At 36.7% G+C, this 144,179-nt stretch overlaps 1 protein-coding gene and 1 long non-coding RNA gene across 2 annotated transcripts; one reads left to right on the top strand and one right to left on the bottom strand.

The window, feature by feature from the left end:
• Positions 1–15,535: 15,535 nt before the first annotated feature.
• LOC138819482 (uncharacterized) lies at positions 15,536–50,472 on the top strand. The gene is made up of 6 exons (XR_011369458.1): positions 15,536–15,671; positions 41,259–41,638; positions 44,638–44,887; positions 46,584–46,721; positions 46,889–46,984; positions 50,287–50,472. It is a non-coding gene; the product is annotated as an uncharacterized lncRNA (long non-coding RNA).
• Positions 23,732–105,104, bottom strand: Rspo3 (R-spondin 3). The gene is made up of 5 exons (XM_070011006.1): positions 104,481–105,104; positions 76,509–76,700; positions 74,618–74,764; positions 69,918–70,115; positions 23,732–24,988 (listed from the first exon to the last, which is right to left on the bottom strand). Exons 1-5 carry the CDS (start codon positions 104,575–104,577, stop codon positions 24,795–24,797), a joined length of 828 nt encoding a protein of 275 aa, XP_069867107.1. The 5' UTR covers positions 104,578–105,104; the 3' UTR covers positions 23,732–24,794.
• Positions 105,105–144,179: the final 39,075 nt, after the last annotated feature.

A 144,179-nucleotide genomic window follows, 5' to 3' on the forward strand; every position in this document is an offset into this window, starting at 1 on the left:
GTTTCAGTGTTTAAATTCGTTCCTCTTTTCCATTTTCTTTCTCTACCTTTTCCTACAGTCCTCTCATTCTTTCCCAGGACAAGTAGTACAGGACAGTGGATTAGAGCACAGACATAGAATCCCGGCTGCCAGAAACAGATTTCAGTTTTGCCCTTTATTATGTGTCAACCTTGGCCAGATTGCCTAACATCTCAGTGCCATTGCAGTTTTTACACATGGAATAGGAAGACAGGAATACATTAATCCACCCTTATCCAGGATTTCCGTTCCTGAAGTTTTAGTTACCCACAGTTGACTGTGGTTTTCAAATATCAAATGAAAAATTCCAAAAATAAGTAATTCATCAGTTTAAAATTTCATGCTAGCATGAGTCAGATGATGGATTCTCCTGCTTTCCTGATCGGTCCTGCCTGAGACGTGAGCAGTCCCTGTGTCCACTGTGTCCTCGCAGTATGTGCTACCTGCCTGCTTGTCGTATAAACAATGGAAGGTAATGCTCAAGTCACGTTCATTCTACTTTATAATGACTTCAAAGTTTAAAAGTAGGAGTGCTGACAATTTGGAGATGCCAAAGAATAGAGAAAAGTTTTTCCCTTGAGTGGAAATATGAAAGTATAATATGTACACACTATGGATACTACATATAGTACTATGTATTTATGTACATGTAATATTAAATGTCATATGTATATCTATACTATGTATATAGTACTTCAATATTTTCATTTAAAGGAAGAAATATATACATATATATACCATGTATATTATACTTTTGTGTTTACATTTAAAGAAAGAAATATATACATATATTCACACATATATATATACACACTTGATTTATATATATATATATGCATATATACATATAAATGGAGAGAGAACATTTCCGTAACTTTTATTACAATACATTGTTATAATTGTCCTGTCTTATTATCAGAGGCTTTAATCCTTTACTGTGCCTAATTTATAAATTAAGTTTTACCATAGTTATCTATGTATACCTAAAAACATTTTTATATAGGATTCTATACTATTGAGAGTTTTCACCATCCACTGCGGCATCTTGGAACATATTCTCTGTAGATAATGGGAACCATTGTAATGCTTAGTCCATTGAGTTCTGTGTGGGTAAATCTGTGAATGCATAAGTAATGAATACATATGTGTAGCTATATTAACATGTGTGCATAGGTATGCCTCTGTATTAGAATAAAGGTGGTCCATGTGAAAAACTCTGTAAGCATCAGATCTAACTACAAGTTCTGTGGCCTTGTCTTTATCATAATACTCTGCTCTTCTTTCATTTCTCACATTTCCCTGGGAAGTAACTATTGTGGAATTTTTTGAATAAACCAATAGGTTCATTTATTACAATTATTATTTTTCAAGACACTTAGATTTTGACCCAGTTAACTCTCTTAAAAATTTAAAAGAGAGCCAGGTGCCAGTAGCTCACACCTGTAATCCTAGTTACTCAAGAGGCTGAGGTCTGAGAATTTCAGAAGCCAGCCCAGACAGAAAAGTCTCATGAGACTCTTATCTTCAATCAGCCCCTCAAAAAAGCAGAAGTAGAGACGTGAGTCAAAAATGGTAGAGCATTAGCCTTGAGCAAATGAGCTCAGAGACAGCCCAGGCCTGAGTTCAGGCCCCACAATGGACGCAATGGACACCTGCAATCCTAGCTACTCAGGAAGCTAAGATTTGAGGATCACAGTCCAAAGCCAGCCTGGGCAGGAATGTACATTAGACGTCTAAGTTAACCACAAAAGGCTGGAAGTGGAGCTGTGGTTCAAGTAGTAGAGCTCTAGCCTTAAGTACAAATACTCAGGGACAATTCCCAGGCCCCAATTTCAAGCCCCAGGACTTGTCAAAACAAAACCAAACCAACTAAAACACAACAACAAAAAAACCCCAAAACCAAAAAAACAAAAACCCCAAAACACACACACACACACACACACACACACACACACACACACACACAACTCCCCAAAGTTTGTGAGGGCTGGAAGCCATGGTTCATTCCTATAATTCCAGCAGCTTTGGAAGTGGAGATTGAGAGGATCACAGTCCAAGGCTGGTTGCAGGATAAAAATGTGAGAACCTACCAGAGAAACAGCCTAAAATAAATAAAGGGCCCTGAGGTCAAGCCTTAGTCCCACCAAAACCAATGTAAGAATCCTCAAACTTGTATAAACATTTGGCTTTAATTCTTTTCTTTTCTTTCCTCCAAGGTACAATATATAAACAGACACCTCATTCAGGTTTTGTTAAGGGAGGGATTTCCATTTGTTTTTGGGACAGATGTGAGCTATGACATTCCTAGATTTCTAGGATGGAAAGTTCTAGGGGACTCTGAGGTTTGCACAACATCTGACACAACATTTCCAAGTCTATTCTTTTCTATTCAAGACAGACTGTTTTCTTAGGTATGGTTTCTCCAAAGTGTATTAACTCTGAGACAAGGATTTATGTGCCACTGAAGTATCTGCATAATAATAAAGGAAATATTTGCTGGAAGAGAATAGGTTTAGGAGGACAGGAACACAAAGGGAGCCAAGTAAAACATCATCTGATTTTCAAGAATGTCAAATTCTCTGAAATAAAAAAAAAAATTTACCTCAGCATTTGTCCTAACTAGGAGGGGAAAGAGCTAGTCTTTCATACTTTTGCAGTGGTAAGTAATCGCACAAGGGCCAAGGCAGAGATGGTACATAAGCTCCCTGGAACTTTTAGCTCCTTTCTTCTAAAGACCTCAGACAAAACAGCTTCAGGCATTTTTCATGTGTCTTAGGTACTGGCTTGAAAGAGCCACAGATCTGCTTAGAAAGGATAAAGGAAATCTGAAGAGATCTAGGCAGAATACTTAGTGCCCTGGCTCTATAAACACCAGAATGCAAGGAAGGAGAAAAATCATATTATAGAAATAAGTTTGAAAATGATATACGAAAAAGAAAAGAAGTTGTTCCAAGGCTAAAATCCATCATTTTTTTTCTGATCAACAAGATTTCTAAATGAGTTGGCCATAGCTAACCTTCTGATCCTTTCAGGCTATTTGAGGTGACATAATCCACAATAAAAAAAAAAAAGAAAATCAAGCTGAATAGCTTGATTCTGTGATTTCAGAGACTCTAAAAGGACCTTGGCATTTGCCTCTAAACCTTTCTCTGGCTGGTTCTCAAAGCACAAGAGACCAACAATGGAAAAAGGGAGAATCAGTAAGGTCATGGAGTTTGAATGTGCAGCTATGCTGTCTCTTCTTCATGCCTTTGCCCCCATCTGAATTTCTTTGGTTCTATTTCCTCTTCAGTTCTCCTTTACCAAAAGAGAGGGGAGCTAAGTTTTAGCTGTATAGAATATTACCTCTGAGGTGCAGTGTGTGAAGCTGATAAATAGATACATCCTCAAACTCTGTAGTCAGTATTGACATGGGATGGATCATATCTGCTAATAACATTTTAATTATTGTAAAAGTATCCTATCTGAACATTATTCCTTTTGACAAATCTATGGGACATAATACCAATGTTATTCCTCTCTCCTTCCTGTCTCATTCCCCACTTTCTCATCCATCTATCCATCTATCTGAAAAAGAAGAGGTGTGTATGTGTGTGTGTGTGTGTGTGTGTGTGTGTGTGTGTGACAGAGAGAGAGAGAGAGAGAGAGAGAGAGAGAGAGAGAGAGAGAGAGAGAGAGAGAGAGAGAAAGAGAGAGAGAGAGAGAGAGATTCAAGGTTAAGAAAGCAGGCTGGAAGCATATTTTGTAGAACAAATTAGAAGAATCAACTCTCTACAGACATGAACCAGGAAGGGAGTATTTAAAGATACAAAAAAAAAAAGACTACTCTGAAAATAGTAATGAAGGCAATTAAGAGAGATGCAAATCCCAGTGAAGGTGGCCTGATAATAACTATCAGGGCAATATAAAAGATATGAAAAGATCCTAGATTGTAGTATTAGCTTCACTGAAGCTAGCTGAGGGAACGTCACAAACTCACTTACTAAAAAAAAACAACTCTGAAAGTTACTGCATGTTGGGATGTCAAAACCCCAAATAGTGACATGTGTTCAGTTAGGATACAATGCATATGGGTTCGTATATGATAAGTGCAAGGGGCTTGTTATGGAAAAAATTATAGCTAGCTAGGACAGAGCAATCTAAGCATCATAATTCGATTTTTAATAAGTGTCATACTCACTAAGGGAACTGTATGCACACAAATTAAGTCCAAACAAAGAAATGTTTTATTACTGTCTGAGGCTGGCTCCAGATTTCCACGGAGAGCTCCAGTGGGCTGGGCTCTCCTTGACTGTTCACTGAGACCTTCAGCCTTAGAAGCCTAGAACCAAGGTCAGATAGAAGGCCTACTTGCTTTGTTTGCTTCTAGTCCAATATAAAAGTTGAATGTCAACACTTCTTGAGTCAAGGAAAGTACACTATCTAACATGCACTGGAAGAAAGCACAGAAAATCATGATACTATTTGACCCAAGGCATGGGGCAGATCTGGTTGAATTCCCATTCTGTGTGTGTTTTGGGTTGGCTGGGAAAGGAACTCAAGGGAGCTCCCTTGGCTCTCCTAGTACAGCTGGGTGGAAGGAATAGCCAGGATTATGCAACATATACCAGATAAAAGCTGAGCTCAGTCATATGAGGCCAGAAATACAAAGTGCCTGAAAATTGTTGTCTTTCTATAAAACTAAAGGAAATGAGCTCTTTCTCTGAATCAAAACAGCCTTTGTTCCAAAAGAGAAATGAAAAGTCTCTTAAATTGATCTTACCCTCAAATTATTCCTGAAGAAATACTAACCTTCTAAAATAGCACAAGAACATTTATTTTCTTGTTGCTTCTCTTTTGTTGGAATTGGCATTTATGATTTTCAAAGCATTTGCATGTCACCTCTAGCTTTAACAAAACTCTGTTATTTTCACAGTGATTCTCTTCTTCTTCATGTATAGGTTCCACCTATTCATATTTTGATCTACCTGGTTCAGTTGGAGGCTTACAATGGATTGTCGGTGGATATAAATACTTTCCAAGCTGAGCAAACCAGAGTTCCTTTCTATGAGTTGAATCTCTGATACCATGCAATGTCACTTATAATTATTTCATCAGAAAGCATGTCATGTGGTCACCCTACTGAAAATCCAAGAAAAAAGAGTTGGAACCAAGTTACCTTCCAAGGTGATGAGAAGAATGGAGAATGTTCTGAGAATATCACTCATATTCAATATCACTCATCCCTCCATATCTGGTTTATCTCTAAGGCTCATTAAGTACATCTCCTGAAGTCTAGGTTGCTTAGGAATTTTTAAGGTTCTGAACTTGACATAAGCATCCCATCATTTATTGCTTTTATTCATGTAACATGGGTTGTTGTCACATATATGTGATATAAACAATATACCAAGACTTTTAAATATTCACTTATTCAATAATTCATATACCAGTTTTAGTTGGAGTTTCAGCTTCAAATTCCATATTAGGAACTCTAGTTGATGAAGTTGGTCTATCCAAGTACCTTTTTGTTGAGATTGAGTTAAACTAAATATCCTAGAACAAAATTCACCAGAAATTGTGGACTTTGTCTTTTCCCTCCAAATTTGTCTCTTGACTTTTACTCTACAGGAGAGATGGCTTAGTGATTAGGTTCTGGTCAATAAGTGTAAGGACACTTTTTTCTTTACCATCTTTCAAAATCCTTAGTGCTCAACTGCAAGTGCTCTTTTTCTCCTTTGCCCATATTCCTTCTTGAGATTGTTTAGCAATTTTTCTGAGTGCTTTGTGTGCTGTGTATTTATACTCCTGGCTTTCCTCACCTATTTTTTTTTTTACAATTTTCTGTTGTTTTATTAAATATGTTCTTCCTGAAATCTCTTTCAAAGGTAATGCAGCATGCAGGGACAAAAGAAACGAAGGAAGAAGGAAAGAAACAAAGGAGCAGAGGAAGGAAGAAACAAAGGGAGAGAGAGAAAAGAAAGAAAGGAGAAAGACATAGGACAAGAGGGAATAAAAGAAAGTAAAAATTAAAGGAAGGAAAAGAATGGCAATATCTACCCAATGACACCTCACAAGCGAGGATGCTCTGATTGAGATATTATAAGTCACTCCCTAAACTCACTGAGTTTAGAAATCATCTAGTGAGTTCCCATGTCTTTTGCACATTTTTCAGATTGACACAAATACTTGATTCTTCTCATCTTAGGGTTTGGGCTTTCTATTTTAACATGAGAACCTATAGTTTCAGGCAATTAATGATACAAGTATGTAGTCTATCCTTTCATAATGTGAAACTTACCAAAAAGCTTTATAGTAGGTTTGGAAACTTTTGCAATGCTAATAGAAAGATGTCAACTGAAATAAAGCTTGATAGATTTGGAGGTGCTTTAATAAACACCTCTTTCACACTTTAAATGAGGATAGAAAAAAATGCCTTGAACATTTAATAAACCACAGAGCAACCAAGACATATTCTAATATTATGAAAGAGAAGAAAAAATACAAAGCAGTAATAGCAGAAAAAGAGAAGACAGAAGAAAAAAAAAAGATGGTTAAAAAGAGGGTTGTAGCCAGGTGCTGGCTCACGCCTGTAATCCTAGCTACTCAGGAGGCTGAGATCTGAGGATCATGGTCTGAAGCCAGCCTGGGCTAGAAAGTCCATGAGATTCTTATCTCCAGTAAACTACTCAGAAAAAGCTGGAAGTGGTGTTGTGACTTGAATGATAGAACAGTCACCTTGAGTAAAAAGAGGCTCAGGGACAGCACTCAGGCCCTGAGTTCAAGGCCCAGGACTGGTAAAAAAAAAAAAAAGAAAAGAAAAGAAAAATAAGAAAATACACTTTTCAAAAATAAGTGTTCCAAAAATAAAAATCACTCTGGCCTTTGTATTGAATTTTGAAAGTCTTAAATAGATTGCTATGACTCACATATTATGGATGCAGTAGAGATTGTACAATTCTTTGAACCATATGGAATCTGAGTCTCTAGAACACACTGATCCATCTGGCTTGTCATTCTTTTTTTTTTTTTTTTTTGGCTTGTCATTATTTCATTGTGCAACTTGAACTATGATTGCTTGGTTTACATGATTTTTTATTTCCTTTAGAGATCAATGTATTTTAAAAAGCTTTTATCTACAATAACAGGTTCTATTCATTGAGGAGAAAGGTTAAACACAAAGAAAAAGAATATATTTTAAGACCCCATTGAAAGCCAAAGCCATAATCCTAATCACATTTAAAGACTGTTCTTCTCATCAAGTTGTTCAGATCAGAAAACATTAGTCATCCAAACCCCCTCCTTTTCTTCCACATCCTGCTTATAACCTATGAGCAATTGTTGTGGCTCAATTTCCAAAATTAATCCAGAATGTTTTTTTTTTTTTTAAATCACTGGATCTACTGCTGCTGCCACATTCTAAGATATTAACCTTCTCTGGCTTATAAATAAAAGATTTGTTCTCTAAACTTATTTTCAACATGGAGTGACATGGTGGAATTGCTAGACATATTGTGGAACACCTCTGCTTAGATTCTCAAGTGGTTCACATGTGTCCCATAGTAAAAGCCCAGGGTCACTTGTAACACATTTCTGAAGTCCTCCACTTTCTTAAAAAGAAAAAAAAGTCATCGTATTTCTGGGTCTTATTAACCACAAGGCTTTATGGTTAGCAGATGTGGGGTGAAATTTCACTTGCCTATAAAAAGGCATAAAAAGAAGACAGGATTTAAATGGCTAAAAGCTACTTGTTTGGGCTACTTTCTTTTTTCCTGTCGTAGGGGCTGAACCATGGGTCTGGTTGCTGTCCCTCAGCTCTTCTGCTCAAGGCTAGTGCTTTACCACTTGAGGTACAGTGCCACTTCTGGCTTTTTTTCTGCCTATGTGGTGCTGAAGAACGGAACCCAGGAACTCATGCATGGGAGGCAAGCACTCTACCTTCTGTTTGGACTACTTTTAAACAATTGAATGAACAAACATTTCAGCTTAGTGTTTTTGAGCTAACTAGTTTAAGCCAATAGTAAAGGAATAAGTGAACTAGAAACTATGACAATGAGGTGATCTTGGACTCATTTATCTATTGTTTAGTCCTAGGTATCCTAATTTTGTCTTATTATTATTTATTTTAGCGATTATTTTTAGATGAATTTTAAGTATAATAGAAAAAGTTACTGTTATATAATAAGTAAAAAAGTAGTAGTTAGTTTATTAAGTTGGAAATAATCGACAGTATTGGTAAAAATAAAAGTGAAGAATCTCTTGCAAAAACTAAAAGGAAAGCCAAACACATGATATTGGAATAATAGCAACAAAAATGGACTCAATATTTTAGAAAAATTGAGGAAGACTCAATCAAAGGATTAAATACAATTCCTGTCTTGAGAGGATTGGTGGGATGTATATTATTTACTATGGATGAAAAAAAAGAGATAAATAAATTTAATGAGTTAAACAAATTTAAGAGTTCAATTTTGGGCAGCACACTGTTGAAATATTTCAGGACATTCAAGAAGTTTGGTTTTATTGTTTTGTTTATTAGCTGTAAGAATATGAAGAAGTCTCTGGTTAGAAAATTAGTTGTTAGACCATCAATATCAAGTATAGCTAATATTCTACATGTAAATGTGATTATTGTGGCTGATACAAGAGGAAAATAGAGTAAATGAATAATAAGAAAAGCCCATGGAGAAAAAAATTTCGAAGAGCAGCATGAAAAACATGTGTAAACAGAAGTCCTTGTAACTGAAACAGGTCTGTTGTTTTTAGCAACTAGATAGACATTGGATAGACTAGATTTACTATAAGAGAAATGGAGAATCATAAACTCAGTGATTGAGAGAGTCATTTTCCAAAACAGAGAAATAATGTGGGCTGGGGTGAGAGCTTAGTAGTGGTATAGTGTTTGTTTAGCATGTCCGAGGATTGGGTTCAATCCCTATCACTGCAACACAAACACAAACTGAGTTGGCGAGAGTAAATACATGTTTTTCTTTGGAGAAACATGACTTTTTGTCCTTTAAATGTGGAAAGGAAAAGTAAGGTGGTCACTAAAAGGAGACAAAAGGAAAAGATAGGAGACAGCAAAAGAAAAGTGTTGAATTAGAGGAACAAGGGAGATATACCCAATTTAACTAAGGTTCATTCCCCACCCTCTACCCCCCAAAAAATTAGGAAGATGTGATTTTAAAAAACAGTTAAAATGACTGACATCTAAAATGCAAAAAAAAAAAACATTCAGTTAAAATACAGAAGTTTACATTTGTCGGTGTTATAGGAGAGACCAGAAGTAGAAAACATTTTTACAAAATTGTTGGTATTTTCAAGAGTTCAATTGCTAAGAGTGGTGTAAAGAATCAGAGTAATGTAGGTTTGAAAATATTATTGTAGGAAACAAAAGAGAAAGTGGACTATGGGTTAGTTAGAGGTTTCAGTGTATAGAGCTAATAGCTTAACTGATGTGGGATTTGGTGCAGTTTGTAATGGCCTCAATCCATGCCGCTGTGTCCTTCGTTTTCAGTGGTGCTTGGCAGTCAGAGATGACTGAAAAGGGAATGATTAAGTTAATTGATCCAAGATTAGAGTTTGCAGAAGAAGGACAAATGACAAGACAATTTATTATATCTTCAAGAACATTTTAAAAGTAATATATTATGAGATTTACAAAACTAAGGTTTATAAAGGTCATTCAATATCTACTCTTAGCAGGGAGCAATGTTGTGCTTTCCATGATTTCTTTACAGATGAGGATAATGTAACTCTTCGGAATAATGAAACCACTAGGAGAAAGAGAGATTAACATAAATTGAAGGACCCAGGACTAAGTCCTTCATGAGATTGAAGACTAGTATTAGTAGACCAACGTGTTGAGACAGCAGAACATTTAGTAGATTATGGACCAAGTGTGGTAATCCAGAAAGTATAAGTGAAGAGCACTATGAATATTATTGTACACACACATACACACACACATGTACACACACACATGATAAAGTTAGACTGTTGGATACATTGTCCATTTAGAAGGAGCAGTTACCAGGATGGACAGAAAGAGATGTGTGAAGCTGACTTTCACTGAACACAAATATTTTTTTTTTTTGTCAGTCGTGGAGCTTGAACTCTGGGCTTGGGCACTGTCCCTGAACTCTTCAGCTCAAGGGAATCACTCTACCGCTTGAGCCACAGCGCCACCTCTGGTTTTCTAATGGTTTATTGGAAATAAGAGTCTCACAGACGTTCCTGTCCCAGCTGGCTTTGAACCGTGAGCCTCAGATCTCAGCCTCCTGAGTAGCTAAGATGACAGGCGTGAGCCACTGGCGCCCAGCGGCTCAAATCTTTTATAAGTGCTTGGGGAGCCAGAAAGGGGGAAATAACAATGGCACGGGAGACTACAGCATGATTTTTGCTAGATGTTCCAAACTTCAAGAAGAAATTGGGGTTTTATAAAGGAATATGAAACTTAATTCTAGTTTTTCTTCCTTTCTGCATGTTCCATTCATCCTGGTCACCCCCGCACCTCATTCTAACCTTTTTCTATTTACTCTGTGATGTATCTGTTCCTTACTTCTCTCTCTCTCCTAATATCACACCTAGAATTGCTTCAAAACTGAGCTGTCCATTTCCTTGATTTAGCTGAAACTTTAGTAGGTCTCTCAATCACAGAGGTGGCCTGTGACAATCCAGTTCAAAATGTTGGGATTCAATAGCCCTCTATTTCCTGATAGAGTTTTGGATCAGATTTGAGCAGACTTTTCAGGGTTCCATGCTAACTGGGGGAAAAAAATGCTATAGTGCTGCTGAAAAAAATTCTAGCCCAGGATTGCAGACATTTAGATTCACCCATTTCCAGGACCTGACATCATTAGAAATAACAATAGCCCCCAGAGATGCCAGGCTTTTACTAAATCACTGTCAGCTACCCTGTCAGTTCCTTTTGTCTTTAAGCTTCTAGTCAACTGAAACCTCTATGGCTTGATTTTTTCCCATATCAATTACTATTTATTCCCCTATTACTTGTTCCTAATACAGCTCGCTCTATTTTAATACAGGCCTATTATTTTCCTTTTGATTTTGCTATGTGGGTCCACATCTAGCATTCCAGCCTGCTTATCTAGGCATTGTAGTCTTGATTTTCTCATTCAAAGTACTAATGCTGACTTACTTGTAGTAAGTAACACCTTATCTTTTTCAAATTTTAAGGAAATATACTATCTTTTTAATTTTTATATTGTGTGACAGTACAGGGATTTGAACTCAGGGCTTCATGCTTAGTAGACATGTGATCTACCACTTGGCTCCAGTTGCTTTTTCCTTTAGCTATTTTAAAATAGAGTCTACTTCTTTGTTGTTCAGTGATCACCTCCTACTATGACCCTACAATTTAGGCTCCCCATAGCTGGGATGGTAGTAATAGACAATCACTTAGTTGTTGAAATGGAGTCTAGTTAAATTTGTCTGGGCTATCCTTAAAGCTCTATCATCTTAAGTAGCTGGGAGGTAGAGGTATGAATCATTGTGCTCACTCCTGGGAAACACGCTTTCTTTAGCTTCATGTGTTATTGTAATAACACTCACAGTTTAGGGTGAAGAACATAGATTCTGATGTATTTATTGAACTTGCAGGTTGACACTGATAATCTAATACATACTCCTTATTTATTGTTCAGTAAGGTATGGTGCCATCTGCTTCTGTAAATTTTATTTATAAATATATTCAGAGAAACTATGTTAAATCCTGTCTGCCCATCTATCTATTTATCTATTTATCTATCTATCTATCTATCTATCTATCTATCTATCTATCTATCTATCTATCTATCTATCTATCTATCTATCTACCTACCTACCTACCTACCTACCTACGTACCTATCCATTTATTTAGGGTTTTTGAGAAAAAGTCTTGCTTTTTAGCTCAGAGTTCCTTCACCTCTTGCCTCAGTCTCCCCAAGGCTGAGATTGTAGGCATATACCATCATATGTGAATAGTTTGTTACACCTGTCATTCTATAAAGGTGTATCTAAACAACAACAATAACAGAACACAGCAAGGGAGTACTCTCATCTTCCAGCTTCTATCGAAATAGTTTTATGTTATTTTTAGAATTTTTGTAAGGTATCAGCATACAACTTTAGTGCAGTCTCCAGAATAAACATCAGTCACATGGGACAGCTCTATTATTTAGTCAAGAGAAAATATATTTTGAAAAGAAAGTTATTTGAAGTTCTTTTGGAGGTACATTGAATCCTCATTGATATTTTTTTGTTCAAAAGGATACACAACAAGCCGCTGCCTGTGGCTCACGCCTGTAATCCTAGCTACTCAGGAGGCTGAGATCTGAGGATCGGGGTTCAAAGCTGGCCCGGGCAGGAAAGTTCGTGAGACTCTTATCTCCAATAAACTGCTAGAAAACCGGAAGTGGTGCTGTGGCTCAAGCGGTAGCTGAAGAGCACAAGGACAGCGCCCAAGCCCAGAGTTCAAGCCCCATGACCAAAAAAAAAAAAAAAAGATACACAACAGATATAAGAACATTGTTTATTGTTTTGGTTTTATATCTGAAATGATTTAGAATCTAACTTGCAAGTATTTCTCTTTTATTAACTTGTAATGGAGTTTGAAGATGTACATTTTTTTCTTGTTTATTTTTCTCTCTGAGTTTCCACTGGGTAGAGAACTAGAATTCTATATTTATCATTGGATCCATACTATGAGTATTACATTAGGCTTCTATTTTTAGATATTAAATAACAAGTTAATGGATACAACTTAGCCACATTTTTGCTGAGTATACTAAGTACAAGATGCTTTATTTCAACAACTGGGTACATTAATAAAACATCTCATTTTAATTGAATAGCTGAACCCAGGCCAATATGTGAAAGACAAAGTTATAAACTGTTACAAAATATAACAGGTTGTAATAAATAAGATTACATATAGTGGACTGCTGGGTCATGGATTTGCAAACAGAAAAGCAAATATATGAAACCAAAGATATATTAAGCTGGGTGCTGGTGACTCATGCCTGTAAACCTAGATACTGGGGAGGTTGAGATCTGAGAATCGAGGCTCAAAGCTAGCCAGGGCAGAAAAGTCCCCATGAGACGCTTATCTCCAATAAACCACTCAAAAACTGGAAGTGGGGTTGTTACTCAAAGTGGTAGAATGCTAGTCTTGAGCAAATGAACTCAGGGACAGTGCCCAGGCCCTGGGTTCCCATGACTGACAAAAAAACAAAAAACAAAAAACAAAACAAAACGAAAGAGAGAAAAAGATAATGTGATTAAGTTTTAGTAAAATTTTTGATAGGTTGATGCTACCTTAAACAGTTAAAAAGTTAAACAGTTTTTCTTATTAGTGCTTTGAACTCAGGATTCAAATGCTTGTTTGTAATATTGATCTAGAATTACATTTGTTTTAGAGTTGACCAATACAGTTTTATTTTCCTATACTTAAAACTTGATTGTCAGTATGTTTTTCTTCAATCTATCCTCCCATTACCACAAGAAGCAACTTTGTAAGGCAAACTAGGTAGTTTTATTGCTCTTTATAAATTCTTCACAGACTTCTCTCTGAATTTTTCCATCAGATATTAAGCCATTTGCCATTGATTTCCTGCTCACACAACTCCAAAACTTTTTTGCTAAAAAACACAAAATGCTCCAAAATACACTGGCTTTTTATGCCATACTTTTCTCATGGTATGTGAGACCCAGTTCTATGTTTTTTAAACTTGTTTCAGTGGCAAGAAAATACTCATTCTTGAGGACTTAGTTCAGTCTATGAACACTCATCCATATATTTCTGTACAAACACATTTATCATACCTGGGCATGTTTCTTCAACTAAGAAGACTCAAAGGTAAGCAATATCAAGCATGTTTCCTTGGCGCATAGTTGACAAATCGTAAATATTCATTGATTAGATTGAATGAGAAAAAATGACTAGTCATGGAAATTGAGGATGATTCTTTTAAATTTAGAACAATGCATGGCCTAGGTAAATTTGATCATTACCTCCAGCCTTTGGAATAGCTATTGAAAGAATGTTTGGAATTTTAGATATACTTTATAGAACCTGCCTACCAGTGGCATTTGAAAAAAAGAGAAAGGAAAAAGAGGGTTGAGAAATCTCAACTTTAAAAAGAGTAAAATTGATTTTGCTGTTATAATCTAGGGCATGTGAGAAATACCATAAATATATGTCATCAGGACATGGCTAGGAGTAGACAAAACTCTATCTCAGACAATACAACAATTCTTCCCCTTTTGAATGCTACCTTTTGTGGAAAAAGACACATACACTTAAAAATACTTATATGAAATGGAATATCTCTAAATATTTCTTTGATGAATGAGAAACATCCACTATCCCACTGGTAGTTAAAAAATTTGTTCAACTTAATAAAATTATGATTTATGCACTGAGAACAAGGAATGAGTATATAGAAATTTATAATTGACCCTATTCTTTATTGTTATAAGGAAAGTGGAATTCTTTTTAGGAGGTATCAAAATGTACTCCAGTGTTGCATCAATTTATAATGGTTTGGTTTCTTTGGTAATTGGTATACAATGCTTACTATATCACCTTCAAAAATTGTGGGGACAGCGCCCAGGCCCAGAGTTCAAGCTCCACGCCAACCCAAAAAAAAAATTGTGGGGAGCATTATATAAAAAAATGAAGTGATTTCTCAGGTAATGATCCTCATATTTCTTACATTTACTAGAAGTGGCTTAATCATTCCATATAACTTTTCTGTTGATTGGGTGAAATAAGTGCATACAAGCTGGATAAGTACAGGATGCAAATAATATCTATGATTTTGCTTGTTGTGATGAGAAATAATGGTGAAAATCACCCACAAAAGTGTTCTTTTTACAATGAAAGTGTTATGTTTTCCTAGGATACTATCTTTGAAGTCTTCATTTCTCTAGTCCAAAAGAAGAGATAGTTTTCTTTTTTAATCAGTGAAATAATAATTAGATCTAAGCACAAACATTTCCATATATTAACAGGCATGTTTATAGTACTTTAAATATTAGTAAATGAGAGCATTAAAATACCTACTAAAGATGAGGCCAATTCGCGAAAAGACATTATGGGCAGAGCAGTATTACATCCTTTGGAGCTTTAAAGTACAATACGTATGACTCCGGTTCATGTTTGGTTAACAGTGGAAATCATTCCCCCAGATTAAAAAACATTAAATCCATACTTTATTAGCAGTCCTAAGAAAAGTGAGCAGTCCCTCTCACCCTATGCTGCAAAGCTGTCTCCAGATGTTAGTTCCTACTTACTTTGCAATGTTTATTATGACAGTCCAAAACATTTATGTCTTAGCGATACATTGGCCAGTTTATTTATAGAGAGACAGCTCCTTGAAGTGAAGAAACAGTTTACTTTGGGTGTGGGTGAAGCTACCCAGCAGTAGAAAGAATGGGTGTGTCTGGTTTCCTTCGGTGTGTTTCCTATTATTCTTCGTTTCCTTTCATTATGAGAACTTGGTTTTATTCTGTTCTTTTCTTTTTTAATACAGGAAGCTTTTATACAGCTCCCCCTGTGAGAAATAGCTGAGTTCCTGGAGCTGTTATATCCTGCACAGGAAATGAAAGAAGCTGAAGTAGGGTGGCTGATAGACCTTAACACATTTGCTTCCAAGTCTGGCTGCTGTCAAAGGTGAGCTAAGAGTTGCTGGAGCTTTCCTCAAGCACCAGGTTAGAGAGAGCAGTTCGTTGCATGTTGACAGAAGCACCGGCACTTCTCCAAGGAGCCTTAGCAGTGGCCTGTTGAAGGCCACACGGGCAGCACGCATGATTGCACTGATGTAGAAATTTTGTTGGAGGAGGCTTCATGTGCTGAAAGATTGTGTGAACCTTTTATGCATGGTGACAGAGACAACTTTAAGCTGTAAAACCAGAAGAAAGTTCAACCAAATTTTCACTGTCCCCTACTTCTTGACTCCTTCATGGGCATTTTGGAAATACTGGGTAGCATTCTTTTCAATGATTATTTTGTAATGAAAAAAAAAAAAACCAGCATGCTTTTTTCAAAAAGTTATTTTTCCTTACCTCTGCTTTGCTGAGTTCTTGCATGTACTTAGATTTTCACTTAGGAGGCACAGTTCATGGGCAAACAGGCCGGGGGCATCACAAAATAGATGCTGGCTACAGGAGAAGGCTGTTAAAAGTACAAAGGACGTGGGCTGGGAAGATGGCTCAGTGGTAGAGCGCTTGCCTTGCATGCATGAGGCCCTGGGTTCGATTCCCCAGCACCACATAAGCAAAAAGAAAAAAAAAAAACGGAAGTGGCACTGTGGCTCAAGTGGTAGAGCACTAGCCTTGAGGTGAAGAGCTGAGGGACAGCGCCCAGGCCCAGAGTTCAGGCCCCACGACCGGACCCCTCCCCCCCAAAAAAAGTACAAAGGACCATTTTCCCTCCCGACCTGAGTGACATTAGAACCACAATATAGTACTTTATAGTGAGAATAAAGCTGAGCTTTGCAAATGGAACCTGTAGAGAATAATAATTACAATTACTTTTACTGTTTTTTTTTAAGCCCATCTAAGGGCTTGAACTCACATGGTGCTCAGATGCTGTCCCACAGCCTTTTTGCTCAAGGCTAGTGCTGTACCATTTGAGCCACACCTCTATTTCCAGCTTTTTGGTGGTTAATTGGATATAAGAGTTTCATGGACTTTCCTGTCTGGTTTCAAACTGCTATCTTTAGATCTCAGTTTTCCTAGGATTGTAAGCATATGCTACTGTTGTGACATCTGTCTTCCAGGGTTGGCTTTGAACTCAGATCCTCAATGAACCACCAGCACCCTACTATACTTTTAATTATTTTAGTCATTTTAAAGCATGATTGTTCTTCTCATTTTTCAAAAGTGATTTGGAGCGAGAGAACATGAGGGAGAGGGTAACAATGTCTGACATGAATTGTACTCATTTCCTTACTTATGTAACTCTAAACCTTCTGTACATCACCTTCACACACACACACACAAAGAATAGGAAGGGGGGGCGGGGAGAGGATGGGAAGGGATGGGAAGGGTAAACAAAGGAGGAGGCTACAATGCTTGATAAGAAATGTACTCATTATCTTGCCCATGTAATTGTAACCCCTCTGTACAGTATTTTCACAATAAAAAAAAAGAATAGGAAAAGAAAGTGACTTGAGGTGATGGCTGAAGTCTATAATCCCAGCACTTGTAAGTCTGAGGTCAAAGGAGCATGAATTTGAATCTAGTCTGGATTATGTAGGGAGACTCTGTCTGAAGAAAAGCAATTTGGGGAGGAATTTGTTTTCTAAACTGTTCTTAATTAATTTTAACTTAATATTTATGTTTCATGTCATTTAGGTGATATGCTTAGGAAAAACAGCTATGCGCTGCTTTTTCTTTACACTTTTGGTTAACCCTTGGCCTGTGGTTTGCCCTTCTGTCTGTCTGTTGAAATAGTTCTTGAGGTAGAGCTTATTTTATTTTACCATTATTTGAAAGATTGTTGTACTGGCAGACCATGAGCTTGATTTTGTTGGTCAGTCCAGTAATTAAGTCCTGATTATTGTGACAGAGAAGTTGTCTTTCAAATCGATAAACTCCTCTGGCTTCAGATGAATTTATACTTAAATAGTCATGTACATTTTCACACTTCATTCATGATGTATTGGTTTTAGATAGTGCTTTGTCAATTTAGTTTCCATTTATCTTTTATGAAATTGACTGATATTTTGGGGGACAGCCCATGGAAATGGTGGAGGCAGAGAAACTAATGAAGATCCTGAATTTCAAGTTCCTAGGCTTGTAAGAATATCTTTTTATGTGACGAGGGACACGATAATTTTCATTAAAAATTGTATAATCTAGAGGTCTTGGAGCAGTGTGTTCTAAAGATGACTTTCTTTTAATAATACTGTTCTGGATTTGATTGGACTATTTGTACACTCAAATTAAGGTCTATTCTTTTACCTCTTTCACAGGTACATTTCAATGTTCTCAACATCCATTGTGAAGAAGTGGAATTGTTGTTTTACTACCTTATGAATGTTTGTAATTACTTCCTCTCTCTTCCTTCTTTAAAACTCCAACATTTAAAATGAAACTGACCCAAGAACCCTAAAACTTATTTGCATGAATCAGATTCACTCGCCTAAAGTAACTCTACTGTCAAAATCTGTGTCCTGTTTTTGGAATCATAACTTATTCTCACTGCTGGTTTGAATAAAACTAAAATATATTTTGCTGCCATATCTGGTATGTTCCTAAAGTGAGTCACAACATTTTCCCCCCCAATGGGCAAAGGACCAAAAGGAAAAAACCTAGTGATAAATGGGACCTTATATATAGTAACTGCATGGGAACAACCCATTGGATGTTAAAAGCAAAATACTTTTGTTTTTCCAGTTTTTTTTAAGTTTTATGGAATATTGCTTTAAGAACTATTAATGCTATTCTTTGCTTGGTTATACATTAAGGGTAAAGAAATTTACTAAATTATTCATTCCCAATTTAGTCCTACAATTTTTAAATAACAAAATAGATTTATTGTTGTTGTTTATCCCAACTACCTAGCCCAACACCATATGCCAGCAAATGGATAGAATCAAGCTAGGTTAAAAGTTAAAGGCCAGCGTGAATCTTCTGCTGCCATGGATATCTCAGTACTGCATAGTGTGCTGTGCAGCAAGTAGGTAACACATGTTGTCTCTGAGTAGCTCTAACAATGAAAGTGAGGGTCACATTCTTTTTAATAAGTTTTTTTTTTAAAGACAAACTTTGAGATCATCCTGGTTCATGGAGTTGTTACAGAATTTCTTCCTTGGATCTTGGGATCAATGAGGAGTCATGTGTTACCTGTGGCAACCATATTTGGTAGTATTAATATACTCTGTAATGGCTCCAGTTTCAGATTCAAGATTTAGTAGAGTTTATTTCATTCTATTTGTATATCCATAATATTTGCAAGGTGAAAATGTACTTCTAGCACCATCTTTGATGTAGACCCAATGCTAGTAAAGAAAAAAAAAAGCAGAGGGAAAATCTACATTGCTGTATTTTCAAGTCAGTGTTTTCTTCAGGTACTAGTACTGCCATTTTGGGAAGTTGTAGAGAATTTCCTCTGTGACTAAAATCTCCCATCCAGGCCACAGTGTGAGGACTGGAAAAGGAGAAGGAATCTGTTGCAGTATCTAGTAAAAGTTAGCGACAATGATAGCTCCATATTTATTTTGCTGTACAATTTCAAAGCATTTACTATGCATTGGAGATATATATATATATATATGTATATATATATACATATATATATATATATTCAGTTATGGGGCTTGATCTCTGGGCCTGGGAGCTGTCCCTCAGCTCTTCAGCTCAAGGCTAGTGCTCTACCACTTGAGCCATAGCACCACTTCTGGTTTTCTGGTAGTTTATTGGAGATGAGTCTCATGGAGTTTCCTGTCTGGGCTGGCTTTGAACCTCAATCCTCAGATCTCAGCCTCCTGAGTAGCTAGGATTACAGGCGTGAGCCACTGGCTCCTGGCCATTCACCTTCTATTTTATTATACATGTTTAGTTAAAAATTTAATTTAAAAATTCAAGAATGTTGTTTAATTGGTTTTAAGAAATCTAGTGCTTGCTCAAAATGTATTTGTGGTAGAAGTTAGGAATAACTGAAATAATAGCTGAATCTAATAGTAAAAAAGAAAAACAAAAAAACCCTAATCCATCAGTTAAACTCCAATTAACCAGATAATTAGGTAAACTTAGCATCCAATTTAGTTTAAACTATTTTCTAGTCTGTATTAGTTTGCTTTATTTTGAAATGACAATTGATCTTTCAAAAATGATTTCATATCTTGAATCGTCTGCATATCATTTTGGATAATTTTCATTTTATCTAACCAGAATATAGAAGTGTAAGACATCTTGAAAATTGAATTCAGATTATTTTACAGTCATGTCATTTTGTTTTCTGAACTTTCCATGTGAAAGACAGAGAGGCATCATTTGGAGGAAGTTGCCTTGGCAGTTCCAACAGTGATTGCTTGATGTTTCTTTCTGCATCACTGCAATTCTGAATAAGGACTCAGGGAAAGATGATCATGCTGGTATCCCTCTACCCCACCCCTCCACACACTGGAATTGAATGCTCCTCCAGCTCTAAGAGATCACCGAAGTCTTAATCAGACCTGCTGTTCTTTCTTTGGTATGAATATTGTTGTTGTTGTTTCTGCTGGTACAAATTTTTCATTTCTCCTGGATTGAGGTCTCTAAAATTTAATTTCTAAGGTTTCTTCATGAAATACTATTTGTTTCAGAATGTGAGGAAACACTTTGATATTTTGTGTAACAGATCGGTGATCTTGGAAGTGAAAAGGGATATAATGAAGAGGAAGAAACATAGGCTTTGGAGTTGGCCCAGAGCTGATGTAACCTCCAGTCTAAATGGATGCTTATATTGCATGTAATATTTTTGTTTCTTTGTTTTTTTGGGTCCGGTCATGGGGCCTGAACTCTGGACCTGGGTGCTGTCCCTCAGCTTTTCAGCTCAAGGCTAGCACTCTACCACTTTAGCCACAGCGCCACTTCCAGCTTTTTTCTTTTTGCTTATGTGGTGCTGAGGAATCGAACCCAGGGCCTCAGGCATGCAAGGCAAGTGTTCTACCACTGAGCCACCTTCCCAGCCCCTGCATGTAATATTTGGAGCTTCGCTGTGCCTCAGTTTCTTCACTTGTGAAACTAGAATGTAAATAAAGAATATAAGTATGTAGAATAACTTACTCAGAGAGTAATTGGCTAGCCTAAAGGTTAGGTGTTTGTTTAGTTTACTCACTTTCTAAAAATCCTTGGAATAATATAATAATCTACCCACTTAAATGATATGAGTGAAATGCTTAAAATAGGAAAAATCTCTCATTTTGTTATCTGACTACCAGCCCTTTAAAATTATGTTCTTTTAGTGGCAAATAGATTCTTCATAAATCCTGTCATGTTAGATGAATTTATACCCTGTAGCAATTCAGCCTCAGAAAAATGTCTTTCTTCTTTAATTTCACCGGAAATAATCGATCATATTGAGAAATGAACTAGTCAACGCCATTGTTATTAAAATATATCTCTTAAGAGTAAGGCATGTTGGAACATGCTTGTAATCCCTACTGTCAGGGTGTTGTGGCAACAGGATCAAGACTAGCCTTGAATATAGCTAGTCTCTATCTCCAATATTTACGCATGTATACATATATAATCTATGTATATATATTATATATAATGTATGTATATAATCTATGTATATGATCTATATCCCTCAGTTTACATCTATCCATCCCATGGGAAAGATAGTCTCTTTATAGTCACTTATAAAACCATTTGTACATATCCTTAACTAATCTAATTTTGAGAAGACCCAAGGCAAAGTATAAACTGGTTTACCTTTTAGTTATGATTACTTATTTCATTTTCACCATTCTTACATATATATATATTTGTCTCTTGAAATTATTATATAGTATCCTGGCATAGATAGATACCATCACATAACATCAACCAAGAAACACACTTCATTTGTATGTATGAGTTGTGGAATTTGTTCTTTTTATTAATTTTATTATCTACAGAATAGTTTTTATTATGTTAAGTGATGAACTTCTTAATTTTCATTATAACCTTTAGAAAAAGGGAAATGTTCTGGTTTGCATTTTGCATTTGAGATTCTGAGAAACCCTACAACTTGCCCAAGGTTATAGTAGCTACAATCAAGTAGTAGTAGAATCCATGCTTTAACATAATGCCTGTCTAAGTAGATGCAAACCACTCTCTACTTTCCTTCCCATCTTCCTTTGTGAGTATTCATCTCTATTCTTGACACAAGCTGGACGTGTGTGTGTGTGTGTGTGTGTGTGTGTGTGTGTGTGTGTGTATCCCTTCCCTATATTGTTAATATGAAGCACTTAGAATTTAAAGACATTTGAGCAGTGGAATTAATCTGTTTCCGCTGATTTCCACTTTGAAGTGAGCAGAGTTAGGATAACTTCTAATGGACACTGTCATTGTTGAGGTGCCTGAAGTCAGAGAAGTGTCAAGTCTTTCCTGGCCTGGCCCACAGTGAGTCTGCCCCATTCTCTTTATTTTTCTATTTGAAATAAAAGAATGAGACACCAAAAAGTTAAGTAGCATCCAATGGTCATGTACCCAGAACAACAGTCTACGTCCTCTGATGATAGAATAGAGGCTTCCCAGTGGAAAGCAGAATTTGGAGACCGCAGCAAGAACATAGACAAAGCACTGACAGTTTAATGTTGTTTTGCTCCCTCAATTCTGTCTTTGTATCAAGAATTTTCTAGCCATCTGTTGCCATCAACAATGCCTTCTGTGATGAGTACAAGAGCTTTACAAGAAGTTGGTGAAGGAAATTTTTCTCCAAGTTAGGAAGGCTCTTAATTTGAATATTAAGTGATTCCATTTACTTAGGGGTCTATTAACATGACATGAGAATTAGAGTAAAAGCTGATATTATAGCTGTCATTATGTATCTAACCTATAAGGCTTAATATTAGTCATAATTTCTTTTTCCTCTGTATTTATATGTCAATTCATATCAAACATTTAGATTTACCATAAGCCTTCCAGATCACATAATAATATTGTGCCACCATTGTTATGATCCTGGTGTCTGGAACATTTTTTTCAGCATTGCATTTGCAGGTATAGACCTTTCCAATAAGTGTTTGTTGAAAGAACAACAACAATGATAAACATAGAAATATATGCAAAATTAACTAGGATAATCTACTAAACTAGATGATACTAAGACAAAGGTGGTATTGGATACTATGTGAATGTTCTAAAACATGGAGCCTGACATAAATTTGTTTGTTAAAATGTGTTTCTCTTTGGCACCTAAGATTTAGTTGGAGATAGAATTTCTTTATACATCGTGAATAAATCCAGTAGTTGACATATTTATGTTATGTGGATGAGAAAAGAACCACCAGAATAAGAAACAAGCATATCATTTAAAAATTTTATATCTTAGAAGAAGAAAGCTTTGTTAACTCATTAAGCCAAGCAGTCCACATGAGAAATAGAGTTAGTAGAGAAAGGGTGTCCCAAAATAGGTGAGCAGAAGGCAGACTCATTGCAAATCTTCAGAAAGCAGTGATCTTGACAGGGCTGGAGAACACATGGTGGACCAAGCAGCTGTGTATCCTCCTGTTACAGCAGGAAGGCTAAGTTAGGCCATGAGAATCTGTGCTGCACACTCAAAGATGCTTGTTCCTGTGCTGGGCAGGCTGGGTCCTCTGTGAGACCCTGGTGAGGTTTTCATCTAGGGTGACTCCAGTTCCCAAAAGAGATCCACAGACTGAGAAAACATGGAGAAGAAAAGGCTAAATGTTGAAGACAAAGGAAGAACAGACATACAAGAACAGATGCTCATTTTAAGCAATGGATGGGAAGTAGAAAGATCATTCAGGTAGGCCCATACAATCATAACAAGAATTTTGTTGATGAAAATAAGAAACTAAACTGAATGAGTATCCCAGGATAACCCATAAGGTTGTCTCCATTGGTTCAGCTCAAGGTGGATTCAAAGCGCAAATACTGAGCAATGTTATACTATGAATGATATCGTATACAAGTTCTATAACTTAGCAGAATTCATTTTCTCAATTCATGTGTCTCAAAGCATACCGATTTCCACTAAAACAATAAATAAAACAAAGTGAACCAAACTTTAAAAACTATTAACAAATATATTTATTGTGGTGGCTTTCTCCCCTACTAGATAGGCCTTGCTAGAAAATAGTGTCCCTTTTAGTTCTGGGTGGGCCATTAAGCAGGTAATAGAAGTTTTGTCCTCTCCTTCAGAGAGAAAGGAAACACATGACTTTGCAAACATGGTATATTCTCCTCATTCTATTCTTTTCTTTTCTTTTGTTTATTAAAATCAGAGTTTCCTGTAGGAAGTACAATTTTGTTTTTGGAAGAAAGTTACAGGCATGTGTTTTAACAGACTTAGAGATTCCGATGGTTGTACAGGCTGAGCCACATAGTGCTGCCATAGATTGGAGGAGACCCGTTCCAGGTGATCACAACCTTTCACCATTTTGGAAAGCACTACAGTCAACTCTATCTCTGTCATTTCTTCCACAATTTGCCTTCCACCAATCCCATAGAGTATATTGAATTCTTGTACACACATTTGGGTTCCTTGCAGAAAAATACTGGATGAGGACCAAAAAAAAAAAAAAAGTAACCTTAAAATAGTTGCTTCTGTGATGATAACTCTTTGGATTCCAAATGCCAGGCCCTATTTCTGAGCTCTCTCCAGATCCGGACAATGCCACACTGTCCTTGGAACAATGTTTCTCTCTCCTGATCTCTTACTTGTTTTGAAGGGATACTGCAGCTTTGAATTCGCAAAATTTTAGCTTTTGCTTCTTAAAAATGATAGCTTGGAAAAATATTTTTTTATAGGGAAGAGATGTTTTCTTCTCTAGATGTCATCATTATGTGGGTGATCGCTTATAGCTTATTGATAATTATGTACAGAATTTCTTGTCTTTAAAGAATGTCTAGAAGCACATATGAAAGCCATTTGAAAGTATCCTTTCTTTTGAACTTTTGACTCTTTGTTGTTACTATGCTTGTATGAAGAATATAGCAACTATTTGGAAAGTTGTTTAGACAGAGCAGTAACTGATATGTTTTGTCCATTTGTGGTGCTAATGGCTAGAACACCTGTCCTGGGTATCTGGATGAATAGCAGCATTATGAGTCTACAATAATCTGATGGGACCCTCTAGTGCACAGTGCTGACGGATACCGATTTCTGTTGTTTGTCTTGGACTTTTCGTTTCTTCTGCTGCTGTTTGTCTTTGTTTTCTTGTTGTTCTGGGGTTTCTCTGCTAGATTCCAGGCCTTTGTTGTCAGGGATTGCTTCCTTACTATCTTCTTTATTCAATTTTTTTCTTTTTCTCTCTCTTCCTTTCTTCCCTGAAATGAAAGAACAACTCTTTGAAAAATCACATTCAATGATGCTTTACTTGGTTGTCTGCATATCTTTTAAAATGATACAACTTTCTCCTAGGGTGCATATGGCACCCATAGATTCCAGGTATCCACTCCTTACATTACTCATTCAACCACTTTGTGTGAAGTCCATGTGATATTCTCAGGAATCTAAGTCTGATGTGTGTTTGTAATGTATGAAGAAACTAATACATGATAAACATTCCTAGTGAGCTCTATTTCTATAAATATTTAATCTGCTAGTAATTTATGCATTTTAAATGCAAAATTCAATGTTTACTTATGACTTAAAATACTAATGGAATTTTATCTGGCTCATATTTAAGTCATAATTTTGTATTCAAATTTTTCCCACATAGTGTTTACATATGTGCAATCCATTAAGATGTTTACAGGTTATCAAGTAGAAAAGAACTGATTTGCATACAAATATGGAAATCATATTTCATGATGATAGCAGGATAATTGAACTTTACTTTTTTATTTTATATTTTGTGCTGCTCCTGGGGAATGAATTCAGGGCCTAGGCTTTATCCCCGAGCTTTTCTATTCTCAAGGCTCTACTACTTGAGCCACATTTCCACTTGTGACTTTTTTGGTGGTTAATAGGAAGTAAAAGTCTCACGACTTTCCTGACTAGGCTGGCTTCAAACCGACAACCTCAGACCTCAGCTTCCTGAGTAGCTAGGATTATAGGTGTGAATTACCAGCTCCTGAAAACTGAATTCTATTTTAGCACAACTATTTGCTTGCTGAAAATAATTTTCATTGCAGTTTCTCTATATGTAGCATAGTTCAGTATAATTTACTATATCCCTATGGTATAAACTACAAAGGTAAGGGTTTTGTTGGTGGCGGCAGATTGATGGTGATGGTGGTGGTGGTACTGGGGCTTGAACTCAGGGCTTTGCACTTACTGGGCAGGTAATTTACTACTTGAGCAATACCTGTGGCCTTTTTGTCTTTTTTTTAGTAATTATTTTAGATAGGGATCTTGTATTCTTGCTGTTGCACTTCAATTCTACCTGTTTTACCTGAGTAGCTCTCATCACAGGTATGGGCTACTACACCCAGCTTATTGAGATGGTATTTTACCTGGATGGTATTTTACCTGCAGCCCTCCTAATCTCTACCCTTTAAGTTGGTGGCATTTCAGGTATGCCCCACTAAATACAGCTGTTTTAAATCAGTGAAATAACCATTTCATGAATGTGTATTAGATTTCATACAGGCTCTTCACCTTATATTGGTTTTGTGATATAGGCTTAGTTCAGATTTCATACTGTAAGGTAATTTTACAGTTAAAATCAATTAACTATGATGGTTTTGATGTTTTGATATGGAAAACAAATAGTAGGCAACATGGAGTCAGGAAGAAGATCTAAATTTTATTCTGTTGAAATTCTGTTACAGAATTTGAAAGAAAGAGGGAATTTGATTAAGATACATGAGTTGGATACCAAATTGGATATATTGTTTTTCTTTCTAAATATTGAATTAACTAAATATTTTGTTATATAAACTAATTACCTATATAGTTGATACTTTCTGAGGGCACTATTTCAATAACATTCATTCACATATAGCTTCCAAAGAGAAATTACTTATATTCAAATCAGTATCATAGTAAATGGAATATAAGAACCAACTAGGGACCATATCTGAACATAGACCCTATGCTCTGAACCATGAAAAAATTAAAAGTAGTCACTGTCTACAATAAGTCACTTTGGACAAAACATTTTGGAAAAATTATTTTCATGAAGGAACCAAAATATTTTCATATCCTGAAACAGGCTGCAAATATTGAATTTAGTGGTTTGGCTCTTCTTTCCTTGATCTCTGGTTACAGAATCCTAGGGAGTTGAATTATTAATATTGTATACATATCCTAGGCCAATATACTCTCCTTGGATTAATAATTTTATGCCACAACTAACTTTGTCATAAAACTATGTTTATGAAACCGTCCAATTACTTTATGAAAACTTGCCTTGTTGGGCTCAAAACACATCTCCAATGTCAGAACCCTCAAGAACAGTTAACCAAAAATAAGAATTAAGACCAGGGTGGGCAAATATGAAATTATTTGAGCTATCTAGCGATGAATAAAAATATTAGCATTAAATATTTTTTTCTACTGAACTGTTTATCTATTGACTTGTCAGTTCCATGATTCTTTACATTTTAAAGAGTATTTTTCTCAGCCGGGCACCGGTGGCTCACTCCTGTAATCCTAGCTACTCAGGAGGCTGAGATCTGGGGATCGTGGTTCAAAGCAGCCCAGGCAGGAAAGTCCATGAAACTCTTTATCTCCAATAAACCACCAGAAAACCGGAAGTGGTGATGTAGCTCAAGTGGTAGAGTGTTAGCCTTGAGCTGAAGAGCTGAGGAACAGCGCTTAGGCCCAGAGTTCAAGCCTCACGACCAAAAAAAAAAAAAAAAAAAAAAAAGTATTTTTCTCTTGATAACATTCCTATCGACAGAATCATGCTGGGTTTAGTGATTTGAAGAGCAGACTTGAATGTGGTAACTAAAAAAACTGAGGAACAGATTTGCCATCCTGACTATGTAAGTTTAAACTGTTAGGGCTGCACAGACTGGGTTATATAAAAAATTCAGATTTTCATAGAACGTGTGTGTTTTACCAAGGAAGATGGCTGCAAAGACTGGGTTATATAATAGTTCCATTTGGAGGAGCATTTTGGAGGTGTTCAAGTCTAAAAAAAATTGTCAATGAAAATCCTTCCAAAGTTCCATAAAACTTACTGACCCCAAGGAAAATGTTATTTTTATGGAAATCCTCCAGAAGTTCAGTGTTTGACATTGTTCTCTTGATGACTGTCCAACATCCTACAGCTGTGATCTCAAACATAATGTCTCAGAAGCATATGAAATACATTGTCTCTTCCGTGCTCACAGATTGATTTATATGTTTGTTAGCCACTTGTGACAATCTACTCAACTTGCATAGCATTTCTGTTTACTAGAAAAAACTGATACAATTATTTTTTAAACACAGGCAGAGAATTTTTGGAAGTATCGTGAAACTCAGTATTAAAGCTTTATTACCAAGGAATATCTAGTCTGGGCGGTGAGTGGAAAGGGAGGCTTTGGTAAAGTAACAGGAAACTAGCACATTGTACATTGTTGCTGCCCAACCCAGGGCTATTGCACAATAGAAAAGTGGGATTATTATTTTTTTACAGGCCATGTGTTAGTGGTTGGAAAGGCTAACTACCCTTTTGCATAAATAATGTATTTTCCTCTTATCCAAGAAATAAAATAGAAGCACAGAAGAGTGGCTGCGGTCCATTAAAAATCATGTGCAGTTTGGGATACTTTTGTATTTTTTAAAAAAATTACAGTGGACTTCTTTTTCTATTCTTGTGGTGTGGTGACTTTTCACTGATGTGATTAATTGTTATTCTGTGACATTTATTTCTGTATTTCCCTTACAATTCTGCAATCTAAGCATTTCAGTTATGATAATCTGATATGTGTGTGTGTGTGTATGTTTTGCCATTCACTGAATGTGCATGCGCTTATGTGTGCACATGCACAAATGTGCCATAGCTTGGTTCAGGCTTCTGGAACAATGAGCAAAATAAACTCCTATGGTTTTAAATATGTTCAGTCTGGTATTTGGTTTATAGCGATAGTAAATGGAATAGAGCAGTCTTTGCAGAGCTGCCCTATGGTGTAAGATGGAAGAACAGCCTCTTTTAGGCCAGAAAACTACCGTGTTTCAATGATAAACCTGTGGCCAAATACTTTGACCTTTGGGGAGTAGTTGGTATTTCTGATATTTCCAGTAAGAAAGTTTATTACAAGTCAGGTACCAGTGGCTCATCCCTGTAACCCTAGCTGGGGCTGGGATCTGAGGCTCACAGTTCAAAGCCAGATGGGACAGAGAAGTCTGTGGATCTCCAATTAATCACACAGAAAGCTGGATGGAGCTGTGGCTCAAATGTTAGAGCACTAGCTGTGAATGAGAGAAGCTTATGGGTAGTGCTCAATCCCTGATTTCAAGCCTCAGGACCACCAGCACAGAAAGGAAGAAAGAAAGAAAGAAAGAAAGAAAGAAAGAAAGAAAGAAAGAAAGAAAGAAAGAAAGAAAGAAAGAAAGGGAGGAAGGAAGGAAGAAAGGAAGGAAGGAAGGAGGAAGGAAGAAAGAAAGGAAGGAAGGAAAGAAAAGAAAGAGGAAAGAAAGGAAGAAAGAGAAAAAGAAAGGAAGGAAGAGGAAAAGAAAGGAAGGAAGAGAAAAAGAAGAGGAAAGGAAAGAAAGAAAGGAGGAAAGGAAAGAAAGAAGGAAAGGAAAGAAAGGGAAGACAGAAAGAAAGGAAGGAAGGAAGGAAAGAAAAGAAAAGAAAGAGAAAGAAAGAAAGAAAAGAAGGAAGGAAAGGGAGAGAAAGAGAAAGAAAAAGGGAGAAAAAAGGAAAGAGAAAGAAAGAAAGAAAAGGAAAGAAAGATCATTACTATTTGCTAAACTTTGTAAGGATTCAATGAGATATTTGAAGAACATTGAGTACAGTAATTATTTTACACTGACTTATGTCAAACAGAAGACGAATGGAAACAAATATTTAGTCATTACATGATCATAAATTAAGCTCTTTCTCTATGATAAAAATATGCTAAAACCTATCGTTATGAGCAAGACATGGAGATCAAGACAATAATTATTGCCACATATTCTTGCGAAACTAATGACATGCACAAGATCCTTTTGGGAGCATGGGTGGTGGTGGGTAGGGACGCTTTGAACACTCCAGGTGAGATGGTATTTGAGGTGAGCCAGAAGACTGAAAAGTTTGCTACTGAGGGAATTGGTATGTAAATGTCATGAAGGCATGCAAGGACATGGTCACTTGGGGCAATGAAAGTAGACTTCCTCAATATAATCAGAGTCTATAAATAGGACATTACTAAGAGAGGCTGGAAAGATACAGGGGACTCCATTACCATGTTGGGTATTTGGCCTGAGGATCAGTGATACTGAACGTGGTTGGCGAAGGGCGAGTATCAGAACCTGAGATCAGGGTAGAGTTTGGATGTTTTGGTGGACAAGTCTAGATGGGACATTCTCAGCTATGATTTCATTTATGCTTTTTTTTTATTTTAAGAAATTGCTGGAACAAGAATCTATGCAGAAGTTTAGAGTGGGAAAGAGAACAGGAAATTTAAAGAAGGACTACAATGGTTTCGAAAGAAGAAGGATAAAACCAGAAGAAAAGAAAAAGTAACAGAAGGGGTGAATATGAGTAAAGCATATTATATTCCTTGTGGGAAGTCACAATAAAACCCCTTTCCTTTTTACAATTAATATACACTAATTAAAAGGAAAACATCTAACAAAGAACTTATAAAGAAAATACAATTATGGATGGCATTTGTATTAATCCTTAGTTTTGGGAAGAACAACTAAAATTCTGTATACACAAACCTACATATTATTTAAGGCTTGGCTGAAGCTAGTATCACCTAACTAAATGGATAACTGACATTTTTGGAACTGTAAGATTATTTTCTATGAATGCAAACATAAACTTCTATGAACAAGGTTCCAAGCATGAATGACTTTTTAAAATGCAGATTCTGTGGTCTTTCTTCTGGAGACAATGATTCATTAGTTTTGATGAGGATCCCAGGGAGCTGTAGTTAATCAGTTTACCCGGTTTGTTTTGATGTGCAGCCACATTCAAGAAATACATCTGTAGAGCAGTAGAGTACCCTGTTTTGTGGACATTCATTTGATTTATTTTTCCTAATGGTTATCAAATATGTTTCTAATTTACTATTCCTACTAATTTTTAAGGAAAGTTTTCTCATTAGATAAATTTAGAATAGGCACACAGATATGAAACTAAAATTAGTTGCAGATTGTCTTTTGAAAACCAGTTGAAATACAACTATGGAGAAGCCTAAATGTAAAAATAACAGAAGAAAATGGTCTTGAAATATCTTTTTTTGTTATATATTATATATTTAATTTCCAAGAGAAAATACAAGCCTTAGAATAGGTTTGGCTTTTTATGGGGGGTTGGTAAATTAATTACTAATTAACTCTCTCCAAATAGTTGTACAAAGGGGTTTCAGTGGAACATACCTATCAATATGTACAAGGCATCTTGATCGGTGTCACCCTGTTCTTCATTCTCCCCCCTCCAGATGATCCTTAACCATCTTCAAACCATTTAGTTTCATTTTAATGTATATACATTGAACATCACAACAGTATTCGCTCTCTACTCCTCTCTCTATTAATTTACCAACCACTTCCCTTAGTCCCCACCCACCTTAGACAGGACATGTTTCAGTTTCTTGATATCCATTTTGTTAAAAGGTTACAATGGAATTTGGGCATGCTTTATGATTTTTTTTTTGCGGAGGGGGGGGAGGGTCTGGTCGTGGAGTCTGAACTCTGGGCCTGGACGCTGTCCCTCAGCTCTTCAGCTCAAGGCTAGCGCTCTACCACTTGAGCCACAGCGCCACTTCCGGCTTTTTTCTTTTTGCTTATGTGGTGCTGAGGAATCGAACCCAGGGCCTCAGGCATGCAAGGCAAGTGCTCTACCACTGAGCCGCCTTCCCAGCCCGCTTTATGATTTCTTTAGAATCATGTTGAATTAATTATTTCTCTAGAACTTACTCATTGAGAATCACTTAAACATAAATACAGGTATCAGTAATTGTACTGAAACTTAGAAATAGTTGATTCCTCTCTTTAAAAGAGCTTCTTTGTGTAGTTTATATAATTGCCACTAAGGGGAGCCATTGAGCTTTCAGTGGTTCCATTTCCCATGACGAACTAGGTTGTAAGTTTTCTCCCAGAGCTAAAATGTATCATATTGCACATTGAAAACAGCATGGCATTAACTCATGGCTATAATCAATTAAATAAATCATGCAGTTAAGATGTAAAGTTCAGTATCAAGTCTTTTCTCTGTTGTAAAAAGGCTTTTAATTGGAAACCCATGGCTTTATATGTTCTAAAAAACCTGAACATGGTGTAAAAAAGGGGTTAATCTAGTGATTTTAAATTCTAGAGTTGGATTTGGTTTTTATGTATAGAGGATAAGAATTCCAACTTTTGTTCTCTTCAATTAATGGGTCATTGGAGAAAAGTTGTAAAGGAGGGGAATTGTTACAGTACAACATTTTTATATATATATAGCAATTATGATCTGTTATGTAGATACATATTTAAAGGCCTTTGAACTGTGAGCTGTATAAACACAGGACAGCCTGACCCAGTGGGGAACAACACAGCTGAAAGTCATCAAGGCCAAGTTTCCTTCTACTATATTATTACCAAGTAGAATTGACTTGAGACATGGTTTCAAGCCTCTTGCCCTTTTGTTTGTTTGTTTGAATAGAGTAGATGCACTTATTTCATTTGCTATAATTTAAATGAATACAGTCAAATCACAGATGTGTTCTTTTTGATAAGAAGACACATTTTTCGAAACTAAAATTTAAGGTTATCTGACTTACCTGAATTATTCGGCCAGTTTTTACATGAATATATTGTTGCTTTTGTACTTAATTCCCAAGATGCCTCTCATCAATTAGTCAAAAATAAATTAATCATTCCGCCTATTGACATACTCTATGACATACTGTTAGTTTGGGATATTGCATTGAGTGCCTTCCCCCTCACCCCCAACCTTTTCTTTTTTTCCAAAGAAGGTTTGATCATCAATATATATTAAGATTAAAATAGCATTTTTGTCACCAATTGAAAAGAAAAGCTAATTTAAGAGGGGCCATCTGTTGGTACCATGTTCATTTGGGAATTCAGAAACAGGAAGATTCTGATTGCAAGATGCATGTCAACTCAAGGATGTGAAATCAGATAAAGCCAAAGCTGCTTTTATATGTTTTCCAGGCAGGGTCTCTACTACTTGAGCAACACTTCTAGCCTTTTATTGCTTTAGTTCTTTTTCAGATAAAGTGTTGTAATTTTGCTAGGCTGGGTCTGGCCTGTGAGCCTCCCACACAAACCTCCATGAATCCTGGAATCATAGGCATGTACCATCACAGTTGGTCCCAACCCAAGCTTCTTTACTTGGTACTCAGTGTTCTTTCTTTCCTCTGTGACCCTTGCTTCCTTGCCCTCTTTCTGATCGTTTCCTGGTCAACCCTGAATTTTCCTACCATAATGTTAGCTGATCCCATATATCTGATGTATTTCTCTAGAGTGCAGTTTCTAGGATCCTTTTGCCCATTCTAAGACTTAGTGCTTATTTCTCTGTCTGTACCCTCCTTTCAAGGAAATCTCAATCTTCTAACCTCTTCCTAGTCTATGTTATCAATATTTCTCCTCTTTGTGTCCTCAGCTTCTTATTTTAATACTCAAGATGAAGATGACCCTGGTAGTCTGTCTTTTTTTTAAAAACAGCAAATAATGATCACTGAAATGCAACATATACTTCTGTATGCCAGGAATACTTCTATGAAGCTTATTCCGAACATCTATTTTGCAGTTGAGGAAAATCAATGCTCTGAATCATGGCCCCCTTCCTGCTCTTATGGTCTGTGAATGCAAACAGGCCACTATGAGACCTAGGAGGCTTGTTTTAGTTCTCATTCGAAGTTACAGAATACAGAAAGTGAGCAAGGACATTGCCCAGGTAGGATCTCTTATTTATTTATTTTTTTAAACAGAGGAATTTTATAAAAATTAAACATGTTATAAAAATAATATTTATTCAACCTCTTGAGATTTGAAATTCCTGGGCAGTGATTTTCTAATGATTCCAACAGAATTTTGGAATAGATTTTTTTTCCTGTTAGCATCATCACTGTTACCTACCATATGTCTATAAGGCTCAGTTTTGGTATTTCTGCTCCTTCAACATAGAGAGGCACAAAGTAAGTATAATTACTTACTGGTAATTATTACTGATAATTAATTACTTACTGGTTTTCTAAGACTCTCAGTGGAAACATGAGAATATAGGTGGTACTGTACTATATATGGATTCATATCCAGACATGTATATGTCTGTTAGTATATAATTATCAATATAAAAAGTACCAGATAGGTTTATATTTTGTTATAAGTAATTTTAAAACAGAGAAAATCACTTGGATTTTTATTTTTAAAATTCCCACTGAGTTTCGAGTACTATCTCAGTGTAAATAATTTCATCTTCTAGCAAATACCATAAATAGCAATAATTTCATTTTTTAAAACCTGTGTTTACATAGTCTTTCTATGTGCAATGCTTTTATTTAAACAGATTTCTCCTTTTGTATAATTAATTTTGTTAGCTATTCAGGATTCAAAATCTGAAATTTTGAATTTTGGTTCTGTGTCCTGAAAAAGTTCCTGTGACTTTTGTACTAAGATAACTCTATCACGCTCATTGCTTCTGTACAGAATTGAAGCCTGGAATTCTTGCCAGCACATAAGAGAGACATTAGCTAGAGTTCAAAAGGAACTTTTTAAAGATATTGGATCTTGCATAGTAGGATGTCTTCCTGTTGCAAATCATCAGTATCAAAAGAACAATTAAGTACAGACTGGGAAAGATATCCAAAGATATTTTTAACTAGCAGCAATATTTACAATACATGCATGTAAAAGTGAAATGTATTTTGCTGTATAGGATTTTGAATAACAAAGGATATGACAAGTCCATGAAAGATAATATTTTAAAGTTAGTATTCTTCTTTATAAGGGCTTATTTCTTTTGGTTAGAGATTCAATTGAAATAAGTAATTTCAGTGTTTCTTTTTTTTTAATGTAAAAGCTCTTAACTTTGAAATCTTATCCACTACATTAGGGTAGATCACAAAATTCTTGGACACGGACTCAAACACATTGCATGTTGAAAATTTCTTGATCTAAGCATGTTTACATGACGCATTTTGAATTAGACTATTGGTCTTAGGCAATTGTATATATTGGATAATTATCTAAATTTATTCTGATTTTCACTTGATGTCAAAGAGTATTTGAATCTAGTCAGATTTTACTCATTCTGTGTGCCATGAAATTCATGATTAATTCATGAAATGAATTTTATCATTCCCTAAAGATCTTTCAGAGAACATGTTGTTCATTTCATATACTATTTGTAAACTATTACAAGAACATTTTTTGTTTGTATTTTAATTATCTTTGGAAGTTTAGATGGAGTAGCTCAGCTCTAACATTTCAAAGATCATGAAAACCATGCTTGGTAACATTGTCACATTTCTATGCACATTTCAGTTTGGATCTGACCTTCACAAAACATTAATAACTGTCTCCAAAATGAATTGATGTGTTTGTTCTTTGTGTGTGTGTGTGTGTGTGTGTGTGTGTGTGTGTGTGTGTGTGTGTGTGTGTGTGTGTGTGTGTGTGTGTGTGTGTGTGTGTGTGTGTGTGTGTGTGTGTGTGTGTGCCATTCCTAGGGGTTGAACTCAGGCCTAGGTGTTATCCCTGGGCTTCTTTTGCTCAAGGCTGGCACTCTACCACTTGAGCTACAGCACCACTTACAGCTTTTTTTGTTTGCTGGAGACAAGAATCTCAGGGACTTTCCTGTCTCAGCTGGCTTTAAACTGCAATCCTCAGCTCTCAGCCTCCTGAATTAGCTAGGATCATAGACATGAGCCACTGGTGCCTAGTTTGTTCATCTCTTCTAACATGTACTCTACAAAGTTTCCCTTCTTACTTCCCACCTGCTGCTTATTCCTTATATCTCTGTGCCAAATACAGTTGGCCCTCAGTATTTGGGAGGGATTGGACATAGGAACCAAATCTGTAACTGCTTCAGTCCTTAATATAAAATGATGTAGAATTTCTGGGTAACCTATGCACGTCTCCCTTATACTTTTAATCATTTCAGAATAACTGATATTTCTTTAAGTATATGTCACATAAATAGTTGTTTCCCACTGTTGTTTAAGCAATAATGACAAGAAAATTAGTACATGTTCAATGAAGACTTAATTTTTCCCCCAAATATTTTCAATCTGACATTAGCTGAATTCCTGGTTATAGAACCGTGGATTAGACAGATGACAACATATTTTTCACTTTAGAAAATTCAGAAATTTAAATTTAATGAAAAAACTGTGAAGCAACCTCTTTGGAGATTACTACCCCACAGATAGCTTCACTTATGTATTCTCCTACAAAATCATTTACAGCCAGAACACACATCTTTCAGAGCACATATCCAGTGGTTGGCTCTACCAATTCCTTTTCAAAATGTTTCATTCAACATAATAATTTACTGTTTTGTGCCAATCTAAAATGAATGTTGCTAGTCAACAGTTAAGTTAAAAGTCATGCCTGTAATAAAGATTACTTTGAAGATAAAATTTTCAAAAGAATTTTTCTTTGGGAGTTATATCTTCTTGCTCTAAATCTTTCAGTTGACTGTTCTGCTTTTCTAGCTCCAGAAACACTTATTAAAGTAACACAACTTTTAAAGTTTAAATTGATTGGTTTCTCTAATTCATTTAGCTCAGAAATTCAAAAACAACAGTTACATGTATATTTGATTTTGAAGCTTCCTAATATGTATTGAGGTTTCCTGTCTTTACATATTCCTATTATAAAGGAACATATTGAGAGTTTTCATGTTTAGAACAAAAAATGGCACTTGATATTTCCAAGTTTCCCTTAGGTATGTAGTCTCACGGTTCATACTTTCATGCTTGAAATAGATGTTCTAGAATGGCTTTGTGATAAATAGCCACCAAAAGCTTTTTTCTTTTCTTTCTTTCTTCCTTTTTTTTTGGTTGTTGTTTTTTGGAAGAGAATCACTAAGCCAAGACCGTTGTCTTCATCTTTGATGAAATATAGCTTTCCAATTAGCAGGAAAGGTCTTCATTTCAAAAGGCTGAACAGAATGCTACTAGAAAATTCATCCCAGCTGGGTAAATTGAAGAATTGAAAGAATTCCAATGAAAGAATATTCACTGGGCATTTATCACTTGATTTTCATTTGGATAAATTTCCACTAGCTCCAAGAATTTGTCTTAGAGTTTTGTTCTTCTGAGACAAAACCAAAAAGTGTTGATAGCCATGTTTGACTCTGCTGTACTTCTTTATCCAAATTGCTTCCTCTGCTCTGTTGGATTGACAGGAGGGGATGGCCTTATACTTGCTGACATGTTTACAGATTGATTGTACTAGAAATCTTCATACTATTCTACTGTTTCACCAGTTTTTGGACTAGTAGACTCTTCTATTTCTCATTCTATCACAGCCTGTCTCTCATTGAAATGTTTTACTGTCCTATAAAAAAAATATCACTCTAACCCAGAGTTGTATCGCAGAAGAAAAAGAAGCTATACATTCTCTTTTCAAATATACCATTCTGTGATATTTCAGCTAGATATTATATACTTTTATAGTTGTCACTTGTAATGTTTTCAGCTATTTATTGACTCCATAAAGCTAATTTTTAAATTGTACTTTCAAATACATTCTTAAGTGATTTTATTTCATCCATTTTGTTCCTTTCTCATTACTGTATACCATTTCAAATTGTTGATATAACTAGTTAGAAAAACACAAATGAACTGGGTTTATAGTTCAGTGGGACAGCACATGTTTAAGACCCTGGGTTTAATCTCAATCACTACAAATGTTTTTTTAAAAAGCCAAGACATAAAAAAACCTCATTCTGACTTTACTGTGTTAAACTTGTGATAAATTAATTTTATCCCTAATGGAAATGAGATAATAAGGAGCATATTTTTCCTACTACAGGTAGAAGGTTGTATCTATCAGTTTTTTCCTATTTGATGATCTAGGGCAAGCATGTGTTTTTAATTGGAAGCACTTTCTATATGCATTTTCACAACAAGCAAGAAGCTCCTTGTAATCAATAGTAGTTGTATTTATTTGAGTAGAACACAAGTGATTCAATGTCTTGACAATATTTCAGCACTTGAGCATTTGACTTAGACATATATTCCCTATAATTAAGCTAGATTAGATTTTACTGTATCTAATTTACAGCTTTCCACTGTCCCTTGTCTGTTACTGTAGTAGGTGTGTTAGGGTAGGGAAGGATTGGAAGATTAGATACACGTGCAAGAAATATATAAACGTATGTACATTTATGCATGTATATTAGAATATATATCTATGTACATCTTTATTTATAGGTCCTTCCCACCACAGATGGGGGAAGTTGTAATTTTTTGGGTGGATTTTAAAATAAGAATTCCAAGACAGCTGGTTTTTCTATTTAAATTTTAATAATTCTTAAAGGAGATATTTACTCTTTAAGATTTTTTTCAAGCCCTTGAAGCTTTAAATTAAGAGATATGTCTAGGTTTTATGACTCTTTTAACTTTTTCTAGTAAGTACATCTTCAATTTATTTAATTAGAATGTACTTTCCCTACCACTTTCTAAACAAACTGTCAATATATTGTGAAAATTGAGCAGTATTTGCCAAGGATAAATAAACATCTAGCTAATGTAACAAAATCAAGAATTACTTCCATTCCTCAGACACTCAGTCTTTTATATTTATTTATTTCTTTGTTTATGCCAGTCCTGAACTTGAACTCAGGGCCTGGGCACTGTCCCTATGCTTTTCTTGCTCAAAGCCAGCAGTTAACCACTTGACTCATACCTCCACTTCTGGTTTTTTATTTTTGATTGTTAATTGCAGATTACAGTCTCACAGATTTTCCTTTCCCATATTAACTTTGAACTACTATCCTCAGATCTCGGCTCCTTAAGTAGTTAGGATGACAGACAAGAGCCACCAATGCCCAGAGATCCTCAGCCTTTTATCTGTGGTCTCTATCTCCCAAGGGCAGTATTATCATTAGTAACTCAGTATCCTACCCTTTCTTTATTAGACTGGTATATTTTCTCCTTTCTTTGTTAGACTGGTATATTTGTGTTCTCTTTGTATCATAAATCATAGCTACTGGATTTTGATGTATTCTTTTGCTTTGTGGTGGGTTAAGGTGATACTGTTTTGTTTTTATTTTTTATAATATTAGGATTAATCAGTGTTGTAACAACTGTAAACATGATAACATTAATTTTGATTCGCTTGTTCAAATGCTGCAAAGGTAAACATGATTCAAGATATTTGGGACTAGGGTGCAATAGGTAGTACTGGGAACTTTGTGATCCATTCACATAGTTTTGTGCACAAAGTGAAGCAGATGAAGTACATATTCCTAGTTCCTTGGTAAATACTGCTCCAAGAAAGAAATGGGGCAATTTCACTTTTTTGTTGTTTTGTTTTGTCATGAGCCTTCACATAATAGCTACTCAATAGGTAACTTATTGACTGTGTTAGAGGAAAAAGATAAATAATATTCCTTGATTTCACAGCCATAACTCTGTTTGAGAGAGAGCTGTGGAAGAACAGGTACGCAGATAGATGCTTGTGGAATTAGTCCTCCTCTAGGCAAGCCTGTTATGCTTACCCACAGTTCGTTTTAATAAGCCTCATTTTGCTATGGAGTCCTCAGCATTACAGTTCTTTTACTGGCTTCCAGTAGCTTCCTTCTTCCCTGCTCCCTGCCCCTGACATCATAGTTCCAATGGAAATCATTTTGACCTGTCAAGCTCTCATAAATTAAGAACAAATCAATGCTGAACAACAATGATGACGGAGAGTAGCTCTAAGAAAAGGTTATAAAGAACACCTAGATGATAGGACAAAGGGAGAACTAATTGAGACCCTAGTCATATACAGAGGTCAAAGGAAGCTATTCATAGAAGTGGTGGACACAGGCTTAATAGCTATGGTCACATGATCATCTAAAATAATCTTCTATGACATGAACTACAAGCAGAGGAAACAAGAGACATTCTTTAGTTGCCATCGTTGCTACTTTTGTTTTCCTTTTGTCTTGTTTGTTAGTTTGTATGTATTTGGGAGGGTAAGGTGGAACACAGGTGAACAACGGTGTTACTCACTAGACACTATGTGGAAATTGAGCTGTCTTATGGGTGGGATGGGAGGGAAAGACTGTGGAAGGAGAGACATGGTTCTAAAAGAATTGAATTCACTACTCATTACCTGATTCCTGTAACTGTAACCCCTCTGTATAACAACTATACAAAAACCATTTCTAGAAAAAGAAGAAAAACACTACAAAAAACTAGACACTATGTTGAAAACGAACTATACATCTTGGGGAAGAGGAAGAGGGGGGTCAGGAGAGGGAAAAACAACAGGGGGAAAATGAGGAAAGCAGTGACACGGTTCAAAAAGAAATGTACTCATTACCTGACTTAAAAAACTCAAACCCGTCTGTACATCACCTTTACAATAAAGACTATTATTATTATTTTTTAAAAATGAAGACTTATATTAGCCATATTACAACAGAGGTGACAGGGGATTCTATTGTTTCCTATTCTGAAAAGAAAATTAAAGGTGAGAGAATTTTTAAGGATTTGAAGGCTCTGAAGATTGCTTGAGTCTGCGAGTGTAACTCCTACTCCACACATCCCAGCCCAAAGCTGGGAAACAGTGGTCTAATAAAATGTTTTTGCCCTTAGAGAAAAAGTTGGTCAGGAAGAAAAACAGCAAAATGCAGGAGGAAAGGAAGTAATTTTAGATGACTGCGAATAGTTGAAAGATTCAGAAAGAACTTTCCCTTTCTTAAACTGTCTTCCATAACAGGCATAAATGATACTTTATCTGGTGGGGTTGGGAATGCAGTCTTCTTTTAAACACATGACATATCCTGCTCATCTTGCCCAATCTTGGGGCTTTTGTATGCTCTTTTGAAGTGGCCTGACATTAGTTCCGAAGTCTCACTCTCCCTTGAGTTTTGAATGACTGTGGCTTTTGTTGTAATCCATTGAATTTTGCTTTTAGTGGAATGCCACCAATATTCATTGGTAATATGATGAAACTTCCTCTTAAAAGGGTGTAACAAGGGCAGTGGATGGCATGTGTAATGCCACAGCTAATAAGGAGAGAAAGTCTTGGGAAAGAATTAAGTATGTGAGCCCACAATGAAGGAAAAACATGACCATTCCTGAAGGGATTAAATCTTTTTACTCAGTTTCCCAAAATGAATATTCATTGTTTCACAGAAATACTTGAGATCAAATAATAATGCTGAAAATGAGAAAGACAGAAGAAATAGAAAAATCAATAAAGTTTTTTTTTTTAAATAGTCATTGTTTTTGTGTGAACAGCCTCCCTGTGGGTTTTAAGATTTTTGTAAGGTAGAAAATGGAATCTTAATCAGTGGCTATGTCTAAACCCTTCTTTTTTTTTTTTTTTTTTTGCTAGAGAAGTAAAATGTGGTGTTCAAGAGGATACTAAAATATTATGAAGTAAAAACGTTGAAGAAAAGCAAGAAGTCAGACTCTCTGGCTTATTCTTTTGCTGTGCTGGGTTGAAGGAAAGCAGGAAGACTCTTTTCTTCCCCATACACCTTGGTCACCCTTCATCAACACAGTTTTTAGAAGCTACTGCAGTTGTGAGGACATAAGCACCATATGTTTCCTAAGCAGCTTTTGCTGAGCATGAACAGGTCTGGGTTGTGGGTATGTGAATCTGTTTTTTAACAAACTAACAACAATATCAACTGAACTCTAAATATCCAGCAGGTATTTCAGACATTAGCAAATGATCTCATGTAGCATATGCACAACTGATTGCTATGATTGGTAAGTACTTACAATCTTTATGCCTGTTAAACTATCTGACATTTTATTTATTGCTATGTTTATATATTTTAATATCCATATTCATTAAGTATTGAAAATCACCCCCTACATACATCCTTCAAGGTACATTTCAGAGGTTGATTATGCATGAAGCCTTTGCTGATAAAGTAGATAAAGTAGAGCTAATTTTTATCTTGGACTTTGGAGTCAGAAAGATCTTAGTCTGAATTTTTTTTTCCAAACCATTCAATCATTGTCTAACCTTGGGGGATATTGCTTTAACTCCAGCCTTCATTCCTTAAAGTATATACTTGAAAAAAAACCCAGAGACATTAAGCTTTCAAAATCTAAATTAGGTACCAGGAGATGTGCATTTTAAACTTAGCTATTATTAATCAGCAATGTGACCTTGAATAAAGCACTTTCAGTACTTTATAAATGGTCACCTGATTTTTAAAGTACAGCTGGTTAATGTGGTTTATCCCTGACATGCTCACTATTTGAGCTAGGTGTGGGGAACAAATGATACATAAGTACTAGCAAATGGATCTAAATTATAAAACTAAAATATCTAGATTAGTATTTAATAATAATGGTCTCTGTGGAGCTACAAAAACAAAGCTTCTAGAATCATCACCTTGGAATATACATCAATCTTAACTGAAGACTTATTAAATCTCATCTGCATCTAAATTCTTCAAGACTTTTGGTGAAAGTTATCAACCTGCTCAAGTGCACATACCTCAGTACAATTATGAACATTTTTCTTTTTGCCTCTTTATTAAGTATGTAATCATTCCTCATCCTCATTTAGTTCAGGCATCTCTAGATGAACCACACATAGGTGATGTTTTTGTGTGTCCCTCTGTGCCTCCAGCTTTCTCCCACCTTGCTGTTAGGTTGCAATATGATAGGACACAGGGCTGGAATCTAGCCCCTGTTTGTCTCTAGTTTTTAAATCTCCCTGCTGTTCTACTCCCAAAGTTCTCAGCCAGAAATAGAGGGCTATAAAGAGTCTACCTGAGGTCTTTTTTTTTTAATTTGGTCAGTGGTAGGGCTTAAACTCTGTGCCTAGGCACTGTCCCTTAGCTCTTCAGCTGAAGGAAAGCACTCTACCACTTGAGCCACAGCACCACTTCTGGCTTCCCTTTAATTGGAGATAAGAGTCTCATGGACATTCCTGCCCTGGCTGGTTTGAATGTCAAACCTCAGATCTCACCTTCCTGAGTAGCTGGTGGTGTGAACCACCAGCGCCCTGCCTGAGGTCTATTTTACGGAGCATCACCTTGTACTCTGTCTTGCTTTTGCTTTAGTCACCCACTATATCAGTATTATTCGATCCCAAATGTTCTTTTTTGTTCTTTTGCCTTAGTAGATCCTGGAAAGTTCTTTTCCCTTTCCATAGCCAGCAAAATTCTACTTGGCCTTCAAGAGCCCAAACCACTTTCCCTCCTTTGTCTGAAAAGGAAATGTTCACATAGTCTGATTTTACTTGCTCACAGCCAACTCTCCCATGAAATTACTTTAAACTTCCGAATGAGTCTCGTACATATTTGCACAGATTTATTTTTATTTCTACTTCTAGTCTTCAGCACAGTTCCTGGAATATAGTAGCTGCACTAGGCCTAGTATGTAGAAGCTACCTATAATACATACAAATCAAAAGAAAAATGAATAGAAAAAGACTCCAATAACAATTCCACTCACAAAACCAAATTTTCTGATGGTACAAGTCATTTTATGGGATTCACTTTGTTGTTGTTGCTGTTGTTTAGATTGTTTTCTTTGTCAGTGTCTCCATGATTAAAGTAATCTGTGATTTTGGTAATTATATCATGCAGTAAATAAAACTATTCTATGTGAGTCAAGGTGTCGTTGTATCCATGACACTAGCTGGGAGCAAAGGGGATCTTCTCTCAGTTGCCATCAGATTTAGCTTCCAACTTTTAGACTTCAGTTTGACTTCTATTTAGTATGCGTAGCACAATCATGCATGAGTTAGGGATGGAAGACTTAGTCACATTTTTTTCCTACGCTATGTTTATGAAAAGGATTGACTTTCCTTTTGAAGTTATGAAAGATAATGAGGAAACACAGAGTCACAAAAAAGCTCGGAAATAAATCTTAGCTGAATCCATCAACAGTTGTTATGGAGGAAGTTACTGCAGCGAAAGTCCATTTCACAAAAATGAGCAATGCCACTTGATGTTTTTCCTGGGCTTAGTGAACATTTACCCCAGGGTCTGTAAACTCAAATTTCTAAGATGCATGAACTCTTTTTCTGAAATGTTTTTATAGTAGGCAGGATAATAGCCATCCCCCGCGCCAATCTTATGTTCTATTTTCTGAAACCCTTGCATATGTTACTTCATGTGACAAAAGGAATTAAAGTTGCTAATTGGCTGACCTTGGAATGGGGAGACCATCTAGAACTACCCAGGTTGGTTCTTTAATTGCATGAGTCTTTAAAGTGGAAGGAAGAGGTAGTCCAGTGAGATGCCAAATGAAAAGGATTCAACCCGCCATTTTTGGCTTTGAAGATGAAGGAAGTAGCCAAGGTTTGGAAGCAGTTTCTAAATGGAAAAGGCAAGAAAATAGGTTCTCCCTCAGAGGTTCCTGAAGGAGTATGGCCTTGCTGACATCGTGAGTTTTAGCCTTTTGAACTATAAGATAATAAACTTGTGTTAAGGCACTAAAGTTTTGGTAATTTATGACTGCAACAGAATATTAATACGTCAGTTTCCCTATGCAAAGGAGTTCTTATGATCATGGATCCACTATTCCAATGTCCAAGAGAAAACTGAATGAAATAATGTTGCTTGCTACATAGACTACAAAAACAGAAGAGCTTTAGTTATTTTTTTTTCTTCAAACTCTGTCTCAGCAAATTTGGAGAAAAAAATGAATTTACTGATGGCCAGTGGCAAAATGATAAATAAAAGGCAGCTGAGTGTCAGGAAAAAAGTACATTTGTAATCTCAAATATTGTAATTCCCTAGAATGCCAAAACCTGAGTTCAGCAAAATAAAACATCTGGAAGCACATCCTTGAAAGGGATGGGGTGGGGTCAAAGGAGAAGATGGAGACGAAAAAAGAGGAGAAGTGGGGAATGCAGCAAGAATCCAAAGCACACAATGATGTCAAGCAAGAGAAGGGACCTGTATGGTAGATGGGTGAAAATGAAAGAAGGTGAAAACAGAGATTGCTAAGAATTACACGATGCCTTCCTCCGCCACCCATCACAACACGGTAATGGAACTTGGAAACTTATTTCCATGTTTTTACTACTCTCAGTGTCCACCCCTTCAGTTCTTCCTATCAGAATCTCCTGAGTTAGTTTTGGCTTTTCCAGAACATACATTTATTTATTTTTATTTATTTATTTATTTATTTAAAGCTGGCGAAGGCTTTTGAGTTAACCAAAAGTCAACATGGGATGCTGCATTAGATCAGACCTGCATGCTTAGTCTGCCTTCCTAGAAATAATCAAGAAGAGTTACATGTGAAAAGATACATGCTCCTTTTTCAGCAACATTTTCATACTTTTGGAGTATGATATAGGAAAATGTAGTTAGGATATAAAGGAATATGTGTATTTCAAATATCCACGTACTTTGATTTCACTTATAAAAAGTACATTCTAAGGTGATAAATGTGTATTATGTCAACGCTTAGCTTGAAAACTAACATTCAATTTAATTCTCACTTAATTTAATTCAATTTAATTGTCCATGCTTATAGCATGGAGAAACCTTTCATTTGTTAAATTCCCAATTATTTGAGAAATTTCTTTGAGGAAGTATTTAAAACTGTTCTGTTTGAAATTTAATCTTTGTACTTCTATTTTTGTGATTATGAAAAATAGCACTCATTGGGGCTGCTTTAAGATATATTTTCTATTAATTTAGCAATTCAAAAGCTTCTGCATGGTACTTAGATGATCTCAAGGAATTATCTGTGATATTATTAGTTGTTATCCAGCTCAAATAAAATAAAATGTTCCATGTCAACTGGAATATATGATCTTCTATTTTAAAATCCACATAATGAAATATAGTTAATATTTTAATATTTTAATTCCTGACAATTAGTCTTCTACTCCTAGAATGCACAGCCCAAGACTTATAGCCATGTGTAACTATAAATGCTAGCGAGTATTTACTTCATACTAATTTCTGAAATAAAAATTAAATAAAAGCAAAATTGTGTTTCATAGATTAAGAAACTAATACTAATATGGGCTGGGAAGGTGGCTCAGTGGTTAGAGCGCTTGCCTTGCATGCATGAGGCCCTGGGTTCGATTCCGCAGCACCACATAAGCAAAAAGAAAAAAAGCCGGAAGTGGCGCTGTGACTCAGGTGGTAGAGCGCTAGCCTTGAGAGGAAGAGCTGAGGGACAGTGCCCAGGCCCAGAGTTCAGGCCCCATGACCAGACCCAAAAAACAAAAACAAAAACAAAAACAAGAAAACTAATACTAATGTGATAAAAATTGTTTCACTATTCTTGTCTCAAATAAAAAAAAAACCCTCAACAAAACTCCAATAACAAAAACAAACTTTAAGCCCACGCTTTGGCTCTGTCTGATTCCCTTCTTTGGACAGCATTTATAGTTGACTTTTGAGGAAAAACAAACACATGTGTAAAAAAAAAAAGTTTGGCTTCTTGCAAGTACTTTCCTTCCTTTTCTTTTAACTATTTTATTTAAGCTAGAAAAAAAGGAGCAAGTAGCCACAAATCTTTTCTATTGGCTTTTTAAATACTTCAATTCTTGTTTCATCATTTTAGTTTTTCTTATGCTTCTGCTAGCCATGCCTGCATTTATTTTATGAATTACTATATACTTTATCACTAATTTTAATAGAGTTGACTTCTTGTGAATAGTATTTATTACTTGCATGAATATCTATTCTATATTATAATTACATCCATGTTATCTTTCTGACAGGGCCCTAGCCTCTGCTGTGTCCACAGCTCCTGCCCAGTTTTATCACCAACTGGGTTCAAAGCAGAGGAAAAACTACACAGCTGACAGTTCCCAGATGAACCTGCCTCTTCTGTACAGTGAGATACAGCACTGCTCCTAGTGAGCTTTTGGTATTATTTGTCAGCTCAAGAGGCTGGGAAATCTTATTTGTATTATCTAAGGTTTTTTTGTTTGTTTTTTGTCTCATTGGCTTGTTCCCATGAATTGGGCAACATTTTATAGTTTTGATGATCTGTTGAACATTTGTTATTCTTTTAAATTCCCAGGGAATGAGCAAAATACCCAATGGGGAGACTGATATGAGCAATAGACTCAGCCATTGCTTTCATCAGTGAAGAACGCAGAAGGCAAGCCATCACTGGGTCAGTATTCTGGGTCAAGTTTAAGAAAATTTTTGGCTTAGAGTGTAAGGTTTGGCTATCTTAGTGAGGCATGGGGAGAATCAGGTAGTGTATCTTGAAAAGAAAATAATCACAAGGAATGATGTCCAAACAATCTTCAGTATTGTGCTGCAGATATCACCTGAGCTGAATGAAACAGAACTTTGAATATACAAATCCTAGAGTTGAATATTTGTTCTATAAACTGTACCTTGAGCTTTTTCATTATGTGCATGCCTGAATTCTGTTCATTTCTCCTAAGTTATCTTTGGTTACTACCTAAGAAGAAATGGTCTTTTTTCTTTTTTTAATGATGTTAATCGAAATGAAGTCCAAGAAATTGAAACAAGAGGTTTTTTTTTTTTTTAATTTTACTTTTTGTGTTTTTCGGAGTTTGTGTCCCACTTTTGTCACTGTTTTTGATTTCTGTAAATTTTATCTTGTATATAAGTTTATCTGATTTGGGGAGGGGAAGAGGGAGGACAGCAATGGTTGGACCATTCATGAACAAATGCAGCAGTGAAAATGCTATGTTGAAAATGGTATAGAACTTGTGGTGGTGGAGGGTCGGGAGGGTCAAAACTGGGAGAAAATGACGGAAGGGGTGACACTGTTAAAAAAGAAACGGCATTCATTACCTGTCTTATGTAACTGAAACCCCTCTATATATCACCTTTACAATAAAAATAAATTTAAAAAAGAGAAATTCCTAGACATTAAAACCTACCGAGTTTATTTTTTACATGGGTTTGAATGTATCAAAAATAGCCATGAAAAATACCTGACACACAATTGGGTTTTTATGACCCAAACAAGTCAATATCAAAGAGTATTTTAGGTCTTTTCATAGACTAGGAAATCATAGGTTCCTTGATGTTAGAGCATTCTAACCCACTGCTAACCTGCCCCCTCCCAACACTCCTTTGTTAGAGGCTTGTTCTCGCTTCCTTTTCTACGGAGTCATTGCTTCCTCCCCTGGAAATGAATGATCTTCCACTTAATTTTACCCTGTGCAGTCTGGACAACCTCAGGTTTGGTCAGGTCCTCTTGGGTGGTTTTTGTTCATTTCAGAACATTAAAGCATCTCATAAATCTATATTTATTATATTGGTGAGTGGCCTACTGTAATTAAATATGAAATGTGGAAGATGATGTTAAGGTAAAATTGGGGTCACCAACCTCTTTGTATAGTGGTTTCATGGCTGCAAAATTATTCTGGAATTTCCTTCTGTCTTTATGTCTGGGATCTGTTTAACATTACAGAGCATCAAAATAGCATTTCATTTTCAGATGGGCACTTTGTAAATGTTTTCATATAATAGAGATGAGTTTTGGTGATAAATGTACCATGTTTATAGAAAAGCAACATAAAATGAATCTTAGCAGAGATTTAACGATGGTCTTACTCAATATAATATGTCCTCACATACAAATAATAGAAATTTGGTGAAGTAGTCTGAAAGAACATAGTCTAAGAATATCCAGGTTTGATATTGGATATATTCTTAATAGTTTTCAGACTGAGATCAGTCTGTAAATCTAAATATTAGGCTGGGAAGTAACAACATCAGCTGAAGTTCAGCATTTCAAATTTATGATTTAGAAGATGCTGTGACAGTTGGGTTGAAGTTGACTTTTGCAATATTGTCAGGGCCTACATGGCCCTGGGCCGACACCTCCCTTACCTCTTGGCTAAGTTGCTGCCCAGTATCTGTGTTACGTAGGTAACTGGCACACCTGGAAGCAGTCACCTCCCTCTTCAACTAGGTTACATCTTGGGCCACCTCTGGTCACACCTCCCATCTGACCATAGGAGGGTCCCAGGTCCTGAGGTCACATCCAGATCCAATGTGGCCACACCTTTACCCCACCTGGCCACACCTCTTCCTGTCCCTGGCCTAGATAAGTCTTGACTAGGGGTGGGGAAGTCTCCCCTTTTTGGCCATGCCTCTCCACCATGCACAGCAGGGGCAATTGTTCGGTAAATAAACTTCTTTTCTTGCCTGAATACTATGTGGTGTTCTCTTCATTGGCTACCTACTGAAACCTACCTACTTAATATACCTTACAGCCAAGGAAAAAAGTGATATATTAAATGAATTAATGCTGCAACAAATAGTTGTTTCAAAAGACACTTAAGTGATCACAAAGTATACAGTTTTCTAGCACTTTGTACTCATTAATAAATAAAATCAGTATCTGCTGATAGTCTTATATCTTATATCTGAAGCTAATATCTCTCCAAGTTCCACTTGCTAATGACAGGCCACAAGCAACTGAAAGCAACTGAACACAGTAGCAAAACTGTTCTATATCTCAAATGTTCTATACCTCAGACTAGCAAATCTCAAAATTCTTTCTTGGCTTTTGATATTGAGAAGCATGCATATTTTCTTCAAACATACAAAAACACAGTAATATACTTTGGAATTTCATCTTCCATAAGGGAGATCTTTTTGTTAATTTAAACAAATAAACACAGCAATAAAGTACAAACCCAGGGAAGATAGACTAAAGGGTAAACAGAAATCGATACTTTGGGAAAATGAATATGTTAGGGAGCCCAAGAATACTGAGTATAAGAAAATGAGGTGAGCACCAGTGATTTGGTAAGCTAGGATTCTGTGCCTATTACTTTAAATCATCTTACTACTTAAGTGTATGTTTAAAACATACATACTTAAAATGAGGAAATGGAGTAAGAATAATTCCATTCTAAGGCTCTGGAGAATATGGTGGCCGAATTCAATTTGGAGAGCTCTAATCTCTGTCTTCCGGTAGGACATTGACAATGAAATACCATCTAAGGAAGTAGTTTCTACATGTGTCAGTTACCCTAATTTCTTAACATCTCATGATTCTCTTGTTCTTGTCACAGCTCCCAAGTTTCCAATGGAAGCATAGCTGCCATTTCAAAGCTGTACTAAAGGAAGTGTTTACAAGAACACATAGGCAATACCCACAGGGCAACCACAAAATTCCAATAGTCCAATTTCAAATTTGTAAATCTCTGATTATGTTTCAAGTAGTTTTAGATGGCTTAGTTGATCACAAAGCAGGGCTTTTTTGTTTTTTGTTTTTTGGAACCACATTGTAATTCTGAAAATCTGCATACAATTTAAAGGAAACTAATCCAGGAGTTTCTGACCAATTTGCCATTAAATCTGCTTTATGAACTCAGATTTATGTTTGCCAGATTCCCCTGTGTCCATTGTTAGGTTATGATATTTTAAGAGACATTGTGCACCATTTCTCCAACCTTTAATCTCATGTGCCTTTTGCAGATGTCTACCACCATTGAGAGCAGCATGTGATCTTTCCATACAGTTGTGCATCCCCAAAGAAAGAACCAGAAGTCAGGCTGCATCTGCTTTATTCACATATGCACATTGTGTTCTTCCCTGGAGCCCTCCCTACTAACAGCTTGCTTCGTGCTGAGAAGCCTCTTGGGGTGGGAATTTAGCTCCATGTCTGGCATGTCCTCCAATTCATAGAATGTACAGGAATGCTTATGTGCTTCATAAATTGAACAGAAAATCTGAACTTTTGACATGATTTTTTAAAGTAAATTTTGCTTTGTTTGCAGTGCTATTTTATAGTAGTTTAGGCTGTGGTATTAACTTGCATAACCTTTTAAAAAGTCAATGATAATCTTTACTAGGATTCACATTTAAACATAGCCTGTGAAAATTGCAGAAAGTACTTAGAGTCTGAAGGTCACTGACTCTGTTGATTGACAGTGGCTTTGTTTAGACAACATGATACTGCTAACATAACCATTTGCTGTGCTTGACTGTGAGGTTGGCAATTTATGAAAACTATTTGGCTTTTAAGCATCAGTTATGATCTTAAACAAAATGGAAATCATTGGCTGATTTGTTTACTAAGTTCAAGATTGTTCTCTGAACGGAATAATTGTAAAACAGAAAGAGTAAGAACTTTTGGAAGTAGAAAGAGAATTTTCCATTTTATCAGCAATGTCAACAATGGTAACAATAAGAAATAATGGTTAATGTTGACAATCATGTGTGATGGATGTAATTTTCAAAGGGCAGACAAAAGCAAATGATTACCTTGAACATGTGGCAAATAGTGGTGACCAAGGCAAAATGACAAGAAGTTTATCAAAAGATTCATGTTCTAGTCATCTCTTAACTACAGCCAGCCTCAGATGGTAATTCTGTTATCTCTGCTTCCTATATACCAGAAATTACTGGTGAAAGTCACCTTGATTGGCCTAGAAGATACTTTCTTTTTGGGGGGAGTTTCTATTAGGAGTTGAACTCAGGAGTTTGCACTGGGAGGCTGAACCATATCCCAGCCTTTTTTGTCTTTGTTACTTTTCTAATTGTGTCTTAGGTGTATGCCCGGGTTGGCCTGGATCAAGTTCTGCCTGTTTACACTTTGCACATATCTAAGATGATGGGCACTTTGCTATTCCCAGCTATTGATTGAGATGGAGGTCTCATATTTTTGCCTGGGCTGACCTCACACAGTGACCCTCTGATCTCTTGCACCCTGTTCCATGAGTATCTAGGAATTCTAGGTAGGTGTGAACCACCTGCACACAAGAATGATACTCAAGGTACTTGTATATTCCAGTCCTGGTTACTAGAAATCTTACTGAGATTGGAATCAGTTCTGGATATTAGTTCTGTATCTGTCACTTATTTCATACTTTTTCATATATATATGTTTATATATCACCATATATATATAACACTATATATATATATATATTTATATATATATATATATATATATATAAAATGATAGAGTGGGCATATAGAAGAACCAAGGTTCATTATAAACATGTATAGAAGACCACAATGAAGGCCTTTTGTGAAATTAATATATGCTAGTTAAAACATAGTGCAAACAAAGTCTTACATTTCCTTATAGTAAAGTTGATAATAATGTATGTGTACCTAGAAAACTTAAAAGGCTATGCTATATAGTTACACAAAACTATCAAAATTGTGTTTCTCATTTTTGCTCTGCTCTTTCCTGGAAGTTTGTTTTCATGGTTATTATAGGATATTAAGGTACATGACTGTCTGTTTTAAATAGTATGGCACTTTATAAAAGTGTGGCTAAAGCAATTTCTTTTATAATGTACACTTTTTAAACAAAAAACTATCAACAATTAAATATGTAACATTGGTGAATAATAGCCCAACGAGAAAGAATATATGTTAGGGGAGTCTTTGTCTTGATTATAGTTAATGGATAAGATTGAATAAGAATATAAAATCCAAGTAAGTTATTTTCCTGTATGTGAGTGTGTGTGTTTATGTATGGGTTTGTATGTGTGCAATGCAGAGAGAAAGAGAGTGAGAGAATTTAATTTTTAGCCCATATGTAATTCCCCTGAAGATATATTTTATATCTTTTGCAGTAACTGCTCCACTCTCTTTAATGTTCAGAGAAGAAATACCTGCCAGTTGTTACACTATTTAGTGGTACTCTCAGGGACATTAAAATTTAAACCAATTCAACTTTAAAATAGTATTATTTTCTAAGTTTCTGTTTGCTAAAACTATATATGTTAAACAATTTGGTTTCAGACTTTGAGATCAACACTTGCCTATGTATTCATATGTATGCATGTGTGCCTGTGTACCTGTGTGTGTATGAATAATAACCTCTTTCCCAGAGAAGTGTAGGTTTTTGAAGCAGGATTTTTAGTTGATGGGACTAGAGTTTCATGGCAATCCACTGGTTAATATATTGATATAAAAATGGTTCCATGTTTTCTACAGAACTTTAGGTGCTTGAAGTTAGAGAATTTTGGATCACATGTTGGTAGTTTTATTATTTTTTTTGAAATTCCAAGATAAGTTTTAAAAAGATTTAGTATTGTACACACACTTTTATGTAAGCAATAAACATCTGCTACCTGCCACTTATTAATATTAATTATAAATTGTCACTGGCTTATTAAATCCAAGCTCAACCACTGAGATGTTTCTAAATTTGAACATCTTTAGAGTTTATATTAAAAATATGCAGTTCCCCTAATCCTATAAAGTGTAAAGCCAGTTTACTACTTAGTGGTTTTTTTTGTTGTTGTTGTTTGTTCTTTTGGTGCCAGTCCTGGGGCTTGAACTCAGGGCCTGAACATGGTCCCTGAGCTTTTTTGCTCAAGACTGCACTCTATTACTTGAGCCACAGCTCCACTTTGACATTTTGAGTAGTTTATTGGAGGTAAGTGCCTCACAGACTTTCCTGCTGGCTTCAACCTCAATGGTCAGATCTCCTGAGTAGCTAGGATTACAAGCATGAGGCACCAGGGCCCTGCCTTAGTGTTTTTTAAATTACATATTTAATGATCAAAGAATGAGGGACAAATGAAAGAAACTCTGAAAGTGTATGCCAGAAGATTATGTCAGCTAAATAGCAAGAAATATTTTTAGAAATATGCTATATGTTAAACACACTTCAAGATAAGGCCATATGTTCAATATGTGTGTTAAAACTATTACCAGTTTCACCTCTCTCATTCCTAGTTTTATTGCATTAGATGGTAAATAGTGAAGTAAGCGTAAGTGAAAATGAATTTATGGAGGACACCAAGAAATACATACCAAGCCTAGAATAAGTAGCATATCTTGTCACCATTTCCTGATTTTTTTTGCCACCCTACAACACACCACAGCTACACCCTAATGATGCTAAGATACATGAAATAACCTCTGCAGAGCATCACCGGAAGCATACTGAAGTAGTTTTCATTTCTCAAATTCAAGAAATGTTCCTAAGGGAAAATTGTGTTTTTCTACAGCAATAGTCCAGAGTAACATCAAGTTCAGATTTTACCATGAAATAACTGAAAACTGTAAAGAAGCTTTAGAATCATGCTGTTTAACAGTTTTCAAATAGAGTACCATAGCACAAGACTATTGGCTGGTTAGAATTCATTTCTATATAAGCACTTACATTCTCTCTCTTTATTTATTTTGGCCAGTTATGGGGCTTGAACTCACAGCCTCCATGCTGTCCCTGAGCTTTTCTACTTAAGGCTACAATTTCAAGGGGCAGTTCCAACTTCTGGTTAATTTGGAGATAAGAGTCTCACAGATTTTTCTGCCTGGGATGGCTTTGATCACAATCCTCAGATCTCAGCCTCATGGGTAGCTAGATTATAGGCATGAACCATAAGTGCCCAGGTTATCTTTTGTTTTTTTTTTATGGGATAAAATATACACTATCATCTTAAACATTTCTAAGTTTAATGGCATTGATGACATTAATATTGTTGTATTAATTATCACAACAGCTAGTTCAGAAACTATTAATCTTGCAGAAATGATATACCCATTAAAGAAGTTCAATTTCTTTTCCCTAGTCCCTGGAATTCACCACTCCACTTTATGCTGTTATGTTTTGTTACTCTTGGTATCTCATGTAATTGGAGTAATATAATATTTGTCTTCTGAGTGGCTTACTTCACTTAATGTAACATCTTCAGGTGTTATCTATGTTAATATGTGTCAGAATTTCCTTTCTTTTTAAGATGATGATATTTCAGTGTGTGTATATGTTACATTTTCTTTACTGATTCATCTATCAGTGGTTACTTTGAACTTTTGCTATTGTGAATAATACTAATATGGATATATAACCATCTCCTGAGGCCATAGTTTTAATTCTTTGGCATATATTCAGAAATGAAATTGCCTCAGTAGATGAATGGATCAAGAAAATGTGGTATATATACACAATGGAATTCTATGCCTCCATCAGAAAGAATGACATTGCCCCATTTGTTAAGAAATGGAAAAACTTGGAAAAAATTATATTAAGTGAAGTAAGCCAGGCCCAAAGAAACATAGGTCCCATGGTTTCCCTTATTTGTAATATCTAGTATATGTATGAGTCAAGCGGAAAAGGTCAGATAATGTGATGTCAGGAAAATGAACCCTTAGATGTGTATTTTAATGTTTTTTTCTTTCATGCATGTGTTTCTAATGCATTTATAAGAGTATCTCTTTGTTGCTTTGTATGTCCCTCCCCCACAGTATAACCCCTGCTTTCACTATATTTGATGTCAGTATAACTAGTGGAGGAGATGGGGAAAAACCAGTTCTATAAGGATACAGGTGGACCTGTTGCAACAATGAGAAGCACAAGTTGTCATGTCCAAAACGAGCTTTACAACGTCGGTGCGGGGGGGTGGGGGGTGGGGGAAGGAGGGGGGGGAAGGAATAGGATTGGGATGGGGGGAGGGGGGAGGCTGGGAAGGGATGTGAAGGGTAAACAAAGGAGGAGGCTGCAATGCTTGGTAAGAAATGTATTCATTATCCTGCTCATGTAATTGTAACTCCTCTGTACAGTATGTTCACAAATAAAATAAAATTAAATTAAAAAAAGGAAATGAAATTGCAAGATTCTATGATTTTTAAAGTTTTGTAGAATTAGGTAGTTTTCCATAGCAGCTATACCATCTTGCATTCCCACTAGAAGTGTATTAGAACTCCATTTTCTCTCTATTATTGCTATTAACAACACCCTTACATTTTCTTATCTATTTTATCCACATTGTATATATATTTATATATTGCATTTTATATCGTATTTTATCCTACTTTATATTTTATTGGTTATATACATTTATTTTTATATATTCATATATTGCATACATTGAGTTCCTTACAGGATAGAAAAGTTCATTAAAACTCAGTCATTAAAATTCATTTCTAAAAACTACTTTTCTAATGCAATTCTCTCATCTCATTAGCATCAGCATAGCCAAGACTCTATCAACAGACACACAGTAAGACCAAGTAAAATTGCCATTAAAAGGCTCCTTTTGCTCCTATAAGATAACTACTCACTTTTTTGCTCTTGCATTTTGGTCACCCTTCCCAGAATGCCTTTCAAAAGACCACTCTGTTAATTTAATGCTCAAATATATTCTTTCTAAAATATGTCTCTAAAACATTGCCATCAATGAAACTCTAGAAGATCTATATCACTAAAAGTAGTGCAAGTACAAGGTGGATGGTGCTGGGCTCTGGTGGTTCATGCTTGTAATCTTTCATACTCAGGAGACTAAGATCTGGGGATCACAGTTCAAACCAGCCCAGGCAAGAGGTCCATGAGATTTTTATCTTCAATTAACCACCAAAAAGAACAGAAGTGGTTCCACTGGTATAGTGTGCTAGGTTTGGACAAAAAAGCTCATGGATAGCACTCAGGCCCTGAGTTCAAACCCCAGGACTGGCACTAAAATTAAAAAATGCTTTTTTTAAATAAGCAAAGTGAATGATAACTGTATGAAATTATCCATCATACTCTGTAAATATGTGTAGTTACCAGTTTCACCTCCCTCTTTCCTAGTTTTACTGCATTAGATGGTAAATAGTGAAGGACCATTTCTGTAAGTGAATGTAAGTGAAAATGAATTTGTGGAGAAAACCAAGAAATACATACCACACCCAGGATAATTAGTATATCTAAAGTTTACAAAATAAATTTTACAAAATGGGACCGATGAAAAGTGACCCAGGAAAGGAGAAAGCATGTAAAATTGGTATAATGATATACTACTAACATCAATGTGGCTCACAGAAAAAATGAAATAACACAAAATACTGCATCCAGAAATCAGTATGGTTGAGAGGAAACTGTTTTGCATTAGTATTCTGATTCATCTTCTGCCATTGCTAGGCTTGTAAGAAGGTCATTTGGGAAAAGTCATATAAACTCTTTTGTGTTACTTAATTATTTTTAAAGTTGATCATCACTGATTTTCTAAAGTACCTTTTCATTTTAATTCTGATTTTTCATATGTTGCCATTATAATACAAGAGAAGGAAAACTGGAATAAGAGCAGTTCTAACATTACTTCTTAGCTACAATAGCAGAGGCAAAATGGTTTTTGAGAGATATTAGGCAAGACATATTCCTTACAGATTGACAAATAGTCCCATGTACACTCAAACACATTTACACTAGCATGCCTATAATTATGTCTACTCTAGCACACAACTGCGCCTCACTTAGTTTCTGTTGTGTAAGTACCCACAAATAAAAAATGCCCAGTATCTTGGCAGGTAAAAAAATCAGCAGTGTAGAAGAAAGGTGATTATTTAAAACAGCCTGACTATAAACCTAGATAAATAAATAATTGATTAAAAAGACAGTTTGGTATTGAGTAAGGGTACCATTATTCTACAAAGAATTGCTACAACTGCTATGCTTTACTTGATATTAAAAGTTAGAAAAATGAGAAAACAAATGGGCATCTATGGAATTCCAACTTACTAATAAATATGTAATTAGCATTACCAATATTCTGGAAAATGCCTATAATAGTAAGGTAATATTTGTTAAGCCATCAGAATGGCAAGAATTTAAAGTACTGGTCATATTCAGTCCTTTGAATGGTGAGTTCCTTAGAAACAGAAATTTCCAGGGAGGGCTCCTCTTTTGTACTACTATGTGTTAATTGTACAAAACACTTTAGAAATATTTCTATACATATATAATGTACAGTGGTCAATTTCATGTCTATTATTTTTTTCTTATCTTGATCCTCCCTTTTAACAATTTTAATGGATTTCTAATTCTATTTGCATATCTACATATGAAGTCCTGCAATGATAGTTCCCCCTTTTCACCTTTCCCTCCCTCTTCCCCGCTTCTTCTGGTTCTTCCCACCCCCATTTTACACTCATGCTATTCTTTCTTTATTTATATTTATATTCTGTGAGAGAAAACATCCAATAGCATCTTGTCTTTCCCAGTCTGGCTAGTTCCCCTTAACAGGATAATCTCCAGTTTTATCCATTTTTTTCTGCTAATAACATAATTTTATTTTTCATTTGGCTGCATACTACTCATTTGCATACACATGCCACCTTCTCTTGACTCAGTCATCAGCTGATGGACACCTAGTTTGATCTCACAATATGGCTATAATGCATAATGATTCTGTAAACATAATTGTGCAGATATTTCTGTTACAATCTACTATACCAAAGTTTTGTGTCTTACATTAAGGTGAATCAATTTTTTTGTACAAGATCGAAAACAGTTTTCAGTTTCTCCTGCCTATAGATAATCATATCAGATATCTGCAATGTGTATTTATTACTTTTGGGGATGTTTCTTTTTGTAAATGAATATTCCACAAAGTAGTTATTTAGTAAAAATTCTACTAATATATTATAAAAAATAAGTTATATATGTTGATTAGGCCAATACTTTTTGTTTATGAGTTATAATTAGACAACAACTGCTAACCCAGAGTATGGACATTTTAAATACTGCTTTATTTTACAATTATAAATTATTCATGCTTCACAGGTATGATTTTTTCATATCAAACATAATTGGACTTCATTGAGAAAGTTCCCTAGATCTGTGTCTCTGCAATGATACAAGAAACAGGCTCTCTAGCAGAAGCAACAAATAAACAAAGTTATTCTTTACAAGGCACACTTTCTAATTATGGAAAACTTGTCTAACAGAAGCTAGAGTTATGACCCACTGGTGTATGCAAAATATAAACACAAGAGTTTGATAATTAGGTTTGAGTTAATCTTAAATTTCCAGTGGCCTAGTGCACAATCAGGCAAAAGGTCATTACCCATACTGGTGTATTTCACACTGAACATTGAGCAGCTAGAAATGGCAATGGACATGTCTGTACTCAAGCCTGCATAAATCAGTCCCAGAAGCCATTCATAGCAGTAGTAGATTATTTTTATATGTGGTTAAAGTCAGATTACTCCATAAAAATGCTTCTAGTAAGTTCAAAGAAATTGGAGAAATTGGCTAAAAGAAAATATTATTATCCATGTTGAGCTTGCATGTCTAGTCTAGATTTGACTGAAAAATCTTTGGATACTCCTTCTCACTTAAATTAATTTGGACAGAGAGTATCCTTTAGAAAGCCATACTACATTGGATAAATTTTGAACTTCTTTTTCCTGTGCAAAAGGGTTATTTACCCCTATTTCTAAGTATCACAGTTTGCAGTGTCCAGGGCTCTTGAGACAGGTTCAGTTGTCCTTGGCTTCAATTTTAGACATGTGATTTATGCAGACTAATCATAGTATTTTAATTGCCTGATACAGTGATTGATTCAAGTAGTGAACATGTGACCCAAGTGGGTCAATTAGAATCATTTTACAAGGATGATGAATGGATTAGAATCATTTTACAAGGATGATGAATGGGCCCTAAAAGAAATAGATAGAGGAAAAAAACTGTCGTTTAAGTTGAGAATAATATGGATAAAGACTCTGGGATGCTTAGAGCTAGACTGTTTTTTCCTAATTGGAAAGACTGAAATAGGTGAGAAAAATCCAGTTAATAAGAATGAAATGGAGGCATGATGAAATGATGAGAAAGAGGGAAAGGAGATGAATCCATTGACATTAGGCACTTACAGCAATCTGTACCTAAGCTAACTGTTTAATGTTTTATTTAAAGTCTTTTCCAACTATCATAGTGAAAAAGACTACAAGGATAAATACTGATACATAATTATTTTGATTGTGGCAATTATTATATTTATCATGTAAATAATTTTTAGAAACACAAAAATTCAAAGATAAAAAATTATAGAGAAGTAATGTTTGATTTAAGACAAAAGAAATGAGGTAAAAAGATCTTTTGGAACAGAACATAGTGGATTCTCAGCTTTTGTCTTTTATGTTGACATCAATATTAACTTAAAATGAATCAGACTTTAATGCAAGGACCTTAAACTTGGAGATTATTACAAAAAAGAATAGAGAAAACACTGGAAGACACATGCATAGACAGCCACTCCAGTAGCTCAGCAAATAAGAGCAAAGACTGACAAGCAAGATTCTATTAAACTTAAAAACTTCTGCACTGTGAAAGAAAGTCACTAGAATGAAGGGAGCTCACAGAATGGGAGAAAATATTTGCTAACTGTATATTTGATAAGGGAATGACAATAAACAGAGATCTAAACAGACTAAACCCAACAAAGCCAACTCCACAAAAACCAGCAAACCAATTATGGGTAAATAAACTTATTTCTTGAAATAAGTATATACAGCCAATAAACAAATAAAGAATGTTCAGTATTAATGGCCAAAAGGGAAGTGTAAATCAAAGTGATATTAAGATGACATCTTAGGGTAGTCATAATGGTTGTCATTAAGGGCACCACTAATAGGAAATGCTGATAAAGATTCAGAAAAATAGGATCCACGTAGACCATTGATGGAAATACAAAATAGTGCAACCACTATGGAAAACAGTATGTATGTTCCATCCAAAACTAAAAATAGAAGTACAGTTGGTTTAGTAAGACCACTCTGTTGGGTAAGTCAGGATACAAAATAGACACCTGCACATCCATATATCCATATTTACTAAAGTAGTGTTCAGAATACCTAGCTTTGGAAACAGCCAGATGCCCTATAATTGCTGGATAATGAAAATCTGTTAAATATACATAGTGGATTATTTCTCAGCCATAAACAAGAATGAAATTATGTTATTTGTAGATAAGTGGCTGCAACTGTAGATTGTAAGTGAAGTAAGTCAGGTTCAGAAGGGCAAGGTCAAAGGTCACATGTGGGGTCTAGATCTAAAATTATCTATCTATCTATATATATATATGAAAAGAAAGTCATATATATGTGTCTTTTATTTGCTCATTTATTAATATTTTATGTCTATTATGGATGCATACATGAAAATACATATATATGTGTATATGTGTGTGCATATAGATGTTTAAAGAGAATATGATTGGAAATGTGAGACTGAAAGGTTGAGGAGGAGTAAGAAACACTGAATGATGAAGTGTGGATACTAACATAGCTATTGAATTAAGGCAGTAGGCAGGATGGGTAAGAAAGATCAATAGAGGGCACTAGTCTGACTAAAATATATGCATGTGTAAAAAATCACCAGCCAACCATTTGTACAATTAACTACACTAAATAAATGAGTGACATGGGCCTGGGAAGGTGGTAGAATGATTGCCTTGCATGCATGTGACCCTGGGTTCCATTCCTCAGCACTACAAAAGCAGAAAAACCTGGAAGTGGTGCTGTGGCTCAAGTTCTAGAGTGCTAGCCTTGAGCTGAAGAGCTGAGGGACAGCGCCCAGGCCCAGAGTTCAGGCCCCATGACAAAAAGAAAAGAAAAGAAAAGAAAAGAAAAGAAAAGAATGGCAGAGATGTAAACCATTCTGTTCGGGAAGGATATCAGTGGTAGATGGGACAGTGAATGAAGAGAGAGAGGCCTCGAGGATGAATTCGGTTCAAGTTCTTTACATGCTTGTGTGAAAATAGAATGATAAGAAATGGGATCAAGGAGATGAGGGAACAAGTTGAGGTGGGTGAATTTGAGCAGAACACAATGTAAGGCTGTATGGAAGTATCACAATGAACCCTCTTGAACAAATAATATATACTGAGATGCTTATTTTTATTTTATTGTAAAGATGCTGCACAGAGGAGTTACAGTTACATCGGTAAGGTAATGAGTACATGCTTTTAAAAAGAGGTTTTGAAGAATTATCCGCCTATGTTTATTTTTTGTCCACTAATAATAGTAGCCTACCAGTGGAGGATACTGTTCTAGAAAATTCACATGTGGATATGCCTAATCAGTAAAAAATATACCTTGCTCTATATGGAGTCTGGTTTGATAGCAACCTAAGATTAAACCATTTGAATGGTTCATTCTCATTTCCAAGGCCCCCAGACATAGGATTTTCTTGTGAACAAATCTGAGAGTCTTTCTGTTTCACTGATGGCACAGGACTCAATTGTGACTTGTTGCGTTTGCTTAGCCTTCCCACTCCTTGGGAGGCCTAAGATAAAGGTAGCTGGACTTTCTACCAGACTACGACATCCACGAAGGAAGCCTGCAACGTTACTGGAGTAGATAAAAGTGAAAACATAATGACCTACAGAAAGAATATTTCTTTTGTGCCTTTGAATGTGAGGTGTCTCTGGTGCCAAAGAGGCTTTAGCAATACCAGCAGTTTGAAGCGGCAACTGTGCTGGTGACATGGGAAGGTGCACTGCAGCATGAAAGGGGGAAGTGTCCTTTTGCTGAGAAATGTTTATTTTGTAATTAGCAAAGGACAAGAAGGCCCTTTTGGAAACTATCTTGGGGGTCCAGAATTTAAATTTATGCTGATGCTCTCTGGAGTCTCTCTCTAGGGAACGTTCCTTAATTGGCAGGGTTCTCTGTTGGCCAGAAGAGGTTTTGTATAAAGCCAAGATCTTGGGGTCATTTTTCCAAAGGCCCTTTAATTCAGATCTGTTCCACAGCTACAACTTGTAGCTTTAACCCTAGTTAGCCATTTTAAAAACACAGCCACATGATAGTCCTAAAAAAATACATCTATTTGCCTTGAATTCATATCGTCAGATATATTTCACTTTTGCCAGCATAAACAGCAATGTATATTAGCACTTCTAATGAAAGCTGCAGCTATTGGTGGTAGTAACCAGGAAACTGAACATTTTCAACACAGGTGCATTTGCTACAAGTGGGCTGATGATGATCGATCTGGTGGAGCTATAGTGAGATACTAGCATCTAGAAGATGAAACCCACAATAAAAGGGACTTTTGTCTTTGTTCACTGCTACATTTCTGCTCCTTTCAGTGCCTAGCACACATCTGGTGCTTTAATAAATATTTGTCCAGTGGATGAGTGTATTTTGGCCTGGCCTTTATTATTTTTTTCTTCCTATTTTGGACTTGCTCTTCCTTTTTGGTGTATACTGGAGTTTCTACTCAAGGCCTTGCTAGGCAGATCTTCCACTACCTTATTTTGCTCTTTGCAAATGGGAAAGAGCAATAGAAACAATGTCCTACACATCTCCTTTATCAAATTTTTATTGTGTTTTTATGAAAGAAGAGAGCATATCTTAAGAAAGATGTTGTTGAACTATAAAGTAACCATATTCATATAACCACAGGCAAGAGAGATCTTTATGGTTACCATTTTCTATTGCTCCTGGTACACGCATAACATTTTGTAATGTAACATTGCAGCTTCTCCTTCTGTAGGTGCAACCGATTTCTTTACCTCTTGAATAAAGATTGTGACTAGCAGAAGTGAACTGAGGTTGTAGAAGCAGAAGCATGCTGGTTCTAAAAGAACCGTTTTTCTTCTGTTTAAAACCTTATGGACCCCTTTACTATCTTGATGATCATAGCCACACAGCCATTTTCTTCAGGCTTTGGCCATCAAAATATGTGAAGAAGCTCAGCTAAGATCAATATTGCCCAGTGGATGTCAGCTTACATTGCTCAGCCACAGATTGTCAACTATACAGTTGTTACTTTAAGCCCTCATGCATGGGGTCAAAACAATCTCAATATCCTGATTAGGAGCTGAAGAATGGTTTGGATAGTATGCTATTTTCATTAGCCAGACATGTGTGTTCTGTGACATACATCAAAGAATAACAGGTAATAACCATATGGACTAAAGAAAGTATTTTATGGTATCAGTGACATATTCTAACCTCTCCTGATTCCTTTCTAAGGATTCTCTGCTCCCCAAGTTTGGTGATTGGAGAGCCGACTAAGATCCTAAGTACAATTGACTTCCCCATGTCATAATGAGGCAGAAGGAAGAAGTCAGAATCTGGAGAGATGTAGAAAATATGAAACAGTTCACTAGACTTCTTGACTCTAACACATTTCATAAGAGGAGTCCATAAGAGGGGATATTACATTTGCATCATGGAGTTAGTCCGTAAGAGGAGATATGTAAATTTTCATCAAGAATATTTCTTGGGAAGTAAAAGTTGTTATTTATTGCAGTAGTCTGTCTTTCTTGTGGGTTTAAACATGGTTAAATACTTTGGGTTGGCACTAGAATTTTTTAATGACAATAATACAAATTTCATTAAATTTGATAATTAATAGAAAATATTTAAATACTTTGTACAATATTATCACCCACTGCAGCTCACTTGACCTTACCAACAATGTTTTCTAACATGTGCACATTTTTCTTGGTGGCAAGTTGTCCTCTTCAGATTCTGAATTAGTTTTGCATTTGGGTAGGACTGACTAAACCCAAGAGAGACATCAAAGAGACTGTTGAGTTAAACCAGAGTTTCTTATTCTTGCACTATTAGTAAAAAATAATATTCTCTGGGGTAAAAAAGTCCCAGATGAGACTCACAGTCTTGTAGTATTATTATTTCATCTCTATATTTTGTTGTCTTTTCCCCTAAGTATTTAGTCAACTTATAGGTATAGTTAAAGTGTAAAAGCTCTGATCCTTTACTGCTTGAACAGGATTAACATTCTTAGACCAGTTGGCCTTCCATGAAATGAAAATAGGTACAGAACACAATCAATACTCAAAGTCATGCATCCTCAACTCTTTTAAGCAAATAAATCCATCCATTGGCCTTTTTTTTTTTTTTTTTTTTGCCATTCCTGGGGCTTGAACTCAGGGCCTGGGCAGTGTTCCTCAACTCTTCAGCTCAAGGCTAGCACTCTACCACTTGAGCCACAGCTCTACTTCTGGCTTTTTCTGGCCTTTTCTGTACTGGGAATCGAACCCAGGGCTTCATGCATGGTAGGCAAGCACTCTACCACTGAGCTACCTTCCCAGACCATCCATTGGCTTTTGATGAATTTTAAAACCTTGACTGATTATCTTGTTCAAGCTAAATTAGTATTTAATTAGTATTTAATGTAGGAGAGCTTGAAGACATTGAAGTAGTTAAAATGATTTAAGAAGTAAACTAAAGAACATATATAATGGACACTAGATCATCTTTATACCAAGAAGGTAGACCTCACTCTTGTTTTTCTGACTCTTCTCTTCTATCCTTAGATTATCCATTACTTGTTATTAGTGAAACTCTTATTCATGAATTAACAAAAAATTGATATTTCTCTCTGTCTTTGTGAATTTCCCTGAAAAAAATCTATGCATTAAATTAGGGTAATGTGCAAATGATTGGGAAACATAGCCTTCTATCACACAGGCACGCACATGTTCCTGTCCTGTTTTACTTCTCCTAACCTGAGATAGTTATACATAGCATATCAACAGAGTCATTAATTATAAAGTAACAACTATTGGAAATGTGCTTTCTCTTTCGTTACTTCTAGTTCAATATATTATTTTAATGTATGGTAATTGGAAATAATCTACAAGTGACCTGTATAATCTCTTCCAAAATATTTTGTATGATTTTGATGACACAAATACAGAATTCAACTGGTACATATTCTTGCTGGAAAAACTGTGATGGAAGTAACTTCTCTTTAGAGCTAGTAATTGATGAATAAGTCAAGGTAGATTAAAAATCCCCATGTCTGATAAAGAAAGATAACCCCAACTGATGCAAATGAATAGTATAATAGAGAAAATTTTGGATTTGTGAATAAAAAATTACATTCACACCCTCAAATTAATTTTCTATTGCTATTTTAAGCATGAGAAAAAAGTGATAGTTTAAAATCGTGTATACTAGATTTTGCAATAAACCTTTACAATACACATACTAAACATACATCGCACAACTGGAAAAATCCATTCTGCTCCCAAGAACTATTTCCTTCTATTCCATTCTTCTCTGTATCTCATCTTTCTTCCCTGGACACTTTGCTTTTGGTAATTAGAATACAGCAGAAAAATCCCAAACACATGCTCCATACCTGTTCCAAAAGAGTTATCTATCTCTATCATTAATCTCTTTGGTCAGGGATCATTGATAAAATTTTAAATTCAAGATTTTTGGGTTAAATTTTATAGTCAGAACTTTTCCCCTTTAGTTTATTTGCCTTTACAGGATCAGGGTGTGAAACTCCCTATTTCATGAATTCTACATGTTTTAGGAGCAATCTAGATTAATAGTTGTAAGAGAACTTATATTTCCACTAGTTAGTGGTAGGAGAAATTATACCTTTGTCATTTTCCTTGTACTTATTTTTTAAATCGCCTAAAATTTTCAAATGTTTACTCTTTTCAAATAAGAAATATCACTTATATAAAAATCTGGTGCTGTAGCTCACACCTCTAATCTTAGCTACTTTGTGATTCCTAGTATTTACATTATAGATTCAGAACATGATTAAATTTTAAGATTTATATGTCTATGTATATATACATAAATATGGATCAGAACCTGCAGCACGACTTGGATAATGTGTTGATGTAATAGTTGACATAATACATATATAGGGAGGTACACAGGAGATGATTATGTTTCTTTGTTTGCATGAAATATTAGTAAATATTTAAAAAACTTAGAAAACTATTGGGTTAGAGAAGTAAGGAATAATGAGATTAAAATTTTTCCTCCTAAATTTCTAAGCTACTTGAAAAGCTTTTAAGCACACACATCACATACATTGAAACATAAATAAAGACTAAATTGAAACTGGACCTGGAATTTAATTACAGGCCATCGATATTGTTAGTGTATGCATTATTTAATAAAAGCTTAAGACTAATAAGACACCTATATTTTTGTAACTGTACAAAACTCTCTTCACACGTGTAAACTATTGTGTTTTCAGAGGAGAAAATTTCGGTAAGCACCACTTTTAAGGCATGTCTTATATCACAGTTTCCTCTTTGAAATATCTTAAACCATTGTTTATCTTCTAGTTGCTACTTTAAAAAAAAATGGTATTTTCAATGTTAATGTGTAAGCCCAGTACTAGAAAGATACATTCTCAAATAAAAACAAAGATACATTCTCAAATAAAAACCTAGAATGTAATTAGTAGCATAATTTAATTTTGCTACTGCGTAAGTGTATCTTCAGTTAAACCTTAAAGCACATTATACTAAATACTGATTCATTCTGTAGATTCTCTGTGTAAAGAATATGAACAGAGATCACCTGTGACTCATTACATTTCAAGAAAATTTAGTAAACATGAGTAAATGTATGGCTGCAGGAGCATACCAACAAGTAGAATGATGAAATATTTGACTGCCAAGCCCAACTTTTAAAATGTAACATGTTTTATATTAATTAGTAACAAATGCCAAAAAGACCTTTTTAACTAGCCAACTTCCATTCCTGAAACTAAATTATAATCAAAACCACTTAGAAATTTATAAAAGTTTGAAGTTCTCTTTAAAATAACCCATATCCTCAAGAATTTTACCACATTAACTACTTGATTATAATGGTAACAAAAGGCTTATGTATCTGATGATGGGCAGTTTGGTGTAAAGAAAAGTCCTTTGCAAAACACAGGTGACCCCAATTTCTTCCTGCTTTCTTTCTCTCTTTCTTTTTCTTTTTTTGTGGTTGTGGAGCTTGAACTCGGGGCCTGGGTGCTGTCCCTCAGCTCTTCAGTTCAAGGCCAGCACTCTACCACTTGAGCCACAGCACCACTTCCAGTTTTCTGAGTGGTTTGTTGGAGAAAAGAGTCTCATGGACTTTCCTGCTCATACAGGCTTTAAACCGCGATCCTCAGATCTCAGCCTCCTGATTAGCTAAAATTACAGGCATGAGCCACTGGCACCCGGCTTAATTTCTTCTTATCTTTTTTTAAATAAGTTTTTTAATTGTGAAAATACCGTACAGAGGGGTTACAATAACATGAGCAAGGTAATGAGTACATTTCTTATCAAGCATTGTTGCCTCCTCCTTTGTTTTTCCCCCCACCATCCCTGCCCTCCCATCTCCAGGACTATACTATCCCCCCCCCCAAAGCTGTAAAGTTTGTTTTTTCGACATAGCATCTTGTACATCTCATTGTTGCAATGGGTCCACCCATATCCCTAGAATAACATTCATGTTTTCAAAATATCCTCCTCCGTGTTCTCATTAAACTTAGTTCCCATGCCTATAAACCCTCTATCATATATGATAAGTGATACTAGGTTATCTGTTTAAACATCTAGTCTTCTACTGGATTGTTCTTGGTTTTGTTTGGTTTTGATGGTACTGAAGTTTACACTTGATAGGCAGTCACTATATTACAATCCCTTTTTTCACTTACTCTTGAGATAAGGTATTGTGTTATTTTCAGATATGAGTCTGGACTATCATCTACATATTTTTTAGGTATTGGTCATAGCGTGTGTGACATGTCCATGCCACTATGTCTAGTTTCTTTCTGGACTATGTAAAATTATGGGATTTTCTACTCAGTGTCTTGAACTCTGGTCCTCTGATTCTCAGCCTCCCAAGGAGCTAGGATTATAGACATGAGTAACTAATATCCAGCTTCTGCAGGACTCTTGATTGTACCTTCCCAATATGCTGAGTATCCTACTCAGTTATGAATTCATATGGATTCAGATTAGCATCATAAAGAATTCAAAATTTTTATTTAACAAACAAAATACAAACAAGACCATACTAAAGCTACCAGCACAACTATGTTTCTTGCAGCATTACTTACCATAGGTAAGATATGGAACCAACCCAGATGCCCCTCAGTAGATGAATGGATCAAGAAAATATAGTATATATACACAATGGAATTCTATGCCTCCATCAGAATGACATTGCCCCATTTGTTAGGAAATGGAAAGACTTGGAAAAATTATATTAAGTGAAGTAAGCCAGGCCCAAAGAACATAGGTCCCATGGTTTCCCTTATTTGCAATAACTAGTATATGTCTGAGACAAGCAGAAAAGGTCAGATAAGTTGAAGTTAGATGAAATGAACCCCAAGATAAGTATTCAAATGTTTTTCCTTTCTTGCGATTGTTTCTAACACATTTATAAGATGATTTCTTTGTTGCTTTGTATGTCCCTCCCCCATGGTATAACTCCTGCTTTCACTGTGTTTGATGTTGGTATAATTTGTGGAGGGGAAGGACAAAAGCAAATCGTTTAACTAGGGATACAGGTGGACCCACTGCAACAATGAGATGTACAAGTCCTTATGTCGAAAAACGAACTTTACAACTTTGGTGGTGGGGGTGAGACTCAGTTAGGGGGAGGTGGGGGGAGGATGGGAAGGGATGGGAAGGGGAAGCAAAGAGGAGGCAACAATGCTTGATAAGAAATGTACTCTTTATCTTATCCATGTAATTGTAACTCCTCTGTATGGTATTCTCACCATAAAAAAATAAAGTGAGAGAATTAAATAACTAAACTTCAACTCCATTAGTAGATGACTCATTTAAAAAGGTAATTAATTAATTGAGAGCATCATTTAGAGGTTCACCAGATAACTATCAAAAGTAATTTAAAGCTACCAAACATACTCGTGGGCAGTAGTGCTGAAAACAATAAATGAGAGACAGGAAATGATGTTTTAGAGGTCACCAACAGTTCTTCTAAATGAAAGTATATGATCCCTCAAGCATCATCTTAAATGGTATATTTACTCTTGGTTCTCATAGGATTTCAGAATAAGTCTTGACACAGTTAAGATCGAATAGGTTTTAAAATATAGTATAAAGAGTTAGTATAATTTAAAATAAAACCAAGGAAGAGAGCGTCATTATTTATTGTGTCATATTCATAAAATAAGGCCTTAGTAATCAGTTCAAATATGAAGCCAATAGTAAAGTAAATGTTTAGCTACAAAAGCTTTTAACCTAATTGTACTATGTTGAATCATAGGCATCGTAGAAGGACTAAGTTGATGGTGATGTTTTGTTGTCATGGTTTTATACCAGACAATATTAGACCTTATGTTTATGAGACCTCCCAAAAGTTTCGTTGGCACTAGAAAGGTGATGGATCATAGCACAGATAACAGCCCAAGGCTTGTAGCCCAGCTTTGTTCATTATCATTCAATTGCCATACTCTTATCATGGCATCTAGTACCGATAGGAAATACCATTTCAAAAAGTTATCACATCTATAAAACTGTAATTCAGGGACAATATATTCTTTGCTACATGTGTTAGGGTTTTAGACATGAGTGATATTGCCATAAGGTGAAATAGACATCTAATTATGAGAAGCCCAGCAAGCATATCTTGTTAACCGATCATACCTCGTTCTCCCTTCTGACACTTCTTTCTCTGCACTGTACACTTTCTTGTCTCACTTGTAGGAGGACACAGGTTACCCTTTGCTGAAGGATGCTGGATTATTTCTCGAACGCGTGTTTCAGTCCCTCTTTTGAAGCCACACGTTTTTCCTTTTTTTGTGCATTGACTCCAAGGACTCCATTCACTGGCCTCACAGTGCACTAAAACAGGAGAACAGAAACAGCCTTAGTTGATTTGCCATCACTACCAGATTGCTAAATCAGGAAAGGTTAGCTTTCAGCAACACTTGCCAAATCCTGAGGTTAAAATCCTGTAGATCAAAGTTGTAGATGTCTTAAATGAAAAACAAAGAGAATGCAAGAGGCAGAGATTAAATATTTTCAGGCTTTTTTGGTGCTCAAATCAGGCAAATTCATTCTTACATTGAGTTTGCTATTTCCTGTACTTTTTGTTCCAGGTTTCATTAACCAAGATACTATATTATATAGTTACTCACAATTGATCAGTGCTTTACAATTTCTAGAGCACTGTTGTAATTATTGAGTGATCCTTACCAGAGCTTGAGAAATGTTGTGATAGTTTGTTAAAAAATGGTTTCTCAAACGTCACCTAGAAAAGGTTTTCTCAAACTTGAGCATGCATCAAAAGGGCTAAAAATATTTTTTAGGTGAAACATTGAATCATATCCCTAGAGTTTCTGATCTAGTCGTCTGTGGTGTACCTGTCAAATTGCCGTCCTAATAATGCAGATAATGGTGATTTGTTGATACTGGGAACATCTTTTGAGAACCTCTGTGTTAGAATATGGTTGAGTGGAAAGCAAATGCAGGTTTTCTGGCCCACACTTGCTATTGTTTCCAATTTCCTATTTCTTGTTCTACTTGATACTTACATAGGACCAACTAATTAAGGTAAATTTCAGGTCAATTTCAGATAAGAAGCTGTTTCTAGAATTAACTTGAATGATCCCTAAAGGGAACTGATAGGACCTTTTTGAAGATTTGTTTTTGCAGGTTTGTTGTTTCACTTTTTTGGTACATAGTCATCCCTTCAATAATAGCTTAAGTTTTTTTTTTGGTGGGGGGGGGTCCGGTTGTGGGGCCTGAACTCTGGACCTGGGCGCTATCCCTCAGCTCTTCAGCTCAAGGCTAGCGCTCTACCACTTGAGCCACAGCGCCACTTCCAGCTTTTTTCTTTTTGCTTATGTGGTGCTGAGGAATCGAACCCAAGGCCTCATGCATGCAAGGCAAGCGCTCTACCACTGAGCCACCTTCCCAGCGCAATAGCTTAAGTTTTATAGCAAAGTTCTGTACTTCTGATTAGAAGAAATATAATAAAGTCTATTCTTTCTGATTTTGAAGTTGTCTACTACTATGTAGCCCAGTGTGTTCTCACTTAATCCTCCTGCCTAGCTTCCCAGTGCTGTGAGGAGAGGCTTAACTCCCCCATCCAGATGAAAAGTGCTGTTCTTTTATTTATGACCACAAAAGTTGCTTCCTTACAACAATGGAAACAGCTTACAACAACAACTCTTTAGAATGACACAAGACCCTCAGTCCTCATACCATCTCCTACTGTCTTCTGATTTGATGAATCATTATGTTAGAGCAGCATGTCTGATAATAAACTTGAGAAAAATAACCTAAATGTTTTAGAAATTTAAGGCCTTTCATGATACATTTTCCACAGGCTTTCCTAGTTTCTTTAAGGTACCTTTTATGAAACTCAAAGTTTGATAAAACTGATTAGATAAGTGAATTTGTTTCTATGACTTAATTGAGATTTAGTCAAACACAAAATAGTCTTGTGCTTAGCTTTGCCATTGCAATTTTGATTAAAGAGTAGGACAACCATGTCACTTGATACAGTCATTTCCAGGTTATGTCCATCTCATCTCAAAATTAATGATTGATATTAATGAATCTTTAACATATAGAAATAAAAAGTCTCCAAGAAAGCAAATGGAAAAGAAAGCCTTAAAATCATGAACTTCTACTTTGCCAGGTATTAATCCAATGCCAAAATGTTTTGTTAGTTCCAGGTAGATAGCTCATAGCCATGAGGACAAAATAGTTCTACAGAAATACTGTAGAATAAACTTACCATATTAGTATCCAAATAATGTTACCGGAAAATAGAAGACTGGAAAAATGCTAAAGGTGAGTATGGAGTGATTTAAATTAAACTTAGGTAGGTCACTATATGAACAATGTAACTAGAGTACTAATTAGTTAAGAGATAAGTAAGAAAAAGAATTGTTTTCTCTGGATTTCTCCTCTCTCGTTTATGAAGAACAATTTTCACACTGGCAATCCTTAAGTACTCACCAGTGAAGTAAGCATGAGCTCCCAGACCCTAGAGATGGCTATGCTGGATTTGATCATCAGTCTGAGACAGAGTAAAGTGGATATGGAAGAAAATTGAACTGGAAATCCTACCAATAATGGCCTACCCATGCCATTTATTCTTTTGTTCTAATTCTTTTTTACTCGCTGCATGGGTCCATAGATAAGATTGCAAGAATGTATTAGCTGCTGTTGGGTATTGGCATTGGGATATCTCCTCATGCAAGAGGAAGCAAATATCTGAAGCACACAATGGAAAGATTGAATCCAGTTGGGTCCAGAGGATGCTTACATTCAATTTGACCTGAAAAGCATGGAGAGATAGTTTGTGATATACATCTTTCATGCCAGCTCTATATCAGAGCAATATCTTCCCTGCTAGTGATCAGTACATCCAAGTTAAAATGATACAATGGTGTAGATCATAGCAAAGGGTAACACGTTGTGTTGGGTGACCAATGAAGAGCCAAGCACAGGAGCTAATCATAGCACAAACGTACAGTATGTCTGTGGGGCCAACAGTTCTTTCTTTCTTTCGTCTGTCGTGGAGCTTGAACTCTGGGCCTGGGCGCTGTCCCTGCGCTCTTCAGCTCAAGGTGAGCGCCACAGCGCCACTTCCGGTTTTCTAGTGGTTTATTGGAGAGCAGAGTCTCATGGACTCTGGCTTTGAACCATGATGCTCAGATCTCAGCCTCCTGAATAGCTAAGGATTATAGGCGTGAGCCACCAGCGCCCGGCTAGTTTCCCCACTTCTTAAAGGAACAAGCTGAAAGTCTTTGTGTAAGAGAGCAGGTCATAATTTTCCCTGAAAATTTGGGCCAAACCTATATGTGTTATGCTTTTAGGATAGATACCATCTTGTGGGAGACAGCATTTTGGAGTAAGCAGCAAGAGCCAGTCCTAAAGAAAGATTCTGATTTACACTACTACTGTGTCCATCTAGTTTGTACCTGCAAAATGAACCAAAGATATCCAATAACCTTTGCACAGCTAGTGTCTACTTTAAAATATTGAAACTGATTAAATTTGTGTAGTTTTATTGATAAATGGTTTTAAAGTCTAATCCAAAAATGGCAACTGTATGATGGTCTCTCTTTCAAAAGAACACTGATAAGTTTCACACAAATAGCTTCTTAAGAGTGAATACTATACCTGCAACAACTAACAAAGTTTAAATACTTTTTCTTGAATTAAGAAACGCCATAATCCTTTGGTAATAAAAGCTGAATTTCTGTCCTGGAATATTTAACAAAGTGTTTCCTCTTTTTCCACTACTTGGAACTATTATGTCTAATCATCAGACCTCAGGATATATAAAAGCGATGAACTTGAAGTGCTTTCTCATGTACCTTTTACCCTTTCCCAAGTTGTTTTTCTGTTTTTATTGACTAGATAAAAGATTTTTTCCAAAGAGAGCCATGAACTGATTCAGTATTTTTTCCCCAATGCTTCTGAGATTAGCCTTGAAATATCAGCTAATTTTTTTTTAGTCTATCAAAACCATTGTTCAGAAATCAAAGGTTGAAGTAGGTTTGAAATAGTCAAGCCACCACCTCATAGTCATTACACCAGCTCTTTAGGTCCTGGTGGAACTGTACTGAGGGAACCCTGGGGCGGTCCCGGAGACTATCTTGTACTGAATCAGGAGGGTTTTTGTGCACACATGCCGACATCAGGACAGCTTCAAAGGCTCCTGCAGTTATTGCCCAAGGGATTTTGAGCTTTCCTATGCTGTTTTCCCATTTGGTTTAGCATCTGCTCCCCAAGTGTTCATCAAACTCATAGCTCTAGAAGCTGCACAACCTTTAAAAGAGGGAAAACATAGCCTGACAGTGATCTGTTATTTAGACAAACAACTTGTCTGAGAGACCTCCCCTCCAGGAAACCCAGCCTGCAATTAATCAAACCCTAGCACTGTGTCTTCTGTCAGTTTGAGTGAGCCCCAAATCCTCTCTTTCTTGTTTCCAAGTATCTATGCAAAGAGAACCAGTACAGAGCATATCAAGAGAAAATGTCTCCTCCTTGGAAAATAACTTTGGTTATTGGTTGAGATGAAGCCTAGGTGTTTTTGTCCTAAGGCTGCTTCCTATTGTTGATACAAAATAAATTTCTATAATGATCAGAATAGTTTGAAAAATTGTCATCTGTCACTAAGAAATAATGGTAAGTTACACTCTGACTCATGCTAAGGCTCTAGGGATGCTTTTATGATTGTATGTTTATAGAAGATGAGAGAGCCTCTTACAGCAGGTTTCTCAGATCCTTGTAAATTAGACTTTGAGAAGCACCTTCTTGGAGACTGACAAAATCCTCTGAGTTGTTTCTCATCTATTCTAAATCTAAGAGTTCTTGCTCACCAATACTGACGCACTCCATGGTGTGGTTGTTAGCTTCCAACCCTTCGGGGCAATTGTCAAGGCACTTTCCAAGATGTAAGTAAAATCCACTTTTACACTTTGTGCAGAAATTTTTGTTGAAACAGGTATCACAGTCAGCTTTGCATTCTGAAAAATATAAGTGAAACATGTTTTCATGATCCTCTCTAAATTATGGTTGACCATATAAAACAAACACTTGGGAGTAAAAGTTATTTTGCTAAACTACATTAAGCGTTTCTCAGCCATGAAGTGGATTTATAGCAGTTGTTAATTTCAAAATCTTTATACCAGTTGCTGAATCAATTTTTCTGTTTGGGTATAGAATCTGAAATATTCAGAGCATGCAATTGTGCTCAAGAAGGTTCACATTTTGAATCTTCAGCTTAGGGATGGAGATGCTACCAGGAAATTTTATGTCAATATTTCAATGTTTCTAGTCTCTGGCATTTTAGATAAGGAATAGTCAACCTGTATAATACATTATATATATAGATATATATTATTTGTGTGTATGTGTAGTGTGCATGTATATATACAAAGACAATGACTATAAAATGAAGTATTGATTGGTATAAAGTGAGAATGAATATGTTTCTATATAACTTTAGACACTGCTTTTGCATTATTCTTGAGGACTCTTTTCAAATTCAAAACATATTTCATTATCCACTCTAGGTGGAGCATTATTCTAGCTACTGATGGAAAGGAGTATACAAGCAAGGAAGGAACCGCCTTCCACAGAAGTTGCATTGTAGGAAAATAAGTAGTACGTGAAAACAATAGTTGACTCTTACCAGGTGATTAGTGTAAACTAAAAATAATTACAAGGGTTTTACAATATTGAGTCATTTAAACTTTACCATAATCCAATGACGTGGTCTCTGTTACAATTTCCATTTTTCACATAAGGTAAATGGATTTCCAAAAGTTTATGTAACTAGCCAAGAACCATAGAGAAGATTGTTTTGTTGTTTGTTTGTTTTAAATAAGGCAGTTTGGTTCTAGTGATAGGTGCTCTGGAAAACAACAACAGCAACACTAATAATAAAAGGAAAAGGCAGGAAAAGAAATGGGGAAATTGACTGATAAAGGGGATAGGTAATGGTTATTTATGTAAGATTGTCAGAGTGCCATCTTTGAGAAGGTAATATAAAAGAATGAAATAAGAGAGCTAGCAGGGAAAGGTGTGCACAAACAACTTCAACAATGCCAGAAGGGCCAAGGTAGAACAAGTATTGAAGGGTTTGATGTGGGCAGATCTAAGAAGGGCAGTAAGGCTGGTGCAACATGGGGGAGCCAGAGTTGTAGCTCATGGTTAGATAGTTTTAGGCTATGAGAGATAGAGCTACATGTCATGTTTGGAAATAGTAATACTCTTGAATTTACATTTTGAAAAGTCAGGTGGTCTTCCGTGTGGAGAGCAGACCTTTTGAATTCCATCGAGATACTGCCAGAATTTGTTTTCAAATGATAAAAGAAACGTCTTTAGCTATACTGGAATCTTTCAGGAGCCCAAATTAGCTACGTTGATGTTCCAAGTTAAATACTTGAATTTTATGATGGTATTTAAAATTCTGATAGTATAGATACATGTAGTGTTTTTCTATAGGCTCAATGAGTAATAATCATCTTCCCAGCCTTAGCTTTTACATCTTAAAATAAAAGTCGAAGAAAATATGAGTATGTTTTGAAAGTTCGTGGTGGTTTTTTTCTATCCTGAAGGCTGAGTATGTGTACACAGAGGTTCGCCTAAATATGAAGTAAGCACTTTTATTTAGTTAACATTCAATATCCCAGATATCAGAGGCCATTTCAATCTGGTAAAGTCCCCAAGGATGAGATAAAAATATAATGTTGTGTAGGCACTTACTTGTACACTTATTTATATCTGGATATCGAGTTCCATAATATCCACTTGGACATGAAGAGAGACACACTCCTATTTGCTTCATGCCAATTCTTTCCAGAACAAAAAATAGTCTGGGCTTACATGACAAACATCCATTGTAATCTGAACAGGTTGCACAGCCTCCTTGGCAGCCCTGGCTGACGCTAGGATGCACTGAAGAACAAATGCAGAAATACAAAGCACAAAGGTTAACCGTATATACATACAGGCAGACAGATGTTACATAGCATTTGAGGACAATGCATACACTTCTTTCATTAACTTATGAATTTGGGGTTCTAAGTGGATAAGGTGTGACTTTGTTTTTCTTCCTTTTTTGTGAGCTTGGCTGTCTCTTATACATATAGTGCCTGTACTCTCAAAATTAATAAAATGTGTGTATTTAAAAACTGAGAAATGTTTGGCTCAAATCATTTATAGAAAATATATGTAAATTATTCTTATTAACCCAGCACCCTGGGAAATAAAGGGTTGGCAGTTGTGCTCATTTGTACATTGAAATGGATACATTACACTTATGTGTAGTAGGTTTTTCATTCATGTAGCAGATAAAAAGGATGCCTCTAGTTTCTTCAGCAAACTAGGGCTTAAGTACAAACTAGGGCTTAACCTGAGCAAGGCCACTAAGATCCAGAATATGTATTTTCCACTATGGCCTACTAAAAAGACGATTTTGCTCTTTGATTCTATTAACTGTGAAACTGTACTAGCTATTTACTACACTTCAATACATCCTAGAAATATTTCTTCTTATGTGGGTTTAATAATAATCCATTCAATTTGATATAAAGGTGAAAATGTGATATATAGATCTGACCAATAATGAATCAGATGTGAGTGTGTGGTTGTTTATGTTCAGTATTCTATCTTTTTGGAAATAAATCTCATCATTTCTCTGCTCTCATTTCCCACATAATCAAGTGAAAAGCATATTTGGTGAGTATGTACTTGTCTTACCTGAGGATCTTTGCTACATATGTTCTTAGCTTTACAAGGGTCGGCAATGCATGAGGTATTTGTTCACTAGTAAGTATGGACAATGTAACCAAACATTTGAGAGACTTGTGTTTTTTGAGATTGAGGTTTTCCCGCCACTTAACCTTCTAGGACCATTAACTATGGATGATTGCACAGAATCTGCTAATGAAGAGGCATCTATCCTGTAGCTGGTGTTGGGGATGATTTCCACTCTTAAATGTGTTCTCTAGTGGCACATAATGCCAACCTTTCAGGAGGCATATAAAGAACAATAATGCTCCTTTGAGGACCAGAGGTTGATGCACAGGAATCTGAAAGCATCCCAAAATATAATTGCTGTCTTTTAGGTGGTGAAAGGTGAAATCTCTCATACACCTCCTATTATCTGCGCGCTGCTATTATCTCTATGGGTATGTTGGGTTATTAAGTTCTTTGAAAAACACAAAATCTTCCCCTCCCCATCTCTGTTGGAAAGTACCCCAAACACTATAGAGCTATACTAGAGGGTTGCATGGTTTAGCTGCAGAGAGGTCACTCAGTTGACCATCATCCTCTGCCTGGAGGAGACCATCTCTGAGTCAACCACAGGAACCACAAGCAGCTCATTCTCATTCCAAGACATTTTGTAAATAAACTGAGGAAGCGCGTGGGGGAAGGGAAGTCTGCTTTTCCTGTACATGCTCTTTTGTGGGACGGCCCGTCCTATAAAGTGGCACAGGAGGTTTAGACATTATGGGACCTGGGAGACTTGTAAGTGAAAACGGCCTTCGAAGTAACAGGGTCATTTTTCATGCCAGGAACTCCACATTGGAGACTTACAGAAAATGTGTGCATATTTTAAGCAGGGTAACACCCTCCAAAAGGCAAAGGCAATAGAAATTTATAGACTGAGAATCAATCAGTATCCATTTGAAGAAGTTAGATATGTAGGTAAAAACCAGTAGCACTTATCCATGAGAATTTTTTAAATGGAAACATGCGCCTCATTTGAAATAAAATTGCTTCTAATTTCAAGGCACTATGTGACTTAGAGTTCCATGAAGATGGGTGGGATTTGCTCATGCAGAGGTGCCTTTGACACTGAAATATAGGCAGTAGTAGAAAATACACAATTGGAAATTTTATTACCCTGAAACCTTTGTTAATTATCAGTTGTTAATAAAAACACGATATGTACTTACAGCTTCAAATACTGACATTCCTTAAGGTAAGGACTTGAAAGCCATTAAAAAAATCACCTTTTTTGGAAGTTTTCAAACTTCTCCAAAAGAGATGTCTCTTTTGGAGCAGTCATGATTGACAGCTTTTTCTCTGAAATTATAACACGTGCTGGAATGCCATGCTCAATTTTCTCTAAAACTTGTACTAGTGAAACAAAGCAAGTCAATGCTGGGATAGAACAACTCTGTTTGCCTTTTGCATAGTTAATCTTCATAGGAAAAGGTCTTAAAAACATGAATTTTCGAAAAGTCGAAAAAGACCCGCTTGTCCAGCTTCCCAGTGAATATCTGTGTTGGTCAGTTAATTTAAAAAAGTCAGGTAATGAATTTTGAAAGCAAATGATGGCAAACTAGCTCCTCAAAAAAAAAAAAAGGTGAGTGGTAGCTGCTGCAAGTGGTGAGAGAAATTGAGACAATCAAGTTTAGTGTCTATGATTTTATATTCTCATGGTTGAGAATTAACAACTCCTTTGTTGTGCTCTGTATAAGGATCACTCAAATTATAGTCAGAATTACACAACTAGATACAAATTTCCCAAACATCATCTTAAGGCAAGAGCTTTTACTTTTTATATGGAAACCACAGAAAACTTTGGTCTGGATTGACCGTAATAACTCTTTCAGTCATAAACTCTTGATTCTCAAACAGAAAATAGAATTTTACTTTTATTATGCTTCTTCCTTCTCTTTTATTTTCGAAAAAGGAAACATTCTAATAAAATAACTTTATTTTATATTCTGAACTTCTTTTTCAAATAACATTTTCTATTATTTAATAAAACTATAATATATTGTATATTAGTGGAAATCAGAAAGGTAAGGGATGTTTCCTATATCTAAGATTTCAACTTAATCTTAGAAAATAAGTTGGCCTTTTCTTGGCACATACATAGCCGTGTAGGGCCAGAGGAGGAAACACTACAACTTCACAAACAAGAGAAAGGAATGAGTTTGACACAACTGGTGCATCAGTAGTGAGAGAAGATCTAGCTAGGAAAAGACTAGATCTGGATTATGGAATGCTTTGTGAGACATGCCAAGGATGCTATTCTATAGATATTGAGTCTTTCAGTCTAACAAGTGATAGGATGAGATTTCTGTTACAAAAGGGCTTTCCTTGCAGCAAGGTAGACTTGGTACTTGGCTGATTGCAATATAACATATAATAGAGGTATTGCACATGAGGCATTGCATTGTGGAGAGCAAGGGATGCACATTCTAAGGATAGTCACAAGGTGAAATCCACCAAATCTATAGACCAAGTGAATGGAGAATGATTAAGATAGGGGATTTGAGAAGGTATGTTATTTTTTCTGGCCAGTAAATGGAGAGAGGTCTATTGGGGAGAGAAATCCACAGGTGAAAGTTTAGGACAAGGTATATGGAACACAGAATCACTAGTTTTCAAGGACAGAACTTATCTTGGATTGGCTATTGGGGATGTATATGGGATGCTGTGTTGGTGGCTGTGGTGGTGATATAGTACTGATGCAACAGTGCCTAGAAACTTGCTGCTGTTATGCGTTAATGTTAATAAAATATCCAGTTTAAAATGGTATCAGAGCACTGCTACCATACACAGTCTTTAACTTCTTGTTTTCAATGTTTATGATGCATCGAATCAATTACAGTGTGAGTACTAAATTCTATTTCTGTAACAATTGAAGTTAAAGCTTCAGGGATTTGCCTTACTTAGTTCCCTTCTAAGGCTCAACTGTAATTCTGCTGCCATCAATTACATTGCTATGTGAAAGAAATTCATTATTAAATATGGTCCATCACCTCTGGTAGTCATATATTTGCAGTTAGAGAACTTCTAGAAATACAAAATATAAGAGACTTTAGGCTAATAAATCAGGCCTGATGGGATGTAAAGAAGATGCTTAGTACATGAAAGTAAATTCTTGATATCATGATTTAATTAGAAATTAAATTAGTAATTAGAAATTAATATATATATATATACACATTTGATAAAAGTCATTGTAAGCCAACCAAAGAACCAGCTAACCAATCAACAAAAACCTATGTCAAATCTCCCTAAAGCATTCTTTACAACATTTACTGGGCACTCTTCTCTATGCCCAGGTCTTTGCAGAAAAGAAAAGAAATGTGTAGAATTCCATCATCAAACTTACGTTTCTTTTTATTTTTCTTCCAGTCCTCTCCTTTTAGAAGGATGTTCACATTAAATCTAAGTTTCTTGAGGACAGGGGGGGTCTAGTTAGTTGGACAATTTCTTGGTAACTTTCTTGATAAATCTCAGAATTAACAGACAATTACCATTTATTGCACAGATTCTCAATGGAGACTTTGATTATTGAATGGATTTTTAAGTAACATCCTATATTTCTACTTTTAACATAATAAAATGTTAGTAAAGTAAATATTTAAGAGAAACAACCTACAATCTTTGACTTTCAGTGGGTTGTATGTATGAATATCCGATTAAACAATCAGGCACAAAATTACATGGTGAAGATGTTTAATTATGAAACAAATCATTCAAAATTAAGCAATAAAAGATTTTCTAGATGTAATCCATTTAACTAGAGAAAATGTGGGATTTTTTTCTAGACTAAGTCAGAAGACACATTTCTACTATAACTTGGGGTTGGATTGTTACAGAGTCATATTTGAGTTCAGAGTAATGTTACAGTCACTGAAAATTAAGGGATATTTCATGGTTCCTCTGGAATGCTTGAAAATGTTCACTTTAAGAAAACTAACATTAAAAATTCGAATTACTTGGCACTTCTCTTTCAAATTTGGTTGAGTCAAGAAAATGTTGAGAATCATGCTTTTTGTTTATTCATAGCTTAAAGCTTCCAAGTTAGAACAGACAAGGTCTCCACAGCATTTAAGCAATTCAGGAAGTTAGGTAGAATGATTAAAATATATACAAAAGGCTTCTTGAATAAATATGATTACATATTGGGATACGATATTCTTTTACATTCCAAAGCTATGACATCTGGATGAACAGAAATTTATTCATAGTCTTCTATTGCTATTGCTAATAATTTGTTGAAAAGCCACATGTTTAAATAGATCTTAACACATAGATTTGTTATTTTTGAAACTTTCCTTATTATTTGATAGTTTTAATACACTAGCTCTTAACATTAAGTAAGTTAAAGCTCACCTCTTATTTAAATGTACAAATGTAATTTTATATGTGTTCATTTGTATATACATATATGCATCTACATTACATATATTTGCATGCACACTCATGCACATACCCACTACATATTCTACATATTTTCTCCAAGGCAATAGCACAGACATCAATTCACCTATAACTTTTAGGACCGCATACTCTGTTACATTTTTTTGTGCCACTGAATAAATCTATGTGAAAGTTTGTGCTGCCATGAATGTGCTCACAGTCTTCTTAATGCTCAGTGAAGAACATCATCACTGGCTGCTGAACATAGCCCAAATGGTGACCCACAATTATTATAATATGGGGAAATATACTGTTTTTCATGGAAGTGATTTCTTTGAGAACTTGGTAAAGCTATTTTTTTCTGTTACCAAATAATACTTTCCTGAAGGGAGTCTAATATTTATATTCTATAAATACTTCAAAACAAAACCACAGCTATAAGCCAAACCTAACATTAAATAGCAATTAGTTATTCTTACCACTAAAATCAAGTCAGCTGGAAATATTAAGAACATGACTAGCAAATGATAGTAGCTGTAAAATTCCTGAAATCTAAAATATGGTGAATACTTGGTTGCTAGAACTGAACTTTGTTGCAAGACTATATTTTACCTAACCACATGTTACAAGACCAGGACTAGAAACGAAAGGGATGGAAGAGGGTTTTTTTTTGGGGGGGGTCCAGTCGTGGGGCCTGAACTCTGGGCCTGGGCGCTGTCCCTCAGCTCTTCAGCTCAAGGCTAGCGCTCTACCACTTGAGCCACAGCGCCACTTCCAGCTTTTTCCTTTTTGCTTATGTGGTGCTGAGGAATCAAACCCAGGGCCTCATGCATGCAAGGCGAGCGCTCTACCACTGAGCCACCTTCCCAGCCCAAGAGGGTTGTTTTTTTATATGAACATACTAGAGATAGGATTGCATTATTTAGCAAAAAGTTAGGAGATTCCACTCTCATTCATGATACGAAAAATGGGAAAGAGGATGAAACATCTAGTTTCTGGGATCATTATATTATATTAATGATAAGCAAGTAAACAAACACTTATAGATTGTAATGAATGATGTAAGTAAAATAACATGTAAGACAAAGGAGTTACTTTGAGAAGCTGTAGTAGATACAATGGTCACAAAGGGGTTTTTGAGGTTATTGAGACATAGAGCATTTGAGTCAGCCACAAACATCTGAGGAAGGGTCTTCTGGGTACAGCCCCTGCAAGTGGAAAGGTCTTGACTGTAAGGATGAACCAGACATGAAGATAAACACAAGAGGAATCCATGAGGCTACTGGTCTGTGGGTGACACGAGCTAAGGTTAGAGAAGGAAAGTAGACCCTGATCCCACACACCCTTCAGGAATGAAACAGCTTAAGCGCATGGAGGCTGTATCTGAGCCAGTATCAGGAGGAAAGGGAAGAACACGTGTGGCCTGAAACAGTATATTCACTTTAATTTCTCTTAATTTTATGGGTCTGGGAACTGAACCAGCGTGTTATGTTCTACAAACTATGTTCTCTTATTAATTTTTATATTAGAGGAAAATGTTCTAGCTAGTAACGAACTTGGGAATTTATATTCAGATTCCAACCTTTGAAGAGACAGTGCATCAATCCACATGTTTTTTACTCTTGGGAATGTTGCCTTTCTCCTCTGTTTCTTCCCATTTCCCATCAGCAGTAATTTTAGTTTAATTTGGGACTTTAAAATTTCATTTGTCTTTTACTGAAGTGTGTGTGGGTGTGGAAGAAAAATAGGAAAGTTGTGAAACTTATAAGAGGTCATAAGAAGAAGGAATAAAACATTTTAAAATTCCAATCGTTCATTTTCAAAATCTTGACATTTCCAACATGTATTGAGACAGTATAGAGTTTAGAACAACAAGACTATGTTTTTCATATCTAATACGCATTTTTGAGTAAGAATTTCAGCACTGTTTATTAATTTATAATCCATGGGCTCATTTCAATGTTGATTCTTAAGAAGTAGTGGGTTTTTTTTTGACTAGCCAGTCAACTACAGCTGCAAAGATTGTACCAAAACATTTGCAGGATAAACAATAGGAGTAGTTTTCCTAACCCAAAATAGAAACATCTATAAAGTTAATACACTCTGTGATGGTTTAAAATGTAAGGTACTGAATCAGCATCTCCAGCTGTTGCTAAGGGAGGAAAGCTTCTTCTTCTCCAAGTGGCCACGTTCCCAAGTGGAGGTGAATAGAGGACAAGAGGGGGCAGGGAGGGGGAATGGAGACCCAGATTCTGTAGGGAGCCAGGAGCTGTTGATGAGTTAGTGGGTGGTAATAACAGCGTTTTTCGTGAGACAGATCCAACAGTGTTCATCCAACAGTGGGAAACATTGTGTGCTCTGGTCTGGCTAAGAAAGCCAGTCTTTTTTTTTCTTCTAAGGGGAGAAATAATTAGAAATCAACATAAACAGAAAATGTGATAGTTTAATAGTCATGAATCTGCATGGGTGTGAGTCCATAGCTACTAACTTCACATTGGATGAAACAAACTTATGTTTGTGCTAAAAAACAAACTCTACTTTGTTATATTATGAATAAACTTGTATCTTCCTGCCACATAGCATGCGAAAGTAGCATATCTGATGGCTAAAAGACTTAGCATAAGCAAACAGCAGGCAAAGCCTTGTGGTATTTTAACAGGCACAAAAAGATGTACAAATACTGGGCATACTATTAAAAAGCCAGTTTATGAGTCACATCCAAAGTTCTGAGCAGAGAGAATTAGTGCATTTTTCTCCTACATTCATAACACTTGTGATGGAAGAGAAAAATATATGTGCACTTTTGTGAGTATGATGTATGCTTGTATGTGTTGACATAGCTCACACACGTCCACCTCATTCAGAAATGATCTCTGCACACTTCTCAGAGCACAGGGGCAGGTTGGAAAGCACTCTTTCTAAATTCATGGTTTTGAATCCAAGTTTAGAAATTTTCTAGCCAAATACCAACAGTTACTTCTTAATCTAGCTATTCATTGAAAAAATTAACACCCATACCCTGCTAGTTAGTGAACATACAAAGATGAATAACACTGATTATCTATGTCAAAAAATTTGTAATCTATCTATTTAGACAAAAGTTGCTTATGCTCTTGTGTCCAGGCCTTCCCTATCTGTCATGTAGATACATCTGCTTGATATATTACTGAAGATATTACAAAGAAGCCTTCCCCATCTGCCATGTAGATACATCTGCTTGATATATTACTGAAGATATTACAAAGAAGATGCAGTAAAATGCTACATGAAGCACCTAGAATTCCTATAGGTAACTCATTAGAACTCCAAAATATATACAGCACTTTGTTTTACTCACGAGCAGTTCGTGTTCCATCTTCATCAGGTGTTTGAGGCACATTTAGTCAATAATAGCAACTTTCAAAAACCTCTAAGCAATAACAATAGCTCTCTAGAAACAGAGCAGATGCGGATGCTTGCTTGTAATGTAGGAGATTAGGCAAGTTAGGGAGCCAGAAGCTCAATAGTTAGCAAGGTTATAAGGATCACAAACAGACTTTAATGAGTTTCACACATATAATACTATGGGCAAGAAGGCCCTGGGTTTTTGGCAACTTGCTGAAGAAAAGCACCTATTTCACCTGACTAAAATGTACTGGAATAGAGCAGAGATCCAAAGGTCTATTCCATGGCTCCAAAGCTCACTCTACTGTGTGCCAAGGGGACCCAGAGTATTTGTTTAAAATCCAAGTGCCCAGGTTCCCCTCTCAACAATTTTCATTTGGAATTGGAGATGGTGAACTTACAAGCAGCACTCCTGGTGAATCTGATGCTGGTGATTCAAATGATATGTTTACAGTATTGCATCATTACCATCAAAAATATGTATCTATTCAGCTATTGCTGGAATCAGTCTTTAAGGGCCTGATCACACTGAGAGATGAAACATCACTCAAGAATCCTGCAGTAGAGTTAGCAAATCAACCTTTTTACATTCTAAAGTTTGCAAATATATAGATTAGAAGCTTAATGCAACAGAAAAGATTTGAGAGTGGTGAATATAATGGTAGAACTTGAAAGGAACTCAAAGCACTTTTGCACATCTATGTTTTTCCAACTGAGAAATCTGAGACTCACATAATTAGTTCCCCACTACTAGAATGGTAAACCATTGGAACTGTTGTGGGATCTAGTGAAAACTGTCTTCTAGAACCATGTTCTTCGTAATGTCTAGCAAAATAAATGTCCTGATGTTTGGGGGGACACTTATACAATTATTTTTTTGTAATATTTGTTAAAATATTCTCTTATATATAGCCTCAGTCTGCCTATCAGAAAATTCTGCTCCCATTCAGAATATCCAGTAAATTTTCTTCTTCTCAAAAACAACAACAACAAAAACACCCCAAAATCAAAAACCATTGGTATCTACTTCTTTCCAATGATGAACTCACACATGGAACAGGACCATAATGATATGCTAATTCAGTTAGATTCTTACGCATAACAAAGATTTCCTTTAATCTCCATGCCTTTATAGCCTGTACTTCCAAACTATGCAATATTAGACACTTCAGTTGGGGATGGGATATAAGGAGATTGTGACAATGAAGGAAAAGCCATGGAGTTTTATAGAAAGGTAAAATAAATATCTCTCTTCCATTCCTGTTCAGCTATACCTGCTTCCTAGCCTTAAATACTGCATGAATGGATTAGCATCTCCAAATATCTATCTGTCAAATGATTGGGGAAATCTGTTCTATGTACTTTAAAAGGATACAGGGAAAAAAATCAAATAAGTGAATGATAAGAAAGTATCATTCTGCATAAATTTATATCAATGTAAACTATTGATAATATAAATGATTAGTCATATTATCAATAGAAATCATTATTAAATATAGACTATTATGATTGTACCATAGTATATTGATATAAATTATTGTGAGTATAATGATATTTTACTTGCTTAGGGCCAGATCTGAAGCTTCCTTATCCCCAAGAACAGAATAGATATGTCTTTGCTGAGAAAACTGGCAACTTAATAAGAAAACTGATCATATGAAGAGAGTTTTTGCAACTGATTCATTTTTTAATGATTCCCTATTACAAGTCATCTTAAATTAAGAAAAAGGCTGTTATAATTTTTTAAGGTTTGACCTGTACTCTTCTTGCAGTAAGGAAATAGATTATGAAATCAATCCTCAGCCACTGAACAGATAATTTTCTTTGAAGGGACCATTAATTAAGGAAATACGAATTCAATTGCCACAAGATCCACAGAGTACTTCTCTGGAATGTCAGTTTCTAGAACCATCTGTGCTTGGGGCCACAGAATGGCCACAAGAAAATTTCTCCTAATGTCGTCACTGCAATGTGACTTCAATCAAGTTAAATTCTTCTCTGGACTCTCTTTTTCTGCTTCAGGAACATGCAGGGTTATGTTGTACACATGGTTTCCCAAATTCTTCCTAGCTATCGAAACATACGGTTTATCTTAAATATGTGGTAGTATCTCTACTCTCGTACTTTCTGTCTTAGAAAATGTCACCATTCAGTTGCTAGAAGCAGAAATTTAGGAATGTTATTCATTGTGGTCTCCAGTCACTCTTTGCTATGGATTCAACCATCTTAGTGAATGTCTTTTCCTACTACCTCAACTATTACCATTTAGCATCTGGAGAGATCTAGAAATAATAGCTGAAATCGTATTGGGCTCCTACTTGAAGAAGAGCTTGAAAGCGCATTGCACTACCCAATCTGGCAATTAGCCTGCTTCATTCTCCCTGGGCCTCTGCTTCTGTTTCACTTGGTGCTATGGCATGCAAAGAGAGAACTGTCTCTCCTTTAAACCTCCTTTGGCCTCCTCTGTAACAGGCTTGATGAAAAGCAGAGGGTCACAGAGAAACTGTTCATTAAGTCAGCAGAACTAAGTATGCATCTTGGATCTACCATTTTCAGGTTAGTTTCATCTGCTTTTTTCTCTGTTTTGAGCTTTAATTTATTCACTTATAAAATAGTCAACTCCGTATCATACAGTCATGGGGATGGTTACGTCAGAGAACACATGGGGAAATAGCAAATTTTTCCTTTCAGAAGACAAATTATTTTAAAGACTGACTTTCAGCAATTGACATCTTCGGGGCGATCAACTAATGTTAGGAAAGGTCTTCAACAGAATATGACAGAAGAAATCCAAATAAATTGTGATGTGCGTTTGCCAAACTGGTGCTTTAAGTAGATAGGATTGTATGTTCCATCTAGTAATCAAGGGGTTACCATAAAAGGTTTGAGAAATGCCTTGGACAGATGAACAAAAATGCACTATTTTTAAACATACAATATTTTAGTGTTTGTTTGGTAAAAGTAATTCCAGCTAATGAACGAGTGTGAAAGTTCAGCTATCGAAATCAATGTGCCAAAAATGGAAATTCTTCCAGCCAAACTATGCCACTCCATTACAAGCTTTACCTAACAATGCCAACTACGTTTATAGTGTGCATAGTACACTTCCTATGATTGTCACAAACCTCATGCTAAGTGATGACTCCTATTCATCGGTCGTCAATCTGGAGACAAGAAAATACTGGGAGGCCTAGTAAATTCCAGTGTTTTTAGCTGCTCTTCCTTCTACCTTCCCCTTGTGCTCCCCCAATGCTGCTTAGGATTATTGTTTTCCAGAGGGAAATACAGTTGTGGATTGGGTTATATGTAAGCACTCTATGACACTTACCAATTTTTCTTACAAGAATCTAGGACAAAAGTATAACTCAGATGGTATCATGTTTGAACTTAGATACCAATTTGTGAGGCAAAGATTAATTTTTAATTCTGGCTTCATAGTTTCATATTTTAATCCCTAGAGATGATACGAGGGCAGATTTCAGGCGTGCTTTAGTTACTTTTTATAACCATCATACATTAAATATTCTACAAATAGATGTTCAACAAATGAAGAAATTTATGGTGTTTTAAGGTTAAATTTCTTTTCATTTTTTCCTCCTGACAATATTTGTTTTCTTGTTCTCTTTCTAAAGATGGACTGAAAATTCCAAGAAAGAACAAAGAGAAACTTACTTTTGAATTCAAGCCCTAATTCCACATTCTTGACGCTTTGACAGACAAGTATCTAAGGTTAGAACATGCTGCAAGAAGGACAAGTTTGTTGATCTTTCTGCTGGAGAGACTTCAAGATCAGTTTCCTGCCCTCAGACAAATAAGAGCCAGAGTGCCATTAGAGTGCATGCAGCTCACTCACAAACTAAATGATTTGTCTAGCTATATTGAAACATACAAGTTTGAAATTAATCTACCTGCCTTCTAAGTATGGGATTTTTCTGTATCCTAAACTCAAGATGGCATAGGTTTTAAAAAAAGAATATGAAATAAGTGAATCTCCTGCAATGAAATTTATAGTTTCCATACATGTACCATTGTTCTTTCTTCATAAATTATATGTACAAGATTCAGGGTGGAAACCAATTGAAAACTCATAGTGAATGGTGGCAACCATATATTTGAAGCAAATGAGGAACAATTAAAATCACATTGTAGATATTTTACTGTTATTTATATAGCTCTGTGTGTGTGTGTGTGTGTGTGTGTGTGTGTGTGTGTGTGTGTGTGTGTGCATGAACACACACGTGCACTCAAGCCCTGGGGCTTGAAGTCAGGGCCTTACACTCTTACCCAGTTTTCCTGTCATACCTAGTGTTCTACCATGCCATGCCACCAGCCTGGATAATATCTGTCTTATATATGAAAAAAGTCTTACTGTAAAGTTAAAGAACACTTCATAGAGAAGAAACACATAGAGGACAATGAGAAAACAGATGGTTACTTGTCAACAGTTTTTGTATTTTCCTACAACCATCTAGGGAAGGAGGTAATAGCTGTGTTGAAGGATGTTAACCCTAGAAGCATCAATACTGTGGAGTGAATGTAAAGTTCAGTCATTGAAATGTCTGATGGTTTAAATTGCTTAGCTGTGTTATCCCTGATCTTGTCTGTCTTCTATATCCATGGGTTCCACACCTGTAAATTTTTTTACTTTTATCCTTTAGTAGTTGTACAAAGGGGTTTCAATTAATATGTAAAATTTTGACTAGGCTGCATATTGACCAATGTCATCCCTTTCATTTTTCTCTTCCATCTCTCACTGCTCCAAGAATACTTTTTTGAATACTAGGCTCATCTTGTACAGATCTTTTCTGGTTTCATTGTTCCATTAAAAAAGTGTAACAGCTACTTTCTCAGCATTTACTCTGTATGGGGTAATTAAGTGATGATTTAAGTATGCTGAGGAGGTGCATAGGTTATATGCAATGATTGTGGTATCCGAGGTGGGTCTTGGAGCCAAACGCCTGTGGACATGGAGGGAATGAAGACTATATAACAATCCCCTGAAGTTGCTGTCACCATGAAAATCACAGTAAAGGTTGATCTGGTGAGCTTTCACTCCCTGAGGCTTAAGCTAGCCTATTTTAACAAGAGATATTTGGTATAAGCATTATTGGCCAGCCATTATCTCTCTCAATCAATACTGAATATTGATATAGAAACCAGAGATTGTGTCAGGTCATATCTCAGATGTGTTCCTTCACTTCCATGAACACAGAGTGAAGGAGCTGAGGACCATAGTTGAATGGGCGTGGTGATAAGATTTATAATCTACATTAGTAGCTAACATTTACTCATTTGAATTTAAGTGACCTCCTTTTCTCTTCATTCTGTGAATATTTAACAATATCATTTGTATAGTGACTTGAAAGTATATTTGCAGTTTAAACTAGAATGCAAATCATTCTCGTTCTTTCCCTTCTTTTTCTTTTAGTCTTTTCTTCAGTACAAAGTATTAGAATTTGTGCATCAGACAGCATTAGGTTTGCTATTGCAAACATTAATAAGATCTATCATTTAGGAGTAGTTACTTTGTTTAATCTCTAATGGAAAAGATTTTTCTAAATATTTACACTAGAACAGTTGTCAGAATGAATCCCGCAAATTGCTGGCTTGCTCCCAGAGAGAGCTGGTGGAGAGTGGAGGAAAGGAGATTCTTGATCATATAATTTTAAGCAGCCCTAGAATTTAAGGGAGCTGCCTGTTAGAATAAGAAGAGTTTGTATTAACAAAAAAAAAAAAGGGACTTCAGAGTGCAGAGCAATTCAAGTAAAGCATTTGAACAGCCACTTTCGTTTATTGCTCTTGTAAAAATGAGTCTCCATTTGCTTCAGGTTTAAAGAAAATGCATTAGATAGATTTCAGAGACTGAGTAAATAAATTGTCTATCAGGAAAGAACTTGTATTAGAAGTGTGAAGAACTCCAAACTTAGTGGTTTTCTCAGTAGTGCTTCTCAAAGTGCTTAACACATAGTAGTGGCGTTGTTTTCTTGAGTTAGTCATTATACAAAAGGTAGATGTTAGGAAGACAACTAAATTCCATCACTGTAAATGCAGCTGCATCTTGTAAATTAATTTGTTTGTTCATCTATTTTTTCCTTTGGAGTATTCTTAAAATCAAGTACACAACTCAGCGGTAGTTTAGCATTTGAAGAGAGAATCAGGAAGTGAGCTCAGCTATGAAGGGTGAAGAAAATATCCTGTTCTGGAAAATCTTGGCAATTTTTATTTGAAATGTCTCCTTATCTCATGAGCCTACACAGTGTTTCTGCCCAACAGCCCATGAATTAAGTAGTTTGTCTAAAAGCATTGCATAGAGAGCTCTTGAATTGTACACTTGCCTTCTAAAGCAAGAACAATACATTAAATTCAGAGGCAAAGAGTTTTAACTAAATTTCTAGAATGTCAATGTGATTATCTATGGATACTGAAGATGATTAAGAGGTGTTTGAAACAGTATGGAGTTCCATTTATGGGAACTCCCTCTTACCAAACTAGAAATATTGAAGTATTGGTACATGGGGCTACAAGTGAACCAAGAGTTCAGTCCTTGCGAGTGAGCACTACATGATGATTATACTAGAACTATGCATTAGTGTGATCCCACAAGCTTAATTGGCCCCAAAGTTATCCCCCTGATCTCCATGAAAAGTTTGGAGAGTTTGTTCTTTCTATGAGGGGTAAAGAGTTATTATTTTGTGAGTGGTATTAAATGAGTACATGATTTTAGGCCAAAGGGACTGAGGATACCATTTTTGTGCCTTGTTTGTTCCTTCCAAACATGTAATGAGGGGCATTTGGACTCGGGATCAAAACTTTCATCAGAACTTGAGAAATGAAATTACATTCCATAAGAAACAAGCATACAGCTCCTCAGCATGTGCTCAATTGCTTTGTAGCCAGGCTCTTTTATTGTATCCCTTTTGTATATTATGGCAGAAACCATATGTCATCAGTGGGTATGGTGCCAGCAGACACAGTTCAAAGTTTTGCAGCTGAATTAGAACAAAAGAAAGAGGATTTTTTATTCCTAGAAAACTTTATGGTCAAATTCAAAATTAAATACTAAATATATTGTTCTGTATTGCCTTAATGATAGGCAAGTCAGCTAGGCGGTTTACACAGTGCTAGAGATTTCCAGTTGTCAGAAAAAGAAGGTGAGTTCCTCTTTTTATTTTTAATATAAGCAATGTCATCCATCTACATGTTTAATCAGCAATCTGGTAGTCTAAGCTTCAAGTAGTACTGAAATATACCTGAAATACTTAAGTATTCTGAATCATCAGGAAATTTGAAAATTTTAAGGCAGTGACCAGTTGGATCTTTAGATTTTTGTTCAATTAAAGGACCATCAAGTGAAGTGATAGAATATGTTTTCTGGGTATTTCAGACAAAAGCAATGGTTTCAAAGGAAAAGTTTCATCTGGATAATGAAGCACAGTAATATTTGTGCTTCTTGATTCTGTTTTTATAGAAAGATTCAACAATCTTTTATCTTCTCATGCAATGAAATTTTAAAATGCTAGCCACACGTATTTGTGGACAATTTTTACTTAGTCATTTACTAGCACTGTATTTCCAAAAAGCATCATTTTAAGCAAAAGAAATCATCAGTTTACTCATTGCCTTTTTGTAGCTCTGGAGATTTTAGAACTCTTGTCATTCCACTAGCTACTACATCTTCACATTGCCAAATGTTCATTCAATAATGTCATATAATTTACATTGACCTGAAACTGTTTACAAGGATTCTGTCCCATCCTTTTCCTTCTTGGTCAGATGGTGCTTCTATGAGACTTTTCACTAAAATCCTAGGGCTCTTTTTATCTGCTCAGGAAGGAGGAGAATGTTCTATGATGATAGCAGGAGTTCTCTATGTGGGCTTTGCATTCATGCAGGCAGACAGGTGGTTTATGAGGCCAGTGATGTAGATTATGCATGTACTGCTGGCATGTTTCCATCTCTTCATGTATAGGACGAATGACCTATTGCAAAAAAAATTAGTGGAAAACCATTGTTTTCTGGTGGATTTCCTGCTCTCTGTAACTCATGATTGCTTCCAGTCCCGAGGGACAAGTAAAGAGGTCTGACCACGAAGCAATGGCTCAAGCGTGCTATGATGACCCTTCTCCAAAGGAGCCTGGCTTTCTTCAGTCTAATTACTTTTGGCAATTGTGGTTATTGGGATTTGGCCTAGTGACTCATTGGAACCCAAATTTTCCCAAAGAGCCCCCTTAACAAGCAGAATTAAATCTGACAGGAAGCCCAGACTTCCACCTCACTTTTACATGGAGCTTTCCCTGATTTATGTCAAGGTTTGAAAATTCTTCATGGACTAGGAAAGAATAATAAACAGGATTTAATGAAGATAACTTCTCAAAGAAGAGCACATTAGCAATGTAGTAAAAACATCCATGAATAAATGACCTACCACAAAACTTAACCCATTACAATAGAGTTGAAAAACCATGCTATTTATAGAAGTTTTACTGATCCCTGGTAGTCAATCTAAAGAGAATCAAGAATTGTAGAAAAGAACGTGTATTTCTTTTTAGGCAGTTTCCACATCATTAAGATTTTCCAAACACCAAGGAGGATGCTAGGGTGCAATACCCATCATCTAGGAAGACGAAAACAAAAACAGTTGTTTATTATTAAGTAGCTTTGGAAAAAATAGTGCATATGGCTAGAACTCCATCTTCCTTCCACAAATGAGCCATTTACTGCCTCCCTCCCACAGAAACATACTCACTCATAATTTGTATCTCTCCTAAAGATATTGGGAAAGCAGTATCTGCTAAATTCACAGTCAACTCTTACATTGTGCTTTTTACTTTTTTTATAGACTCTTTGTCTGAGACATTACTGGGTCAGAAGTTCTGTCTGCCTACATCAGAACTTCAAGTTTATCAATACTCTATTGGTAAATAGTATGGGGCCATCAGATTGGTTTATATTTTAAGCTAGTATTTAGTCAAGTGATACATATCTCTTTTATTCCCATATTTCACACAAGTTTGTTCTGTCTAATCCTCATAAAACAGGCATGGTTTTCAACAGCTCCTCAGTTGCAAGGGTTACACTTGAATTAAAGTTCTAACAGTCTTTCTTAGACTCTGCTCCATTTTACAATCACCAGAACTAAACTATTAAAGTGAGGATATTCAGTCTTCATCCCCAGAGATCATTTCATTTGGTTTAGGGTGAATTCCAGGGATTTGTATATTTTGCTAAACATCTCTAGATGATTACAGTATGAACACAGCATTGAAAACCATCATACTAAGGTTCATAAAGCAAAAATTCACAGGGGAGGTGACTATTAATGCTCATGGCAAAAGTAAGATAAATAACAGATTTTTATGAAGCATCATAAAGATAACTTTTTGGATAACGAAAACTAGCCAGTTAAATATCTATTAAGGTTGTAAATAACATGGAAGGGTTTTGATATTTAACTACAAAATTATAGACTTTCCCCACATCCTCATGCCTAAATAAATCTTCTCTTAGATTTGTACACCATACTTGGGATGAATACTTTTAGAATATTTCAAAAAAACCATACAATCCTATTGCTTCTAATGACTGTCAGCAACCTTTTTTGTGTGTGGAAAACATCCTAAGTAAGTTCAAGTAAAGAGAGGATAAATAACAGAGGAAATAATAAGATATGTGTAGGGTGGAATACTTGAAACTAGAAGCAACCTACACAGTAAATATTTTAAAAAGTTGTTTGTCAGATGAAGAACAAGAAAGAATGAATAAAGAAGAGAATCCAAGAGAAAGGAAAAAGTAAGGTGGAGTTTGAGAAAATGCTCCAAGGATCGCCTCAAGTTTGAATTCCATTACTTGGGGTAGAATGATGGAAACAAGGAAAGGTCAGGGCTTTGGAGACTAAGTCCAAGGCATCAATCCACCGAGTGGATTGGCTGAAGTGAGTCTATTGGTAATTCCTTCCAGGGTGGGTATGGCAAATGAATGACATCACTTTTGCAGAGGATCCAAGAGTCTTCTACTCACAGGTGAGTAAAACATGAAAGTGATTAAAGCAACACCTATCCTACAACTTCCTTTAAAAAGACAAAATGATGTGCAAAATAAAATATGAAGGAATATAATGGTGGCCTTGAGAGCTATGAAGCAGTAGTTTGGTTGGAGGCACTTACCACATTTTGACCTATTATTTTACCCTTTATTGATGAAATAGAATGAAATACTTCCTTTACTTGGACTACAGCCTTTGCCACGATGACCATATGAGATCTCTTTGCACAAAACATACAATGAGAATGTAGATAATGTAACAGTGAGAAGCAATGCTTTTTAAAGCCAATTATATGTTTTTTAATTAACCAAATGAGCATATGTTAAGAAAACAGTGTTCTAAAATAAGCAGTTCAAAATTCTCTTATTTTATACTCTGTGGTGGTGGTTTGTGTTATGTGGTTATAAAATGGGGTCTGCTGTACCACTTTGTCTCAGGAATGTGCTTTGTATTGGGATATAATTATAAATATGCTTACCAGCTAGTTTTTTGGGGACAATTTTCAAAGTGACTATAGAGGACTGTGATATTTGTGCATTTACTTAGAAAGGTGTTTGAAGGAATGGAAATCTAGTCCATGCCTCTGCCAAATACTCAGAAGACTAGAATATATTACTTTTTGATATAGAAAACATGAAATGAATAGAAGGAATAAAAAAACAGAAAGATATTTTGTGCCTGGATTTACATGAGGCTGGGAAAATCTTCAGTGAGGATATTGTTGTTGTTATTTTATTTTTTGGCAGTATTGTCCTGAACTCAGGAATTTATGCTAGCTAGTCAAGCATTCTAACATGAGGCATGCTTCTAACTGTGACGTTGTAAGGTATGGTATGGACTAAATTCATTCAAGTCCCGAGCATATATTTTTGAGAAAACTTCTTTAAAAAAGTATATTGCTGGCTTCCATTTAAAATAAATACTAGGTCTAAATGTCATGGTCCAATAATCATTTTTTACAGTGTATAGAAATTTTTGTTTTAGTTACATAAAGTTTGCCAAGTTTTCTTATGAGCTGTGGCAACATACTTCATAGGTACTTTATTATTATTTTTTTTTGGGGGGGTCCGGTCGTAGTGCCTGAACTCTGGGCTTGGGCGCTGTCTCTCAGCATTTCAGCTCAAGGCTAACACTCTACCACCTGAGCCACAGCGCCACTTCCGGCCTTTTTTTCTGCTTATGTGGTGCTGAGGAATTGAACCCAGGACCTCATGCATGCAAGGCAAGCGCTCTACCACTGAGCCACCTTCCCAGCCCCCTTCATAGGTACTTTAACTATGAATTTCAATTGTAAGAACTGGTAGCTTAGAACTGTAGCCCGATACCAGAGGCAATTCACTCATAGCATATACAAAGTACTGTGAAAATGAGAAACCACAATTGTAAATGATATGTTAAGATAATTAAAATGAAGAAAGTTCTTTACTATTATTAATCTGATTTGATATTACCATAAAGAGTAGGTCTCAGTGACAGAAATAAAAATATTTTTGATAATAAACAAAAAATCATGGGAGCTCATGGCTCCCTTTGTGTGAATAATTCTAAAATCTGTGTGTGTGTGTGTGTGTGTGTGTGTGTGTGTGTGTGTGTGTGTGTGTGTGTGTGTGTGTGTGTGTGTATGGTGCAGCTAGGGGATTTGAACCCAGAGCCTCACAGTTGCTAAGCATGCATTCTACCATTTGTGTCATGCCCCAAGCCCAACTCTAACGTTGTTGACTTCAGCCCTTGATACTTCCTGAAACTGGCTTACTAAATGTATTTTTCATTAAAGCTAGTTCAAAACAGAAATAAGTTAACAAGCCAGGCGCCGGTGGCTCACTCCTGTAATCCTAGCTACTCAGAAGGCTGAGGTCTGAGGATAGTAATTTAAAACTAGCCTGGGTAGAAAAGTCTGTGAGACTCTTATCTCCAATAAACTACTCTGAAAACACTGGAAATGGCACTGTGGCTCTAGTGGTAGAGCACTAGCCTTGAGCACAAAGAATCTCAGGGACAGTGCCCAAGAATTGCCCAAAACTATTGATTTCAACAGAATAAATCATCTGCTAAAATCTCCTGCTCAACTATACACTGTCATAACATGTTCAGCCTTGAACTTGGACCATGAGAATTAATCCCTTTTCTAAACAGGTCATATCTGAATCCTGCCATGGCAAGGATGCTCTGAAGCATTCCTGCACTTAGTGTTCCAAACCAGTCCTCTTAGTCTGAACACTCAAAGCCAGATAAATCTGCTTGAGACAGAGTACACCTATGGAAGCTATGACTTTGGTCTTCAGATTCTAGAAACTGTCAAGGGTGGGCCATAGCATAGGTGACCCGTTTTCAGTTTGATTAAATTACTCACCAGTTCATCTTTATATGCTAAATGGGATGCAGTTATTTATAATAAGTGAATAATTCTCTTTGTGTTCATTCTTAGTCTTTACCTACTCTACTTGGTTGACTAAGAAATGTAAGTTTAGAAGGACTTTTTAGCTCTCTGGTGATTATTTATGTTCTCATACAAAAGATGGAAGAGTTGGAGAGGCAATTGTAATGATATGGCTCTAAATTCTTAAATCAACCTTCTTTTCCCATGGAGGGCATAGGCCCATCGCTTAGTCTGGTACAAAGAGTTGCCTGGGTTATCAGATACTAGCAACCATGGTGGATCTGGAACCTAGGTCTTTAGTTTCTCAATCTATGATTCCCAATATTTACTGGGGTTTCTCTCTTCTCGGGTCTCAGTCTCTGCCACAAACTTCTGGTGCTTGTTACTTATCAAATTCTTCAAGGTTGGATGGAACCCTAATATGGTAGTACTTTGAAAAAGAGACAGTTACAAGCTATTAAATTTATTTAATTGGGCAATTGCGTGATTTAGTACCACTGAATTTTTTTTTCATTTTGAAAAGAATTGTAGTGACAACAGATGGTAACTAGGTCCCTTGCCAAGATTATAAATCAGACATAAATGCTCTCATCAGATAAAAGGCACCTGCAGCTATATCTTTAAATGAATTTTTAATTATTCATATTGTTCACAGGCCAAGTGATTTCAAGTTTTTCTCCTAAGAATTTCATGTAATTGAAATATTGAGAGCCAAAAATGGGTGTTCATAACATACAAGGATGCTTAGTCATTTAGTATTCCCAACATCCCTACAATCTTCCAAAATGGAGCATCCTCCCTTCCTCCTCCCTTCCCTTTTATTTTATTTTATTTTATTTTTGGTCAGTCATAGGACTAGAACTCTGAACTTTTCTGCTCAAGGAAGAGCAGCACTTTGAGCCACAGCTCCACTTCTGGTTTACTGGTGGTTAACAGGAGGCAAGAGTCTCATGGTTTTTCCTGCCCAGGCTGGATTTGGACTGCAGTCCTCATATATCAGCCTCCTGAGTAGCTAGGATTATGAGCATGAGCCACTGGCACCCAGCCTCATTACTTTTAGTATTGCTACATGGCTATATTCATCGCAATTCTACTTCTACATCAGAATTTGAAGATCTGATGTGATGAATTAAGTAAACACAAAAACCCAGAAACACCTGCCACAACTATATATTTATATTTTACATAATTTAAATGCTTAATTATAAAGCATTTTAAATTTACCAGGTCATTCAAGAGATGGTAAATTTTAAGGGAAGCCAATTACCTTAATAACTGAGAAAAATCGACCTCAAATAAAGCAACCTACACTCTCCCTCAAAGTCAAAAACAGAACGATGTTTTCCTAATGATAACTGAAGTTGATTCTTACATTTCATGAAACATGATCTTCACTGCAGTGGCATTTCAAGAACTCATTACTTGGAAAATGATCTTTTCAGAGGTGGGGGTAGGGATGGGATATGTGAATAAATTGTGAAGTGGGGGGGGAAAGAGAGGAGGGAAGGGAGAGAGAGAGACAGATCAGGGCAGTTTCTAGCTTAAAACTTTTTAAAAAGTATTTTTGTTATTGTAAAGGTGATGTCCAGAGGGGTTATAGTTATGTAAGTCAAGTAATGAGTACATTTCTTTTTGAGCAGTGTCACTGCTTCCCTTATTTTCTTCCAGTTTTCCTTCCCAACCTCCCTCAAGTTGTGTAGAAAGATGATTAGTAAATTGTTGTATTGATAATAGTTTATTCTTAATAGCCCATTAGTATAATTGCAGAGTGATCTTTTGGTTTTAACTCTACATGAGGTTCTCACAACTCTGTATTATGCAAAGAACCACTGCATATTAAAAATGATTAGCCATGTAACTAGATAATATTTTAGACATTTAGTAGTGGACTGAAGAACTCTGCCCAGATTCAAATCTTCTAAAATGATCAAATATCAAATAAACTTGTGGTAGTAGACTGAGGGTTTTCCCATATTAAACTTGAAAATCAAATTTTACTGTATGTCATAATTTTCATTTATTGCTTTCTAGGGACTTAATTTGTAAAATATTAAATGCCAAGGAAATGTTTAATGGAGAATGATTTGGCACAGCTTATCTACTTACAAGTTGAAATACCGCTCATATGTCACATTTAAAGGAATATTGAAATAATTATTTTAATCATTTTATGCTCCTTTTTATATTTGTGAATACTTAGAGTAGTAAATTGGGGCCAAAATGACAGTGTTTCAGAGTTACAAGTTTTGACGTGCTTTTCTAAAGCGATCGACAAAACAGTAACAAGATATTTTAGAAAAAAAGAAAAGAAAAACAACCCTGATAATATAAGATGATTAAGTCAGCAATCACAAAGGTAAACACTTTCTCTTTGTACTTAGTTGTGGTCATGACACCATGAGTTTGATTCTGTTTTTGATTGATGTGGATATCAAATGATACATCTCAGAATTTACTTTTTTACAAAAAAAAAATCGTGTCTCTCTGAAACAATATTTTTTTCCCCAAGAACCAATGTAGACAAGTACAGAGGTAGACAAGTAAGAAATCGGCACTCTAGTCAATATCCAAACCAAATTTATCAGAATCTCAAAGAATTACTCTACACCTGAAACACTCTTGATTATTATGTTACTAAACCTGGAAAAGTAACAATGCAAGTGATAAAAATAGGAACATCGTCAATCATTCCAGTGTTTTAAATATTCATCTGGGCTGTAAGCTTGGTTTGGATATTGACTAGAGTGCTGATTTCTTACTTGTCTTACTGTTGTGAGCCGTGTCCAGTATATTCTGGTATATGTGCTTTTATTTTATTACCATTAAACCAATTTTCTTTGCATTCATGCTTCTCTTTTTTTCAGATTTCTTTATAAAAAACCATTTAAAGGCCTTATAAATTATGTAATGGGATGCACTATAAACATAATGTGTCTAACTTTTTTAAAACCTTGCTTCTGTCTAGAATCAGAACAGTTTAAGCACAATTAATAGATATCAGCAAATAAAAAGGACACTCACTGACATCTCATGTTTCTAAGAATAGCTGTCTAGAACAGTATCATCCTACAATGTCTACTTAGCAACCTTCATGATTTCTAATTTGATATTTAATTCTTTGACATTGGTCACCATTACATAATACATATAAAAAGCATGAATTGAAACATTTTCAGTCAAACAGAGCAGGTATTCTTCAAATACATTGGACAATGAATAGCCTGAACACTATCAAATCTATTATTTAATAAGTCTAATATCTTTCTGTGACATGGGCCAGCATATAATAAAAATATACGGATAGCAGTGAAGATCCTGGCAGAACACTAGTTCTACATACTCTGGCCATATGGCTTTGTGCAAGTTCCTTACACCCCATTTCTCAGACACTTGCTCCATAAAATATGGACCATTTCTGTGCCTCTACACTTTCAGTTGTTATTCTGTGGCCAAAGTGAATAATTTTAACAAATTGTGGTGTACTGGTAAGTTTTGAGATTCTGAAATTGAAAGGCTAACTCTACGAAGGTGCAAAGGTTCAGCTAGAAGTGAAATAAAAACTGAGGTCCAGCTTTTAAATTTAGCATCTTGTATCCACGCCTAATCTAAAAACATAGGCAGTGAGGATTTTCTTTTAAAAATATGGCTACATTAAATTTTTAATCCTGAATAAATTCAATGTTGTTACCTCTAGGGTCAGTGTATAAATCCAGTTAGATAAAATTTTATTATCTTTGATCAGCATAGTTAAATAGATATTTTAAAGTAAGACTTCTGTTTTAAAATCATGTTTCCTTTATGAAACACTACTTTGCAGTAATCGGGATGACTAGATTATAGCAAATTAGAAATGAAAGGAATAAGGGTTGTTTTAGGGAACCAGGAAAATACTAATGTGACTTTCCCTGCTATATCAGAGACGGAACCAGGTTTATTTAGATCTGAACATATTTAACACTGGAGGTACATATCTTTACTTGAAAAACAAACTTTGGCAATAAAATACTCAAGAGACCATTTAAAAGTTTCTGGAAGCCAAATCTTCGTCTTTTTTAAAAAAGTCTTTAGTGATTTTTTCAACTCTAGGAACTGGGATTATTTATCTACGTGAGAAAAAGGATGCTCTCAAACATTCACTTCAGTTACCTATTGGGGAAAAATAATTAGGAACGTCGGCCCTTTATTCAATGTTGAAACACTATCATATTTTGTTTCATTTTAACCATTTTTCTAGTTCTTATTAGAGATGAGCACTTTTTCAGAGATTGCCAAAGAAGTGTCCCATATGAGTTGGGGAATAACGCAGTTTGACTTGGAGCTTGTGGACATTTAACAAGGACTCTTTCTACCTTCTGTTCTGTCCCTGGTTCCAACACGAAGCTGCACCTGCCAAGAGTCTCGTTCTGTCTCCTCGGAGGACGCCAGGGGTCGCCCCTCTCCCAGCGTTGCACGGGTAATCCAATCCCCAAACGCAGACTCCACTACAAAGGGGCAAGGAGCTTGGCTTGGTGGAGCTCTCTCCCTCAGACCCACAGCCTACCAATCACTGGAATTCCAACCCCATTCCGTTTATTTCCACTTTCATCGTCCACACACAAGCAGAGGGCGCCTTTGACCTGGCCTTCAGATGGGTAAGGCGGGTCAAAAAGCAATTCCTCCTTCGTGGGAGCCAGGCAAGTGATGGTCCCGCTGCACCGTGGCCATCTCAGATAGAGAGGGAGAGAGACTTGGGGACAAGTGGACAGCAAGCTTTCTTCCTGTCGTTTCCCTTCACACACAGGGATTCCCCGAACCGCAAAACCAAGCACCACTGACACTTTATTTCTGCTTAGCCTTGGCAAATGTGACACTCGGGTGGGGGGGCTCCTCCTCCACGGGGTAACGGAAAGAGTGGGGGTGAGCACCCTGTGCACAAGAGCTGGCCGAGGGAGCAAGAAGAAGCGACTCTTCTTCCTTTCGGCCTCAGTTTCCCCACAGGCACCTAGACCTAAGCAGAAGAGGAGATGGAGATCTCCAGGCTCGAGGACACGACGGAGCCCCAGGGCAGCTCCTGCTGAACAGCCGGAGCCCAGAGAGTGGGTGGGGGAGTTGGGAAGAAGGCAAAGCAGTCGGAGCCAAGAATAATAAATCGGGTGCTCTGACATGTTTGGTTTCGGCCCTTCTGCACCCCGCGACGCGGCGAGACCGGCCGGAGCCCCTGGAGAAACGACTCCGCCACGTTTTTGTTTGGGGGGGGGGATTGCTTTCACCGCCTCCCAAAGGCATTTCCAGGTGAATCGAACCTTGTGTGGCCGAGGCTCTCGGTACAAAGGGAGCTTTGAGGGGACCCCCGCGCCCAGGGGTACAGGGCCGAGACCCACAGCGGCCGGCCCGAGGAGCGACCACTAAGATTTCCAGCTCACACAAGCTGTGTTGTGTCCTCCGAGCTGCCCGAGCCACGGCTGGCCCGGAGGGGCTTTGCGGCTGGACACTTGGGGTGGGATCCGCCCGGGGGGTGGGTGGGCTGGGGGTGGGCTGGAAGCGGGAGGGGGGAAGGGGACGAGGCGAGGCCCCCTAGCGCTTGGGAGGATCAGCCCTGGAGGTCGGAGCTTGCCTAGCTCTGGCCACCCCATTAAGCTCTACTTCCTCCCGCTCCCCAGCAGCGCCCCCAGCTAGGCAGCCCGAGTGGCCAGTGCGCCCGCCGACGGGACGGACGGACGGGCAGACGGACTCTCCACGCGGGCACAGACACCTGAGCACCGTGTGCGCCGGACTGCCCGCGAGCAAGTGGCGATGCCACCCTCCGATCGGCGAAGATGCCACCTCCGTGGTGGAGACAGCCCAACTCGGGTTGAGCCTGCCCCCGCCCCTCCCAGCTCCCGCCCCCCCCCCCCTCCCCATAGCGGTACCTGTTCAATCCCAACCTGGACACCGTTATACGAAGCGGTGTCGAGTTCATCGCCCAAGGACGAGCGAGAGCAGGCGAGCTCCGAGTGTGGACGGGGCACCCCACCGTCCCGGCGTGACCATCCCAGGGAGCCACTTGAAAGGGCCCCGCAGGCACAAAGCGCTAGAGGGGCCCCGGAGACTCCGCGTCCCCAACGAGTTTATCTGGGATCGGACCCCACCCCTGCCCCTGAATCTCCCCGGGGTGGGAAACGTCGGGCCACACTCTGTCCATCCTCAGCCACGCGAAGCCCCCGCGCGTCCTGCGCCATTCGGATCCGCCGGTGCGTGTCGCGGGAGGCCAGCGCGCAGCCGCTCGCCCGCGGTGTCCCCGCACGGCCCCGGGTGGGGGGGGGACAGTTCGCTCCCCCAAGCGCAGCCCTCGGGGGGCATACCCACCCTACTGCGCCTCTGCAGGGGGCTCGCGCTCTCCATCCCCCCTCATCGGACCCCCCCCCCAGGGAAGGAGGGAACGCAGAGTGAGCTTCACGGAGGACCCAACCGCAAACGACCGCGGGGCGGGGAGCCGTCCTAGCGCCGTCCGGGCCCCCGCGACGCCAGCACGCCTCGAGGTGCTGGAGAAGAAGCGTGGAGAGCCATCCACAGCCACTGCGCCCCAAGTGTTCTCGCCGGTGGGAGGCGTGGGGCGCAGGGTGGGCGGACTGTGAACAGCGGGGCGCAGATTCAGGAGAGGCAAAGCGCCCCGACAGGTGAACGCGTTGGGGGAGAGCCAAAGCACCCGAGACACACACAAACACACATACACACACACCAACAATCAACAACCACCAGGCGCCCACAAGCAAAGTCTCCCCCAGGCCCCCCCAACACTTACTTCTTCGCTGGCGCCTTCCTCGTGGGGCGTTTTGGCTGCCAATGTATTCCAGAAAGTTCAAGATGATAAAAAACCAAGAAATCAGTCGCAAGTGCATAGTAACCCAGTAACGTTTCCCTTCTTCCTTCTCCTTGTTGTCTGGGTGCTGGGTGGATGCGGTTGCAATGTTTGTCCAGGGTGCGGAGGTGCCCGCGGTGTCTCTGCGTGGAGAGGCGGCGGGCCGCGTGGGGCTTCTCCACTCAGAGCCCCGCGGCGTGCTGGGACGGCCAGCGAAGCGGGGCGGGTGGACCTGGGAACCGACGGTGGCAACTTTCAAGTTGGCCGACCCTGGACGGCTCGGCGGGAGTGGCTGTCATCGCGGCGCACGCAGCTGGGGAGAGCGGTGGCGGCGGCGGCTGCAGGTAGCATCCTTGGGCGGCAGGTTCCAGGCGAGCGGCCGCGGTGGCCGCAGCGGAGCCCCCACCCCCCCACCGCCCCCACTTCGAGCTCAGAGGCTGCGGCGGCCGCGGCAGTGGCGGGGACCCCGGGAGCGCCGGGGAGCGGGCGCCGTGGGCACCGCGGCCATGGCCAAGGGATCGCGGAGAGACCCTGAGCTGCTTCTGGCGTGGTCGAGCCCGAGTCGCTCCAGTGTTGGTTGGGCAGGGCTCCCGGGAGCTCCCCATAGGGGAGGAGGGGGAGGGAGGGAGGGAGGGAGGGAGGGAGGGAGGAGTGGGGGGGATGACTGCGGGGGGGCGGGGGGAGGGAGGGGGCGGGGAAGGAAACTGCTAGAGCAACAACCCTGAGCGACCTCAATAACTTTCAATTTCAAGAGGGAAAGAGGGAGCTGGAAAAGTACAGGCGTTGCGATTTGGCAGAGGCCCGGGGAAGAGGCGCCTGAGGGGTCCCGGGTCTGCGGCGGAGCATCTTTGGACACGACGGCAAAGACCAGAGAGGGGACCCTAGCCCGAGGCAGGGTGGCGGGGGTGGGGGGTGGGGATGGGGGGTGGGGGTGCTGCGTCCCGAGTGGAGTCACCGAGAAGGGTAGCTGTGGCGGGGCGAGGTGGGCGCGATGGGACTGCAAGGGTTTCAGGCCGACCGTCCAGCGCGGCGGGAACGAGTTCCCTCGACCCCTGGGGCTGGCCGCACCCAGCGCTAGGTGGCCTGGCCCCTGGGCGCCCCAGTGCTCCACCTCCCCCAGCGACCGGTCCTAGGCAGTGTGCCCCTCGCCCCTGTGGCAGTTCGGAGGGCTGCTGGTGGCGGACTCTTCCCCAGCTCTCCTGAGCCTCTTCTCCGCTCCTCCCCACCCTCTTAGGAAAAGTGGCTTGCAGTTGGATGCTGGATGGGCGGCTGACCTTCAGCTTGGCCGCGGTTTACCTGCTCCGAAAAAGGGAGGCCCCAGAGCTGGGGACCCTCCGGACAGTCTGGTTTGGAAATGTGCTTTCGTGCTGCGGCTTTCTTCCAAAGCCAGCCTTCACTGCAGCTCTGGAAGATTCCGCCTCTCTCAGGCAATCCCCTCAGTAGTCAGCTCAGCCCCTCGCTCTTGTCTCCCAATGTTCTTGGAGGATTTGGTGTACATGTTGGATCCTGGAGCTGGGGAGTTGAAAAAATATGAAGAAAGATTTCCCAGTCTTGAGGAAGGAGAAATTCCATTACGTCCTTCTGTTTCAAGTGCATATGGGGAACCATAGGAGAAGACAAACAGGTTCCCTGGACCAAAGAGGGCTGGCAGGAAGAACCAAGAACAGGCCTGTACCTGTGATATGTATCACATATATCAAACATATATATATATATATATATATATCATATATATAGTATATGTACTACATCTACTATCACTATACAACTATAGGAATATATATATAGTTCCAGTGTATAGTAGTAGCTTTACAGTCACAGCACTGAACTTTGGAGAGCCATGATGAAGTCTCTGATTCCTGGACACCTTGCTAATCCTTATGCTCAAATAAGTTTAGCAAAATCTCTAAAGTCATTCTGGAAAACTATAAAGTTTTGCAGGATTGAAAGCAGATTTGTCTTCAATTTATGTGCCAGTGAATTAGAGGCAAGACAAAGGTTATGGCCTCTATCTGTCCCATTTTGCAAGCTTCCACTGCACCTGATAGTTACGCATCCCTGGAGTCCTTTATTGGGAGCACCCCAGTAGTGCAATTGATCTGTTGAAATGGCCTAGATGCAAAAGGAGATGGGATATATATATATATATATATCCCATCCTTTGATATATATATATATATATATATATATATATTATACTTTTCAAGTTTTCAAGGTGCTAAAAATTTGAATCTTTGGAGCTGGCATCTTGTTGTTAATTCTTTAATTCAGTACTATTTATTGTCTGCATACATGTGTTGGAAATCTGAAAACAGGAATAATTTCCATTAAGCATGGTACAAAAGGAAGGCAATAACCCTATCAGACTTTTTTTTAAAAAAGAATTTTTATTTACCACATTCCTCCCTCAGTAGTAGAAGCTTCTGAACATTCTGCCCCTCTTTCTCCAGGCCTCACCCCAACTGGTTGCATAATTTCTAATTGTGAATGATTGAGTTTATCACTCTGGACTAAAAAGTTACAGCCAACCAGCCAATTCCAATAATGATTATCGAGAAAAGAAGACACTCAGTTGTTGTCCCTCCCCATCAACATTCCTCCTCCCCTCTTTTATATTTTCCTAATAGCTCAGATCCTGAATAGCTGCACCATAAAATATGGGTGGTTTAAAGGGTATGGAAGGCTCCCTTTGAAAATGGCTCCAGAGACAGTCTCTCTAATCCACAATACTTGAGCTGGACGGGATGAGATTGCAAAAAAGGATGTAAAAAAGCAATTTGGCGAACAACTTAAGGGAAATAAACATGAAGAAAGACACTTACTTTTCACTGTGTGTTGTGCAGACATATGTTAGTTTGGATGAGAACAGGAATGGCAGTGTAAGTAAATAAACAAACCCAGGGAGAAGCTACAGTTCTTGAGCCATCCCAGAAAAGAAGTGTTTTCCTGCAGTATGCAGGAAAAGCTTGTCAAGGAGTTAGTGCTCTTCAGAGGAAACATAAGGAAAACATTAAATAAATGAGGAGAATATTCTTTCTTTCTTGATGCTATGCATTAGAATAACTTTTTATCTCTTTTGGGTTACAGTATTACTAAATGTATGCTAATTTGCCTGCTGAGTCTTACATTCCCTCAACTACTAACAAAGGTTATGATAGACATACCATGTCCTATGTCATGCTAAAAAATCTACTATTTTTAGACCTAACACCTATTGTTGCTTCAATAAGGAAAACAATGTTCACTAAAGCCTGTGGCTGGACATAGACATTGCAGTTGAAACTTTAAGCAAGTTAAAAGCCATAAAGGTCAACATTTATTTCTTAATTTTTTTTCCCAACAAATCATTAGTCACAGGAAATTTGTTTAAACCAATAGTTTAATAAGAGACTGTGGCTAAGACAATAGAATAGTTTGGGATAAAGATAGAAGGTTAAACATATGCAGAATTTCACTGCAATTTCTCACTCTTCTCTACACCCCCCCTTCGCCTCCAGCCTGTGACAACAGTAACAAGTTATTTTTATCCATTGTGGCAGTGGCACTTAAAGGAAAGAAAATGAGTGTCATATTGTTGAATCCATACAGCAAATATGTGGAAGGGGGCGTGCTCCAGAAAGGGAAAGCAAGCCCAATACTTTGGAATGGGCTGCAACTAGTAGTGATGAGAGATGTTTGGCAAAGTTGGGGCTGACATCAGTCATTATACCACAGAGTTAATGTGCATGCAGATTCTGAAAATGCTCAACTCTCCAGTTGCTCAGATCTGGAGACATCTGAGTATGTAAGTCAAACAGGGTAGTGCTGGCAAGGTCTGTGTTCCTAATGCAGCTAGAAATCATCTCTTGATCATGGAGCAGACAGCAGTATTTAAAAGCCATTGAAATTAGCAGATGAAGGAAAGCTACTATTTTTAGACAAAGAAAGGCCCATAGAATTATTATAGCAGTTTAAAAAGTGACTAAATGTTATATAGAGTTAAGAAAATGAGAAAATCAAGACCCACAATGGATTTCTTTCTGTCAACAAGAAAGAATGTCTTCCACTTAGATGAAGTTATGGGACATTTATCATGTTGTGTTGAGTATTGTGGGGCATGCCTAGGTTTTCTTCTAAACTTCTTTCTCTCACAAACCAGTTAATTGCTGGGATCACTTAAGTGAATATCTACTATAAGGATTTTATTATCTCAGAAAATAGGCTCAGTTACAGAACTTTCATATAAAGAGGCTGGCTGTGTATTATTGTAGGAGGCTCTGGTTGAGGAATCTGAGGATCATGGTGAGTCCTTGTTTTGTCATTTTATTGTGTCCCAGGTTTCTTCATCTGAAAATGAGGAAATTCAATGAAATGATTTCCAAAGTCTTTGTTAGCTCTGCAAATAATGGCAGGATCTTAAAAAAAAAAAAGAAAGAAAGACTTGTAATTGCAAATGTCAAAGCTATTTCTAGTTGTGTGACATCACAGCTTTTACTTACAGAGTTCTGTTTAATTGACCAGATCCAGATTTAGAAATCTTCTTTCAAATGCGTTGATTTTCTGGAAATGCCTAAGACATTACAAGAATCCAGGATGACTCTGACCCAGCAGAGATAAATCCAGGACTAGTTTAATCTGTCTAGATGTCTGTAGACTTTGGGATACAAAGGAAGCACAAATTTTAAAATTCTAGGCAAACTCCTAAAGGGAGTAGGGAAAAGGACTGCTGTTTCTCATGGAAGTGCCAACTTGTTTGGTTTGCTTTTAGGAATCAATGCTGTGGGAAGAACATAGACTTTATTATTGAATAAGGGCCGTCCTTTTCATTTATTTTACTTCTTACAGTTTCAGAATAAAAAATCAGAACTAGAAGCCACTAGTTTTCTCATCTTATCTTTGGCATCCCCATTCCTCCACCCTCCACACCCATAGGATTTATTTTCATAGGTCTTGTTTCTCAAGAAAAGTCTTGAGTGACTGTGGCCACAGCTTAAGGTTGAGGAATTACTAAGAAAGATATCAAAGCACTATTTGACCTAGACTGTCAGACGAGAGATAATTTTGCATTTGCACATATCATCTCAACATAACCTCAAGAAGACATTGGTTCATAGAAAAGATAACTGATCACAGAAGGGAAGTCACTAGCTCAAGTTCGTGTTGAGAATACTAAGGATGTTATTTATCGTTTCACGATCTATCTTCTTTGCCCACCTTGTCCCTCAGGATCTTGACTTCTCTGGACTAAATTATTAGAACTTCCTTCCTTTGGTTTCTAACTCAATGCAGCCTCTCCCCACCAAACAACAACACCAACAACAAAAAACAACAACAAATCAAAACCGAAGAAAATCAGAGCGTGGGAGAAAAGTATGATGGTGCTCCTGCCCTGCCTCAGTATCATTCAGGAAAAGCCTGTATTTTGGGGATTCCATAACTCTGTCAACCAGTCAGTGCCTTTCCCTTGGTTCCAGCAAATGCTTGACTAGGCTCCAATACTGTCATTTACTAGCCTCCCAGCCCTGGTCTTTGAGCCTAGCCATAGTGAAGATTTGCCGTTCTTCCTCAGTATCACCTTGAAGATTTCCTTTTACCCTATCTACCCTATGAAAAGTGTTATTTTTAAAGAAATATTTTCCAGAACCTCTTGCTATGTCCCTCAATGATATAGAAATGTCAGAGCTGGATCTTGAAACCAGATTGTTTGCGTTTAAAGCCAGTACTTTTCCTTCCATGCCATCGTGTCTTTTTCAAAACTGCATTGGGTGAAAGATAGGGGATTAGAGCAGGTGGGAGGGATGACTCATCATAGCACACAATAAACATCCGAGCAAGGCCATTGGTTAAACCACAGTGAAGTACTAAGATCAGTATGGCAAAGAATAAAACAGAGTTCATGTTCAACATTACAGCTAGGCAATCAGACACAAGGAGACAAACAGGAAAACAAAGAGCAAGACAGTCAGGAAACAGCTGCAGCAAGAGTGAAAGCTGACATGATTTTTTCCTGTTAGGTGTAAAATGAGTCTTGACTAGTGCACAGGTGATTAAGAATACCTTACTGGAAGACAGACAGCCGTGGCTAATCAGACATCCATTCATCCGACAAACATTTGTTGATGATGTCTTCTATGGGTAGATGCATGCAGAGCCTATAAAGCAAGTATATGAAAGGAATGATTTGATGGGTTGTATTTGTGAGCTGTCATATTTTATGCTGGAAATATGAAATATAAGGGCTCACGAAGACATACTTAGCGACAAGTTTTAGGACACATGTCATCAAAGCAATTACATTTAGAATCACAACAGAGCAACCATTTCTCTCCACTGTACAGACACCTGTCATCTCAGTTTAGATTTGTTACATGGCTAACTAGTTACCTTTATTCCCACATTCACTGAACCTGGGTCAAGTACTGTGTTGGCTCTAGAATTACAAAACTGTGAAAACTAGGACCCTGTCCTCAAGGAGAATAATCACAGTGAGGATGAAAGACAGATAAACCATTAAAGCTTCTTTGTGATAAGTGCTGTATGATAAGGGCTATGTGGAATGTTGTGGGAAGAGGGAAGAGTAATGCTTTGGAGCAGTAAGGAAACCGATTAACTCTCTGTCTAAGAGGTACACCATTTGAAGCCCTAATGGCGAATCTTACTGTGGATAAGGAATGATTCCTTCCCATGCTTTAGGCAGACCAGGATTTAAAGGTGGAGGGGAAAGCTCTTATTTGGTCTTGTTTGGTACAGGCCCGTAGTTGCGGATGGCTGCCTGCTTGCTAGGGAGGCAGCTGTACTGTAAGAGTGTTATCAGTCCTTCTCCTCCTCCTCCTCCTCCAGCGATTCATTGTGACTGTGTTGACTGTGTGGGAGTATTGTTAATGGCTGATACTTGTGTGGGGGTCGATTGTAGGTTAATGATTTCACTAGTTTACTATAGCTACAATGTGGGCAGATTCCTCTCATGTGAGAAAAATGACATTTCATTTCTATGTCTTAAAAAATATTGAGTAGATAGAAATGAAGCAGGGCCTTCTAGGCATCTGGTTGCTCCCATTCTCCTTATCCATTGTTCTCCACACATTCTTGTACGGGTTTGGGGAATGTTCTCCCTAGACTGGGTGTGATGCACTCAGCCTTATCAAAAGTTCCCCTGCTGAGTGTCATCCGGTTTGATTTTCCAGCCCTCTCCATGCCAGAAGTTTGCTAATCTGAAACCCAACCCTTGCTCTAGTATTAGTGACAAAGGGATCGCTTAAATCTGTCTTCTCCTCCTCCCCCAAATACTCTTTTCTTTCTAGAAACACATACTGATTTCACAGTGGCCTACAGGAAATTTCAAGGCATCCTGAAGGAGAACTTTGATCCTCGATTGATCCTGATATTTGAATGTTGGCCTTCTTGGTGCTATTTTCACTTGGACAGGTGGTATTCTATATTTATAGGTAAGAATTGCCTCAGTACATATTATTTGGCAAGGAGAAAAAGGAAACAATGTGTTTTCATCCCCAGGACGTTGTATCAGCTATGTACCACTGTCTAACAAGCTGTTCTTAAACTTAATGGTTTAAAAGAAATGTCCATATTTATGGCTTCTCTGAGTTTTGTAAGTGGGTTGGAATCCTGCTTGTCTCCCTCTCCCCCATAAGCTACCTTCAGCTACCAGGCCAGCTGAGATGGGAAAGATGAGGAGCCTCTCTTCTGAGGTAGTTCCTTTCAGAGCACAGAGTAACTTGCCTTTTGTTGCTGTTGTTTGTTTGTTTGTTTATTTGTTTATTTAATGTGGTACCAAGGAATCAAACCCAGGGCTTCATGCATGCTAGGAAAACACTACCATTAAGCCTCATTCCCAGCCCTAACCTGCCTTTTAGAACTATGAGAAGAAGTTTAAAGCCCTTGGGAAGTCATCCAGTGTCATTTCCGATGCATTTTACTGGTCAAATCACATTGCAGGGCCAACCTAGATTCCAGCATTTACCCAGTAGATCTCAATTTTTTGATAGGAGGAAATGCAAAGCATTCTTAGCTATATTTCATTGACAACAGAGTGAGTAAATAGGCTAGTATATAAATTCAAACTTCCTTAGTTTTGACCAATCAGAATATTGATTCTGAAGTGGAACAAAAGAGGCAAAATTGAGCTTTACTATGCATTCTGTATGGCCACCTGTGGGAGTGTTCTGCTTTTAGATTAGTTCTTCTTGGGCTTGAATTTCATTTCTAGACTTGAAGAGATAGATAGCAAAGTACAAGTTTCCACTTTGACCATTTTTGGTGTTAGCTTCATGAATAAAAACAATTACAGTTTGATACTCATAGAGAAAAGCCTTTGGGGAACAGTCTCATTTGGGGGCAAGCATTAAGGGTTTCTTTTGTAGAAAAGTAAATTTATTGTGTTATTTCCTTCCCTTTCTCTTCTCTCAAGAGCTAAGAGACCAGTTTTTAAGATTTGTAGATATAACACAGAAAGGTCCTCATAAAGGGGAAATAAAACAAAATGCAGTTAAGCCCTCCTTGTACAACTACTTAATAAAAAGAATTTTTAAAAATAGTTGGTTTTGAGGATTATTTAAAAAGATGTTTCTCTGCCAAAATCAACATGTAAATGATTTTTTTCTGGAGAAATCCACAGAGGAGAAACAGACATGTTTGATTTAGATATTTATATTTTACTTTCTAATGTAAAGACAGTCCCAGCTAATGAGAAATGTTTGGGTTCATAATCTTGAATCTTAGTATTCTGTAGTGTCTAATCTGAAGATAGTAAATAGTTTTGAATGTGTTGAGCAGATGTATTTTCTTTCAGTCCCTGAAAGCTATGTAGCCTTAAAATTACTCTTCACATAGAACCAAGGCTGTGTATCACTTGGATGTAAGGTATCACTGAGACCAAAATTCCATGGTTTTGCTTTGAGTCACAAAACTGCCTTCCTTACTTCCCTAGTAATAATAGCCTGCTATGGATTTGTTGAGAGAAAGAAGAGATTTCGGATGCTGAATTTCCTTTCTATAAACTAGTAAAGTTATGAGTTCACAAATACCATTTTACCACATCCACAGTACAGTAAGGATTCAATACTTAACCCACTTCTTTATTAGAGAGAAGGGGGAATGGATAACCTTCACCCTTTCTGGACCTGTTGGGAAGAAAGTGGTATTGAAGAACAAAGATGTCAAACTTCTTTGGAATTATTATGGACATTTAAAACCTTGTTTAAAATGTTTTGATAGGAAGTTACAATCAAATATTTCTTCTTGTGCTGGTGAGAACTGATATAATTTTTCAAAGGTAGATTTTTTTTTGGGGGGGGGGTGGTGGGAGGGAGACCAAAGCCATTTTGTTCAGCTACTCAAGTGTGGATGGAAAGTGCCCAGAGGACTTTTTCTGCAATGTTGACTATGGCATGGCATTGTAGGGTAGCCACAGAGCTGTTCAACACATAGTTCTCTCTCTCCTCACTCTGCTTTCTGGACACATGTAGAGATTGCATTTCCTGCCCTTCCCTTAGGCATGGGGTATATAAATGGAAAGAAATGAGAACAGAAGTGACACTAATCACTTCAATATAAAAGCTTGAAGAGACAGTGTTGAGTTTAACACATTTTCTTCCTAGGACTGTTGTGATCATGGAAGCTGTGATAGAATGACGCCTTGGTCAGATGCGGTCCCAGAGTGACGAATGGTGAACTGCTAACTCCTCAGTCCATTGACCTATGTGGAACTCATAGCATGAGTGGGGAGTACAACTTTGATTATTATACTCTTGAGATTTTTCCTTAAATCAGATTCTGAATCCTTAGAGTAGGCCTTAGTGTGTGTCAATCAAGTTACGTGTTCAGGAGAATAAATAAGATCATTTTCATCAAAAGACCAAAGTGAGAAGTAATGGAATTTAGAGTGCAAATTCAATAGGTTCTGATAATGGTCAAGAATGAGTTTAAGATTTATTCTGATTCTTAAGGCACAAGTGAGTACATGGAAATATCAGAATTGCTGTTGCTGATTTAGAACATATTTAAAAATCCAATGGCTCTTTCTGTCACTGTTAAAAAATGACTGTCCATCTTGGCCCATTTTTTTTTTTTGCTGTAATGTAACACCTGAGACATACTAACTGTATAATGATGAGAGATTTGTTTAGCTTACAACGTCAGCTTAGATTGTGGTAGGAATATGTGAAGGAGAGCTCTTTGTGTCCGAGAGTGATTAAGTAGCTTGCTGGTCTTGCTCTTAAAACAACTTGAAGTCCTTGTTGAGAAAGGTCAGATGTCACACGAGTGCTACCTTGATTTCTTCTGAAGGAAGCTCTACCAATAACCTAAAGTCTTCTCACTAGGACTCACCTCTTATAGGCCAGCAAAATCCTTGGAAAACAAAACACATGCAGACACTCAGAATTAACCTTTAATGTGAGCTTGAGAACTTTTAGTTCAGCTTTATTGCTACTGGCTTGCACTCTACCACCTAAGCCATGTCCCTAGTTCTAAGAGTCTTATAGCCTCAAACCTTAGATTCTTGAATAGCTGGGATTATAGACATGACCACTGTCACTTGGCTTATTTGGAAAACTTGATGAGCCCTTGACAGATTTTCTTGGTTTAAACACTTTACTTCTAGTTCTTTGGTAATTTTTCATTAAGTTTCATATACTTCTTATTTGGAAAGTATATGTTCAGATGAGTTCTGAAGATAGTTGAAAGAAGATATTATTTTTGCATTCATTTTGGTAATTGAAACTCATATTTGTGTGTTTTTTTGGGGGGTGGTGGTCATGGGCCTGAAGTCTGGGTCTGGGTACTGTCCCTCAGCTCTTCAGTTCAAGGCTAGCACTTTACCACTTGAGCCACAGTGTCACTTCCAGCTCCTTCTGCTTATGTAGTGCTGAGGAATTGAACCTAGGGCCTCATGCATGCAAGGCAAGCACTCTATCACTGAGCCACCTTCCCAGTCCCTCTTATTTGTTTTTTATAATTACCTTTCACTGTGGAATTTGTGTGGAATACTTTTCTACTTAAATTTTCTGGGCAAATAGATCCTGCTTTAATTTTTTTGTATACTTAAGAAAAAAAAGTAGCTTGCTCCAATAAAGAAGATGATGTGTTTATGTGATATTTATTTTCATATTGCAAATTATTGAAATAGAAAAAGAAGTATGTAGTAAGCAGGCAAAGTGCCTCTTATGTGGACAATCAGCATAAATATTTTAAACATAGTGAGAATGACACCAAAGAAATGAAGAATACAAGTTTTCAGGAGTTCATAGTTTATTCATAAGAATGCCTAAAGAAATGTATATAAAAAGAAATCTTTTCCATATACTTATTTTACCATGTGAGAAAAGTGACTCCTAGACAATCAATAATTAGTAGACTAGGTTGTTTTTATTTGGTGTTCTTGGGGGGAAGCCCAATTTTGTTTTTCCTTGAATGCTTCATCAGGTGACGAAAGTCAGTGGGCTCATGAAGCAGGGAGACAAACATGGGAAATATGAGAATGCGAGACAAGATCCAGGTCCCAAGTATCTGACAGGATGGAAGTGGGGGTGGAGGTAGATCTCTAATCAGTACACCTCACTTTCTCAATATCAAGAACCATGGCCACACCCAGAGGAATGAATGATTCTCAACAACTCTAAATCCCCATGTTTGAAAAGGGCTGTTTTGGAAAGGGTGTATTTCAGAGAAGATAACCAGTGTTTTGGGGAGTAGAGGTTAATTGGAATGGTTCTCTGAGAGTCTTCAGATTTAATATGAGGGGAAAAAATATGTTTTCCAGACTAGAGGAAGTTACCCTTTAGATTATTTATATGGACAAAGGAATACTGATTCAAGAGTGAATACATTCTTTATTGGCATGTGACATAAAAGCACCAACACATTCCTAAGATGAGTATGGATTACACTTATTGCATATGTTTAGTATATCTGTCCTTTTGATAGAGACTATGCAGTTAATGTGCTAGGTAATTCTTCATAAAGTTATGCTAGCTGTCACTTAGGAATTTGTTCTTTTCAAAATCCTACATTGAATCATAGACCTATTTAAAATGTTATTTGTATTGTTTAGTAGGAGGGAAATATCATATATCTTAAGCCTCTACATTAAAAAAAAAAGTGGAACACTGCTAGGTGCCACCACAAGAAACTATGAGAGAATACAACCCCAGATACAGAAAGGTTTCATTTTTTTGAGGAGTTGATGTCAGGGATTGTATATACAAAAAATAAACAGCAATGGAGCAGAACATAAACTGAGATCCAAATGAGAGCTCCAGACAGGAAGTGCAATAGATGCTGCAAATGATGCCTGTGGATATTTCATCTTTATTGCTTACCATATAACTTCAGTGGTATTTTACCTCTTTGAATATTTGTTAGTTGAGGAAAATGCAATAGAATTTTTCAATAATGCTTCCTTGAATTTCCCCTGTGCTAAACTTAAAGAAACTGTTGGGATGCTATGAGTTATCTTATCTAGTTTAAATATCTAGAGATATTACATGAGCCTAAGAAAATTAGCCTTTGTAATAGGCCCCAAACTGAACATTTGGCTGATAACTATTGTCCTGCCTTCTCCTTCTAGCAAGGGCTTGCCATTTCCCAACAAAGGAAGGGGAGTTGCAAAACAGCAGGACTTTGCTACAGTTTGTAATTAATGAGGTGCTAAAAGTGCCAGAGCAGAGGCTCCCAGACTGCAGTGTGTGACTCAAAAGGATCAGAAGCACCCAGCATTTCAAACAAGTGTCACTTAAATAAACAGAAAGTCAAGTGAATCTAGTCTGTGCAATGGGAAATGGTCGATTGATATGGAGAGTCATCCCAAGCCTGTGTAATGCAATATTATAAGGATTAGTCACTATATTTTGCAATTTGTGAAAAACTGAAGGCTTCTCCCTGGGTTTTGCAGAAGGTGGGAAATTATCTGCCTTGTGTATTCAAGAACATAAAAATGAATTTTTAAGTACCACAGTGTTCAAATAAATAACCAGTCTGGTACAGCATCCTATCAGCTTGACATTGCTCTATCCTTTTAATGCATATTAATCAATCAAGTTAATTATTAATATTAGTAGACAAGCCAAAGCACTTTACTGATCAACAAATAACGGAGAAGCCAAACACTAACAAGAACTTTCTTTACTAGAAGAATCACTGAGAAATAATGGCATAGGTGGTTATTTTGCCAAAAATAAAATGTGTGTTTCTACAGAGTAAAAGAATTCCTGAATACATTCTGATGAACATTAAACCATTTATCCACAGTAGGATTTTATACTTTCTTCTTTCATATCTTTTGTAAGTTTATTTATGTAACTATTTAAGTTAGGATTGTTGTTGTGAAAATAATACTGTTAACAGGGTTTACCTGCATGTGATATTGAATAAAGCAGGATTTTTAAAAAAGAATTAAAATTGATATTTATATCCATAAGTAAATCTTTAGATAAAACATATATGTGTTCTCTGACTTCATGAAAATGGATATAACTTGAATATCTTAGCATGAGTACATTTTCTCTGGAGATTATACATAAACTTCTGTTGTAAATGAAGCATGGTATATATAATACTTTGGTGACATTAAGAAAATTTGCTTGTCGATAAGTCTATAAAGCAAAGGGAGCAACTTCTCTAAATATATTGGGCTGTTAAAATTTTAGAAGATTTATGCAAGTTCTTAATTTTCTGCACTCCCTTTGCAATGTAGAATCAATACACATGTGTTATGTCAGAAAGAAACATGTCACATTTTCATATTTGCAGCTTACATGTGTTTATCATGAATCAAAAAATTCAAATCTCATTGGATTACATTAGTGAACTTTAAATTGTAGAAATACTTTGTGATAGATTTATTTAACTTGATGGTGTATATTAAGTGTGAGCTTATTAAAAGAAATAATCTGTATTAAAGTATTGTTATGAATTTTGAATTTTCATACTTGAAATCACATAAGTAATGGATAATGATCTTACTGAGAGACCTCTCATTCTACCACAAGTAGGTTGACTTAGCTACAGAGGCAAACTAGTACTTAACACAGCAGAAACAGTTGAGCTCTATTCCTCCAAAAAAGACTGAACTGTATTGTCTTATTTTCTTCTGTAATTTTTTTTGGGGGAGGGGTAGTTTTGAAGCATGAATAGTGTATGTTTTAAAATGTGTACTGCAAAAAAATTTACTAGATCAGGTATTTTCCTCCAACATACTCTAGAGGGAGTCAAATCTAAGAAAGTTAATGTTTAATGCATTTCCAGTACTGTTGGTTCTCTTTATGACTTATTTTTCTTGCTGATGACCCTCTTAGCAAATAAACACCCAGAACAGGAGTTGGTTAGTACCTGGAGCTAATGAGGAAAAGGTAGAGGTGACACTTCTGTGTGAACACATCAGCTTCAAATAGAGAATATATTCTTTTTCTTGGTTGCAGATTGTTTGTAGTCTGTATATGGACCAATATATACAAATAGGGAGCAAATGACAGATAGGTTGTGTACTAAGAGAAAATCCTTTCTCTAAAACTGGAATAACAAACTCCAATAATAATCTCAATAATAAGCTGTATCAACTAGAAAATATCACTTACCCTGTTCAAATCTGCTAAAACAGGGGTTTCCGTTAGAAAGCCTTAGGACTCTATGTTTTATGATATTATTTCCATAGAAGACAGTTTTATAGTTTACTGTAGAGAATGCTTTGAAAATCTGGGTATAAGCCAGTAGCTCCTAGAAAAACCTGGAAATCTGTTATTTTGTTCTTAATTTCATGTGTCATCACTAAACATGCTCGACCACACTACATGTATTTCCAAAATACCTTCTGTGCTTTTCAATATTTCTTCTTTTTATTACACTATTTTTTTCACTTGGAATTCCTTCAACTTCTATCTACAACCTCAGAAACACTATATTCTCAAGGCTCAACTCAGGGGTGTATGCTCTATGAAAAAGTCTTTGTGTCTCCTAAAACTATGGAAATGATTTCTGCTTCTTTAAATTTTACTATTTTTCTTTTAACACCATCAAGTTCTCTTTGCATTACAATTAGTTTTTGGACATGTCTTAATTATCAACAAATGTTCAAATACATTATGTGTATGGATCAAGTGATTCAAATTTCATCTTCTCCATTTTAGGCAACATGATTTTCTTAAAGCAGATGGTTAATACAAATTTACTGACAAATTAAGAAAGGAATACTGGTGAAAGAAAAGAACATTTGATTAAAATTATTTGAGTAGATATGCAGTTATTTTATTGAGAGCAATACTTATAATACTGCAGAATGACTCCTATGTTTATCTGAAGATTGTCTTGGAAATTTTCTCTGTAGAAATTGAATGGAGAAAATATTGGTATTTCTTTTACCTTTGTTTTCCACGCTTATTCTAAGAGATACAACTTCAACATTCTCTATTAACTATCACTAGATAGCTATCTCACACAGCTTTTGAGTAAACTTTTTTTATTTTCTTTTTTCTGGTTATCACTATTTGAACTAGGGCCTTGTACATAGTGGATTTACATGGTTTTAGCTAGCAGTGTACCACTTGGCCCATAACTCACAACCATCTTTTTTACTAGTTAATCAGAGATAGAGTCTTGCAAATTTTCCTGCCTAGAGGTTGACTTCAAACCTTGATACTTCAGTTCTTAGCCTCTTAAATTGTCTAATAGAACAGATGTGAGCTACCAGAGCTTATCTTTGAGTAAACATTTTTTTTTTGCTAGTCTTGGAGCTTGAACTCAGGGCCTGGACACTCATTGTCCCTGAGCCTTTCTGTGTTCAAGGCTAGCACTCTACTTCTTGAGCCACAGCACCACTTTGGCATTTTTCTGTTTATGTGGCGTTGAAGAATCAAACCCAGGGTTTCATGCATGCCAGGCAAGCCATATTCCCAGCTACCATCTTAAAGACCATAGATTCACACAGTTAACTTTCTATAGCCCTTAAAAATGTGGGGTTACCAGCAATTTTTAAAAAATATATATGCCTTTAATTTCTGTATTATAAATGGACCAAATCCACAAATAGGATAGATGTGGAACTGCAATTTCTCACATTTACTACAAGATATGGATTAGGATTTTCTTCAGTGGTGTCTTACTTATTGCTGTGGATTTTATTTCTTTTATTATTCCTTGTTCCTATTTTCTTCATTGTTTCTATTTATTATTATATGGAATTTTATCCAGAGGGATGAGACATGTAGAGTTTTAGGCTTGGAGTTATACACTCTTTCAATGACCTTGTCCATTCCAAATGATTCCATTTCTTTTTTCAGGGCGAAGGCATTTAATTTCTCTTGAGTACCACACATTATGAGAACTCCTCATTTGGAAACAACAAATAAACACTTTAAATGCATGACAATGAAGCCAAGTCATGGGGTTTAATCCAGCAGTTCTGTACATCATCATGTCTTTCATTACACCATGTCATAAACATATATTGATGGCACCAATAGTCATGGGCAGGATTTTCTCCCTCCCCTTACTGTTCTTTCTCCTGCTCTTCTTCATTTTCTTCCTCCTCCTCCATACTAGGGTCATAAAGTTGTTTTCAGAATAATAGCAATTGTAGACAAGAAAAACCAACACTAAGATCATTGCTTAGAAAGAATTGTGCTATAAGAATAACCAATGACTATTGTTATGGGAAATCCCTTCTTGCCTTAGTAACAGTTCTTATGAAATATAGAAATAAGAAAATAAAAATGAAATGATTATCCTTCACTTGAACTGCCCAACGTGCTAAGGACAATGTGGAATTGAAAGTAGTTTTATATTAAAAGTTTCACCTGAATTTACTACTGGTTGATTTCTCTTATTGCTGTTGCATTTCTGTTCAGTCCTGTGCCAAGATATCTAAAAATCCATAAAACAATGCTAAAGCACCCAAAGGATTTTTTTCCCTCATAAGTGTAAGGGTTTACAGTCTTTCTCTACCTTTTCTCCCTTCAGACACAAAAAATGTGGTCTTTGTGATTTAGAAAATGATACTTTTTATTCTCCCATGCTATAAACCAAACTATACTCATATTTCTTTTACTATTGATAACTTGGATATCATGGCAAATATTTTATGAAGCACTTAAATTCAACCTTCTAAATTGCTCAACTCTAGCCATTAGATTTCCTGCAGAGACAAATACCTATTCATATTCATGTATGCATTTTGGGGCTCTCTATTGAGAGCTCAAAGCCTCTAGAAATGCTTTGTGCTACATTAAGGTGCTCTTGTGTGCAGAGATGTCTTAGAACTCGTGAGAAACATTCTGCCACTAAATGTTTTGTCTGGTTTGTGAATCAATGCTGTCTGTGTATCCTTGTCTCCTAATGGGGTGGGAATACTTGACATAATTGAAATATATGCACTTCTTTTGGGTTTTTTATTTTTCACCTTCAGATTTTTATATTCTTTTGAATCTGTTTTCAACTGCAGTTTTTACCTATATAGGAATTTATGTAGTCTCTTATTTTTAAATTATTTACTAGTGATAAACTCATTGCTTTCAAAATTACACATTTCCCTTAAGAAGTTGAGCTATGTATACTTAACTTTTACCTGTTAATTATTCATTTTTAATCCTACAATAAGGATATTTGTGTATTTTAATAAACACATTCTAGAATTAAACATTTGTGCCTTTTCTTGAGTTTATTTTCTGCCACCTGCTTCTCAGGGTCTTGTCTACTACCTCAGTGGAGATCTTTGACTGCTTTTCTATTCATTGATCTCACCATGAATATCATTTTCCTGCCAGGAAACCAGACTTTATTCTCCTGGAAAAGGGAGACTTATACCCATTTCTAAACTGGGTTCAACTCAGTGAAATGCCTTCAATCCTCTTTTTCATAGTTTTTGCATTCAGATGAGCACTGAGCATAGTTATGACATCTGCCTTTCCCAAGGACTGTTCACAACCTTGAGGGTAAAGAGCTAACTTAGATGTTCAGAGGAAGTACTTGATAAAAAATTGTTGGCCAGTGAGGTGTTGAGGATGAACGCTGGTTATCTGGTCTACCTCTCATTCTACTCTACTGTCCCAGGTGCAGATGTTCCATATACACTGCAATGAATTTGTCCCTATTTTTCATGTAATTTTTGGTCAATTTTATACCACCACATGTTATTTTATTCCTCCTTGGCTTGCAAATCTGGGTTTCCTGTTCTCTTATTCTTGTTGCTCTAGGATTGCACATATTCTTTTAGACTACCTCTCGTCAGCCATATAAATCATGATGATTCAAGCATTATCTCAGTGTTCACTTTCTAGGAATTGTGGGCTTTTATTTTCTTTCTTTTTTTAATTGTGAGAATACTGTACAGAGGGGTTACAATTACATGGACAAGATAATGAGTACATTTTTTTTTATCAAGCATTGTAGCCTCCTCCTTTGTTTCCCCTTCCCATCCCAACCATCTTCCCCTTGCCCCCCCACCGAATCCACCCCCCCCACCAAAGTTGTAAAGTTCATTTTCGACAAAACGACTTATATATCTCATTGTTACAATGGGTCCACATGTATCCCTATTTAAACAATTTGTTTTTTCCCTTCCCCTCCACAAATTATACCAACATCAAATACAAAATAAAAATGTTAGAAACAATTGCATGAAAGAAAAAAAAACATTTGAATATATATCTTAGGGTTCATTTCCCTAACATCAACTTATCTGACCTTTTCTACTTGACTCAGACATATACTAGCTATTGCAAATAAGGGAAATCATGGGACCTATGTTTCTTTGGGCCTGGCTTACTTCACTTCATATAATTTTTTCCAAGTCTTCCATTTCTTAACAAATGGGGCAATGTCATTCTTTCTGATGGAGGCACAGAATTCTATTGTGTATATATACCACATTTTCTTGATCTATTCATCTACTGAGGGGCATCTGGGTGGGCTCCATATCTTAGCTATGATAAATAATGCTGCAATAAACAAAGTCATTTGTGATCATTTGGGTAAATGCCCAAAAGTGGGATTGCTGGGTCATAGGGGAGCTCTGTGTGGAGTCTTTTGAGGAACCTCCATACTGCTTTCCAAAGTGGTTGAACAAGTTTACACTCCCACCAACAATGCAGTAAGCTTCCCTTCTGTCCACATCCCCGTCAGCATCTGTTGTTATTAGAGTTCTTGATTATAGCCATTTTAACTGGGGTGAGGTGGTATCTCAATGTTGTTTTGATTTGCATTTCTTTTATGGCTAGAGAGGTTGAGCATTTCTTCATGTGTCTATTGGCCATCCTTCTTTCCTCTTCAGAGAAGTTTCTCTTTAAGTCTTTAGCCCACTTATTTATTGGGCAGTTGTTTCTTTGAAGATTTGTTGTTGGGGGATTTAATTTTTTGAGTTCCAGGTATATTTAGATATGAGACCCTTGTCTGTTGTATGGCTAGTGAAGATCTTCTCTCAATCCGTGGGCTTTCTAATGATGTTGCTAGCAATGTCCTTTGCCATGCAGAAGCTCTGCAATTTCATGCAATGCCATTTGTCCAACCATTCTTTGATTTGTTGTGTTTCTAGGTCTCTATTAAGAAAATTTTGGCTTGTGCCAAGGAGACCTAGGGTTTCTCCTGTTCCATCCTGTAATGTTTTTAGAGTGTCTGCTTTGACTCCGAGGTCTTTGATCCATTTGGAGTTGATTCTGGTGCAGGGTGATATATAAGGATCTAGCTTTAGTTTTGTACAAGTAGTTAACCAATTTTGCCAGCACCATTTACTGAAGAGGCTGTCTTTCTTCCATTCTATTTTTTTAGTTCCCTTATTGAAGATTAGATGGCTATAGGTCTGGGTTCATTTCTGGGTTTTCAATTCTATTCCATTGGTCCCGAGGTCTGTTCTTGTGCCAGTACAAGCTGTTTTGATTTCTATGGCTTTGTAGTAGAGTTTGAAATTTGGTATTGATATTCCTCCAGCACTGTTCTTTCTGTTGAGGATCATTTTTGCTATTTAGGGTCTTTTATTGTTCCATATGAATTTTTGGATTGCCTCTTCTATTTCCTTGAAGAATGAGGTTGTAATATTGATAGGTATCACATTGAATTTGTAGATAGCCTTGGGAAGTATTGCCATTTTCACTATGTTGATCTTTCCAATCCAGGAGCATGGGAGATTTTGCCACTTTCTAAGTTCTGTTTTGATTTCTTTTTTCAGGTTTTTAAAGTTTTCATTATAGAGGTCCTTCACTTCTTGAGTTAAGTTAATTCCTAGGTATTTTATTTTTTGTGGGGCTATTACGAATGAAGTTGCTTTCCTAATTTCAGCCACACTTTTCTCATTGTTGGCATACAGAAAAGCCATTGATTTTTGAGGGTTAATTTTAAACTACTACTTTGCCAAAGTTTTGAATCAGCTTGAGTAATTTGGGAGTGGAGTCTGTGGGATTCTTTAAATACAAGATCATGTCATCTGCAAAGAGGGAGAGTTTTACTTCTTTCCCTATTTGGATCCCCTTTATGTTTGCATCCTGTCTTATTGCTGTAGCTAGGCATTCTAATACTAGATTGAAGAGAAGTGGAGAGCGTGGACATCCTTGTCTCATTCCTGAGTTAAGAGGAAATAGCTTTAGTTTTTCAGCATTAAGTATAATACTGGCTGTAGGTTTGTCATATACAGCCTTTATTGTATTGAGGAATGTTCCATGGATTCCTAATTTTTCTAGAACCTTCATCATAAATGGGTGTTGGATCTTGTCAAATGCTTTTTCTGCATCTATTGAGATAACCATGTGGTTCTTATCCTTGCTCCTGTTGATGTGATGAATTATATTAATTGATTTGTGTATATTGAACCAGCTTTGCATCCCTGAAATGAATCCTGTTTGATTGTGGTGTATGATTTTTTGGATGGATTGTTGAAGTTGATTGGCCAAAATTTTGTTGAGAAGTTTTGCATCAATGTTCATCAAAGAAATCGGTTTATAGTTCTCTTTCTTTGATGAGTCCCTGCCTGGTTTTGGGATGAGGGTTATGATGGCTTCATAGAATGAGTTTGATAGTTGAACTTTCTCTTTCAATTTCATTGAAGAGTTGAAGGAGTATTGGTGTGAGCTCTGCTTTGAAGGCCTTGTAGAATTCCACTGTAAAACCGTCTGGTCCTGTGCTTTTCTTAGATGAGAGGTCTCTGATTGCTGTTTCTATTTCAGTGCTTGATATGGGCCTGTTAAGATGGTTTAACTCATCTTGGTTTAGTTTTGGCATGTCAATATTTGCTAGGAAAAGGTCCATTTCTGCCAAGTTCTCAAACTTATTAGCATAAAGTTTTGACAAGTATTCCCTTATAATGTTCTAAATCTTGGTTTTTTCTGTGGTGAGGTTTCCATTTTCATTTCTGAGTTTATTTGAATATGTTCTCTTCTTTTTCTGATAAGATTTGCTAAGGGTATGCCAATTTTATTTATTTTTTTGAAGAACCAACTCTTTGTTTTGTTGATTCTTTCTATAGTTTTTTTGGATTCTAATTCATTTAATTCTGATTTAATTTTAATGATTTCTTTCCGTCTACTGGATTGGGGTTTATCTTGCCGCTTTTTTTCAAGAGGCTCAGATGTCTCATTAAATTGTTGGTGAATTGTGGGTTTTGACAGATACTGACTCTTTGGAAAACAAACCTATGTAGGAAGAAAAAAATAGACACCCTTTCTTTCTTTCTCCATCTCACCCTACACTTTTATGCTCCTAACATATTTAAGATAGATAATGATTATATACATATGTATTATTTTTTATTATATATGGCAGTTTTCTACAAATTCACATATATGCGAAATTTTTAAGAGATGCTTCTCATTAACTGTTGCTGCTTATTTAGATGCTCCCTATTTTTGTTATGTATCTATTATTCACATTCTTTTTCTTTTCCACAGAATCTTGGGAGAATATTGTAGGTATGACTACTGCATCACTCATCTGAGATACAACAATGTCAGTGTTATTTCTGTCTCTTAATGTGGGTTTGAACTCTGCCATGGCATTTTAGTGTAAGGAAAGTGAAGACGATTTTCTTTCCATCTTTCTTTCTCCCTCTCTTTTTTTCACTGCAATTCTGATGGCTTTCATTGCATTTTTAAGCTTTCTTTTCTATTTCATGAACGTTGTAATGTCCAGGTATACATTGTAAATTGTTGTAGCTAAGATACCAACTATAAGTATTTGAAATTTATGTTTTCAAAGTTCTATTTTTTCCATTGGATATTTAATTTGATGTAACCTGTGCATTGACAGCATTTATTTACTTACTTTACTCACTTCTGATGTTTGCCAACACACTGGGTATTTGTAGTCCTCTTAGGCCTCAGTTTGTTTCCTTTAATGATGGTTAAATCTGCCTCTTAGATCTATGGCTATAATCATTTGTTGGGACAGTGAAGTCTTTCTCTGTTTTCACTATCTGCAACTATTTAGTGTTGTGATCTAAGCTATGATACATGTTCTGCAGCCTGCTGCATGCCATTTTGGACAGCTGAACTAAATACATTAATTACTAGAATTTTCAACATTCCTTTCCTCTACAAATCTTGTATCTGCCTATAACAATAATTACTGGATTATTATTATTACCATGTTCACACTCTGTTTTCTACTAATTTTCTAAACAATTGCAAGCTTAGGTAGAGGTGGATAAGATGTCCTGAAACAGGTGGATGCATGAGCTAATAGGCAGAAATTAGAAGTAACCTATCTCCCCCTAAAACCTTCACCTACCACAAGGACTATAGTGTGCTTCCCTCTGGAAATTACATCTCTATTTCAATGAATTTATGATGAATCAGTCGCTGTCTAAAATGTCTACTAGATTAATTGATAGATTGTAGTTATTCAACAAATGTAAATTCTTCCCTCATCAACTTCCTGCAAGTCAGACTTCCTGAGATACTAGCAGTACCATTGACTTCATTTGTGAGGATCATTTCTAAGTATTTCCTAAATTCTACCATTTGTTCTTAGTGTCCTCTTTTCATTTTTTTCAGTAGATGATGAACAGTGAGAAGAATTATCAAAGACTTCTTCTCCAGAACCTTGTATGCATGTTTTAGAACTATTGCTTGGGTGTTGCTAGGGAAGATGTAACTGTGGGTACTAAAGCTAAGGAAACAGAATGGGTAATAGGTTATATCAAAGATCCTAATCCAAACTGGTGATGTCTCAATCACTAATAGCAAAGTACAGTGAAGAGAATAGGATATTTGGAACATATCTGGGAAATATGACAACAATATTAGTAATATCATGTGACTTCTGAGACAGATTGGACAATAGAGAAGGAAACGTACAGTGACTGACAGATTCCAACTTGTACAATTGACTCAATAATGTAGTACAGAGGTGAAGTAGATTACAGAGAAGGAAAGGGAAAGCTTTAGTTTTTGATATATTAGACATGTGGAATTTGTACAATGCACATTTAGAGATGTCAGGAAAATGGCCAAATACGTCTCTAGAATAGTACCAAAGCAATAGAAGAGAAGGATCTCATTGTAAGAAGCTTGCTGGGGTTGTACTCTCAAGCTCATGGAGGAGGTGGATAGGAAGAACTCACGTGCTGGCAATGTGAGAACCGCAACTATCCATAGTGCTTAAGGAAAGTCGTTAAGAACCGGGATGGCTAACGTAAGCAGACAGGAGGGAGGTGGAATGCCACGAGCAAGGGACACACACCGGACAGCAGACGCCAGGAGTCATAAATTTGGGAGGCAACAGTTTTCACACTAGAAGTTTTTTGTTTTTGTTTTAATTTTCTCATTCTTCTGTGTAAAAAGCAGAAGATCGATTTGTTGATGTTGTTATTAGTTGGTTGAAAAGTGTGGAGGTGCTAGAAAAAAAGACTAGGAAAAGTTGGTAAAGTTGAAGCCATGGTGGGATAAATCGTGTAGCAAACAAATGAGACAATGCATTGGGGTGGGGTATTTAATATCATGGGAGAGAAGAGATGGGCAAAGGGACCAGGAACCTAAACTTGGCCAAAGATCGACTTTGCCTTGGTAAAGTAAGATTGAAGGAGATAGGAGTTACAGTATGTAAGAAAAATGAGAATCTTGCATTCGTACATTGTTACTGCTCCAAGTATTGAGTACAGATTATAAATGAATGAACACAAAGCACAGTCTGAGGTATGTAGAATACATTCTACAATATCAATATGTTCTTTCCCCTTTTGTCCATTGGTCTAAGATTGATCCAGATGGCTTAGTGACAGTTTGTCTATGTCTTACTCTCTGGAGATTGAACATTATCCTGTAAACAAAAGAGAAGGCTATCAGAGGAATGACCTTATAACAAATCCATCAGATCCAAGATGGATCTGGGACACCTGTATTATCTTTCCATCCCATCCATGCTATTGAAACTTTCCTTGGATTCACTTTGACCAAAAAAAGCTTATGAAGGCAGTTGATTCATAATAAGATGAGATTGATTTTGAGAATCTTTCCACAGGAAGAGATAAGTGACTGGCTCAAAGCAATGGGTTCAACAATTGAGGATGGGAATTAGTGTGGTGTTAGGAAAGGCACAAGTTATTATAACTAATTTCTTTTTTTTTTTTTCTTTTTAGGTCTGGTCATGGGGCCTGAACTCTGGGCCTGAACTCTGGGCCTGGGCGCTGTCCTTCAATTGTTCAGCACACTCTACCACTTGAGCCACAGCACCACGTCTGGCTTTTTTTTCTGCTTATGTGGTTCTGAGGAATAGAACCCAGGGCCTCAAGCATGCAAGGCAAGCGCTCTACCACTGAGCCACCTTCCCAGTCCTATAACTAATTTCTAATCTAGTCTATTTTTCAAATTTCTGGTTGCTTAGAACTAAGTATAAATGAATGGAAAGAATGAATTTACCCACTTATAATTTTGCTTCGCTTTCCTCTTTGCAAAGAATAGCTATTAAATAAGCTACACATGCATATAAATTTCTAGATGCATATATAATATTTAGAAAATGACTTTTATTCTGTTAGATCAAATCACTTAATAGATACAGCAAGCTAAACTAACAGCAATTCAAATGTTTTTGTTGGAGTGGCAATATTTGATGGTCTGTTTCCAAAGATAACTGCTCACTTTAAGTTCCTTTAGGGCAAGGATTTTGGTTGCTCTTTCTATTCGGTGATGAGCACACTGCCTTAAATATAGTAGATGTTCAATGACTTTTATTGCATAAATAACAGAATATGAAAACATATAAACTAAAAGGAAAATTATAGTTTTGAATGCCATATACTCTAGAGAAAAGTTCCATTGATAGAAGTCAGAACTCTGCTTACCCAGGGTTCTGGTTTGAAGCCCCCCAAATATACCATAACCATGAATTCCAGTGTGGAGTTACTATAATAAGCAATTTCTCTTTTCTATAACACCAAATCAAATAAGCATAGTCTTGGCCAGTTTGGTGTGGCCAGGAGGATGGCTTTTGATTCATAACATAGATTGGTTTGGATAATGTGCCATCCTATGCAAATTCTCAACCCTGCTTGAGCAACATTTTCCCTTTGTCTTTGAGTAGGAGGACTTGTAAGACCACAGACTTCCAGGCTCAATTTTTGTACATCCTGATGAAAATGCTCAGTGTTTACTGAAGGTAAACATCTGTGTCTTGGATTGAAACTGAAACAGAGGACTTGAGTTTTGGCAAAGATTTGCTGACATGAGTTGGGTGGTGTATTTGAATTGATGGAGCTGCTTGTAATGTTAAAGTGACAAAACAGAATCATCTCAACTTTGCAGATTGTAGCATCTCCATCTCAGGCCACCATCAGCACTGTCCCACCTGCCCTTGTCACTTCTGTCTTCTCCCATCATTCTCTTCTCAGGAGGCTCTGGACTTCTTTTCCTCAGCCTGAAACTTAATTGGTGGTGTTCCTCCTCGAATATTTAGATGTTATAATCCTTCATTGTCTCCATCTTCATCTGTTTCAAGCTAGAGCATAACAGGATTACACTTATCTAATGGTCAGCATATGAAAAGGAGATTTTATTTATGTATTTGGCCAGTAATGGGGCTTGAACTCTAGGTCTGGGCACTGTTCTTCATCTCTTCAGCTCAAGGTGAGTGCTCAACCACTTGAGACACAGAACAACTTCAGGTGTTTTGGTAGTTAATTGGTGATAAGAGTCTCATCGATTTTTTTGCCTGGCTGGCTTTGAACCACTATCCTCAGATCTCAGTCTCCTGAGTAGTTAGGATTACAGGTGTGAGCCACCAGCACCTGGATTGAAAAAGGGATTTTAAAGGATTCCATGGAACTCCTATAAGAGGCACCATATAGAGTGCTAGCTTTTAGCTGAAGAGCTGAGGGACAGCGCCCAGGCCCAGAGTTCAGCCCCATGACTGACAAAAAAAATGCTGCAAAAGAGGCACCATATAGATATGGTTGCAGTTCCTTTAATTCATTGATTAAAAAGCTTGCAGTATTTACCTGGATACATTAGATGTTGTAGATATAATAAGTAGAAAAGAACACCTGCAACTGGACTGAATCTCCTGAGGACATTGATACAAGCTAGTGAAAATTGGGATAGAGACCAAGGATAGTTGTGTTGAATCTGAGGCACAAGGGAGCACAGACAGGATTTCCAAACTGAGTTCTGGCGACTGAGGAAATCCGGTGTAGGAGATAGATAATGTCAAGGTGGGTGTCTAGGTTTGAATGGGGTAATTTTAGTGGGTTTGCATGGGCATTTGAAAGTAAGTTATAGAGTCCAGTACTGATGGTTCTTCAAATAGAATAAACAAATATCACATGAAGCACATATATAGATTTATTTGTCCTATTAATTCCTTTCAAACCGATAATAAATCTAAGTTAGTACTTATGATGTGAAGAAAGTTAACAGAAGTAATATAGCTTGGTCTTTTCCAATTAACCTATTTTTGCCTTTAAAATTTTAAGTCCAAATTATAATGTTTTATATATATATATTTATAATTACATTACAGAGTGAATATACATACACACATATATTTACATATGCATATGAATAAGACAAATTTTATATATTCATTTATATAGAAACTATATGCTTATATATATATATATATATACATATATATACACGGTGCAGCTAACTTACTAGTTATTCCAACTCACCTATTTTAAATTATTTTTATATGCTAGTTACGACTTTTTTCTGTTTGGAAGATAACAAGTTAGTTTTTCACAGATTCATGGCTTCTGGCAAAAGACACAGACTTTAATTTCAAAGACAAGAATCTTATTATTGCAGTAACAATAAACAGAATATTAAGTTGCTTTTAGCCACACTAGGGTTTGAATTAGCTTTGACCTCTCTAGGCATGTTGACTACTGTTTGAAACACATCCCCAGTCATTTCTGCTTCATTTGTTTTGGGGATAGGGTCTTCTGTTTTTGTATAGGTGAATCTTGTACCTAGTCTTCACAATTTTCTGCCTCTTGATTAGCTGGGCTTACAGGCAGAAGCCACTACACCTGGCGTGGCATATTAAGATACTTCCATGCTGGTTTCCAACATTCTGAGTCCCAAAACATAATGAAAATATTTATATTTTGCTCATGTGCACAGTAACATACAAAAGGAAAGAGTCCTGAACTCAGGAATCAGAACTTTTTTTTAAAATCCTGGACAGTAGCCATTCTCATTATTTATACTTAAGACAAACATACTTTTCACTGTATAAGACAGTGAGCCAATTTAGCCTGTCTTTTGGTAAGGAATATTGGCTCTGTCTTCCAGTGTTCTTTGTTTTAACAGTATTCTTTAAAAGATATCTGGAAAAGTGATAGAAAACATCTTCTTGCAAACATGGAAACATAAAAGAAGCCCATGGAGAATTGCCTCTTCTAAAATTATCCATCCTTTTTCCTACATTATCCTAGCTTCTGCTGAGTTTTCCCATGAGTAGGAAACTTGACTATCGATTCTGATTAATCTGACTCACAGAAATTTGGAACCAAATATGCCAAAATTTGTCTCATAAAACATTGAGTTAAGCTTACTCTCAACAGGACTTCTAGTAGCAGAATGAGGGCAACCTGGAAGTTTGTATATATAACACAGTTCACCCTCTTCACTTGGCTAGGAAATTTTCTACATACTCCATTTCCTTTGTGTTTTGGGAATTTTTTTTACTTCATATCTTTGGTTTTAATTTCTCTACATTTCTTGTTACTCATTAGCTGGTGTGTGTGTGTGTGTGTGTGTGTGTGTGTGTGTGTGTGTGTGTGTGTGTGTGTGTGTGTGTGTGTGTGTGACTTCTGAAAACATGGAAGATGAAACATATATTCTATTCATGATATAGAGCTAGAAGTCATATGTCTTCCTTTGCTATAGTTGTCTTTCGGAGTTGAAAGACTTTAAAAAAGCTACCTAATCTTTCAGTAGTGCTATGCTGACATACGTTTAAAAAAGTAAAACCTAAATTAAAACTGATTCCCAAATAGCAAAGCCAATGTTAACGTTTGCTCGTTTTTTACAGTGTAAGTGCTCCCAGCCGGGTCAGTCTCAAGCTACCAATAAGACATTGACCATGAAACTAGAAGGAGATGTTCATAATGCTTTGCTATGGGATAGGTGATCTGGCACTAGCCTATCACTGAGTCCATAAGTATAAGACAAGAAAAAATAAACATAACCATTACACAAAATTCTCTCCTCTAGGTACTTTACACTTAGGTTACTGATGATCTGAGAAGGTTATTAAATATTCTTCCATATCAGTGGTGTTCAGGTAACCTCGTGAAAGTCAGGGCTATTTTAAGAGTTTAGTCACTAACTTTGTGTGACTTTTCACCTAAATATCTTTTCTGAAAAGCTGCAGCAGTGAAAATCCAGTCTAATCTTTCTTTATCCTGACCAATCTAGGTACCATTTATCTTACTTCATTCGTTCACAGCCAATATAGCACTATTAAACACTTCACAGCATGTTTCCTCCTCATGAATTTCTGACTTGATGGTCCACTATCTCTTCCATGCCTGAAGTTTGGCCCATTTCTCATCTTCATTTGTATTTCTTGCATTTATATTCAGTATATTAATCTGATGACTGATGATGATTGTCAATCCCTATGATTATACTAGTCCTTTCTCCTTGGCTTGTGTTCACTGTCTAGTGCTTTGCTAAACAAATCTGATCTGGCGAAGTTTCTGGGTCCTAAACTGAGGTCTGCAAACTGGTCCATGGGGGTAAATTTCACATCATTTACACTAACTTTATGGAAAGAAGTCAAACTTTACTCAAAGTATGAAGGTTCTCTACAGGAGCCTCAAGAGCTGGCCATCACATTTTCACTTGATTTGTGATTTTATGGCTTAAGAGTGCAATTAGAAACAATAGCAAAAACTACATTTTTGTTTCTTTGTATGTTCCTACCCCATGGTATAACCCCTGCTTTCACTGTATTTGATGTCAGTGCCCCTGCATCTTGCATCTACACTTCTCTAATTTGGGGAGGGGAAGGGAAAAAACAAAATGCTTAAATATGGATACAGGTTGACCCATTGTAACAATGAGATGTACAAGATACTATGTTGAAAAACGAACTTTACAATTTAGTTGTAGTTGTGGAGGTGAAAGGAGGAGGAAACAATGCTTGATAGAAAATTTATTCATTACCTTGTTCATGTAACTGTAACCCCTCTGTACAGTATTTTTTCAATAAAAAACATATTATAAAAACAAAAAGTGCAGCAGTCAGAAAAATCAAATTGGTGTATGTACTTGGCAGATCTATTTTAAAATCTATTTCAATGAAGACATAAACTTTTGCATTTGAAAATTCTTTCAGAATGGATTAGATATATGCATTAAAATATGAATAATGCATTATCATAAATGCAGAATGACCTAACCCCAAATTCTTCAAATACTATTTGGGTTCTAGGATATAGAAATATATGTTACAGACAGAGATTTTCATAAATCAAATAGATGTGTCATGAGGAAGGCTGTAAGCATTTTAAAATATATAACATTGAAAAATATTAAATACAATTTATTATCTCTCATAATAATGTTTTTAATATATTTATTATGAAGATACTTTACAGAGGGGTTACAGTTACATGAGCAAGGTAATGAGTCCATTTCCTATCAAGCATTGTTACCCCTCCTTTACTTTTCTCCTACCATCTATTCTCTCTTAATCTCCCCAAATCCTTCATCCCCCCCAAGTTGTAAATTTTGTTTTCAACATAGTGTTTGGTACATTTCATTGTAGGAATGGATCAGCCTGTATCCTTGTTTTGTTATTTCCCTTCTCCTCCCTAAATTAGAAATATGTATATGCAAGATTCAGGACACCCAAATCAAATACAGTGAAAACAGGAGTTATACCATAGGTGAAGAACACAGAAAAGAAACAAAAAAAAAATCACATAGTACATTAAAAACAACAGCGACAAAGAAAAAACATCTCTTGTATCCCTATCCTGGGGTTCATTTTGCTTAGCACCATCTTATATGGTCATATGTTCATAGCTTTTGACCTTTTCTGCTTGTCTAGTAAGATTATCCTAGTTGTATACTAGTTATTACAAATAAAGGAAACTATGGGACCTATGTCTCTTTGGGTCCGGCTTACTTCATTTAATATAAATTTTCCAAGTCTTTCCATTTCCTAACAAATGGGACAGTGTTATTCTTTCTGATGGAGCCATAGAATTCCATTGCACATGTATACCACATTTTCTTGATCCATTCATCTACAGAGGGGCATCTAGGTTGGTTCCATATCTTACCTATGGTGAATAATGCTGCGATAAACATAATTGTGCTGGTAGCTTTAGTATGGTCTTGTTTGTGATAATTTGGTTAATGCCCTAACGTGGGATTGCTGGGTCATAAGGAAGCTCTAATGTTTAAACATGGAGAAAACTTAGTCTAATGATTAATACAAAGATGAATGTTAAGGAATGTGCAAGCCTTACAGCCTTTATGTATTTTTTCCCCATTTTTCTGTTTGGTTTAATAGTCCATTTTCTACTTAAAGTTTTCTTATTTCAATATTTTGATCTAATTTTCATACTATTTTATTTATTTTATGTTGTAAGTTAAAGTAATTTCTACACAATACACAAAATCTTCTTTGATATTTTTAATTTATTTAACTCACCTAGGCTGTAATACTTCAGAATAAAATATGGCTTTGCTCTCTCTTTCTCTCTCTCCTCTCTCTCTCTCTCTTTCTCTGTATCTCTCTCTCTCTCTTCTTTCCTCTATAGAATAGATTTAAGGTTGTTTCACTCTCTTAAAAAATGGAAGGTATATATACTGTACTTAGAAATACTACCTACTGTTTGGCACTATGGAAAGTCTTTTGGGTTGTTTGGAAGTCAGAAATTCATAGAATTTTAGAATGTATTAAAACCTTAGAGATTAAAAACAAAATATTTTTTAATGAAGGAGAAAACTGAGCTCCTAATGGGTGAAAAATAGCAAGATCAATGTTGTGCAATTGGTTAATGACAATACCAGGTCTTCTATTCACATGTCCCTGTATTAAATTTAACAATTTCTCACTATGACCTGACGCTAACACATTATGTTGATATTGAAAATATAGACTAAAATTACATAATTCAACAATGAAAACTAACATTTACATAAAGACAAGACAATATTCTCAAGGAATGTGGAGTTAATTCACACTGAATTTCTTGAAGAAATTGAACTTCTAATGTATGTAGAGGCAGGTCATTAGGTTAAAAAATGAGCCACAGATCTTAAAATCTCAGGGTATTTTGTGAGCAAAAACATTTGAAGTTATACAAATCAGATAAAGATAATCAAATCTCATACCACACTATGTAAATGGATTGCCCCAGGGATCCAGTGCCTCCTTCTCTTTCTCCCTCCCTCTCCCATATGAAGTAAATTGTTGGCCCTTAGAACTGTTTTCACAGTGTATTCAAACTGTTGTTGCCAAAGTCCTATCCCATTTGGCACAGAGCAGGGAACAAATCCCCCAGTAGGTCCACTGCTTTCTACAAGGTACTTGACTCCCACTGTCTCTTCCTTTTTTGGCTTTGGGTAGTGACAGATTGCAGAATCAGACGTTGTACAGAAGTCTTGATAACAACTTAGAAAGACAATCATTGCTTGCTTGCTATGTCTGATTTCTTTTTCTTCTATTTTCTTTTCTCCTTCCTTCCTTGCTCCCTCCCTCTCTCTCTCTCTCTCTCTCTCTCTCTCTCTCTCTTTCTTTCTTTCTTCCTTCCTTCCTTCCTTCCTTCCTTCCTTCCTTCCTTCCTTCCTTTCTTTCTTTCTTTCTTTCTTTCTTTCTTTCTTTCTTTCTTTCTTTCTTTCTTTCCTTCCTTCCTTCCTTCCTTCCTTCCTTCCTTCCTTCCTTCCTTCTTTCTTTCTTTCTTTTCCTAGAAAGTTTATATCTATATTTCCAGGACTTGATGAATGGTTCTTCACAGGTGTCTAGTTCTCTCTGGCAGGGGAACAAGTGTCATCCCTTCAGATGACAAAGCTAACTTTCTTTCACAAGATGGTGCAGCCTTTCAGACACTCGAAGACTTCACTTAGCAAGTGTTTCATATTTGAGCATGATGTAACAAGAAAAATCACTTTTTCAATCTCTTGTAAATAATTATTTACATATGTAAGAAATCGAGCACAGGGAGAGGAGGGTTGCATTTTCTGTAGCTGGAAGAACACATACGCTCTTGGAATCAGAATTTGGAGATTTTCAGTGATATCTCAGCTGTTTTCCAGCTTGAATGCAAGTCACTTAACTTCCATGCCTCAAAGTGAGGGCCATAACACTTTGCCTGTTACCTAGCAGTCTGCGAATATCAAATGGATTCATGTCAATTGGAAGGCTTTTCTGTAAACCCTATAGTAATAAATAAATGGATTTTCATCATTACTAACCAAAGAAAATTAGAAAATTGAAAATTCACACCACAAGCACCTAGGCTGGTGAAAAATATGAGTTTCAGTTTGCATCCGGATGATTATGTATTCAATTGTATGTGTTCTGTAACATCACGATCTGTGGAGCATTATATCTATAATTTTCCACTTAAAATCAGGGCATTCATTTTTTTAATTTAAAATTTTTTGTAAAGGTGGGATAGAGAGAGCTTACAGTTACATAAGTCAAGTAATGAGTACATTTCCTCTTGAGCAGTGTCACCTCCTCCCTCATTTTCTTCCACTTTTCCTCCTCTCAAGCCCTTCCTTCTAAGTTGTATAGTTAATTTCCAACATAGTATCTATTGAGTATCATTGCTGAATTGGTTCACTCTTTGTCCCACCATTTCTGTACTTGCTTTTTCCCTTCCCCAAATCAGATAAACTTATATACAAGATAGATGGTATAGAAGTAAAAAAAAAGTAACATAAAGGAATAAATAAAAGGAAAAAATAAAATAACTGCAAACAGTAAAATAAAAAGTCTCTTGTTTGCATTTCTTGGAGTTCATTTCGATAAGCATCATTTTATATGGTTATATGCATATAGCTATTGAGCCATTGTGTTCCTCTCCTAAGAACATCCTCATTTATTCTCACTGTATGAATGCTTAGAGTACTGTTTAATTAATCATGCATGTCCATGTGTAATTGTCTTTTATTATCCATTGGTTTTAGTTGTAGATTTATAGACACATTATTACAAATGAAGGAAACTGCACTGTTTATTTGGGTCTGACACCTCATTTAGCAGAATTTTTTCCAAGTCTTTTCCTTATGAATGGGTAATATTCTTTTAGATGGAAGCATAGAATTCCAGTGTGTGTGTGTGTGTGTGTGTGTGTGTGTGTGTGTGTGTGTGTGTGTGTGTGTGTATCATATTTTCTTTATCCATTCATCTACTGAGGGCCATCCGGATTGATTCCATATCTTAAATGGTAAATTTTGCTGTAGTGAACATGGTTGTACTGCTGGATTTAGTGTGGGCAGGTTTGTAGTCATTTGGGTAAACAGAGCATTCATCTTAATTGACAGGACTAAGTGGACCTGTAGAAAGCATATACATACATGATGATGTTTACTTAAACAGAATTTTCAAAGGAAGATCTCAAGAAAAGATATTTTCAAACCATAGTCATGTTGCTGCCATTACCTTGAAATTTTATAGTGACAAAAACAAAGGTGAAAGAATACTGTGTGAGGATACATAAGACATGGGTTCCAATGCTACCTCTGATAGGCCCTGGAAAATGATGGTTTAGAAACTGCTGATGCTGATTAACAAAAATATATACTTTAGTTCTAGTCTTGGGGCTTAATTGAATGCCTGGATGTTGTTCTTGAGTTCTTTTGAACAAGGCTAGTGTTTTACCACTTGAGCTACAGCTCCACTTCCAGCTCTTTGGTGGTTAATTGGAAGTAAGAGTTTTATAGACTTTCCTGTTCGACTGATTTCAAAGCATAATCCTTAGATCTCAGCCTCCAGAACAACTCTGATTACAGGTGTGAGCCACTGGTGTCTAGATAACACTATCTTTTACTAAGCAATTATTCTGGGCCAGATACTATGAAAAGTACTTTATACATATTTTAAATCCTCTTCATCACTAGTTGCCTCATTTTAAAATATGATTCTCATTTTTAAAATATGAGTGTGAATCAGACCTAAAAATATTAGTATTAAGCTTTACTCCTGACATTCTTTTTTTTTTCAGTCATGGGGCTTGAACTCATGCCCTGGGCACTGTCTCTGAGTTTTTGTGCTAGCACTCTACAACTTTGAGTCACTTCCAGGTTTCTGGTGGTTAATAAGAGTCTCATGGACTTTCCTGTCCAGGCTGGCTTCAAACTCAGATTTCAGCCTCTTGAATAGCTAGGATTACAGGTGTAAGCCACCAGTACCCACCTGACAGTCTTATTCCCATGCATATGTAAACTGCCAAACATTCTATGGCCTTGATGTTTTTGTGCCTTGACTATTTCATATATAAAATAGAAGAGCTGCTGTAGATTCACATGGGTTCTTTTCAAATCCTATATTTTGTTTATCAGCTTGATTTTTGAAATTGTTTTTGTAATAAAAAATTCCAAAAGCATCACTCTAGTGTTCTATACTACTGGTGTAGATAGGAAATCACATTGCCCAAATTCCCCAGCACATATTTAGAATGTTCGAATCATCTAACCTCTGCTAGTCATTTTCAGAAAATAAGCAAATATTCAAGTAGGGGATTTTTTTCAAAACTAAATATGATTAAATAAATTAAAGGTAGTCTTTTAAATTAGCAAACTGAGAGGAAGGAGTTCAAGATTTTAGAAAGCACACTAGCTTTACTAGTGTATAGTCTCATTAAAAAACAACCCTGCTTCATCAACAATCAAAGAGTAATGTGATTTGGCAAATAAAGTTACTGACACAAAGGAGAAGAAGAATATGTTATTTGGAAGGAAACTTGGAGAATATCAACTCCCATAACTCCATTTTATAGCTAAAGAAAGTTTTTATTTAAGTGTAAATGTGAATAATTGTGGACTTAGGAGTTAGACATATCCATATATAAATCCCTGTATTGCTATTAACCAGTTATTTTGCTTTTAGACCACTATTAACTTCTGAGAGGCTCTTTAAAAAAATAACATTAGTACAGGTTGAGTATTTCTTATCCAAAGTGCTTGGGACCAGAAGTGTTTCAGATATTATTTTTTTGTAAGTTTTGAAATATTTCTGTATACATCATATTTTAAAAAATGAGACCAAAATCTAAATACAAACTTTGCATGTGTATTATTTGCATGTGTATTATATGCAGAGCCTAAAATTTTAATAAAACATTTTTAATAATGCTGTATATTTTGACTGTAACACATCACATCAGATCAAAGTGTGTAGTATTACTCATTTGGCTCCATGTTCACCCAAGTTTTCAGACTTTGACCATTTCACACTTCAGTTTTTTGTACTACCACTTTACTAAGTTATATGAAATGTAGCTAGAGAAATGTAGGCTGAATCATGAGCATTCAATAAAAGTTAATTCTCTTCATATGAGGATACTTTATGAAAGCATTCCAGATGCCACATCACCAAGATTCCTATTATGCTTTTACTCTCACAGTCAACCCTGGTCAGTCCTGATGCCCTATGGAGATTTGGGCAACTCTACAAGCAGACATTGCAATGCTCAAATGCCGACTTCTAACTCGGTGCCACTGTGCAGAAAACGGACAAGAGGTAGTAGGAAAAACCCAAAGTAAGGAACTTTCATCTCCTCAAAAGTAGTCTTGATCTTAATCTTTCAGTTAGTTCCACTTGAGAACTGCCTATAAATATTCTGAAAAAAATGTTATGATCATCTATTATCCTAATGCCATCAGAGATTAGCTCAAGAGCTTTAAATGCTTTTACAATTAATTAGCGTTTCAATGATTTTATTACTTTAAGCAGTACTAAAATAACAATGAACAATCATGGTAGTTCGTTTGTTCTCCCCTTTCTCATCCTCCATTTGTTTTACAAGCATTATCATTTTGATTGACCTTCTAATCTATACATATATCATATGCTTCTATGCTTTTAATAAAAGTAGGTAAAAATTTCTATTATAATTTTATCTTCATTATTTGAATATTTCTATTTCACTGAAACCATCCATTTATTTTTCTAAGTAGCACAATGTGATTGGAAAAAGAAAACCTGTTCTGTGTGAAGTTATTTCTTTTTTCTTTCATTTTTTTTGGCCTTGGGTTTATCCCTTGTTGTAACTGTTTTTTTTTTTTATTTTGGTACCCTGTGTCTTGTATGCATGTTTATCTGATTTGGGGAAAGGAAAGGGAAATAACAAAATGATGAGGCAAAGGACAAAGGGTGAACCAATTCAACAACAATACTGGCGAGACACTCTGTTGGAAATGAACTTTAAAACTCTGGGTGAGGGCTGGAGGAGAGAAGGAAAGTGGGAGAAGGCAAGGGAGAGGGTCATACTGTTTGACAAGTAATGCACTCATTACCTTACTTATGTAACTGTAACCCCTCTGTACATCAGCTTTACAATAAAATATTTAACACCACACACACACACACACACACACACACACACAGTTATTTTGCCAGTTTTTCTTGTTTTCTGACTCCTGGGTTCTCTGGTTTGTCCCTCTAATGCTCATGTATTAGAAGCTTGGTCCTTAGAGGAGTAATGTGGATAGTTAGAACCATTAGGGAGTGAGGCCTAATGGTAAGAGATTGGTTGCATCATTGGTGTTTTTGGAAGGAATTAAGCCTGGTGCTGGTCTTGATCTTGAATAATGAGTTAGTTACTATGAGTGTGCAATACACACAGACACAGACACACACACACACACACACACACTCTCAGGTACTACTCAGAATGTCTTTTTCAGTAGACCTTGTTGCCCTTTAAGGTCAACTACTAATTGTTCAAATTCATTCTGCTCCTTAAAGTTCATTATGGCTCTAAAAGCCAAAGAAAATCTCATATTACTCAAAAATAGATGTTCAGGAAATAAAGTCACATGATCATCTCTCAATAATCTTGCCTTACATTAGAACCTGAGCTCAAATGACTAGAATAGTATTTTCTAGGAGGCACAAGATGAAGTGATGATTTTAGATACCTGTAGTAAGGTTTATATACTCACAATTTACCTTTGTTGAATGAGTTATTTTTTTTTCAGAGTTTCCAATGCTAATATATTCAAAGCAAGAATTCACTCTTGTCTTTTGTGTTAAATTAATAATTATTTAGACAAAACTTCTCAGAATTCAAAGCACTTAAGAAGATAACTTTATTTTTCCTGTAACAATTCAGCAGTAGAGCTAATAAAAGGACTTAAACTGATTTAACAATGCCTAATATTTTTGCCTCATGTCTAATGCTTTCATTTTAACATGAGAAGTATTACCAGACATTTAAATCTTTCTTCAGTTTTCAGTTAATAAATGTTTTCTGAGAACAAGGTGTGGCTTCTTAGATTTTTTTCCTGAAAATGAAAGAGACTTGGATTAGCTAAGTAAAATTAGTTATTCCATTATGATTAACCCCAAAACTGACAAATAAAATTTCCAATTGGCTATCTCTTGTGACCTTAAGTAATCTTCCTTATCTGTCAAGCTACTTTTACATTGCTAAATTATCTTCACTTGAACCTATTCCTATAACACACGTGATAAGCCAAGAACAAACAAAATCAAATGCATATTATCCAACACATCCTGGTTTTCTTATTTTCCATATATATATTTTATTGTAAAAATACTGTACAGCGGGGTTACAGTTACATGAATATGGTAATGAATACACTTCCTATCGAGCACTGTTACCTCCTCCTTTTTCCCCCCTACCATCCCTTCCCTCCCTCTCTCCCCAACTCCTTCCCCCTTCAATTCTTCCATCCCCCCTCAAAATTGTAAACTTCATTTAAAATATAGTGTCTTATACATCTCATTGTTACAATGGGTTAAACTGTATCCTTATTTAAGCATTTTGTTATATCCCTTCCCCTTCCTAAATTATAAAAATGTATATACAAGATGCAGGATACCGGAATCAGATACAGTGAAAACAGGGGTTATACAATGGGGGAAGAACACACAAAAGAAACAAAAGAATCACATAGTGCACTATAATGCAACAATCACGAAAATGTTATTGAAAAGTTTTTTTATGTTCTCAAATAATATTAACTATCTTGTACAAACCTACTTTAAGTAAGTTCCATCCACATTAGTGAACATATATTAAATATATTCCCCCATAACTACCATTACTACACAGGTTTGTCCATTTCTACTGCTTTATTCATACTTTATAAATGCTCATTCAATGGAAGATGACATATACTCAGATACATGTATCTCAGAGTAGATGTAACATAGATGTTATATCTACTTGTAGGATATGGGAAGGAACTGTTAGCCAACTCCAACAAGAGTGGTTTTGAAAATTGTCCCATTTACAAACAAGTCATTTAAGGATTCAGGTGGACCTGTTGCAACAAGGAGAATTACAAAATGTCATGTCAAAGCAAGCTTTACAATGTCGGTGTGGGGGGGGAGGGGGGTATGAATGGGTGGGGGGGAGGGGGGAGGCTGGGAAGGGAGGTGAAGGGTAAACAAAGGAGGAGGCTGCAATGCTTGGTAAGAAATGTATGCATTATCCTGCCAATGTAATTGTAACCCCTCTGTACAGTATGTTCTCAAATAAAATAAAATAAAATTTAAAAAAAAAAGAAAGAAAGAAAATTATCCCATTTGAGACTAAATTACTCAAATGCTTGCATCCATTCTAAGAAATTCTAATTAGCATACATGCATACATATATACAAATATAAATATATATTTGTATAAATATTAACACACATATATGTACATATATTCAGAGTATTTTGTTTTGTTTTGTTTTGGTGTGGGTCCTGGGTTTGAACTTGGGGGTTGCATGCTATCCCTGAAATTTTTCTACTCAAGGGTAGTGCTCTAACATTTGAACCACAGCTCTATTTCTGGCTTGTATATGTTTGTGTGTTTTTATGTGTGTGTGTGTGTTTGTGCACACACATGTGCACAGATGTATGTGGTTAATTGGAGATAAGAATCCACACTTTCTTGTCTGAGCTGGTTTTGAGCTGTGATCCTTAGATCTGAGCCTCCTGAGTAGCTAGGATTACAGACATGAACCAACACCAGCATCTGGTTAGAGAATTGTTTTTATATGATGTGCAAGCACATCACATATCAGATATATA

The sequence above is a fragment of the Dipodomys merriami genome, unplaced genomic scaffold (assembly GCF_024711535.1).
Source record: "Dipodomys merriami isolate MVZ:Mamm:240054 unplaced genomic scaffold, mDipMer1.0.p SCAF_8, whole genome shotgun sequence".
NCBI lineage: Eukaryota > Metazoa > Chordata > Mammalia > Rodentia > Heteromyidae > Dipodomys > Dipodomys merriami.

Bases quoted from the DNA above. Each gene is read 5' to 3' on its own strand.
- Rspo3 (XM_070011006.1), bottom strand. From the start codon at position 104,577: ATGCACTTGCGACTGATTTCTTGGTTTTTTATCATCTTGAACTTTCTG. The intron at 76,701-104,480 runs GTAAGTGTTGGG...TTTGTTCTTCAG, and splicing joins AGGAAGGCGCCAGCGAAGAA to TGCATCCTAGCGTCAGCCAG. The intron at 24,989-69,917 runs GTATGATCGGTT...CTTTCATTTCAG, and splicing joins GTGTCAGAAGGGAGAACGAG to GGAAGAAAGGAAGAGAGAGA.